We start from the raw sequence: 144,179 nt of genomic DNA on the forward strand, positions 1-144,179 counted from the left end.
CTGTCCATCTAAACCCTGCCTTGAGTAGCCTCCTCTGCCGGTTCATCCCAGTTCTGACCTGTGTCGTTCTAGCCTGTCATTGCGACTTCTGCCAACTGATTCTGCCTGATTCTGTGTTTTGGACTTTGCCTGCTCTTGGACCCAATTTTTGCCTGTGCGCTCTGGATTGTCTGCCCTCTCCTGACTGTCTTTTCTGGTAAGACCTCTGCCTGCCATTTCGGATTCGTGCCTGCCTTCTGTTTTTGAAAGACTGTTGCCTTTGTGCTCCCTAATAAATCCTGGTGAAAAAGTATTCGTTGGTCTGCACTTGAATCCCACCAAAACCCGACAGAACGAACTGGCTAAGATGGACTCAGCGGACCCCAACCAGGTGTGTGAGGCCCTCTCCTGACAGGGCGTGTTGTTAGAGAGAAATGAAACGCAGTTTGCCTCTATCAGCCAGTTGATGGGAGCCTTCTCCACCACTCTGACCAGCATAGCCTCCTAGCTACAGCAGATTCAGCTGGTGCTGAGCTCTAACCCACCTTCTCTTGCTGCGCCATCAGCCCCACAGACTCCAACCCAACCAGCCCGAGAGCCCCGTTTACCTCCACCTGGAATTTACAATGGTGAACCAGACACCTGCAGATCCTTCCTGTCTCAGTGCTCGCTGATTTTTGAGCTGCAGCCCACTACCTTTCCCACTGATCGATCCCGTATTGCTTATGTTATCACGCTGCTGTCAGGAAGAGCAAGAGAGTGGGGTATGGCCGTGTGGGACAGCAGAGCCCCTTTTGCCACACATTTAAGGACTTTTGTGAGGAGAAGACAAGAGTCTTTGACCGTTCCCAGCAGGGGTGAGAGGCAGCAAGGGAGATGTTGCGAGTTCGTCAGGGTAACCGTTCTGTTTCGGGCTACGCCATTCAGTTCTGCACACTAGCCGCCACTACCAACTGGAATTCGGCGGCCCAATCCGACGTGTTCCTCTGTGGGCTTAGCGAAGAGGTTAAGGATGAACTAGCCACCCGCGACCTGCCTGCTGGCTTCCAAGAGCTGGTCGATTTGGCCATTAAGATTGACAGCCGCATAAAACAGCGTCAGCAGGAGCGTGATGTCCGGGGGTCACGAAGAACCACCAGGGGGCATCTGACCTCTTCCCAGCCAGCACCCAGATCTCCTTCCCCGAGTCCTCAGTCACCCCCATCCAGCCCAACGGAGCTCATGCAGATTGATCGTACCCGTCTGTCTCCTTCGGAAGGAAGGAGGAGAGTCAGTACCAACTCCTGTCTGTATTGTGGTCAGGTTGGTCACTATGTATCTACCTGACCCGTAAAAGCAAAAGCTCCCTCGTAAAGAGGGGACTGCAAGCGAGCAGTACTTTCTTCCCCCGGTTCCTCGTCACTCGAACCCTGCTACCTGCTTTTATACTGGCTGAAGGGAGGAGGCACGTCGTTACAGTTTTTATCGACTCTGGGGCTAAGGGAAACTTTATCAGTTTCAGCTTTGCAGCCAATCTCGGGATGTCACATTCCCGTCTGAAACAACCCTTGGAGGCCAGCGGCTTAACCGGAGTGAAACTTGCCATGGTTACCCACTCTACAGCTCCGGTGAGTCTCCTCATTTCTGACAATCGCCAGGAGAGCATTGCTTTCCATGTAACAGATTCCCCCAAAGCTGAAGTTGTGTTAGGCCACCCATGGCTAGCTCAGCACGGTCCACACATTGATTGGTCTAATAACAGAGTGTTAAACTGGCGTCCTTTCTGCCTAAATCATTGTCTGCATGTTGCTCATGCTACTCAAAGTCCGGTTCCTCTGCCTACAGAAGAGTTTCCCGATCTGTCTTCTGTACCCCCTGAGTACCTGGACCTAAAGCTGGTACTCAGCAAGACTCGGGCCACCACCTTACCCCCACATCGCCCTTATGACTGCACTATAGATCTCCTTCCGGGAACCTCGCCACATAGAGGCCGTCTGTATTCCCTGTCTCCACCTGAAAGGGAAGCGATGGACGAGTATATCCAGGAGGCCTTGGCTGCAGGAATTATCCATCCCTCTTCCTCCCCAGCAGGCGCAGGGTTCTTCTTTGTAGCCAAGAAGGACGGGTCCCTGCGTCCTTGCGTGGACTATAGAGGTCTCAATGAGGTCACCATTAGGAACCGCTATCCTCTGCCTCTTATGTCATGTGCATTTGAATTGCTCCAGGGCGATTCTATCTTCTCCAAGCTCGACCTCTGCAACGCTTACCATCTGGTCCGCATAAGAGAGGGGGATGAGTGGAAGACCGCGTTCAATACGCCATCTGGGCACTACGAATATTTGGTAATGCCTTTCGCACTTTCTAATGGTCCTGCTGTGTTCCAGTCCCTGATGAATGACGTCCTCAGAGATACGCTGAATCAATTTGTATTTGTGTACTTAGATGACATTCTGATATTTTCTAGGTCCCTCTCTGAACACTTCCAGCACATCTGCCGGGTGCTCCAACGACTCCTGGAGAATCAGTTACAGTATTTGTGAAAGCGGTAAAGTGTGAATTTCACCGGAGTTCAGCTTCGTTTCTGGGATCGGCACTGGAGGAATCCAGATGGACCCTCAGAAGATCAAGGCGGTAGAGGAGTAGCCACAACCCGACTCTCGACGAGATGTCCAACACTTTCTTGGGTTTGCCAACTTCTATCACCGATTCATTCGGAATTTCAGCATCCTGGCCGCCCCACTGACTGCTCTAACCTCTTCCAAGTCGAAGTTCGCCTGGAATCCAGCGGCTGAGAAAGCCTTTTCTGATCTAAAGACTCGTTTCACCACGGCACCTATCCTCCTTCAGCCCGATCCTACATGGCAGTTTATTGTACAGACTGGCACCTCTGATGTAGGAGTAGGGGCTGTACTGTCACAGCGTTCAGTAGAGGACGACAAGGCAGTTTATTGTAGAGACTGGCGCCTCTGATACAGGAGTAGGGGCTGTACTGTCACAGCGTTCAGCAGAGGACAACAAGCTACACCCGAGCGCCTTTTATTCCCACAAATTTTCTCCCGCAGAACACAACTATGACATCAGCAATCGAGAGTTATTGGCTGTTAAATTTGCTCTTAAGGAATGGCAGCATTGGCTTGAGGGAACGACTACTCCTTTTCTAGTCTGGAGGGATCACAAGAACCTGGAATATATCCATTCAGCCAAACGCCTCAACTCCTGCCAGGCTCGGTGGTCCCTGTTTTTTGCCCGTTTTAGATTCACCCTGGCCTACCGTCCTGGCTCTAACAACGGCAAGCCTGACGCGCTCACCAGGCAGTTTCCAATAACCGACGAGGTGCCCGAGGTTACGACCACTCTCCCCAAACAATGTCTGGTCGCCGCAGCACAGTGGGAGATTGAATCTGTGGTCCAGTCTGCCCAGCAGGGTGAGTCTGTTCCTAGTGCCTGCCCTGCTAATTTATTGTATGTTCCCCAGTCTGTCTGCTCCCAGGTTCTCCAGTGGAGACACACCTCCAGACTGGCATGTCATCCTGGCATCAGACGCACGACGGCTTTCATCAGTGGAAGCTTTTGGTGGCCATCCCTGAGGAAGGATGTTGAGAGCTTCATTTCTGCTTGCCCAGCCTGTGCACAGAACAAGACCTCCAGCCAGCTACCAACTGGTCTCCTGCAACCCCTGCCTGTTCCTAGAAGGCCCTGGCCACACATTGCTCTGGACTTTGTCACCGGCCTCCCTCCGTCCGACGGTAACACTACCGCTCTTACCATAGTGGATCGTTTTTCCAAATCGGTCCACTTAGTTCCCCTTCCCAAGCTGCCCTCTGCCAAGGAGACTGCCAACCTGGCGATTCAGCATCTTTTCCGTATTCACGGTCTCCCCGTTGAAGTGGTATCTGATAGAGGTTCGCAATTTACCTCCCACTTTTGGAGGGCCTTTTGCAAGCTACTCGGGATCAGCGTTAACCTCTCATCTGGGTTTCATCCACAGAGTAATGGCCAGACCAAGTGGGCAAATCAGCAGATGGAAGTGATGCTCCGTTGTGTGACATCTCAGGAATCTTCCTCTTGGAGTCAGCAACTTCCCTGGGTCGAGTACACCATTAATTCTTTGCCATCTGCTTCATCTGCTTCTGTTTATCACCATTCCAGTGCTGTCTCGGCTATCAACCCCCCTTATTTGCGTCTCAGGAGGAGGAAGTGGGCGTTCCCTCAGCCGAAGCATTTGTCCAGTGGTGTTCACGGACCTGGAGACGAGCCCGCAAGGCGCTGCTTCAATCTACAGCCAGAGTGAAGCAGCAAACAGTCACCACAGCGAGGCCCCCTGTTACCGCCAGGGTCAGAAGGTGTGGTTATCTTCGCATGACATCCCCTTGAAGGTGGACTCCAGCAAGCTGGCGCCACGGTACATTGGACCATTCCCCATCACCAAGGTGATCAGCCCTTCGGCGGTACATCTAAGACTACCCCCTACCCTTCACAGAATCCATCCTACATTCCATGTTTCAAGGATTAAGCCCTGTGTCTGCAGCCCCCTCTGTCCCACCCCCAAGCCCCTCCCCCCCCCCGTCTCATCGTCGGCTCAGAGACCTTCACTGTGCGCCGATTACTGGACGTTCGACGCAAAGGTCGTGGACTGCAATACTTTGTTGATTGGGAGGGCTATGGCCCCGAAGAGAGGTGTTGGGTTCCCGTTCGAGATATCCTGGATCCCTCTCTCATTAAGGACTTTCATAGGAGCCATCCCGTACCAGCAAGAAGGACGTCTGGAGACGCCCATTGGGGGGGGGGGGGGGGAGGTACTGTTAAGGATCCGGCCTGAACACTGGGTCGAAAGGCTTCTGCTGGCAGCTCTGGATCATGACAGTCTTTAATTTTTGTTTTCTTTCACCTGGCCATGTGGGTTCGCCCAGCCCCTTTCCTTTTTGGACTTCCTCCAATTACCTGCTTGTCTCCTCATTTGCACCCACCTGCTTCTAATTTTTATTCATTACCCTGTCCATTTAAACCCTGCCTTGAATAGCATTCTCTGCCAGTTTGTCTCAGTTCTGACCTGTGTTGTTCTAGCCTGTCATTGTGACTTCTGCCAACTGATTCTGTGTTTTGGATTTTGCCCGTTCTTGGACCTGATTTTTGCCTGTGTGCTCTGGATTGTCTGCCCTTGCCTGTCTGTCTTTCCTGGTAAGACTTCTGCCTGTCATTTCGGATTTGTGCCTGCCTTCTGTTTTTGAAAGACTGTTGCCTTTGTGCTCCCTAATAAATCCTGGTGAAAAAGTATTCATTGGTCTGCACTTGAGTCCCACTGAAACCTGACAGAATGCTATCATGGTATTTGCCTTCCTCACCACTGACTCAGCTTGCAAGTTAACCTTCAGGGCGCTCTACACAAGGACTCCCAAGTCCCTCTGCATCTCAGGTTCCTGGGTTTTTTTTCCCATTTAGAAAATAGTCCACACATTTATTTCTACTACCAAAGTGCATGACCATGCATTTTCCAACATTGTACTGTATTTAACTTGCCACTTTCTTGCCCATTCTCCTAATCTGTCCAAATCCTGCATCCTCCCTGCTTCCTTAACACTACCTGCCTGTCCACCAATCTTCATATTAGCTGCAAACTTGACAACAAAGCCATCTATTCCATCATCTAAATCATTTATATACAGCATAAAAAGAAGCGATCCCAACACCGATCCCTGTGGAACACTACTAGTCACTGGCAGCCAAACAGAAAATGATCCTTCTATTCCTACTCACTGCCTCAGCCAATGCTCCAACCATGTTAATAACTTTCCTGTAATACCATGAGCTCTTAACTTAAACAGCTTCATGTGTGGCATCTTGTCAAAGGCCTTCTGAAAGTCCAAATATACAACATTCACTGCACCCTCGTTATCTATCCTACTTGTAATCTCCTCGAAGTATTCCAACAGGTTTGTCAGGCAGGATTTTCCCTGAAGGAAACCATGTTGATTTTGTACTATTTTGTCCTGTGTCACCAAGTACTCCATCACCTCATCCTTAACAATTGACTCTAACTTCTTCCTAACCACTGAGGTCAGGCTAACTGGTCTATAATTTACTTTCTGCTGCCTTCCTCCTTTCTTAAAGAGTGGAGTAATATTTGTAATTTTCCAGTCCTCTGGCACCATGCCAGAATCCAGTGATTTTCGAAAGATTATGAGTGAAAACTGGCAGGGAACATAAAAACTGACTGTAAAAGCTTTTATAGATATGTGAAAAGAAAAAGATTGGTTAAGACAAATGTAGGTCCCCTACAGACAGAAACAGGTGAATTGATTATGGGGAGCAAGGACATGGCAGACCAATTGAATAATTACTTTGGTTCTGTCTTCACTAAGGAGGACATAAATAATCTTCTGGAAATAGTAGGGGACAGAGGGTCCAGTGAGATGGAGGAACTGAGGGAAATACATGTTAGTAGGGAAGTGGTGTTAGGTAAATTGAAGGGATTAAAGGCAGATAAATTCCCAGGGCCAGATGGTCTGCATCCCAGAGTGCTTAAGGAAGTAGCCCAAGAAATAGTGGATGCATTAGTGATAATTTTTCAAAACTCTTTAGATTCTGGACTAGTTCCTGAGGATTGGAGGGTGGCTAATGTAACCCCACTTTTTAAAAAAGGAGGGAGAGAGAAATGAGGGAATTATAGACCGGTTAGCCTAACATCAGTGGTGGGGAAACTTCTAGAGTCAGTTATCAAAGATGTGATAACAGCACATTTAGAAAGCGGTGAAATCATCGGACAAAGTCAGCATGGATTTGTGAAAGGAAAATCATGTCTGATGAATCTCATTGAATTTTTTGAGGATGTAACTAGTAGAGTGGATAGGGGAGAACCAGTGGATGTGGTATATTTGGATTTTCAAAAGGCTCTTGACAAGGTCCCACACAGGAGATTAGTGTGCAAACTTAAAGCAACACGGTATTGGGGGTAAGGTATTGATGTGGATAGAGAATTGGTTGGCAGACAGGAAGCAAAGAGTGGGAATAAACAGGACCTTTTCAGAATGGCAGGCAGTGACTAGTGGGGTACCGCAAGGCTCAGTGCTGGGACCCCAGTTGTTTACAATATATATTAATGACTTGGATGAGGGAATTAAATGCAGCATCTCCAAGTTTGCGGATGACACGAAGCTGGGCAGCAGTGTTAGCTGTGAGGAGGATGCTAAGAGGATGCAGGGTGACTTGGATAGGTTAGATGAGTGGGCAAATTCATGGCAGATGCAATTTAACGTGGATAAATGTGAAGTTATCCACTTTGGTGGCAAAAACAGGAAAACAGATTATATCTGAATGGTGGCCGATTAGGAAAAGGGGAGGTGCAACGAGACCTGGGTGTCATTATACACCAGTCATTGAAAGTGGGCATGCAGGTACAGCAGGCGGTGAAAAAGGCGAATGGTATGCTGGCAATTATAGCAAGGGGATTCGAGTACAAGAGCAGGGAGGTACTACTGCAGTTGTACAAGTACTTGGTGAGACCACACATGGAGTATTGTGTGCAGTTTTGGTCCCCTAATCTGAGGAAAGACATCCTTGCCATAGTGGGAGTACAAAGAAGGTTCACCAGATTGATTCCTGGGATGGCAGGACTTTCATATGATGAAAGACTGGATGAACTAGGCTTATACTCGTTGGAATTTAGAAGATTGAGGGGGGATCTGATTGAAATGTATAAAATCCTAAAGGGATTGGACAAGCTAGATGCTTGAAGATTGTTCCCGACGTTGGGGAAGTCCAGAACGAGGGGTCACAGTTTGAGGATAAAGGGGAAGCCTTTTAGGACTGAGATTAGGAAAAACTTCTTCTCACAGAGAGTGGTGAATCTGTAGAATTCTCTGCCACAGGAAACAGTTGAGGCCAGTTCATTGGCTATATTTAAGAGGGAGTTAGATATGGCCCTTGTGGCTAAAGGGATCGGGGGTATGGAGGGAAGGCTGGTACAGGGTTCTGAGTTGGATGATCAGCCATGATCATACTGAATGGTGGTGCAGGCTCGAAGGGCCGAATGGCCTACTCCTGCACCTATTTTCTATGTTTCTATGAAAGATTATTTCTAATGCCACCACAATCTCTAACAGTACCTCTTTCAGAACCCTAGGATGCAGTTTCTCTGGTTTGGGTGACTTATGTATCTTTAGTTCCTTCAGCTTTTTGAGCACCTTCTCTCTTGTAACAGTAACTGCACCCACTTCTCTTCCTTCACGCAGTTCAACACCAGGCATACTGCTCGTGTCTTCCACAGTGAAGACGGACACAAAATACTCATTTAGTTCATCAGCCATCTCCTTCACCCCCATTATTATTTCTCCTGCCTCATTTTCTAGAGGTCCTCTATCCACTCTCATTTCTCTTTTTTTTAACATACTTGAAAAAACTTTTACACTCCACTTTGATATTATTTGCTAGCTTACTTTCATAATTCATCTTTTCCCTTCTGATGGTATTTTTTAGTTGCTCTCTGTAGATTTTTAAAAACTTCCCTATCTTTCCACTAATTTTTGCTTTGTTGTATGCCCTTTCTTTTGCTTTTACAATAGCTTTGACTTCCCTTGTTAGCCACAGTTGTAGTATTTTACCATTTGAATATTTCTTCATTTTTGGAATACACATGTCCCGCACCTTCCTCAGTTTTCCCAGAAGCACACGTCATTGCTGCTCCGCTGACGTCCCTGCCAGCAGCTCCTTCCACTTTACTTTGGCCAACTCCTCTCTCATACACTGTAATTTCCCTTACTCCACTGAAATACTGCTACATCAGACTTTACTTTCTCCCTATCTAATTTCAAGCTGAACACAATCATTTTGTGATCACTGGATCCTATGGTTTCTTTTACCTTAAGCTCCCTAATCGCCTCCAGTTCATTACATTACACCCAATCCAGTGTAGTTGATCCCCTAGTTGGCTCAACAATAAACTGCTCTAAGAAGCTATCTCTTAAGCATTCAACAAATTCACTCTCGAGATCCATTATCAACCTGATTTTCCCAATCGACCTGCATGTTAAAATCTCCCACAACTACCATAACATTGCCCTTTTGACTCGCCTTTTCTATTTCCTGTTGTAACCTGTGGTCTACTTCCCAGCCATTGTTGGGAGGCCTATATGTAATTGCCATCAACGTCCTTTTACCCTTGGAGTTTCTTAATTCAACCCACAAAGATTCAAAATCTTCCGATCATATGTCACACCTTTCTACTGATCTGACGCCATTGTTTACCAGTAGAGCCACACCACCCCCTCTGCCTATCTTCCTATCCCTCCGATAAAACATGTAAGCTTGGACATTCAGTTCCCAACTATAGCCATCCTTCAGCCACGATTTAGTGATGGCCACAACATTATACCTGGCAATCTGTAATATTGCAACAAGATCATCCACCTTATTCCTTATACCGCACATATTTAGATATAACACCTTGAGTACCGTATTTGCTGTCCTTCTGATTCTGCATCCCTAATGATTTGATACTCAGCCATTTGGCTGCAAGTGCCATCACCTGCCTGCCCTTCCTGACAATATGACTGCACGCTATCTTTACTTTTTTACCATCCGTCCTTTCCTGATTTCCTTCACTCCAGTTCCCACCCCCTGCCAAATTAGCTTAAACCCTCGCCAACAGCTCTAACAAACCTGCCCATGAGAATATTGGTCCCCCTCGGGTTCAGGTGCAACCCGTCACTTTTGAACAGGTCATACCTCCCCAAGAAGAGATCTCAATTATCCAAGAACCTGAAGTTCTGCTGTCTGCACCAGCTTCTCAGCCACACATTTATCTGCCAAGTCATCCTGTTTCTACCCTCACTGGTGCATGGCACAGGCAGCAATCCAGAAATTACTACCTAGGAGGTCCTGCTCCTCAGCTTTCTACCTACCTCTCTAAATTCTCTTTTCAGGACCTCATTGCTTTTCTTTCCTATGTCATTGATACCAATATGTACCAAGACATCTGGCTGCTCCCCCTCCCTCTCCAAAATGTTGTGGACACAATCTGAGACATTCCTGACCCTGGCACCTGGGAGGCAACAGATCATCTAGGTGTCCCATTCACGTCCACAAAACCTCCTGTCTGTTCAACTCACTATTGAATCCCCTATCACTACTGTTCCCTTCTTCTCTCTCTTTTCCTTCTGCACAACGGACCCATGCTCGGTGCGTGTCACCCGGATGCCATGGCATTCTCCCGGGTTGTCATCCCCCACAAAGGTATCCAAAGTGGTATACTTGTTTTCGAGGGGAATGGCCACAGGGGTGCTCTGCTCTAACTGCCTATTTCCATTTCTCCTGATGGTTACCCGGCTACTCACCTCCTGCAACTTCAGGGTGACTACTGTACTTCCCTGGAACTTTGATCAATTATATCCTCGATCTCCCATACAAGCTGAAGGTCATCCAGTTGCTGCTCCAGATCCCTAATATAGTCTTCAAGGAGCTGTGCTGGATGCACTTCATGCAGATATAGTCCCCTGGGTGATTCCCAGTTCTCCAACATCCGGCACGAAGAGCACACTGCAGCCATTTAAATGGTACAGTAAGAGAGAATCAGAATCAGGTTTATTATCACTGGCATGTGACGTGAAATTTCTTAACTTAGCAGCAGCAACTCAATGCAATACATAATCTAGCAGAGAGAGAAAAAATAATAATAAAAAAACATAATAAGTAAGTAAATCAATTACATATATTGAATAGATTTAAAAGACAATGTGCAAAAACAGAAATACTGTATATTAAAAAAAGTGAGGTAGTGTCCAAAGCTTCAATGTCCATTTAGGAATTGGATGACAGAGGGGAAGAAGCTGTTCCTGAATCACTGAGTGTGTGCCTTCAGGCTTCTGAATCTCCTACCTGATGGTAACAGTGAGAAAAGGGCATGCCCTGGGTGCTGGAGGTCCTTAATAATGGACGTTACCTTTCAGAGACACCGCTCCTTAAAGATGTCCTGGGTACTTTGTGAGCTAGAGCCCAAGATAGAGCTGACTAGATTTACAACCTTCTGCAGCTTCTTTTGGTCCTGTGCAGTAGCCCCCCCATACCAGACAGTGATGCAGCCGGTCAGAATGCTCTCCATGGTACAACTATAGATGTTTTTGAGTGTATTTGTTGACATGCCAAATCTCTTCAAACTCCTAATAAAGAATAGCTGCTGTCTTGCCTTCTTTATGACTACATCAATATGTTGGGACCAGGTTAAGTCCTCAGAGATCTTGATGCCCAGAAACTTGAAGCTGCTCACTCTCTCCATTTCTGATCATTCTGAGGATTGGTATGTGTTTCTTCGTCTTACTCTTCCTGACCTCCATAGTCAGGAAGGGCCGAAATGGCCTGTTTCCGTGCTGTAATTTTTATATGGTTATATGATCAGTTCTTTCGTCTTACTGATGTTGAGTGCCAGGTTGTTGCTGCTGCACCATTCCAATAGTTGGCATATCTCACTCCTGTACACCCTCTCATCACCACCTGAGATTCTATCAACAATGGTTGCATCGTCAGAAGATTTGTAGATGGTATTTGAGTTATGCCTCGCCACACAGTCATATGTATACAGAGAGTAGAGCAGTGGGCTAAGCACAGAAACCTGAGGTGCGCCGTGTTGATCGTCAGCGAGGAGGAGATGTTATCACCAGTCCGCACAGACTATGGTCTTCCGGTTAGGAAGTCAAGGATCCAATTGCAGAGAGAGGTACAGAGGACAAGGTTCTGCAACTTCTCAATCAGGATTGTGGGAATGATGGTATTAATTGCTGAGCTATAGACGATGAACAGCATCCTGCCGTAGGTGTTTGTGTTGTCTAGATGGTCTAAAGCCGTGTGGAGAGCCATTGAGATTGCATCTGTCATTGACCTATGGTGGCGATTGGCAAAATGCAATGGGTCCAGGTCCCTGTTGAGGCAGGAGTTCAATCTAGTCATGACCAACCTCTCAAAGCATTTCATCACTGTTGATGTGAGTGCTACAGGGCGATAGCCATTAAGGCAGCCCACATTATTCTTCTTTGGCTCGTATAATTGTTGCCTTTTTGAAGCAAGTGGGAACTTCTGCCCGTAGCAGTGAGAGGTTGAAAATGTCCTTGAATGCTCCCACTTGCTGGTTGGCACAGGTTTTCAGAGCCTTACCAGGTACTCCATCGGGGCCTTCTGCCTTACGAGGGTTCACTCTCTTCAAAGACATCCTAACATCAGCCTCTGAGACAAAGATCGCAGGGTCATCAGGTGCAGCAGGGATCTTCACAGCTGTAGTTGCGTTCTCCCTTTCAAAGCGTGCATAGACGGTGTTGAGTTCATCTGGTAGTGAAGCATTGCTGCCATTCATACTATTGGGTTTCACTTTGTAGGAAGTAATATCTTGCAGTCCCTGCCAGAGTTGCTGTGCATCTGATATCGCCTCCAACCTCGTTTGCAATTGTCTCTTTGACCTTGAAATAGCCCTCCACAAATCATACCTGGTTTTCTGGTACAAGCCTGGGTTGTCAGACTGAATGCCACAGATCTAGCCTTCAGCAGACAATGTACCTCCTGGTTCATCCATGGCTTTTGGTTTGAGAATGTACAGTAAGTTTTTGTAGGCACACACTCATCCACACAGGTTTTAATGAAGTCGGTAACAACTGCAGCATACTCATCCAGATTCGAGACGAATCCCTGAATATAGTCCTGTCCACCAATTCAAAGCAGTCCTTTAGGTGCTCCTGTGCTTCCCTTGTCCAAACCTTCTTGGTCCTCACTACTGGTGCTGCAGTCTTCAGTGTCTGCCTATACTCAGGGAGTAGAAGTACAGCTAGATGATCAGACTTCCCAAAGTATGGGCATGGATCAGTACAGTAGGCATTCTTGGTGGTGTAACAATGGTCCAGTGTGTTGCTTCCTCTGGTATTGCAAGTGATCTGTTGATGGTAATTGCTTAGTGATTTTTTTCAGACTGGCCTTGTTAAAATCTCCCAAAATGATGGTGAAGGCACTAGGGTGCACTGTTTCATGCTTGTTGGTCCCATTGCTCAGATCATCTGAGGCCTGCTTGACATTGGCCTGAGGTTTAATGTAAACTGCTACCAGAATGACCCCAGAAGACTCCCATGGTAGGTAAAAAGGACAGCACTTTACTGGTAGATATTCCAGGTCTGGTGAGCAGAACTGGGACAGTACTGATATATTTGTGCACCAAGAAGAGTTGATCATGAGGCATACTCCTCCACCTCTGCTTTTGAGAGACTCTATAGATCTATCCTGACGGTGTATAGTTAACCCGTCGCTCTGAATCGCTGCATCCGGTATGGAAGGGGCTAACCAGGATTCCGTGAAACAAATGACACACACAGTCCTAATGTCCCTCTGATTCAGCACCCTAGCTCTGAGATCATCGATTTTATTCACCAGAGACTGCACATTCGCCAGCAAGATCGTCGGTATAGGGAGTTTAAAACCCCGTTTCCTTAAACGCACTTGTAATCCTGATCTTCGCCCACGCTTCCTCCGAGGTTTTCTCCTTGGGCACTTCTGACCACAGACTGTGTTGTTTCTGTCAGTTTTAAGCAGCAATAGTTTGTTTAAACACATTAAGACATCTTTGTTGACTGTATTGATCTTGGAAGCAGTTGTGCTTTTTAGCTGTAACAATCTGGAACAGGAGTATTTAATCGTATCCATTGAGAGTTCTGCTGCTACTCAAGTCGCCCCTTGGCGCCCCGGAAGTCTGATTCTGATTCTGAGCAAAGGACTGCAAGGGACAACATTGTTCATCTGAAAGGTAAGAATGCATGAAGAGTAGGGAAAGATTTTAAAGCAGCATCAACTTTGTGGACCCTATACAAATTACAGGGGAGGAGATGTTTGCTGTCCTGAAGCAAGTTAGCATGGATAAACCCCCAGAGCCAGGCAAGGTGTTCTCTCGGAGCCTGTGGGAGGCAAGTGCAGAAACTGCTGGAACCCGAGCAGAGATATTTAAATCATTCTTAGTGACAGGCGAGATACCAGAGGTTTGGAGAATAGCCAATGTTGTTCAGCTGTTCAAGAAAGGCTCTAAAAATTATCTGGTAAATTATAGGTTGGTGAGGCTAACTTCAACAGTGGGAAATTTATTGGAAGGTATTCTGGTACCTTATTGGATAATAATTCTTATTGGGTATATCAGTACTTGGATAGACATGGACTGATTAAGGATAGTGAGCATGGCTTAGTGCATAGTAGGTCATGTCTAACCAATCTTATAGAGTTTTTCAAGGAAGTTACCAGGAAAGTGGATGAAGGCAAGGCAGTGGATGTTGTCTACATGGATTTTAGCAAGGCATTTGACAATGTCCTGCATAGGAGGTTGGTCAAGAAAAAACAAAAAGGAAACCTTAACAGATGCTTTACACAGATCCGACGCCTCTTCCGAGCCAAAGCCTGTCACTTCTACTCTCACTACTGGCCTACTCCTGTACAATGGCCACTCCACTTATCCCTTCTGTACTTTTATTTAGTTGGTAGAGCTCTGTCAACGCCATTGATAGGCCACCTACAGTGGCAAATACTCTCAAATCTCCCTTTTTAAATAACTGCCACCAACCTGCAAGAAATCCCTCTTGGTAGAGCTCCGTCAATGCCGTTGATAGGCCACCTACAGTGGACAAATGCTCTCGAAGCTCCCTTTTTAAATAACTGCCACCGACCTGTGAAAAAATCCCTCTTGGTAGAGCTCTGTTGAAGCCGCTGATAGGCCACGCACAATGGTTTAGTGGTTTAAATCAGTGGTTTAACCCAGATAAATGTGAGGTTTTGCATCACAGTAGGGCAAATGAAAGGAGACAGCACACTGTTAAGGACCTTGCCCTTGCTGAGCAGAGAAACTTTGGGATCCAAGTACATAGCTCCTTGAAAATGGCTACACAGGTCGATAAGATGGTTAAAAAGATTATGGAACGCTAGCTTTTATTAGTTGATGCATTGAGTTCAAAAGTCAGGAGATTATATTGCAACTTTATAAAACTCTGATTAGGCCACATCAAGAGTATTGCATACAGTTCTTTTCTCCCCACTATAGGAAGGGTGTTGAGACTTTGGAGAGGATGCTACCTGGTTTGGAGAGTATGTTCTATCATGAGAGGCTGGATAAACTTGGGTTGTTTTCTCTGGAGCATCGGAGGCTGAGGGGAGATCTGATAGAGGTTTACAAGGTTATGAGAAGCATAAATAGAATGGACAGAGTGTCTGTTTCCTAGGGTTGAAATGTCTAATACCAGAGGGCATACATTGAAGGTGAGAGGTGGTAGGTTCAAGGGGGATGTGAGGGTTAAGTTTTGTACTCTGGGAGTTGTGGATGCCTGGAATGTGCTGCCTGGTATGGTGGTAGAGGTATAACACCTCTTGGTATTAGAGGCTTTTAAGAGACATTTGGATAGGCGTATGGATGTAAGGAAGATGGAGGGAGATGAACATGGTGTAGGAGATCGGGTGCTTTTGATTTGCTTTTTAGCTGGTTCAGCACAACTTTATAAAGATATTATCAGACTAAGATGAAAACTAAACTTCTACACGTTCGTCTATGAGGGACATAACCAGGTGGCTTAGAAACAGTCACATCAGCTGTGATCTAATGGAAAGCCCCAAACTTTTTAAACCCTTTACATGTAAAAATATTTCCTGACTTCATCCCTGAAACGTTTGGCTCTAATGTCTAGTTTACATACTGTCATTCTGAACAGTTTCTCCATTGTGGCCCAACGAGTCTGTGGTGGCTAGTGCTGTTGTGTTTGCTGTTGTGTGCTGGGGCAGCAGACTGAGGGTAGCAGACACCAACAGAATCAACAAACTCATTCGTAAGGCCAGTGATGTTGTGGGGATGGAACTGGACTCTCTCATGGTGGTGTCTGAAAAGAGGATGCTGTCTACGTTGTCTCCCATCCACTACATAATGGACTGGTTGGGCACAGGAGTACATTCAGCCAGAGACTCATTCCACCGAGATGCAACACAGAGCGTCATAGGAAATCATTCCTGCCTGTGGCCATCAAACTTTACAACTCCTCCTTGGAGGGTCAGACACCCTGAGCCAATAGGCTGGTCCTGGACTTATTTCATAATTTACATATTACTATTTAAATATTTATGGTTCTATTACTATTTATTATTTATGGTGCAACTGTAACGAAAACCAATTTCCCCCGGGATCAATAAAGTATGACTATGACTAACCATCTTGAAATCTTTCGCTATTAATTTAAATCTAAAGATTTATTATTCTAATTTCAGGGAAATAAAGGGCTGGGGTGGCAACATTGAGAAGGACAGTAAGGTTGTTGAAGGCAAATGCACTACAAGAGCACATAATCAATGGAATTAAGACACTGAGATGGATTTACTGTGACTTGCATTGTCTGTCATAGGCTGATTAAGAGTGGAGTTGGAGGAGCAGATTAATAAACCGTTCGGTGTGACCTGACAGAATAAAAAGTTTTAATGACTTTAACAATCCTAACGACAACTGAAATAATATAAAGATATGTAGCTAAGGTGGGAGTAGATCCAGAGTATCTCCCTAGCCAGAATGCTTTTATATATGGCAAAAGTGTCTGCAGTGATAGGAAATGGGAAATAACTAGCACGGTGCGGTAGGTTCATTGTGAAAATAGTAAACATAGTGGAGTAACAAAAACTGCATAAACATAAACAAAAAATAGGGCTAAAAATAGAGTTTTCCTGCACTACATTGATGACTGCATTGGAGTTGCATCCTGCACCCTTGCAGAGCTTGTCGACTTCATAAACTTCGCCTCCAACTTCCACCCTGACCACAAATTTACCTGGTCCATTTCTGACACCTCCGTTGCCTTTTTCAATCTCTATGTCGCTGTCTCTGGAGACAGGATATCTACTGATGTCTATTATAAACCAAGGACTCTCACAGCTACCTTAAATATGCCACTTCCCACCCTGTTAATTGTAAAAATACCATCTCCTTCTTTCAATTCCTCCATCTCCTCCACATCAGGATGAGGCTTTTCATTCCAGCACATAATTCTCTGGAACTTCTGCCATCTTCAATGGGATCCCACCACCAAGCACATCTTTCCATGCCCCCCACTTTCTGCTTTCTACAGGGATCACTCCCCATGTGATTCCCTTGTCCATTCGTCCCTCCCCACTGATCTCCCTCCTGGTACTTATTCTTGCAAGCGGAGCAATTGCTACACCTGCCCCTACACCTCCTCCCTCACCACCATTCAGGACCCCAAATAGTCCTTCCAGGTGAGGCAACACTTCACCCGTGAGAGTGTTAGGGTCATATACAGTGTCCTGTGCGCCCGGCATAGCCTCCTGTAAATCAGCAAGACCCAACGTAGATCGGGAGACTGCTTCACAGAGCACCTACACTCCATCTCCCAGTGGCCATCCATTTTAATTTCACTTCCCATTCCCATTCTGATATGTCCATCCATGGCCTTCTCTACTGTCGTGATGAGGCCACACTCAGGTTGGAGAAATAGCACGTTGTATTCCGTCTGGGTAGCTTCCAAACTGATGGCATAAACATTGATTTCTCCAACTTCTGGTAATGACCCCCCCCCACCCTTCATATTCTCCATCTCCTCCGCCCCACTTTTCTTTCTTCCATGGCCTTCTGTTCTCTCCTATTATATTCTCCCTTCTCCATCCCTCTATCTCTTTCACCAATCAACTTCTCAGCTCTTTACTTCACCCCTCCCCCTCCCAGTTTCATGTATCACCTTGAGTTTCTCCCTCCCCTCCTTCCACCTTTTAAATCTACTCTTCATCATTTTTTTTATTCCAGTCCTGCTGACAGGTCTCAGCCCAAAATGCCGACTGTACTCTTTTCCATAGATGCTGCCTGGCCTGTCAAGTTCCCCAGCATTTTGTGTGTGTTGCTAGAAATAGAGTTAAAAATTCATAGTACAGAAACAGGCCCTTTGATACAACTCATCCATGCCGATCAAAATGCATATCTATGTTAATTTGATTTGCCTGTGTTTGTACAGTATTTCCTGTCTATCTACCTATCCAAATGCCTTTTAAACATTGTAATTGCACCTGCATCTATCACCTCCTGTCAGTTCGCACCATATACTCACTGTCCTCTGTGTGACTAACTTGTCCCTCAGGTTCAATGTGAGAAGGGAAAAAAACTTAAAAGGGAACTATGTCTTCTAGGTTTATACCCCCCTTATTGGGGAAGAAAACGGTTTATCTATCCTACCTATGCCCCTCATAATTTTAAAAACCTCACTCCAGGAGAAAACAGCCCCAACCTTTCCAACTTCTTTATAACTAAAACCCTCTAGTTTAGGCAACATTTCTGTGAATCTTTTATTTATTGAGATACAGTGCAGAATAGGCCCTTTGAGCCGTGACACCCTACGACCTCCGGTTTAACCCTAACTTAATCACGGGACAATTTACAATGACAAATTCATCTACCAACCAGTACATCTTTGGATTGTGGGAGGAAACCAGAGCACCCGAAGGAAACCCACGTGGTCACGGGGAGAATGTTTAAACTCCTTACAGATAATGGTGGCAATTGAACCTGGCTCTCTAGTATTGTAAAGCATTGCGCTAACTGCTATGCTATTGTGCCGTCCCTGACTAGTTCTCAGCCCTCACTCTAGTTCCTTCCTATAACACGTTGACCAGTATTGCACACAATGTACTTATGATGAATGAAGGAGCTGGGCGACAGTACATAAGACCATGAAACATAGAAGCAGAATTAGGCCATTCAGCCCATTGAGTCTGCTCAGCCATTCCATCACAGCTGATCCTGGATCTCATTCAACCCCATATACCTACCTTCTAGCCATATCCTTTGATGCCATGACTGATCAGGAAACGATCAATTTCCATCTTACATATACTCAGGGACTTGGCCTCCACTGCAGTCTGTGGCAGAGCATTCCAGATTAACCACTCTCTGGCTGAAAAAAAATTCCTTCTTACCTCTTTTATAAAGGATCGCCCCTCAGTTTTGAGGCTGTGTCCTCTAGTTCTGGATACCCCCCACCATAGGAAACATCCTCTCCACATCCACCCTGTCTAGTCCTTTCAACTTTCAGTAGGTTTCCATGAGATCCTCATACATTCTTCTAAATTCCAATGAGTACAAGTGCAAAGCTGCCAAAAGCTCCTCATATGTTAACCCCTTCACTCCTAGAATCATCCTTGTGAACTTTCCCTGGACTTTCTCCAATGACAACACATCCATATGGAGCCCAAAATTGTTGACAATACTCCAGGTGCGACCTGACTAGTCTCTTATAAAGCTCAGCATTATCTCCTTGCTTTTATATTCTATTCCCCATTAAATAAATGCCAATATTAAATTTGCCTTCTTACCACAGACTCAACCTATAAATTAACCTTCTGGGAGTCATGCATGAGGACTCCCAAGTCCCTCTGCACCTCTGATGTTTGAACCTTCTCCCATTTAGATAACAGTCCGCACTATTGTTCCTTTTTCCAAAATATGTTATCATATATTTCTCCACACTGTATTCCATCTGCCACTTTTTTTACACATTCTTCCAATTTCTCAAAGTCCTACTGCAATCACATTGCTTCCTCAGCCCTACCTACCCCTCCACCTATCTTTGCATCATCCACAAACTTTGAATCAAAGCCATCAATTTCATTTATCTAGATCATTGACAATGTAAAAAGCAGCAGTTCCAATTCTGACCCCTGAGGGACACCACTAGTCACCAACAGGCAACCAGGAAAGGCCCCTTTTAGTCGCACCTGCTGCCTCCTGCCTGTCAGCCATTCCACTACCTTTCCTGTAAAGCCATAGGGTTTTTATCTTGTTAAGCAGCCTCATGTGTGGGTACCTTATCAAACAGCTTCTGAAGATCCAAATAAATGACATTCACTGCCTCTCCTTTGTTTATCCTGCTTGTTACTTCCTTGAAGAACTCTAACAGATTTTCAGCCAAGATTTCCCTTCACAGAAACCATGCTGACTTTTGACTTATTTTATCATTAGTCTCCAAGTACCTCAAAAACGCATCCTTAATAGTAGATTCCAATACCTTCCCAATTGCTGAGGTTAGACTAACTGGTCTATAATTTCCTTTCTTTTGCCTTCCTCTCTGCTTAAAGAGTGGAGTGACATTTGCAGTCTTCTGGAACCATGCCAGAATCAGGTGATTCTTATAAGATCATGACCAATGCATGCATTATCACTTCAGCAACTTTTCTCAGGACTCTGGGATGTAGTCAATCTGGTCCTAGTGACTTATCAACTTTAAGACCTTTGAGTTTACCTAGTCTGTCTTCCTTTGTAATAGCAATGGCACTCACTCCTCCTCCCTGAACTCGCGGACCTCTGGCACACTATCAGTGTCTTCCACAGTGAAGACAGATGCAAAGTACCCATTAAGTTCATCTACCATTTCTCTGTCCCCCATTACTAGCTCACCAGCATCATTTTCCAGTGGTCCAATATCAACTCTCACCTCCGTTTTAATCTTTTTATAACTGAAAAAAAAAACTTTTGGTATCCTCCTTTATATTATTGGCTAGTCTGCCTTCATATTTCATCTTTTCCCTTCTTATAACTTTTTAGTAGCCTTTTGTTGGATTTTAAAAGCTTCCCAATCATTCACCTTCCCACTCACTTTTGCCACCTTACATGTCCTTGGCTTTTATGCAAGTCCTTAACTTCATTTGCAGCCATATTTGCCAATCCCATGTAGAACACAGTTATTAAAAGTGCAAGAAGTGTCATTAATATCTTCACCTTAAATACATCTCAAGAAACTATTTCAGAATTACTACCCCGTCTATGCAGAAACATAAATGATAGCCAAATTTGACCAGTAAACCGTTGCATCAACGAATTCAGATTGAATTTGCAACCACACTAATGACGTCCAATGAGAATACACAAATTGTTCATTGAAAGAATTAACAGATTCTTTTCACAAAATTATCAAAGACACCAGTAAATTTGGTCTGAAATTATTAATGTTTACTCCCCTCAAATAATAAATTGCAACAATTAAATCTTAAGAAGTGGAATTCATTTAAAAACCTACATATGGTGAATAAGTCACCTATTTACCTTTTTTAAGTTTCCATTTATTACCAAAGTATAATGGCTGATGCAGGTTAACCTATATTAGGTATGCCAAATATGTCTTGATCATACAAATATTTTGCTAACCCCTGTGCCATACTAGATAGTGATTTATCACTTCACATGCATGGTCTTGTCAAATCAAGCCCATTCCAATGCTGAATTTCTGGCTGAATTTGTTCTCTTGGCATCTTTGAACAATAAAACCTGTCTAGTTAGCATGACACATAGTCATCATCTGTGAGCTGAACAAATGGATGTACTTTAGCAGTAGGTAAAACAGGTTATTAAATTAATGTTTTGTCAACTTTCTTGAAGGTTCTTTTTATCCATTCATTCCAGAATAATTTCAAAGGGAGAGAGAGCAGCCCTCACTATTTCACTGATAGACAATCTTCATTTATCCCTGAAAAGTCTATGGCACATTCAAAATTATGAACATCTCAATCATGCATAATCCACTCACACCTGTATTCCCACATTTTTACTAGTTAATAGAAGTAGCCCAGTTGCACAGATTTAGATCAATTTTCATTTATTGAGAGAAACCAGGAACTTTCTGGTTATGATACATTCTACAATACAATTTCCATTGATACATTCTATTGTATATTTTCCATTGATGGATTGCAAGAATAGATCTTAATTTATTTTATAAGTTCATTTTTCTTAACTTCATATTAATGTAATTTCAGAATAGATGGTTTGTGAATTACAAAAAGACAAAATTACATTTTGTATTTTTAATACTGTAATTTATTTAAATTACATCTAAAGTGTTCAGGAGGTGACACATTGATGTGCATAGCATTTTTTTAAAATATCAAACTGCATTTTATTGCATCCATAAATGTTACATTATCTGCAGATTATGTTTAATTATTTTCCTCATTTAGTGGATTTTGACCTTGTTGAACTAGACAGAATTCTAGTAAACCTAATGGCACTTAGCTGTATGTGTTCAGATATACCATTTTTAAAAGAATCTCCAGATAAAAATCTAATTAAAAGTAAATGAAGGCAATAAAACTAAATAGAGAATGTTAATTGCAGTTCAACAGCTTCCTTTAAACTAGTTATTGAATAGTTTCACTGTTACTAATTCTGCTAGGGGTCATGTATGTTCAATGCAATTTCTCTAAATGAATTTCTCTGAGGTGCATATTGTCTCTTCCTTAGTTAGATGATTTTTTATTGCTCAGCTAGCAGTTCTTTAAACATTTTAACTTTAGTCAGCTAAAATCAATTTTCAAATTGATATTAATGCCAAGACAAATATAAAAAACTGCCACACATTTGCTCTGTTAGCCATAATATATTAGAATATTACATTTTCTATTCTCTGCTGAAATCCTTTGATTTTGTTTGTGATGGGGTAAGTGCCAAGAATTTTCACCTTCCCAGATAGAACTCTTGCTGGGTGTCAGTTATAACAAGTCAGTTTTCATCTTTATTAACAACAGGGATCAATGCATTTTTACTTGTTTTTGTTTTCTGGGTATTATAAAGGTTCGTAAATTAAAATGATAGACACACTGAATAAAAGGCGATTTTACATGGGTGCTCTCATTACCTTGGAGTACTTCACTGTTCAAAAGGACCTCATTGATTTTAGTCAATGGTTTTATGTAGAAGTGAATGAAATCAACTATTCCAATCAATTATCCTTAATTGGAAGCATCTGAAAACCAGATTTTTTTTTTGTATTTAAATTCACACTTATTTCATTTTCTTTTAGATTGTACAAATAATCATCCAGTTGCTGGGTGATTGATGTCTCTACCCAAAAGCCATAAGGTGCTATGTTTGCCTCATTTCAGATGTAGGTTTGTTGGAGTTTGCTTCCATGGTGATTGCTATGCTGCAAGATTTTTGTAGTTTGTTGGCAGAATCATGGGGGATCAATGAAAGAGCTTGCAGCCTGCCTTCAACTTTCTAACAAGAATTTGCAGTCACACATCTGTATGTCAGAGAATGAAGAAAGGTACAAGGACTAATTCTAAAATTAGGCTATCGATAGTACTCCAATTTCATTATTTTTGATGATTGTCACTGCTTCAATTTTTTTCAAATTTTTGAACAACATTCTTAGTGTACACTGTTGTTTTTCCTTAAAAGCTCAACTGAGTTCCAATAAACATTAGGTGACTCTTAGCTTAGATTATACCAGTTATAAAATGCACAAAGCTTCTGTCTGCCATTTTTGGAATTAGTAGGGCAAAGTGTCTACTGTTAGCACAATAGGGAGGGGATTAGGTCCAAATTTCTGCAATCTTCAAATAATATTTAACTAGAAACTCACACACAGTCTACTGGAAGGGCCAATAGCATTCTAGACATTATTTCATCGGAACAGCTGAGTTTTATTCTGTAAGTCAAGATATTAAACTGCTAATTTTCAACACTTGTTTTTTTGCTTTAGTACAAATTAGCCTGATATATATGCTGACTTTCATGAAGAATAGGACAATGTGTTGGTACCTATGGTCTCCAACACATAATTCAATGATAAAAAGGGTAATTATGAAATATTATCCTAGTCACAACATTCAAAAAGATCTAAATTTAATGTTATAGAGGAGTTGATCCATTTATGGAAACTGCCAATAAGTGCAAGTTTGGAACATGGACTGCTAACCTAACCAGTAACACAAATAACTAAAGTGGACAGGATGATCCTAATGAACTTACAAGCAATTCACTATTTGAAGCAATTATTTATAATGGTAGACTGCTGCCAAGGTGGACTTTTCAGTAGTAGGATACAAAAGTACTTGAGTGCCATTACCATCACAAATACCATTACAAATAAATTAGCTAAAAGTTTGCAAAATGCTGAACATCATCTAGTCAGCATCGAAAGCTTTTTAGCTGTGAATAAGAACACTGAAGCCCTAAAGAAAATAGTGATACTTTCCTCTCGGATTATTGGGCTTTACAAAGTTGAAAAGTTATACAGATGCCTACAAAACAAGTAAGGATATTCTAACCCAACTGTGTCAAAAGTACACATTGGTTGTCGTTGTCTTAAGTGTTGAAGAAAAATCTAATTTTTTCAAATGACTAACTTAAAATTCAGTTAGAGAAATAACCAGCCAATAATACTTACCATTCTCAATAAATCATTATGTACTTTAAATGACATACTATCAACAAAGCAAATAAATATAATTGCCTTCACCACCATGAATTTTCCATAATTACAATTTGCTTTATTTAAACACTTATAGGCAATATTGTACTGATTTCTCCTTTCTTGAGGAAAAAGTGCATTGCCCAGTAAAGCTCTAAAGCTTACTGATTTTCTGAAATTGAGCTACAAGACTCAAGACCTGTTCAGATGCTTCAATATGTCTTGTCCTCAAGTACTGGACACTGTTATAATTGGTATCTTCCAGGAAATAACGATAATTAGCCATAATTCCAGAGGATGATGAAATGCCACGAGGGCTTGTGTCAGCCAACCAGTTTAACCGCCACATCACAGCACCATTTTGAAGATGAAAGTTAGCTACTTGATTAAGAGCAGCCCCACGATGTTTTTCTCCATACAAGTACCAGGCACAAAGTCTCATAAGTGGTAGCTCCAGAACTTGAACAAGTTTTTTGGACTTCACCCACTCATTGGTGATAAGCAAACTCTTAAGTTTTTCTAATACAGAGTCTCCAATAATTTCCTGGATTTCTTTACACTCAGCTTGTGTAAGGATTCTGTTTGTAGTTCCTTCCTTCATTTGGTCACTGATGATTGCAACTAACCATTTTGTGAAGCCAGGAACAGGAGACAGACTGGAAAACTGCTTCATGTGAGGAAACTCGTCCTGAAAATTAGATTAAAAAAAATGAATGCCAAAGCCACTACATATTTCAAATATAATCAGTAGTGATATTACTTCAGCCCTGCTACATCAAGCTTTGTCTGCTCCTCTTTCTTATCCCATTGTTCCCTAAAAGTTTAATTTGCATAATATTCAATGTGATAAAACTGCCTGCATTATGAAAGTAGCAATTCCAAATAAAGGTTGCATACTACAATGCACATTGTCCAAAAACCAGATAAAAAGGTGCTGCAGTTAGACTAATTATAAAGAATTGTGCTTTTCAGAACATGACATGAACCATAAGCAAAAATGTAGTTCCTCAAGTCTGCTGCAGCATTCAGTAAGGTCACAGTTAAATCCACTTACAATAGTTTTGTTGCTGCCCAAAACTATATAATCTTCACCTGAATATTTTTACCTATCGAGCAGCTGCAGCTCTGGAGGTTGAGAATTATAAAGATTTATAAATGAGTAAAGGCATTTCTTTTCTATGTCTGAGACAATTTCACCTCGTTCTAGACCCTGTACAAGAAATTGGATTTAACCTATTTTTGCAGTGCTGCATTTTATCCTCACAGCAATTCAACCAAAAAAATTGTGAAATCTGGATAATTTTTCTTTAGAAATCATTATTGTGATTTATTTTTTTTTTAAGTAATAATAAAACTGGCCTGCACAACCAAGGAGGCTCCTGCTAGGTCATTCACATGCTGTTTCATGGTGAACCTCAGACTGGCAAGGGGATTAAAGAAATAAGAATGGGAGTCAGATCTTGGCAAACTCATAGATGACAAACTGATTGTGGAGGTGGGGGTGTGTGTGCAAAAGAAATAACAGTATAACATGTGGAGCGGACGGGTCTGTAGATAGTGGCAGGCTTGTAGATCCACATTTCCTTCGCCAATATAAGGAACCATGAATATCTCTCAGTCATGGTGGAAAGTGGCAACATTGTAGCTACAGATCAAGGCATCACTGAACCAAAGATTCACAAGTGCTTGATCTCATTCAGGTTGCTGACAAAGTTTTAATATATTAGAATGGCAGGGGTCGGGGCCCTACAAAATATATTAAAAATTCCATAGTTTGGATTATATATGATTCTTTACATTCATCAAGAAGTGTGTGTGTATTACATAGAATTAAAAAATGAAGATCTTTTGATCCAAACTCCATTTGTATGTTGTTAATGAGCACTGCATGCATTGACGATGTTATGGTAGGCACAGACTCGATAAATGTCACTGAAGTTGAGTAAATTACAATAAGTCTAATTTACTAAAGAGCATGAGCATAATACTTCAACACATGCAAAACACATTTTTGAATGACTTTCACATAAAGAAGGGTGCAAATGCATTTTTAAAAAATCCAATTATCAAGCAGTACCGGTCTCTCCACAATATACCATGTCAGTCTCTCAGAATCTTGTAAATTTTGATGAGTTCATCTCTTATTTATTTAAACTTCCATGGCTCAGAAATTCAACTGCATACCACTTTCTTCAGGATTAGACATACACACATTTTAGTTTACCTACAGTGACCACAATGATCCTGCGTGTCATTTACTTATTTACTTAGCAATACAGCATGGAGTAGGCCCTTCGAACAGCACGGCCTCGACAATCCTGATTTAACCCTAACCTAATCAAGGGACAATTTACAATGACCAATTAATCTACCCAGTACGTCACTGGACTGTGGGAGGAAACGGCAGAACCCAGGAAAAACCAACATATTCCACAGGGAGGGTATACACACTCCTTACAGAGGAAGCCGGAACTGTACTCTGAACTCTGACACTCCAAGCTGTAATAGCATTGCATTAACTGCTAAACTTCTGCAGCACCTTTCAAACCACTCTGGCTACTTTGTTGGAGTGAATCAAGTTTGCATACCCTAATCAAGCAGAGGGTGACAGTTTTTTGTCCAAAACTTGCATTAGAGAATTGCAAGGGAAATTAGAAAAGCCATTGTCTTCCAAGGTAGGTGAAAACTGGGGAATGTTCCTTGTTCTGTCCAATGTTTTTGATCCAGGTTTTAGTCTATTTGTCATTACTGATGAAATAGACAACATAAGGCTTGTAGTTTCAAAGGATCCTTTCTAGTCCCCTATATTGAGACTTTAAAGGGACCTCAAAGGATAAACAGGTGCTGCAATTTGTGTGACCTATTTCTCATAAAATTTTGACAGACGTGACATGGGGCAGTAGTCAACAGCAAAATAAGTTACTGAGTGATGTTGACTTCAAAATTCTAGTTGCCACCCAAGATAATCAAGTTGAATTGCACATCCATGAAGCTTGTTTGGTAGCTTGGCAATCAAACTGGGGGTAATGCACTGAGTAAGAGAACCACTGCAAAGGCACCCAGGCAGAGCCTGCAAGTTCGCAAAAGCATACCGATCCATGCTTTAGTCTTGTTAGCTCCTTTCACTGATAGTTGTACAATATGAGCTGTTGGTGTCAGGTCACAGGAAATCTTCTCTCCGGAGAAGGCAATGCCAAATGTTTTAGTTGCCAGGCTCTTTACAGGTTGTAATCTGGTTAGACCATAAGACATAGGAGCAGAATTAAGCCATTCAGCCCATCGAGTCTGCTCTGGCATTTCATCACAGCTGATTTGTTTTCCCTCTCAACCCCATTCTCCTGACTTCACCATGTAACCTTCAGTACCTTGATTAATCAAGACCTATCAACCTCCACCTTAATGACTTGGCCTGCATAGGAGTCTGTGGCAATAAATTCCACAGATTCACCACCCTCTGGTGGCGATGAATAAATTTTTCCTCATGTCATTCTAAATGGATGTCTCACTTAGGCTCTGATCTCAGACTCATCCACGTGAAACATTCTCTCCACATCCACTCTATTTAGGCCTTTCAATATTTGATAGGTTTCAATGAGATTCTCCACCACTGCCCCCCCCCCCATTCTTTTACACTCCAGTGAGTACAGGCCCAAAGCCATCAAACCCTCCTTATATGTTATCCCTTTCATTCCTGGGATCATTCTCATAAACCTGCTCTTGACCCTATATAAGCTAGCACATCTTTTCTTACATAAGGGGTGCAAAGCTGTTAACAACACTCCAAATGCTGACCTATGCCTTATAAAGCCCCAGCATTACATACTTGCTTTTGAATTCTAGTCCTCTCAAAATGAATGCTTGCCTTCCTTACCACTGATCCAACCTGCAAGTTAATCTTTAGAGAAACCTGCAGAAGGACACACAAGTTGCTCTCATCTCGAGTTTTGTATTTTCTTCTCATTTAGACAACAGTCCATGCCTTTATTCCTTCTGCCAAAGTGCATGATCATACACTCCTTTACACTATATTCCATCTGCCATTTCTTTGCCCATTTCCCCAATCTAAGCCTTTCTGCAGACACCCTGCTTCCTCTAGGTGCCCTCCAACTATCTTCGTATTGTTCACAAACTTGGCCACAAATCCATCAATTCCTCCATCCAAATCACTGACAGAAAATGAGAAAAGAAATGTTCCCAACACTGACTTCTGTGGCACACCAGCAGCCAATAGAATAGGCCCCCTTTATTCCCAATAAGTTCTAAGAAATACTGCAAGGTCACAACTCTCTCACAAATTACCCTGTTAAATATAATACTACTTTAATGGCATAGTATAATTAGCGTCATCAAATTGGAGAACAAACATCAAGAAATACTACCCCAGTGTAAAGCCCCAGAGCCCTCAGCCAACCTGAAAATGACTGATTTACTTCTCAGCCAAGAAAGGACACTGGTGCAGGTGGTGCCTGATCTACTGATAGCCACATTTTGTTTTATTTCAGATTTGCTGCTCATTCTATTTATTTCTATTCCCTATTTTCTGTCCTTAAACAAAACTAAATTGCAATCCTGTTTTACCAATTATGCTGATCTTTCTTTTTGCAATCTAGCAGTCTTCTATCAAGGGACTGAGCAAATAACTTTCCAGATGGCATCTGCTATTGGCAAACAGATGAACTGCTTGGAATAATTTTTTGCTTTCTTTACAGGGCACTTTTTCCCTCAACTTTCGTGGCTCTCTTCATTTAAAGTAACTGAAATGAGGGTTGTGACTCAATCACTATTTGGTGATGCTTTATCTGTATATTTACTAAAGTGTGATGTATTTTTTTTTATGCTTACTTTTCAGGCCTAACAAAAAGGTAGATTTATAAACTAAGCAAAATAGATTTCACAGTTTTTCAGTTTTTTTTAAATTTGGGGTTTATCATACTTCATGCATACAGTTACAACTGAGTAGAGGTGATACATGTGGTGAATTAAAATAGGGGAGAGAATCTAGCTGCAAGATCAATGTCTGATGTACAGCACAGCCCAAAAAAGTCAGAAACTGCTTATTGAAAGATGGCAAACTAATGGGAGAGGACAGTGGAATCAGCATTTAGATTAATTATATCTTTGCTCACAAATATTCAATGTTGAATTACAAGAAAAAAGCCTATTGGTATGTAGTTTAAACTACATTGTGTAAGTATTAGCAAAGCATACAAAGTTAAGATTTATATAAAGCATGGCCATTTTCATTACTATAGGATAACATATTATAAATAATGTATTATAAAGTTCTAGTTGAATCTATTTTCATTGCATTTAAAATGCAATGACAAAAGATCTCTACGTCATTAATTTAATGGATTAGCCATCAAAAAGATATGTGCATTATATACAGGCAAGAAATACGCTTTATATTGGTACAACTTTACCTACTAAATAATGTATTAATACAATCATTCTGATATAATCTAACAGTGCAAGTGAAATTAATAGCAAACAGTGTCAAAGTCTTTAAAAGTGGAAGATATAGGACTTTAGGTGTTCATTTAAGTAGCACAGAATGGTGTTGAAAAGTAATTCCCAGAATGGGGAGATAGTGAAGGAAAGACAGCTTCCTAAGGTAAAGAAAAATAAGTGGGATTTCAGAACAAGAACAATATATACGTTTGTATGTGGGCTTTGTTGCTACCTTTGGCTATTAACCAACTACAAAGCAGACATTGTAAAAGTACCACACATAAAAGTTGCTGGTGAACGCAGCAGGCCAGGCAGCATCTCTAGGAAGAGGTATAGTCGACGTTTCAGGCTGAGACCCTTCGTCAGGACTACTCCCTTACTCACTCTTCCTTCAGTTAGTCCTGACGAAGGGTCTCGGCCTGAAACATCGACTGTACCTCTTCCTAGAGATGCTGCCTGGCCTGCTGCGTTCACCAGCAACTTTTATGTGTGTTGCTTGAAATTCCAGCATCTGCAGAATTCCTGTTGTATTGTAAAAGTACAGTCATCACTGAATGGAGGTGAGCTTCTACAATTGCTTCTATTCTAAAATGAAAAGAAAACATCGGAATTCAAGCAGAATGTCACTAATGTAGTGCATTGTTGGCATTAGGGGCTTCAGAACAAGATGAATTGAGGCCCAGTCTTCCTTCTTACCTACTACCCATTATGCCATTGATGCTTAGGACACCAATGAAGGTCCTTCATTTGTCTGTATAGAAGGATTCTTCATTGCTGTTTCCGTAACAATTGTTTTTGATCAGTCAGGGTTGTTAGCCCTGAGCTGAACCCCCGAACCTGGAAGACTAATGGACCACTCTTAGTCTGGCCTCTACCCTTTGACTTGTTTGGCATGGGTGATCCTACCAAGAGTCAAAGCACAGGGCCCTGACTCCAAGCAACATACAGTTGCAAGAAAAATTTTGTGAACCCTTTGCAATTACCCGTTTTTCTGCATTAATTACTCATAAAATGTGATCTGATCTTCCTCTAAGTCACAATAATAGACAATAGAAATAATAAGCAATAGTCGCTATGCCCAGTGAATGTTACCAGGCTTTCCGCGTTTTGGATATGGACTTGGACTGCAGACTTTTTTCAGTCTTATAGCTTTTTATATTCTGTGTTTTTCACCCAATTTGTCTTGTTTTTTTTGTGCAGGGAGGGGAGTTTTGGGTGTTGATGATCATGCTGCCTTTCTTTTCTTTCTTGGTGTCATGGCTACCCAGAGAAGAAGAAATTCAGAGTTGTATACTTTGATAATAAATGAACCTTTGAAACACAATATGCCTAAACTAATAACACACAAACAATTGTACTTTTCCTGTCTTCATTGAACACATTGCTTAATCATTCACAGTCCAGGATAGAAGAAGTCTGTGAACCTTTATATTTAATAACTGGTAGGACCTCCTTTAGCAGCAATAACCTCCACCAAACATTTCCTGTAGTTGCTGATCAGACTTGCACAATGACTAGGAGGAATTTTATACCATTCCTCTATACAAAACTGTTTCAGTTCAGCAATATTTCTGGGATACCTTGCATAAACAGACCTCTTCAGGTTATGCCACAGAATCGCAATTGGGTAAAGATCTGGACTCTGACTTGGCCACTCCAAAACACAAATTTTCTTCTTAAACCATTCTGTTGTTGATTTACTCTTGTGTTTCGTATCATTATCTTATTGCATCACCCAACTTCTATTAAGCTTCAGGTGACGGACTGCTACTCTGATATCCTCGTGTAAAATGTCTTGATACAATTTTGAATTCATTGTTCCCTCAACAGTTGCAAGCTGTCCATGCCCTGAGGCAGCAAAGCAGCTCCAAACTATGATGCTCCTTCCACGATGCTTCACAGTTGGGATGAGGTTTTGGTGTTGGTGTGAAGTGCCCTTTTTCCTCCAAACGTAGTGGTGTGCATTTCTGCCAAGAAGTTCAGCTTTTGTCTTATCTGTCCACAGAACATTGTCCCAGAAGCTTTATGGACATCCAGGTGGTCTTCGGCAAACTTGAGATGTGCGGCAATGCTTTTTTTTTGGGGGGGGCGGAAGCAGTGGTTTCCTCATTGGTGTCCTTCCATGAACACTATTTTTTTCAGTGTTTTTCTTATAGTGGACACATGAACAGAAATTTCAGCAAGTTCTAGAGATTTTTGCAGGTCTTTTGCTGTTACCCTTGAGTTATTTTTCACCTCATTCAGCATTGCACGTTGTGCTTTTGGTGTGACCTTTGCAGGCCACTCCTAGGGAGAGTTGCGACAGAACTGAGTTTCCTCCATTTGTAGACAATTTCTCTTACTGTGGACTGATGAACACTCAGGTCTTTCAGAATGCTTTTGTAGCCTTTTCCAGCTTCATGCATCTCTACAATTCTTCTTCTAAGATCCTCTGAAAGTTGTTTTGATCAAGGCACAGTGCATATAAACAGATCTTTCTTGAGAAGAGCAGGCTCTATCAGTAACCTGACTGTGTATCAGTTTTTATAGGACAAGGCACCTCTACGACCCACACCTCCAATCTCATCTCATTGATTGCAACACCTGAATCCAAAGAGCTTTTGTGGAAGGCATTACCCCTGAAGTTCAAATACATTTTTGAATCTAGAGTGTGGTTGGTTAAATGGTGTACTCAGTATTGACGAGAAGTAGTACAATTGTTTGTGTGTTATTAATTTAGGCATATTGTTTGTCTATTATTGTGACTTGGATGACGATCAGACAGCATTTTATGAGTAAATAATGCAGAAAACCAGGTAATTGCAAACTTTTTCTTGCTACGGTTGCTCTCTGGGTCATTGAGACACACAGGCCTCCAAATCTTATTGCAAGGTTGTGTGCTTTTGGAGGAATTTTCCTTTTCAGCTGTATGAAAAGTCAAAAGCATCATTCTAAAAGTACTGGACAGAGGATATCCCATGTGTTGCAGTCAGTACGTGTTGCTCAACCACCATCAAAAGACACCATCCTGTCTGTGGGAATTTGTTGGGGTGAAAATTATCTGCTACACTTACTCTATCACAATATCTACAATTAAAAAATAGCTCAGTAATTGTAAAGATTCAAGAGGTATTGAGTCCATGGAAGGTTTGATATCAATATAAATCCTGCTTCCTTTTATTTTTACTTTGGTTTAGTTTGCAGCAAAGGATTTGTGGGGGACTGATTTCCAGTTTTAGCATTCACCTAATAGACAACAGGCAGACTGATCATGTCCATTGTCTAAAGATTATTTACAGTGGACCTCATATACAATAATGAGGATAAACCTCAGAAAGAAGCTCTCACTCACCACTTTGGTGTGTATTGGTTGCCGACTTCATTGACTTGTATCTAAAGCTAAACATCCTGAAAAGCAAGTCTAGGTTTAACATGCTAAGGCGATAATGTGACAGGATATGAACAATAAAACAGATGATGGAATTGGTACCTGGGCAGACCTGTACTCAGCTTTACTGCTTCTCAATTCTGTCAAAGTTTAAAGTGTTTTTGAGTAAACTATTAAAATCAACTAAACAATTGCACAATTTTATTTAAATCTTCAAAAATAATTAATTAAAAATAAAAGCAATCTGATCTTAGTACTTTTCATTGGAATTAATCGAGTGCATTCAACTGAATGAGTCAGTGGATCCCATGATAAATCTGACACCCTACAGCTTTAGTGGGTGGATTAATTATATAGCCACTGGTGGATTCAGTAAGAACTTGCTTCAGCTCCGAACTCCATACAAAGTTCAGTAGCAAAGTTCAATCAGGACAATGCTGACAAAGATAGGTCAGCATATTTGGGAATACAGTATCCACACGGGTATCCTGAACTTGCTGGCATTTACTATAATAAGTGCCCATAACTTCCCACACAATTTCCTTGCATTTCCCAGCATGGTCTAATATCTGTGAAGTACTACTGAATTAGCTTTAAACAGAAACTAACTGTTATCCAGCATTCACTTTGCTGATGACATATTTATCAGCTTGGTGGTAATTTTTACTAAAAAAAATGCATGCCAAATAGACTTGATTTTCAAATTGCAAAGTAAATTTATTATTAAAGTACATACATGTCACAATATACAACCCTGAGATTCATTTCCTTGTGGACATTCACAATAAATGTAAGAAACACAATTAAATCAAAGGAAGATCACATCCAACAGGAGGGAGAACAACCAGTGTGCAAAAAAAAAACAAATTGTGCAAATACAAAAAGAAATACTAATAATAAATAAGCAATAAATATTGAGAGCATGAGATCAAGAGTCTTTGAAAGTGAGGCCATAGTTGTAGGAACAGTCAGTGATGGGTTGAATGAAGCTGAGTGAAGTTATCCCCTCTGGTTCAAGAGTCTGATGGTTGAGGGGCAATAACCGTTCCTGAACCTTGTGGTGTGGGTCCTGAGGCTCATGTAATTCTTCCTGATGGCAGCAGCAATGAGGGTCTTTGATGATGGATACCGCTCTCTGCGACAAAGCTCCACGTAGATCTGTTCAATGGTGGTGAGGGCTTTACCCGTGATGGACTGGCCCATATCTGCTACTTCTTGTAGGCTTTTCCATACTAGGGCATTGGCGTTTACATACCAGACCGTGATGCAACCAGTTAATATACACTTCACCACACATCAATAGAAGCTTGTCAAAGTTTTAGATTCACCTCTGCAAATTTCTAAGTAGAGGTGCTGCCATATTTTCTTCATAATGGTACTTACGTATTGGATCCAGGGTAGATCCCCCGAAATGATTACAGCTAGGAATTTAAAATTGCTGACTCTTTCCACTCTGATCCCCCAATAAGGACTGGCCCATGAACCTCCAGTTTCCCCCTACAGAAGTCAATATTCATCTCCTTGGTCTTGCTGACAATGAGAAAGAGGTTGTTGTTGTGGCACCAATCAGCCAGATTTTCAAACTCCCTCCTATATGCTGATTCGGCACTACCTTTGATTCAGCCAATGGCAGTGGGAAACAGTATGTGAAAGCAGAAGATGACATTGCAGTTATTGGCTAGACAACACAAGAAACTGAATCAATCCCTCACATATGAATAATTTAACATAATCATTTTCACAATTTTCCATCAAGGCTTCCATCAATGCACTTGGTAACTGTATGAGCAACGTCAACAAAGTTTGAGGTTCAGATAATTGTAGTCAGCAAGTGTGCAGTTTGCACAAAAGTTACTTTCACTCTTGTGGTTGCTTAGAAGTAGATTTTGAAGTTCAAGGTGCTTTACTGTAATAGAAGGAAAATAGGGATCAGGCTAGATAGAGAATGCTAAGGAAAGGCACTAAGTGAATCATTAAAGAAGTGGATATTGACTATCTAAAAAAAATGAGAAATTGTAAGATATGAGAAGCAAATTCCAAAAGGTCAGCTAAAATGACTGACAATGCAGAAAAGGAAAATGCATATTGAAAGGGTAAATTCCAACAATATGTTGAAAAGAACCACAGCAAATAGAATTTAAAAATTGCTGAGAGCTCAGTAAAAAAGTTGATTATAATATATACAAGTGATTTTTAATTAATGTTTTTCCCCTCACACACAGATATAAGTTTATTCATTCATTATATGCCATGTCATAGGATGTGGGTGATCATGGTCTTTCCATGATCATGATTGTTCTTGGCAAATTCTTCTACAGAAGATTCCATTGCCTTCTTCTGGGCAGTGTCTTCACAAGACATGTGATCCCTTATCCCACCCATTATCAATAGTCTTCAGAGATTGCCTGGCGTCAGTGGTCACATAACCAGGACTTGTGATCTACACCAACTGCTCATGCGACCATCGATCACCTGCTCCCATGGCTTCTCGTGACCCCGATCAAGGGAGCTAGGCAGGTGCTACGCCTTGCCCAAGAGTGATCTACTGGCTAGAGGAGGGAAGGAGAGCCCTACATCGCCTTTGATAAGACATAGCTCCACTCTGCCACCCAACAAATACAAGTTAAATCTAGAGGCTACATTAGCAGTGCAGTGATACAAGCTAAACACTTGGTAACGTGAAGATGTCAATCATCCTGTTAACAGGTAGTAGAATAATAATATTGAGACTGCTGGTGAATGCAAGTCAATTGACAACTTGGTTTGAGTATCAAAATTGAAACTCAATGCTGATTACTTTGCAAAGCACATGTACACAAACTGAGCCACTGTACAAACCATCACTTGAATAAACAAGGGCATCGTGCTACTGGGACAGATTATTTTATGTTATCTAAACAGCTTTGGAAAACTATACAAAAATTAATCTCAACATACAGTAGGCTTATTCAGAAATTCAGAAGGCATGGGATCCAGGGATTCAGAATTGGCTTGCCTGCAGAAGGCAGAGGGTCATGGTGGAGGGAGTACATTCAGATTGGAGGATTGTGACTAGTGGTGTCCCACAAGGATCTGTTCTGGGACCTCTACTTTTCGTGATTTTTATTAACGACCTGGATGTGGGGGTAGAAGGGTGGGTTGGCAAGTTTGCAGACGACACAAAGGTTGGTGGTGTTGTAGATAGTGTAGAGGATTGTCAAAGATTTCAGAGAGACATTGATAGGATGCAGAAGTGGGCTGAGAAGTGGCAGATGGAGTTCAACCTGGAGAAGTATGAGGTGGTACACTTTGGAAGGACAAACTCCAAGGCAGATTACAAAGTAAATGGCAGGATACTTGGCAGCGTGGAGGAGCAGAGGGATCTGGGGGTACATGTCCACAGATCCCTGAAAGATGCCTCACAGGTGGATAGGGTAGTTAAGAAAGCTTATGGGGTGTTAGCTTTCATAAGTCGAGGGATAGAGTTTAAGAGTCGCGATGTAATGATGCAGCTCTATAAAACACAGGTTAGGCCACACTTGGAGTACTGTGTCCAGTTCTGGTTGCCTCACTATAGGAAGGATGTGGAAGCATTGGAAAGGGTACAGAGATTTACCAGGATGCTGCCTGGTCTAGAGAGTATGCATTATGATCAGAGATTAAGGGAGCTAGGGTTTTACTCTTTGGAGAGAAGGAGGATGAGAGGAGACATGATAGAGGTGTACAAGATAATAAGAGGAATAGATAGAGTGGATAGCCAGCGCCTCTTCTCCAGGGCACCACTGCTCAAACCAAGAGGACATGGCTTTAAGGTAAGGGGTGGGAAGTTCAAGGGGGATATTAGAGGAAGGTTTTTTACTCAGAGAGTGGTTGGTGCGTGGAATGCACTGCCTGAGTCAGTGGTGGAGGCAGATACACTAGTGAAGTTTAAGAGACTACTGGACAGGTATATGGAGGAATTTAAGGTGGGGGCTTATATGGGAGGCAGGGTTTGAGGGTCGGCACAATTGTGGGCCGAAGGGCCTGTACTGTGCTGTACTATTCTATGAAATATGTATTATATGTTATGTGTACTACTATGTTTTACACTCTGGTTTGAAGATGATTAATATAATCATACACATTATAAGGCTATATACATTATATACATGTATATAGTTAAATGACAATAAACTTGACTATTAAAGATGTATCTAATTTCCTGTATTAATTTATTTTGATCCTTTCATTAAAAGTGAATTTCTAAGTAGATGTCTCCCACCAGAGAGAAGAATTACTGTGTTTCATATGATTGGAAAAACAGCATATGATTGAGCATCAATCCACACGACTGAAGGGGGTCATTAATTTAGTCAGAACTGATAGTCTCAGAGAGCTGAGAGGTGCAGCTGAAGTGAGAAATGGAAACAGCACAGAGGAAAACAAGGTTATTTTCTTCTAAACCTTTGCTCTCCCAGAACTAGCAGTACTGACTGACTGATAAGACTTACAAAAAAAAATTGAAAATAAAATGTTTTTTCAGCACTGACAACTCCAGTCTTGATGCAAACTAAAAGCAGACTACTTCAGTGAAATTAAGTTAGCACAAAACAAAATCAGTTTAGGGAAGAAGCAACGATAAACCAGTGGAAACATGGGACTGAAAGCTATACTGTTTGAGTGAAAATTAATTGAGAAAGATTAATTTATCTTTTACTTTCCATAGTTTAAATTCTGAACTCCATCTATAATCCAATATATTACAAATGATAAACAGATAAATTTTATAACATACTTTTAGGGTAAAATATAAAAGAATGGTCATCAGTGATAGTTAGGAACATCAAAACAATATATAATCTGTCCTGCAGTTATCAGTCATGTTTTGTGGCAAGCTAAGCTCACTTATTGACATTGAACACTAATATCAGTTATTGTTGGACAGTGATCCTTGCAGACTACATACGTACTGTGACTAAGACCTACCTGTAACTCTTTCACTACTCGCTTGATGAGATAATTTCCAAGCTCTACCTCTTGCAGTCCTGGTTGTGTAGAACTGATGGAGTAGAAAATAGCTGTAGAGATCTTGTTAACGTCTTCAGTCATCTCAGGAGCGGGATCCCGTCCAACAATAGCCTACCACAAAACATTAATATACAATTAAAACCCTTATCCTTTTCCACGATCTATTTTCCTTTCAAATATTGGATGCACATTAGATATACAATTGCACAGCTTTTGTATGAAAACACTAACTTTAATCTTCATCTAAACATAAAGTTCCAAAATTATGGCTACAAATATTTTATGACTAGGATTCAATGTTGAAGCTAGGTGATTTTGTTTCCTAAATATGTCAATGTTTCACTATTGATTTCACATTTCCTCCATTTCATTGGCGCTTTCAGTCAGCCTCCAGACCAGACCCAAGACTGACATAAAATAACAAACCTAATCAAACTCCTCCAATTCATGGTGCATTGAACTGGCTTCCCCTTGGTGGTCACTGACTTCGGTTTAACCCTTGGTCCTTAATTCCAGACTTGACCAAGTGCAATGACCCTCACTTCACTTCTGGAGATCAGCTCTTTGTTCCATGTTTGAGCTGAGTGATTCTGATGAAACCTAAACAAGGTATTAATGAGCAGGGTTATTAATGTCCCTTTGACAGCCTAGCCAATGACACTATTCATCACTCTGCTAAGAATTCCAATGCCAATCAATTCATTCTCCTTTATACTCATGTACTGAAGGATGACAATAAACAATCTCGAATCCTGGATGCAAGTTACTTGAAGATACAGATAGCCTGATTCAATTTGATTGAACAGGACATGCCTGGAGAATTCTGCACATTGCCAGATGCCAGTGTTGTAATTGCACTGGAACAGCTTGGCTCAAGGATCAGCCATTTCTGGAGTTCATGTCCTTAGTATTAGCAAGAGGATGTTGTCAGGCCTTATTAACTTTGTTGTATCCAATCTCTCAACAACGGAGTGACTAGAAAAGGTTTGCTATATTTCAAACAAATACAATCCTCCCCAAGTCTGACAGCTTTGGTGGCATCTCATAAATCTCCTCCATATCTGTTATAGATCATTACAACCTTCTGTAACTAGATGGAATTAAGCATTCAAAATACACTCAATTAACATTTTGTTGTTTGGGCGTAACCTCCCTTGTGCTATATTCTATGTTTTGCCTAATAAAAGGAAGTTTCTTAATGACCACTCTGCTACCTTCAGAGACATTTATACATGCACTTGTCATTCCAACATCCAGTGCATTCTTTCTCATGCCTTGTTTGCCCTATGCAAATACATCACCTCACACTTCCCGAATTGAATTCCATTAGCAATTAAGTTCTTCATCCAGACTAATAATACATTTCAACAAATTTCTTTTTAAAACCAACCTTTTATGCCAAGGTAAAATTAATTTTGACCGGATCAGTCATGACACGATGGGCTAATTCTTTACATGACAAGCTAATCAGTAACTACAAATAGAAGCTGCTGTATAGATCTACTGACAAAGGGTCTCGGCCTGAAACGTCGACTGTACCTCTTCCTAGAGATGCTGCCTGGCCTGCTGCGTTCACCAGCAACTTTGATGTGTGTTGGTTGTATAGATCTACTAGTGGCTTCTTTGATTAGATCCAGCTTTGTCCCTTGGCTGCCATTAAATTTATACAGTACTGTGCAAAAGTCTTAGGTACATAATCATATTATATGTAGCTAGGGTATCTAAGACGTTTGCACAGTACTGTTGTAATTTTATGCATTGCACTGTACTGCTGGCACATAAAAAAAATTCATGACACATATGAGTGACGATAAACCTAATTCTGATATGGGCCTCTACTGTGGACTGAGAATGGGGGAGTGGAAAGAGGACAGGGAGAGGGGAGTCATGGTTGGGAAAAGCGGAAAGGAGAGGAGAGGGAGTGGGAAGCACCAGAGGGATATTCTGTAATAATCAATCAACAAATTGCTATGAATCAAATGACCCTGCCTTATGTCTCGTGTGTCTGCACACAAGTCACTGGTACTCTTTCTCTGCCACCTGTCCCACACCCATTGTGGCGCTCCATCCTTGCCATTCCCAACATTCTTTGCTCCCGCCAACTCACTCTCCACACCATATTGACAAATACAGTACTCTACAAAAGTCTTAGACACTCTAGCTATATACGTGTGCCAAAGACTTTTCCACTCTATTGTATCTGCTTTAATCAAGTTTAAATCATTTATTTGTATCACAACATAATCAAAATGAATAGTATAATATAAATTTTGGCTATTCCTCTATTACTTTGTCTTTCAGAGCCCAGTTATCCACCTGAGCCAGATGCGACTAAACCATATGTGTAAATATCGGGCTGTATTATGTTGGATTGAATTAAATACTTACAATTTGGGCTTGTCTTGGGTTGGACCATGCTGTGCCAGCTCAGCACTTTATGCAGAATAACTTCAGGTTCATTTATTTGTTTCTATCTTCAAGCAGGCCAAGAGCATGTTTGAGATTATTATACCTACAAAATTAGTATGGTTGGGAATGGAAAGAAGTGAAAGCACTTGAGCTCCTATTGGGATAGCTTTAGGTCAAGTTTAAATTACTTATTTTTAGTAGCAATCTAGTTAGGATCTATTTCACTTGGACCTGACAATTTATCTGAATTCTTAAATGCCAATGCACATATTTTTCCTCGCTCTCATAGTCCTAGAATTATATGTGTGCCAATAAAATTTCTACTAAAACCAAAGCAATGTATGATTACAAATTTACCAATAATGACTGTGATTTTCTTTCTCAGCCTTTCATATGAATGATACACTATTGCACATATGTCCCAGATACTCGCTGCCAACAATGTACATCTGAACATCTCTTTTGTAAAAAAGGGAACCAATGCTTTCCTGGCATATATGATGAATAAACTCTTCTCGGGTTACCTGTACCTGCTGGTAGCCCGAGAAGAGTTTATTCATCTCTTTTGTATATATTAATAATGTAAGCTGGACTATACAAAGGCATGTGAAGCCATCTTCAACACAGCTTAAGACTACTGCCCCAGTACTGGTAAGCTGACCTTAAAGCATCTAGCAGGTGTTCTCTTTCAGATCTCGTAACCTTGCTAACTACACGTTGATAAAGATCTGGACATACCCTCACCCCCACAGTACCCCCAGAGGCTGACTACAACCACTAAATCTCCCCACAATATTTTGACACTCATGATGCTGATCACAGCAACCATCAATCCATTTTGCCAGACCACTTTTCCTGTATGTCCTAGGCCTGTCCTATTTGAACACAAAACCTTGGGCTTCTGTGTAAGAGCTTTGCAGCAGTGGACTATTAAATATATTCACTGGCCTTTCACACACAGTACTTTGAATATGTACCATTCAGCCACTAATATATTTCTGATGTTAGCAAGTTTTTTAAACCCTCATATCTACTTCATCAGGAGCTCTTCATTTGCAGAATCTCTTATGTTTGCTATTCCAATTAGTAATGAAGTTAGTGAAATCCTTTGCAACTCTTGTAATGTTTTAAGACCTAGCCAGGTTTTCCAAACACGTTTGCTCTTTCTTCTGCTAAATGTATCGGGTACTGGTACAGCAGGGGATGGGGATCACTGGCACAAGACAAGACAGTTATTCTGTTTTCTACTTCAATCCATATAGTTGATCTTTCATTATGTGCCATGTTGTATGACGTGGGCGATCATGGTCTTTCCATGATGCTTGTTCTTAACAAATTTTTCTATGGAAGTGGTCTGCCATTGTCTTCTTCTGGACAGCGTCTTTACAAGATGGGTGACTCCAGCCATTATCAATACTCTTCAGAGATTGTCTGCCTGGCATCAGTGATCGCATAACCAGGACTTGTGATATGCACTGGTTGCTCATATGACCAACTATCAGCTGCTCCCACGGCTTCGGGTGAGAATAATCAGGGGCTAAGCAGGTGCTTCACCTTGCCCAAGGGTGACTTGCAGGCCTTGCACCTCCTTTACAAGAGACATATCTCCACCCCACTCTCTGAAGTTCAATGAAATGAAAAAAAGGGCACAAGAAGCAGTATTTTACTCATCATTACTCAGACCTCCAGTGAATTTTTTGAATATTCTCCTGATGGCTGTATTTTAATAGTTCATTCAATCGATGAGATGTTTAACAACGTAACCCTCCCACCCCTTTAATTTCTTGGGTTTAGATTTTATGCTCGCATCTCTAGTTAACCTACAACCTCATGATTGATTCACTGGTAAAACTGCTACCACTGAGCCATGGCTAATTAATTGAAAGTTAACAATCTTTATGAGTATTTTTGAATATTCCATTGATACATTTTATTTAATTTGTAAATACTGGGTTCTGACTAACAAACACTATAAACTAGTAGTAGTAATAATAAGCTCACCTGTATATTTTTAGATATATCATCTGTTAGTGCTACATGTAGGACTATCAGAGGTTCACCCGGCATAGTACCGTGTGTGAAAACATAGCACCTTCTATAAGGTCCAACTCGGCGTTTAATATCAGTCCAGCTTCTGACTGGATGCACTGCCTCATATCTGAAAGAAATGAATGATACATTCAAGCTGCATTCAAGGTTAAGTGAAAGAATGTTGTCCTGTTACACAAGTTTAGGGAGCAAGTAGCCATTTAAAAGCTGGTCCTCAAAGATTTTCATGTTTAGCTACAATCTGGATTGCTTCTGGTGCCACAAGCTACTGAGTATAAGAATAGATAGATCAAATAAATGCATGGCTGAAGGAAGTTAGTACAGCAGGATAGGCTTTAGGCTCCTGGATCACTGGGAGCATTTCTGGAGAAGCAAGATGTATCACATGTTAACCAGATACGGATCTGCGCTGGGAGCAACAAATCAACTGCTGTAGGAACTCAGCAGGTTCAACAGCATCTCCCCCAGAGGAGGAGGCAAACTGTCAACATTTTGTGTCAAAGCTGAGCAGGCAGACTGAGAATGGAGAGGGAGGATAGCCAGTATAAAGAGAAGACAAGCAATGCAGAATGCAATAAAGCCATGATTGGTGTAGTAAGCAGTTTCAGCTTATTAACAAATATTAAATGGGCTTGCAACACTGAGAAGGGATGAATGCTTCAAGGTGTGCCTTGGAGAGCTTTTTGACACATTAGGTACATAGGTCAACCTGGACCTCATCTTGAAGAATGTAGCTGGTTAGATGGAAAATGAGAAGGGTAACATGTTGGAGATAGTGACAAGAACTCCATACATTTTAAACTGATTGTTGAAAAGATGGACCATTAATAAAGGTCTTAAATTGGGGAAGGAAAATTGGAAGCATCTACTTGCAAGTTAGTCTATCCACAGTCCTTGCAGTGCGTGTGTACAAAGCTAGGCAAGGAGTTAAACGCCTTCACACAAATCACCCAAGCTGGAAGCTTTCTTCAAGGTTTTTAATGAGAGCTAACTTGTGAAACAATATTGCTCTTTTAAGAGCACATAAAGAGTGGACTGAGATGGATGTCTTTCTTCCATGTGCTTCAAGTCAAAATCTAATGAATCCACATAGAAAATGATATAAAAAACAGCTTATGTACAGGAAGTGATGTTCATACAAAGTAAACTGCATACAAAACAGACAGCGCCTCCAGAGGCCAGAACACTCCCCGCCTAGTATCCATAGGATGACTGAAACTAAAAGTCAAATGATCATTTCATTAAGTCTTTGGCAAAAGAAGGAGAGTCTCAGAGAATAATCTTGAAAACAGTCTTACCACAGACTCACTTCTCACTTCAAAAATGTTGGCCTTGATTACCACTTGCTTTTGGTAATTTCTAATGAGCAGAGAGGCTACATAATGCTTACCCAGAATGATATTTGTTACCTCTGAAGTGAGTTGTACCCTCTTAATACTTCCTCCATCTCACAAAGGCCCCTCAGAATCAAGGAAGGGACAGAGTTTACTGAGGTAACTTGAGATCAGGAGAAGTTCCTCTGCAAACACCATTCTTTGAAGAAGAAGGATTCTAACCATTGCCCGATTCAGTTGCTATGTGCTAAGAGGTTGCTTACAAATATGCCAGCTACAATAAAGGTTGCCTTTGGCTACTCCTATAAAGGACTGAGAAATATGTGAGATTGCTCTGGTAAGCAACTTCCAGCTTGAAAAGCACTTCAAGCATGCACTGCCAAGTTGGAGCAGTGATAAATGAATGATGTTAGTTGAGGCTTGAGTACTTATTTCTACATCTACCTCAGGGTTGAAGAAGTCAATAGTCTCCTGCTGACTATGGTCTTCTTGGGGATCTGCTGGAGACACTAACTCAGCATGATTGTTCCTTAAGAGTCTCTCCATGAACTCCACATAATGATCCTTCATTTCTGTTATTCTCCTCAATGTGTGACTGAGGGACACGAGTCGACTAAGGGCCTGCTCTCTGTTGTTTGGTAGAAGTGTGATGGAGAGCAGAAAGGTAGGGGAGCTACCAAACTGCTTGAATTCTCACTTTGTTCATGATTCAAAAGAATATATCTTCAATGGAAAGTGCCAGCTTGTAATCATCTTCCAAGTGACAGGAGATCAGCTTGCCTAAATCTGATTGAGCAGAGGTAAGTATGGTTTGCTTATCTACAATACTCTCTTTCGTACAGATTCTACTCTCAGGGTCTGAAATAGCTTGAAGGCACCCTCTCCAGGGGATTAATTTTAAATGTACTGGCAGTGGACCATCCAGGTAGCCTTCACCCACTATGACCCAACGCAAGTTCAGTCGTTGGGCATAAGGTGCATTGTGCCAACGACCACACTGTTCATGTACCTTATGTGCACAGATGGTGTCTCTGCCTAGCACAGAAGAATCTCAGCAGAAGAGTCAAGTGGGGCAATCTTGTCAGCTATGGCCTTAAGATGTGAATGACCGCAGCTTCAGGAGTTGGTTTTGTCTTTCAGCAACTTCTGATGTTCCAGAACATGTGTTTAGACTGTAGAAGAAAGTAGTTACATCTGATGGATGTTCAGCTGACTTGTGCTGTGCTTTGCGGTGGGTGTGCTGGAACCAGCCCAAGGTACTGGCCTTGCATGAAGTGCTGATATGTGATGTACACTGTTTCACTCAGTGCAGTGTATGATAGCTATAGTAAGATGCACTGGCTGTTATGACGGCAAAGCATGACTGATTCTGGCTATAGACTCACCGCTATTTAGGCCAGATGCTGCTTCATACACCTTTGCCTCTGTTAAGGCAGCCTCAACTCCCCACTCCTCCTTGAGTGCACTCAATCTAGCCCCGATACATGCTCTCTCCATGTCTTTACAAGCTTTCTCCATTTGCCTTTCAACTTCACACTTAGCATTTATGCTGCTCTCATTTTTGTTGCTTCAGCTCTGGCATGGGCCTGTTATGCTTATTGTGGTTTGCTTGAGCATTGGTGAAGATGTGATCAATGTGCCACATTCTAACCTGACTTCTGGGGTACTGCGATCAATGTTGTCTGGGCCAGAAGCTGACATTGTTGCTTATGATGTTCAGACATGTCTCCGGTCCATGTGCAATGCATTTGAAGACAAGTTATTTTTTTCACTCTACTGCCTTTGCAGTGCGTGTGTACAAAGCTAGGCAGGGAGTTAAACACCTTCCCAAAAATTGTCCAAGCCAGAAGCTTTCTTCAGGGTTTTGTAAAAGAGAACTTACTTGTGAAAAGACAATTGCTTTTTCAAGGGCAAATAAGGAGTGGATGGACATGGATGTCTTTCTACTGTGTGCAGGAAGTCAAAACCCCAATTAACCCATGAAGGAAATAATATAAAAGACAGCTTACAGTAAAGTCTAAAACGTTAAGAACAGGAAGTGATATTCATACAAAACGAACTGTGCCTCTAGAGGTCAGAACAATCAACATCTGCAGAGCAAGAAGAACTCAAAGGAGTAAAAGGCAGTTCAAGGCCAATAAGTTCCTATAAGGGTAAAAGCTGGGGTAATAAGTATAAGGAAACCCGGATGTCAAGGGATCTGGAGGGTTAGACAAAGAGAAAATAGGAAACACGTGATAGGTATAGGAAATGAATGATGGAGAAGCATGTTGAGAGTATAATAATTACAAGGAGGTTCTTAAATAACAAATTAGGAAGGCTAAGAGAGATCACAAAAAAAAATCACTAGCAAACAGGATTAAGATTAATTTGAAGGTAGTCTATCAGTATACTAAAGGCAAAAGAATAACCAGGGATAAAGAAGGGTCCATTACGGACAACATGAGCAATCTGTGCGTGGAACGCAAAGATATCGGTGAGGTCCTAAATGAATACTTTTCATCAATATTCACAAAAGAAACAGACTGTGGTTGGAGAATTCAATAGCATGTCTCCATAAATAAAAGTTATCAATGCTTTAGCAGACTTAAAAGATAAATAAATCCTCAGGATCAGATGGGATTTATGCCAGGCTGCTGTGAAATATAACGGAAAATATTGCTGGGGGCTCTGGCTAAGATTTTTAAATCTCCTCTGTACACAACTATGATACTAGATGATTGGGGGACAGCAAATGTGGTTGGAGTTTTCCAAGAAAGCAGGGAAAAACAAAGAACTTAACATCAGTGGGTAGTTGAGAGATTAATGGAAAAAAAACGATGAGGGAGAAAATCTGTTATCACTCAGGAGTATAAGGACTAATCAGAGACAGCCAGCATGGCTGTCTTCAAGAAGGCAGAAAGGCAGAAGAAAGGAATCTATAGAGCAGTTAGTCTGACCTCAGTGAAGATGTTGAGTCCATTATTAAGGATGAGGTGACAGGGTACTTGAAGGGACTTGATAAAATAAGCCATAGTTCTCAAGGGAAAATCTTGCCTGACAAATCTGATAGAATTCATTGAAGAAGTAACAAGTAGGATAGACAAAGAAGAATCAGTTGACATTGTGTAATTGGATTTTCGGAAGGCCTTTGACAAGGTGCCACACATGAGGCTGCTTAACAAGCTATGAGCCTATGGTGTTACAGGAAAGATTCTAGCATGGATAAAGCAGTGGCTGATTGGCAGGAGGCAATAAGTGGGAATAAAAGGAACCTTTTCTGGTTGGCTGCCAGTGGCTAGTGGTATTCCACAGGGATTTGTGTTGGGACCGATTCTTTTTCCATTATACATCAATGATTTGGATGATGGAATTGATGGCTTTGATGCAAAGTTTTCAGATGATATGAAGATAGGTGGAGGGGCAAGTAGTTCTGAGAAAGTAGAGAGGCTACAGAAGGACTTAGACATTAGGAGAATGGGCAAAGAAATGGCAGATGGAATATAGTGTTGGGAAGTATATGGTCATGCACTTCAGTAGAAGAAATGAAAGTGTTGACTACTTTCTAAATGGAGAGAAAACACAAAAAATTGGGGCTCAAAGGAGTATGGGAGTCCTTGTGCAGAATTCCCTACAGGTTAATTTGCAGATTGAGTCTGTGGGGAGGAAAGAAAATGCAATGTTAGAATTCATTTCAGGAGGACTAAACTATAAAAGCAAGGATGTAATGTTGAAACTTTATAAAGCACTGGTGAAACCTCACTTGGAGCACTGTGAGCAATTTTGTGCCCTTTATTTTAGAAAGAATGCGCTGAAACTGTAGAGGGTTCAAAGGAGGTTCATAAAAATTTTTCCAGGATTGAATGGCTTGTCATATGAAGACCGTTTGTTGGCTCTGAGTCTGCATTCACTAGAATTCAGAAGAATAAGGGATGACGCCATTGAAACCTATTGAAAGTGAAAGACCTTGAGAAAGTGAATGTGGAGAGGATGTTTCCTATGGTAGGTTAGTCTAAGTCCAGAGAACACAACCTCAGAAAACAGGGACATCCTTTAAGAATGAAGATGAGGAAGAATTTCTTAAGTCAGAGACTCTGTGAAATCCTTTGCCACAGAGAGCTGCAGGGGCCAAGTCTTCATGTATAATTAAGGCGAGATTGATAGATTCTTGATTGGTCAATACATGAAGGGATACGGGGAAAAGGCACAAGATTGGGGATGAGAGGAAAATTGGATCAGCCATGATGAAATGGTGCAGCAGACTCGATGGGCCAAATAGCCTAATTCTGCTCCTATACCTTATGAACTTACGGCTTTGACAAGGGTGGATCCTGTCTAACCATGAATACAACAGATTCTGCAGATACTGGGAATCTTGTGCAACACACAAAATGCTAGAGGAACTCAGCAAGTCAGGCAGCACCCATGGATTCAGACTGGGACTGGTTGTGTCCTGCCTGACAAATATCATTTCATAGTTTGAGGAGGTAAGAAAGTACATCAATGAGGGCAGGAAAGTAGATAAAATATACTTCAGTAAGCCCTTCAACGTGCTTCCACATAGGAGACTGATTCAAAAGATTATGGCCATCGAATCAGAACAAGTTGGCAAATTGGATTGACAATAGGAGACTGAAGGTGATACTAGATTCTTTTTGTGATTGGAAGCTTGTGAAGAGTGGTGTGCTACAAGGATCAGTACTGGGATCCTTGCTGTTTATAATATGTGAATGATGTGGAATTGGAAAGTATAATCAATAAATATGAAAACTAGCAGTGTCATTGACTGTGTGAAAAATAGTTTTAAGCTGCAGACAGATGTCGATATATTTATGGAATGGGCTTAAACTGGCAGATGGACTTCAATCCTGACAAATGTGAGGTGATGCATTTTGGAAGTACTAATGAGGCCAGGGCACATACCTTGGAAGGAAGAGCCTGAGGGAGTATTGAGGAACAACTGGATATTGGAGTACAGGTGGTAACACAGCTAGATAACATGGTTAGGGATGCACATGGGATATTGGCCTTCATGAGTCAGGTTATCAAACACAGAAGTAGAGAAGTTATGCTCCAACTTTATAAAATCTTTTTTCAGATCTCTGTGCAGATCCGGTCACCATGTTATAGGCAGGATGTGACAGCAGAGATTCACCAGAAATTGCTTGGGATGGAGCGATTCAGTTATGTAGAGAGACCAGTCCCTAGAGTAGAGGAGGTGAAGAGAGGATATGACTGAGGTATATTATAAGGAATATAGATGAAACTGACAGTAGGAAAAGCTTTCCCCACATCAGAGATACATAATCTATAGAACATAGATTTAGGATAAGGAGGAAGAGATTTAGAGGGGACATGCGAGGCACTTTCTTTACCCAGAGAGTGACATCCCTAGAATTCACTGCCTGAGAATGGTAGAAGCAAGCTCACCCACAGTACTTAAGAAGTGTCTCAATAGCAATTGGTATAGCAGGCTAACTAAGTGCTGAGAGATGGGGTTAATGCAGACATCCCACCCTGCAAAAACTCATTTCAGGGAGGTAGCACCATCAATTTGCAGGAGAATCCCGGAACTTCCAGGAGAGGTGGGATGTCTGCAATAGGGTAGCTCCTTAGCAGCTAGCCAGCTAGTTTAAATAACATTAGCTATGCTGATGAACGAATAACATCTGTTAAACTTGCCTCAACATGTCTTTTACAGTATTAACCCACCATGGGCAATAGAAAAGTCACTGTTGCAAACAGTGCAGCGAGCAACACTGTCATTATTTTTGACCCCTATTAGGCAGGGGTACACTTTAGTGTAGTCTGGGGTGACGTACGTTTTATATTTTCTTTTTTTTTTGCAATACTCTGCCATGGCATGCTCCCTCTCTCTCTCTCGCTCGTGCTCTCTCTCTCGCTCACTTTCTCGCTCGCTCTCTTGCTTGCTTTCTCGCTCGCTCTCTTGCTTGCTTTCTGACTCGCGCACTCTCTCACGCTCTCTCTTGCTTTCCCTCGCTCGCTTGCTCTCAAAAAAATTGATTTCCGTGATATTGTATATAATTTGCGGGCATCAGGGAGCCACTATTCATATGCGGGAGACTCCCGGAACTTCCGGGAGAGGTGGGATGTCTGGGTTAATGCAGAAGGATGCCAGCTGGTTGAATGGATGAGTTGGATCAAATGGAATGATTCCATGCTGTATGAGACTATATGATTCAAGGTAAAAGTGGTACCAAAGTCAGCATCATAGAAGATGTTTACAAAACTGAAATGCAACAATTAAATGGTCTCAGACTAAAACTGTGATTATAGATATGGATAATTTATTCAAAGCAAATTAAAAATAATTTCCCCAATCTTACTTTGGGCTGGTGGGCAATAGAGTGACTTCAAATATACTTCCTATAAAAGAAGTCAATTTTAACTCAAGGCTTATTTTCACGCTTTATCATTAACGATCCATCAGGCTTCAAATGCCAGCCAACTTTGAGTGCAAAAAATGATCAATACTAGAATTTGACCTTATTGAAGCACTACTAAATTTTCTTGTAGTTCTGTCGACAAATTAGGGATTGTTTCTACCAGAGTGATTAACAGATACCTACTGACTAATTTTCTGCAGCAGCTCACAAGAGGATTGCCAGGTGACACGTTCTAATTTCAAGAATCCTGTAGAAAACCAATTTGAGAGCAGTGTCTTCAATATCCCATTCATTTCCTGAAACACAAAGTTTGTCAGAAAATATAATCAACTTCTGAGGCCCAGTAGAATACTCTTCTCTGTTCAGATAATTCAATAATACCATGTAGATTGTTTTCAAGGTAGCCCTATCAACTCCATTAGATTTAGAATAAAGAAAATACCAAATTCTGGTAAGTTACTATACAATTTAACTAATGGGCTTCAATCATGTACAATTTAAATGATATCCATCAAATAAAATATACAAAGAACTGCATTTTTAATTTCAGTGAACAGATCAGTACTGTTTCCTTTTAAAACAATCTTTTTGTTATAGTTGGATGGTTGCATTGGATAAAAGCTCATGGGAAACAAAATTTGGATTTAAGACGAATTATAACGCTTGGAGTACACTGTAATAGCCAGTGATTTTGGCCTAAAACATAATCATTGTGGACATTTGGTTTAACAATGGAACATGGAAAAGCTGGACAAGTAAGCTGTAAATACAGTACACATCAACATCACAATGATCACAAAAAACCCTGCTGCAATACTTTCAGCTGGTTTGTTAATGTATATATTTTCGTCATTTGTACATATGTTTACATTTTCAAAGCAAAATTGATATGTCCATGAAAAAATTGCAATTATATATCAGTGGCTCATATAGAAAGGGGCTCATGATTGAAATGCTGAGGCCTTAAACTCACACTGCCTGGTGATGTAAAGTTTCTGGAAAACGAAATTGAAGATCTCAGAGCAAAATTGCAATACCAGAGGGATATCAGGGACTGCTGTGTACTTTGCTTCATAGAAACATGACTAACCCCCACCTGGTAGCCATGTACATTCCACCTCAGGCTGTCAAGCAGGCACTGGAGCTGAGCACCATGATCAGCAGTCATGAAACAGTGCACCCTGATGCCTTCCCTAACGCCAAGCCAGCTTGAAGAAGTATTTCACCATCTACCACCAACATATCGCCTGTGAAACCAGAAGAGCCAGCACACTTGACCACTGCTACACCACTGTCAAGAACTCTTACTGTGCCATCCCACCCCCTCACTTTTGAAAGCCCAATCACCTCACTGTACTTCTATTCCCAGCATACAGGCAGAGACTAAAGACCATAGCACCAGTGGTGAGGACCAAGAAGGTATGGTCAAGGGAGGTGGAAAGGTGCTTATAAGACTGCTTTATGTCAGTGAACTGGACAATATTCAAGGATTCATTTTCAAATCTGAATGAAAACACCACAGTTGTCACAGATTTCATCAAGACCTGTGTAGATAAGTGAGTGCTTTTGAGAACATTCTGGACATACCAAAACCAAAAGCTGTGGGTGAACCAGGAGATTTGTAGTCTACTGAGATCGAGATTGTTGATCCAGAACTATACAAAAAGTCGAGTTACAACCTATGGAAGGCTAGTTTAAGAGCAAAAAAACAATTCCTATTAAGTTAGAGACAGAATTGGATACACTTCAGCTCGGGCAGAATTTGCAGGCCATTACTTCCTACAAAGTGAAACCTAACATTATGAATGGTTGTGATGCTTCATGGTTAGATGAGCTAAACGACTTTTATACACACTTTGACAGAGGGGTAAAACTACTCCTGTGCGAATGAATACCAATGGCATCTGGTGACTTTGTAAACAACAGGAGTTCTGCAGATGCTGGAAATTCAAGCAACACACATCAAAGTTGCTGATGAATGCAGCAGGCCAGGCAGCATCTCTAGGAATGCCATCCCCTTCTCGTAATTCCTCCGTCTTCGCCACATCTGCTCTCAGGATGAGGCTTTTCATTCCAGGACGAGGGAGATGTCTTCCTTTTTTAAAGAAAGGGGCTTCCCATCCTCCACCATCAACTCTGCTCTCAAACGCATCTCCCCCATTTCACGCACATCTGCTCTCACTCCATCTTCCCGCCACCCCACTAGGAATAGGGTTCCCCTGGTCCTCACCTACCACCCCACCAGCCTCCGGGTCCAACATATTATTCTCCGTAACTTCCGCCACCTCCAACGGGATCCCACCACTAAGCACATATTTCATTCCCCCCCTCTCTGCTTTCCGCAGGGATCGCTCCCTACATGACTCCCTTGTCCATTCGTCCCCCCCATCCCTCCCCACTGATCTCCCTCCTGGCACTTATCCTTGTAAGTGGAACAAGTGCTACACATGCCCTTACACTTCCTCCCTTACCACCATTCAGGGCCCCAGACAGTCCTTCCAGGTGAGGCGACACTTCACCTGTGAGTCGGCTGGGGTGATATACTGCGTCCGGTGCTCCCGATGTGGCCTTCTATATGTTGGCGAGACCCAACGCAGACTGGGAGACTGCTTTGCTGAACACCTATGCTCTGTCCGCCAGAGAAAGCAGGATCTCCCAGTGGCCACACATTTTAATTCCACATCCCATTCCCATTCTGACATGTCTATCCACGGGCTCCTCTACTGTAAAGATGAAGCCACACTCAGGTTGGAGGAACAACACCTTATATTCCGTCTGGGTAGCCTCAAACCTGATGGCATGAACATTGACTTCTCTAACTTCCGCTAATGCCCCACCTCCCCCTCATACCCCATCCGTTATTTATTTATATACACACATTCTTTCTCTCTCTCTCTCTCTCTCTCTTTTTTCTCCCTCTGTCCCTCTGACTATACCCCTTGCCCATCCTCTGGGTTCCCCCCTCCCTTGTCTTTCTCCCCGGACCTCCTGTCCCGTGATTCTCTCATATCCCATTTGCCAATCACCTGTCCAGCTCTTGGCTCCATCCCTCCCCCTCCTGTCTTCTCCTATCATTTTGGATCTCCCCCTCCCCCTTTCAAATCTCTTACTAGCTCTTCCTTCAGTTAGTCCTGACGAAGGGTCTCGACCTGAAACGTCGACTGCACCTCTTCCTAGAGATGCTGCCTGGCCTGCTGCGTTCACCAGCAACTTTGATGTGTGTTGTTTGGTGACTTTGTAATCTCTGTCTCAGAGGCCAACACCAGAACACCTTTTATGACGGTGAGCCTTTGCATCTGTGCCAACCAACTGATGGGAGTGTTCAAGGACATCTTCAATCTTTCAATGCTGCAGTCAGGGATTCTAACCTACATCAAAAGGGCAATAATCATACCAGTGCTCAAGAGAGCAGGTCGATATTCCTCAACGACTATTGCCCAGTTGCACTCACATCTACTGTGATGAAGCACTTTGACAGGTTGGTCATGGTCAGAATCAAATCCTACCTAAGCGAGCTGTAATTTGCCTATTGCCACAATAGGTCTACAGCGGATGCAATCTCACTGGTTCTCCACTTGGCCTTGTATCAGCTGGACAATAGCAATACCTAAGTCAGGCTGCTGTTTATTGATTATAGCTCAGCATCTTTGAACCACCCTACCCTCTGTACTAATCATCAAGCTCCGAAATCTGGGCCTCTGTACCTCCTTCTGCAATGGATCCTTGACTCCTTCACCGTGAGACCTCTCCTCCTCACTGACAATCAACAATGGCACACCTCAAGGATGCGTGCTTAGCCCACGGCTCTATTCTCTCTACACCCATGACAGTATGGCTCAAATGCCATCTATAAATTTGCTGATGAAACAACTATTATTAGCAGAATTTCAGAAAGTGATAAGGAGACAGAGGAGTGAGATATATCAGCTGGCTGAGTGCTGTCATGGCAACAACCTTGCACTCAATGTAAGTAAGACCAAGGAATTGACTGTGGACTTCAAGAAGAGGAAGTCGAGGGAACACACACACCAGTCCTCAGCAAAGGATCAACAGCGCAAAGGGTGAGCACTTTCAAGTTCCTGGTTATCAACATCTCTGAAGATCTATCTTGGGCCCAACATATTGATGCAATTACAAAGAAAGCACAACAGCAGCTATATTTCATTAGTAGTTGAGGAGATTTGGAATGTTTGCAAAGACTCTTGCAAATTTCTACAGATGTTCAAAGGACAGCGTTCTAACTGATTGCATCACCATCTGGTATGGAGGGGCCCCTGCACAGAACTGGGAAAAGCTGCAGAAAGTCGTAAACTTAGCCAACTCCATCATGGGCACCAGCCTCCCCAGTATTGAGAACATCTTCAAAAGGCAATGCCTCAAATAGGCAACATCCACCAAAGCTACCGTCACCCAGGACATGCCCTCTTCTCATCACTACCATCAATGAGGTACTACAGAAGCCTGAAGACATATACTCAATGTTTTAGGTACAGCTTCTTTCCCAATACCATCAGATTTCTGAACGGACAATATAACCCATATTCTTTTCCTTTTTGTTCTTTTTGCACTTATTAATTTAATTATAATATATTTCATATTCTAATTTATAGTTTTTAATGATGCATTGCAATGTACTGCTGCTGCAAAACAACATCTTTCATGCCAGTGATATTAAACTTGATTCATTAATAATGAATATTTAAAAGATTATAGGTCTCCTTGAAAATGGAAACTACAGCATATTTTGAATTTTCTATGGTTAATTCTGTGAACATGGTATTAACAATGAACTCTTCCAAGCTATGAATAATCACATAGAGTTCTAATACATCACAAATTCCAACTCCACTTAACAAGTATTCCTAACAAGTTTTAACCAAATATTATGAGTTTCCATAGACTGTCAAGTTATGAATTTCTGCGCATTTTATGAACCCAGTTCAGAAGCCTCTATGGGCCTACAATTCCCTTCATAATGATGCAAAGGATACTCCTGAGCATGCTCTTGATGTAAGTTCTGATATGGATAAGAATTAATAATATAGAATAAAATGCCATGGCGTATTGTGTGCTTTCAAGAGCAGTGTGCAGTCATTAATTACAGAGTGGAAGTGGAAATAAGGCAGTCTTCTTATCACTCTGCTGAGCTTTTATCATTTCTGATACTTTTACTGAAGTGAACGAGAGGACAGGCCTAACATTAGAGATACTGAAGATGAAGCTCCTTCCTTCAACTACCCAATACTGTTTTCAGACAACTAAGATCCACAACTTCACCCTGGAAAACGTAAAGAGCCATCTCTCAGTGAAGGCAAATGCTGATGATGAAACATACTCGCACCTCTGGTATACCAGAGGCACAGCCTCTACCAACAGAGGAGAAGAGGTTGGAGTCTATGACCTTCAGGTTGGTTCTGAACTCATGTCTGCAGGGATTCCCACCAATGTATGCTGCGTGCATGAAGCCCACCTGCAGTAACACCTCAAAACACTAATTCCACACAACTGTTGCCCTCATAAAATCCTCCAAATCCAATGACAGAACAGGCAAACATCAACAACTTCTTGCAACATTCCCCAACGTGAGGGCTATGTCAACATTAAACTACATTATCCACATACAAGAGAAAATCTGCTGATGCTGGAAACCAAAGTAATATACACAAAATGCTGGAGGAACTCAGCATGCCAGGCAGCATCTTTGGAAAAAGAAAACAGTCGACGTTTCAGGCCGAAACCCTTTATCAGGACTGGCTGATTATTCACATTACATTATTCACATGCCTGACATCAGATTTCTGAACAAAATGCACTTTAATCCAAGCATCTGTATAGTAAGAGATTTCTAGATGGACATAGAAAAGTGTTAAAGGCATTTTTAAAATCTCCTCGGAAAAAAAAACAGTATTTTCACTGACCCATGGGAATCCCCGGCCTATGACTACTCAAAATGGAGAAGCATCACAGAAAGCAATGAGCATCCTGTGTCTCTGCAACTCAAAATCCATGAGTAATGAGGGGAATGAGGAAACACCATGCTAAACAGCACACCCACCAACTCTGTCAAGCTTCACTTCCTCTAGTCAGCAGATCCCACATAGGACATTAGCTATCTCACAGCCAGAATGAAAGTAAGCCATCCTCAATCCTGAGGCATTGCCTAATAGGAGTCATTGAAACCAAGCTGTACAATTCCGGTGTAGATTTTGAAAACGCTATCAATCCTATGGGAACTCAAAACTTCATGTGGAGCACTTTTATGGTAAAATTCCTGCCTTGCTCATAACATACAACACTCTTCTTAAAAGAAATATCTTAATTTCAAGCTCCTGCATATGGCTTTCCAGTGATTCATGGAGTATGAATTATTTAGGATCACAGTTAAGAACACTTTGATGATTCACACTGTTAATATTAATACTATTGCTTGGTGCCTAGGAGATTGGACTCAATCTACAGCAAAACAAGCTTCTGTTAAGCATTCATCCTAGTTGGCAAAAATACTCTTGACTCTAACTTCTGTAAAACTGCAGTCACAATAAGAGTTTGCCTTAAAGGAATTGCTAACATGCTGTATCATCAGCAGCTCAATTTTTTCTTTGATACTTCGAACACAGACTAATGGAATAATAAATCAGTTTGGAAAAAAGTACAGAAAAATGACCATTAAAATAGATTAGCCAATTTTCTTTAAGTGTAGCAAATAACATTTTAACAATTTATATTTACACCAACTTGTAGCCATAAAGGTTTAAAATAAATCAAGATTAAAATACTTCTCTCTACAAACTTTATGTTTAGAAACAGAGGCCTTTCAAATGTGTGCTATTCATACAGTCTGTTGTTTGTCTGCATTGGGGTGGGAACTATGCTAAAGAAGTGCTGGCATATCTATATTTTTAAATCTATTAGTCTCATCAAAATGAAAAATCTAAACAATGTTCTTAAAAGCCCCAATAAGTCTGTAATGTTTTCATAACATACTTCACTGAATCATGCATCCATCATTTAACTTTGAAAGGAGCACAAAAATAAAGACCATTTCTTCTAACATTTTTAAACTAATGTTTCTTCCTCATTTTGCAGTGATTCCATTGGGACAGTCATCATTGTATGACTGCTGACCAAATTCAATTTCTGTCATTTGTAAGGGGTAAACACCAGAGACTGTAAAATCATACCATTCTACAAAAAATATCGATGTTAGTAAAGAACATCACCATGGAATTGCAAAACTTAAAAGGAGAAAAAAATACATATTTTTGAATGACTATAGCTGGCTATGGCAAAGCGTGATTGTGGTCATTCACATATTTTCATTTAGAAACTGAGAGAAAACTATTTAAAGAAAATATTTAATAGCTTTATAGTATCAAGAAGATTCTGCAGCAATCTACAGATGTATTAACAGTTTTTTTTTGGTTTCTTTGACTCATAAGTAAAGTCATATTGGGAGAGAATCTAAGACTCAGTTTGTGTGCCCCCACATCACTAACAGTGCCAAACAATGAAAATTGTAAAGAAGTAGAACACATAGAACATGGAACAGTACAGGCCCTTCAAACCATGATGTTGTGCCAACCTTTTAACTTCTCTAAGGCATGTTACAGCTGTGAGAGAACTTTAGAAGTTTACACCAAAACACCACAGCTTTCTCCACATATCGATCACACAAATCTCAGAAAATAACTTCCATAAATTCCAAAGTTAGGGTGAAAGTTAGTGTATAAGAGATTCCTTATGCCTAGTCATTCATAAATCATTGAAATCCACCAGAGGGCAACTTCAGCTGAAGCCACATGCCATTTTCACCTGGCCTCAGCATAATGTGTGCCAATGGCAACTTTCAAATCTACTCAGAAAACCTTTCCACAGGCTTACAGAACATCAACCATCCTTGAAAACTACAAACGTTAAGAATTCAAATTATATAAACAATTTTAGAAGTATACGGTTATATGAAACCAACATTGTAAAATGATTTTGTATTCAATACTGTTGAATAACACTGTGTCTTATTGAAAGTTACATTCTGTGTGGCAGCTGACTATAGGGCATATTGAAGGCTGAACACAAAGCCATTAAAACCATTATTTCAAACTGGATGACACATTGATTGAGGATGCAGATTATTTGGGCAATGTAGCATTCCACACCTCAACATCTGCAGCAACAGCAGTGTTTGAACAAATTTATCAAAATGCCAAAAAAAATTTGAATTCTTCAACATAAAAAGCATGACACAAAAATACACAAAGGTTCATGATGTAAAATTAGATGATGATAAATTATATCAGTAGTAGAATACATTTATCTCAGTAGGGTAAAAAGCATCATGGCAATAACTACATATAATGCAGTGAAACTGATGAGAAAAAATCCATCAAATTTTCAGGGTATCTAAATTAAAACCAGAAATATTTCCAAATCACCTTGGATATCCTGCTTATGAAGCAGATGTCATTCTAAATTTTCTTCATTGACAAGATACAACAATGAATTATTTAAGGTGCATTCTGGATCAAGTGCCTTAGGAAAATCCATAATATCAGATAAATAGGGAATAACAAGAATACAAAAGTTCAAAGAAAACTGTCAGCTAGCACAATCAGGTACTGGCAACTTTCAGTATTCCAGACTGAATGCAAAATAAAGCACTGCACATAAAGCTGGGGTAATTCAAAATTTAGATGGATAGATTTAATGAAAAAGATGTTGAATCAATAAGAGATTTTGTTTTTTTAAAAACATCACTTACTCATTAGCAAAATTCAAGGATAAATCTCTACAGCCTTGGAGCAAGAGAGTGAATAATTAAAAGGTAGTAACTTCAAATTAATTTTGGAGAATCCAAATAGAGATTTCCACTTGAAATTTGTACAAACAGCAAGCAGCCAGCTCAATTATCAACACAAGAAATTCTGCAGATACTGGAAATCCAAAGTAACACACACAAAATGCTTAAGGAACTCAGCAGAACAGGCAGCACCTATGAAAATGAATAAACAATCGATGTTTTGGGCTGAGGCCCTTCTTCAGGACTGCCTAGAAGGGGGAAAAAGACAGAATAAAAGGCGGGGTTGTAATTTGAACAAAGTCACTGGAGAAAGACTGAAGCTAGTGGATACAGAAGAGTCCTGTTCAACCCAATATTACATGACAGTTTATATGCTAAAGATCAAAGGACAATTCTATATTTACAATGTATCTACAATGTTTGCTTTGAATTACAGATATCGTTCACACCTTCTTCGCATCCACACCCGAGACACCCAAAATGAAATGTTAATCAGCATTATCTGGTTTTCCAATTAACTGTTCACAGTTTTAGGAACCTATTGCCCAGGGCTGCATTTTAAATTTAATCTACAATCCATGTTCAGGTCCAAAGATTAAGCCAAGCGGATAGGAAAGGTAAAGGGCTGTATTATACTTCTCCAAACCCATTTTAACAGATCTAAATTTCAATTTTACAGGAAATAAGTTAATTGATTTAACTATATAAGGTTACCCTATAGTAAGACATCTTCCTACATGCTTCAAATGCTTAGAGTTAGTTCAATCTTCAAGAAAATGATCCAGGATATAAAACAATAAAATAAATCTGAAACCTTTGCATTAAGTTTGGCACATGGTATTTGGACTATCAAGAATTTTTCTTTCAAAGAATTACCACTAGGATTTAGATACTAGACAGTAGTGCAAATTTTGAGCTCTGAAACTATTACTAGTCACAGCATGTGTCAAGTCAAGTGAAGTTTATTGTCATTTAACTACATATAATATATAAAATATATATACAGAAACGAGACATTTCTTCAAACCAGGGTGTAAAGCACATAACACATGGTAACTTATGAAGGCATGGATAAAATCTACAGATTAATCATACATAAATAACAAACTGAAGTGCATTAATATTACATACTGTAAGGTATGAAACAGATTAACCAGTGACACGTTGAATACGATGCGAGCGGCAGTTCAGAAGCCAAAAGGCCTGGGGGAAGAAACTGTTTCTTATCCTAACCATTCTTGTTTTTTTCACATCATGGTCTCTTGCCTAATGGTAGAAAGTCAAAGATGATACTAGATGGATGGATGGGATCCTTAATAATACCAAGGCCCCTGCATATGTAGTGCTCCTGATACATGTCCCTAATGGATGGTAGACCCCTATGATCCTCTCAGTTCTTATAGCCCTTTGTAGGGACTTCAGGTCCAATACTCGACTGCTCCCATACCAGATCAGATGCAAATTGTGAGGATGCTTTCAATGGTGCTCCTGTAAAACACAGTTAAGATGGGGATGGGGGGGGCGGTCTTGCTTGCCTCAATCTTCTTAGGAAATGGAGGCACTACTGTGCCTTCTTGTTCAGGGGGGTGATATTAAGGGACCATGTGGGACCATTATTTGTAATGTGAACTCCTCGGAACTTAGCACACTTAACTCTATCTACAGAGGAGCCATATATTCACTGAGGGGGATGATTTGTCTGCACCTTCCTGAAATCCAATGATTTCCTTTGTCTTTTCCACGTTCAGGCTTAGGTCATTCTTCTTATACCAATCCACCAGCCGCTCCACTTCTCAATACTCCATCTCATTATCGTTCTTGATAAGGCCCACTGCTTTTGTATCATCCGCAAGCTTGATGACACAGTTTGAGCTGAATCCTGCAACACAGTAACACGTCAGCAGTGTGAACAGCAGCAGGCTGAACACACAGCCTTGGGGAATGCCAATGCTCAGTATAATGGTATGAGAGATGTTGCTGCCCACAAGGACTGACTGTGGCCTTACTGTTAAGAAGTCCAGTATCCAATTGCAGAGGGAGGTGTTGAGACCCAGGGAGGACAGTTTCTGGGGTATGATGGTGTAAGTGGCATTCTGGCACATGGGACCTCATTTTCCAGGTGGGACGGGGGGGAGTGGAGGACACATCATCAGTGGATCACTAAAACAATATTCAGTGACAAACATATTTAGAAATCCCAATTATTGTTCCATACCATAATGATAGTTGGTATTCCAAAAACTCAATATTAATCACTCAAGATATCAATAAGATCATCAGACTGCTCTGAAACTTGGTGAAAGATTAATATCAAGGGCCTTGTGTGATTACTGAAGAAAATACTGCCTCTACAATAAAAATACAAGTATAAACTGCAATGTCACAGATGGACTCCAACTGATTAGCTAGCCAGTAATGGAACATGTAAGTCTTCTCATTTATAGTTTGTAGATTTCACTGGAAATGTAGCCTTTACTGGCCACTCTAATTATAATTTTCTACAGTCCTGGTGGTGTTCCAGGAAAAAAAAACTGGAAAATGAAGGCTGTCCATCTCACCAGCACATTTCAATTTCATCTCAAAAACCAGTGACCTTCAACCTATCTAATATTATGCCTTGCCTGAGAAAACTTACTTTACAATTTAGCCTTCATCATAGCAACACTTCAGGAGATCAAGTCTGGGTTTGTCTAAGAACTGAAAAGTAGTTCCATTCATGAACTGGAAAACTACTACATCTATATGGAAGTAAAATTCTGCAAAAATATTGTACTATATTTTTTGAAAGTCACATCTCAAAGTTTCTGGCCCTTATCCCCTTCTGACAAAGAATGTACTTTAAAATTATAGACCCTGAATTTTTCAATTTTATATTGTGGAATGAAGTTACTTTATATCACCAGCAGTGCAGAGAGTCATTCATCCATACTATTCAGGATTTAATAAATTTAAATCCAATGTTAACTTTGGATACTGGAACAAAGAAAAATCCCCTAATTTGCAATTTTACCACATTCTAAAATTATTTCTATTAAAGGCACAGGATGTGATCATCGAAAAATAGTATCTTAAAAACTCAAAATGCCAGGAAGTGGGAGCCTGACGGAAATAAAAAGAGAAGGGGAGGAGAGCAAGAGAGTGACAGAAAGAAAAAGAACCTTATATAGATTCTAATTCAGAATCAATTCTCAGGGTAATTAGCTGCTGAAACTATCCAGTGATTTACAGCGATGTCCCAACTTATAACATATTGCAATTAGCTTCACATATAACAAATTTCACGTGTCTTTCATTCCACTTATTCAGTCTGCTTACATGTCTTTGTCTACATTTACAATGATCTAATTAAAAAACAGTACTTATGCAAAATAATTTCTTCTTTGCTTTAACAGCCAACCATGGATTTTCAGAGGTCACCATGTAACTCCAGCTTCATGATAGGGCAATTTTTTTGTAAAGGAAAAGATTAGGTCCCAATGTATTGTGCCATTGGGACAACCTATTCTCAACATCAAAATGCTAATTTATTAGTCTGGCAATAATAGGCAATAGAATCTGATGATCCACATTCCAGAGTTTTGAAAGACACTACTGAGATAGCAGATCTCTAGTTATCTTCTTCCAAAATTCCATAGATTCTGCAATAGTTCCTATAGATTAGTGGGTAACAAATGTAGCTATTATTTAACAAGGAAAGCATGCGGGGAAACAGGCAAGTAACAGTTAGCTTAATGTTATAGTCAGGAAAATACTAGAAATTCTAATAAATAATGTGATCCAAAGAGACAGAAAAGAATTACATCATTAAGTAACTAACCATAATAAGGAATTATGAAACAGAAATCATGTTCAACTGATCCATCAGAGTTCTTAGAGGAAGCAGCTAGCAGACAGAGAAGTACAAACAAAAGGCTAAGATGAACAGAGGATTCTAGTTAATTGGGGCACATCAGGACTAGTACATTTTGGATTAATTGAACAGCAGTCCCAATTTACCAAAGTTTCATGGAAACTGTTAAAATGTATTTAAAAAAACATTTAACTGAGTAACAATTTATGTATTTAAATAAAACATTAGAACACTGCCAAAAGCTCTACAGTACAATAAAACTATGTATTAGTTCTTATTAGTTATTGATGGAGGAATTCATCTATTTTTTTTTGATTGACTGTAAACAAACAAAATCAGCACAGGCACCTAGTGGAAATAATGGACTGCCTTCGTACAATGCTTTAGATGACTGCATCCTCCAAACCTTCAATTTCATTGTACCTTTCAAGATGATTGTCAATACCTTTGTAGTACCTAACTTGAAGTATTGATATCATTTGATTTTCACTCCCGTTTCTAGCATCTCCAGGCCTGAATGCTTGAAACCACAGTCAGCAAAACAGTTCCAAGTTGTTTTACTGCTTATTTCGCATCAACTCTCACTAACAAAATAACTATTTAAAAACTGACCACTCTAGGCAAGTTATAGTGTCCAATGGCCAAGCAAATGCATGTGACCAACACCAGTCAGAAATTGTTTGGCAAGTCTCCTGCTCCAATTAAGTGGCATATTATCCCAAATAAACAAAGGGATTGTTGGCTATTTTTTCGACTTAATGTTTGTTCTTCAAGAGTTGTCATAAATAAACAACTGCTCTGATTAATCGGAATCCATTGTATTTGGATTTTCACAAGGGCTTCTCGCACACAAGACCATAAGACCATCATCTATAGGAGCAGAACTAGGCTATTCGGCCCATCGAGTCTGCTCCACCATTCAATCATGAGCTGATCCAGTTCTTCCAGTCATCACCACTCTCTTGCCTTCTCCCCATACCTTTTGATGCCCTGGCTAATCAAGAACCTATCTATCTCTGCCTTAACTGCACCCAATGACTTGGCCTCCACTGCTGCTCGTGACAACGGATTTCAGATTCACCACCCTCTGACTAAAGTGATTTCTCCGCATCTCAGTTTTAAATGGACATCCCTCAATCCTGAAGTCATGCCCTTTTGTCCTAGAATCCCCTACCATGGGAAATAACTTTGCCATATCTAATCCGTCCAGATCTTTTAACATTCGGAATGTTTCGATGAGATCCCCCCTCATTCTCCCGAACTCCAGGGAAAATAGCCCAAGAGCTGCCAGACACCCTTCATACAGTAACCCTTTCATTCCTGGAATCATTCTTGTGAATCTTCTCTGAATACTCTCCAATGTTAGTTCATCCTTTCTAAAATAAGGAGCCCCAAACTGCACACAATACTCCAAATGTGGCCTCACAAGTGCATTATAGAGCCTCAACAACACATTCCTGCTCTTAGATTCTACACCTCTAGAAATGAATGACAAGTTTGCATTCGACTTCTGCACCATTGACTCAACCTGAAGGTTAACCTTTAGGGTATCCTGCACAAGGACTCCCAAGTCCCTTTGTATCTCTGCATTTTGAATTGTCTCCACATCTCAATAATAGTCTGCCCATTTATTTCTTCCACCAAAGTGCATGACCATGCACTTTCCAACATTGTATTTCATTTGCCACTTCATTGCCCATTCCCCCAAACTATCTAATCTCTCTGCAGGCTCTCTGTTTCCTCAACATTACTCGCTCCTCCACCTATCCTGGTATCATTGGCAAAATTAGCCACAAATCCATTAATCTCATAGTCCAAATCATTGACATACATCATAAAAAGCAGCGGTCCCAACACTGACCCCTGTAGAACTCCACTGGTAACCAGCAGCCAGTCAGAATAGGATCTCTTTATTCCCACTCTCTGTTTCCTGCCGATCAGCCAATGGTCCACCCATGCTAGTAACTTCCCTGTAATTCCATGGGCTCTTATCTTGATAAGCAGCTTCATGTGTGGCACTTTGTCAAAGGCCTTCTGAAAATCAGGTACACCACATCTACTGCTTGTAATTTCCTCAAAAAATTGCAGTAGGTTCATCAGGCAGGATTTTCCTTTCAGGAAACCATGCTGGCTTACCTACAGGTACTGAGGCTACGTCCACACTAGACCATATAATTTTGAAAACGCCGGTTTCGCAAAAAAATGGTAAGTGTCCACACCAGGCATTTTTGAAAATACTTCCATCCACATTAAAATGGGTATTTGGGCGAATCTCCTCCTACTGGGCATGCACAGGACACATCTACAGAAAACAAGCGAAGAGAAAATGGTATACTTGGTTCGCGTTTGTCCAGTTACAGACTAGAAAAACTTAAAAGGAAATTGCCAAACGACGGACAGCTGTTGGCTCTCGCGCAGGAGGACTTAAAACTGGAAAAACAAATACTGGAGCGTAGGGAGGCAACCGACAGGGAGTTCACGGACAGTATGACCCGGCTGACGACAAACATTGAAAAACTGACTAACTCTGTTGCAGAGGGATTTGCACTGATGAGGAATATGATGGCTTCCCCCCCCCCCCAGTACTTTTCACTGCCACAATACCACCCTCACAGCTACTACAATAGCTACACATACGGACACACAGACCCCCGGGTGGCCCCACCAACATCTTCCCCACTCCCACAAAGGGGTCACCCTGGAAACATTTTCTACAGCCATAGTCTCTTCACCGATGAAAGTGACGACAGCTACAACTAACTGCAATAAGGCTTGTTACTGAGCAAAAGTAAAACTTGCTGTTACCTCATTTATTTGCCTTTACTTTTGCCATGTCTTTCTGTATTATTTTGCTATACTTAACATGCGCAATAAAACGAGTTACTGGGCAAAAGTGATTTTATTTTTACCTGAATAAAAGTGAAACTTACAATTCTCCTTTTTTGGCCTTAACATTTTCATGTCTATGCCAAACATAAGCTACTACTTAAAAATGACATTTTGAAAGTAGTGACGATTGCATCTATTGAATGTTTGCACAAGCAATACATTAATAAAGCACCTTGTTAAATGTATAAAACATGTCTGCATCAGTGTTACCTTGTATTTCCATACAATGTTACATTAGGCTGTTACACATCTATTGTCAGATATTGTTGTTGTGGTGTTGGAGGTTGCGTTCAAGAAAACAATGAGATGCCGTGCTGCCGTCAATATCTGTTCCGGCACATCATGACAGCATTTTTAAAGAGCTCCAGTTACCCCGTACACACTACACCACCCAAATGGCGTTTTCAAGTTTAAACACTCTGGACAATTTACCAGAGGGCATTGTTCGTTGATTAACAGAAAACAAAGTAATGAGTAGAAATAAATAAGTGCTTCTTAGGCTGAAAGGAATGATTAGGGAGTGTTGAGATTTGAGGCTGAGGCTACGTCCACACTATGCCGGATGATTTTGAAAACGAAGCTTTTTCTCTTTGTTCTGACCCTCCATCCACATTGAAACGGCATTTTCATCCCCCAAAGACTCGGAGCTTTTCTAAAACACTCTCCAGAGTGTGTAAATTTGAAAACAATTGTTGCACATTGTAGTGTAGATGGGATAAACGGAGATATTTAAAAACGCTGTCATGACAACACCACAACAACAATGCTTTTTCTGCTTCTGCTTGGTACTGCGCAAGCACTGCCGGACGGCTGTTATAACGCGCAGTCGGTGTGAACGGCGTGAGAGTTAAATTGTAAAGTGAGCTTTTTTGACTAGTTAAAAATGCTGTCATGATGTGCCGGAACAGATAGCAGCAGCGTGGCATTTCATTGTCTTCTTGAACACAACCCCCACACAGCCTAACAATTTCAGAACAGACAGCAGAACAGACTGAAGCCAGAAGAATTAGAAATGTACTCACCAAATACTTTGCCCTGTTTTCTGTCCTTGCTTGCATGAAGGTGGTTTACCTATTTATGCAAGTACTCTCTGACAATAGATGTGTAACAGCCTAATGTAATGTTGTATGGAAATACAAGATAACACTGATGCAGACATGTTTTATACATTTAACAAGGTGCTTTATTAATGCAACAGTTAGTTTTGTGGTGCCAAGTGTGTGTTGGATCCCATGCGTCCTTACTTTCTCAATAAGCCTTGCATGGGATATCTTGTCAAATGCCTTGCTGAAATCTATATATACATCTACTGCTCTATCTTCATCAATGTGTTTAGTCACATGCTCAAAAAACTCAATTAGGCTCGTAAGGCACGACCTGCCTTTCATAAAGCCATGCTGACTATTCCTAATCATATTATGTCTCTCCAAATGTTCATAAATCCTGCCTCTCAGGATCTTGTCCATCAACTTACCAACCACTGATGTAAGACTCACTGGTCTATAATTTCCTGCACAATCTCTACTCCCTTTCTTGAATAAGGGAACAAAATCCGCAACGCTCCAATCCTCCAGGACCTCTCCCGCCCCCATTGATGATGCAAAGATCATCGCCAGAGACTCAGCGATCTCCTCCCTCACTTCCCACAGTAGCCTGAGGTACATCTCGTCTGGTCCCAGTGACTTATCCAGCTTGATGCTTTCCAAAAGCTCAGCACATCCTATTTCTTAATATCTGCAAGCTTAAGCTTTTCAGTCCACTGTAAGTCATCCCTACAATTGCCAAGATCCTTTTCCGTAGTGAATACTGGAGCAAAGTATTCATTAAGTACCTCTGCTATCTCTTACTGTTCCGTACACACTTTTCCACTGTCACACTTGATTGGTCCTATTCTCTCACGTCTTATCCTCTTGCGCTTCACATACTTGTAGAATGCCTTGGGGTTTTCCTTTATCCCGTCTGCCAAGGCCTTCTCATGGCCCCGCCTGGCTCTCCTAACTTCATTCTTAAGCTCCTTCCTGCTAGCCTTATAATCTCTATCATTACCTTATTTTTTGAACCTTATGTAAGCTTTCCTTTTCTTCTTGACTAGATTTACAACAGCCTTTGTACACCACGCTTCCTGCACCCTACCATCCTTTCCGTCTCATTCGAACGTACCCATGCAGAACTCCACGCAAATATCCCCTAAACATTTGTCACATTTCTTCCGTACATTTCCTATAGAACATCTGTTCTCAATTTATGCTTCCAAGTTCCTGCTTGATAGCCTCATATATCCCCTTACTTCAATTAAATGCTTTCCTAACTTGTCAGTTTCTGTTCCTGTCCAATGCTATGGTAAAGGCGATAGAATTGTGATCACTATCTCCAAAATGCTCTCCCACTCAGGGATCTGACACCTGACCAGGTTCATTTCCCAATACTAGATCAAGTACAGCCTCTCCTCTTGTAGGCTTATCTACGTATTGTGTCAAGAAACCTTCCTGAACACTCCTAACAATCTCCACCCCATCTAAACCCCTCGCTCTAGGGAGATGCCAATCGATATTTAGGAAATTAAAACCTCCCACCACGACAACCCTGTTATTATTACACCTTTCCAGAATAGATGTTGCCTGGCCTGCCGAGTTCATCCAGCATTTTGTGTGCATTGTTTGTATTTCCAGCATCTGCAGATTTTCTCTTGGTTGTAGGTGTTATGCTTTTAACTCCAAAACATAAAGCAAATGAAAACAAAAACAAGGGAGCCCAAGAGATGTGTGTAAACTTTGTTCTTTTAGTGAGGCACGCCCATCTAACATGTTGTGCAATGACATATGACATTCACCTATCTTTACATATAACCTGTCTTGAATTATTTAAACAAGAATGCTTAATCAAACAATTTACAGTATTACTGAAATATTAAATATATAACACTCTTCCCTGCTCAGCTATAAACTCCAACTTAACGTAAGATTCATTTCAACTATATACATAGTATATGATATAAAACAACTATAACATAGATATCCACAGCATAGTAAATTTACATTGCCCCATTCCGGTCCCAAGATTTAATCACTGTGGAGGATTTCTTACTTGTGGGATAACATCTTTGCTGACCAGGGAGGTCACTCGGCTTGGCTTGAAACAATCTCAGGTTCAGAGGCCTCCTCCGGGTTGTTACAGGAATTGACTCTGGAACTGCAGGAAGTGATTCTGACAGCTCTGGATACTTTTCTTCTGCAGGTGTTGGCATCCTGAATAGTGCGTAGTAAACTGCTCCATCTGCTTAACTATCCCAGCCCACCTGACAAAGCTTTGAGCCAATGCATTCATTTTGACCACACTAAGATGACCAGCATGTAGCTCCTCCAACACATTAGCTCTCAGCTTGGATTGTACATCAACTTACAATCCCCACATAAGGCAACCTCCTACAAGGGTAAGTTCATTATAGCCCTGGTCAAAATGGGGTAACTGGGATTTCAGCTGTACATTCCCGCCATTTCGGGGGGCATGTAGGCCTGAGAGAGTGTGGCATCTTCTCTGGTTTCCCTTTGGATTATCTCTAGCATAATCGGAAGACTTTCAACTTGCATTAGCGAGAATATGTCAAGAGAAGTGTCCTCTTGTAAATTTTTCAGGGGTTTCCTTTTTCGAGGATAATCCATCAGCATTTCTATGATTAGTACAAGAATTCAGTCTTGTAATTGTGTCCTAGAAGAAACAGAGCCCATCTCTGCATTCACGCTGCTGGAATACCCTTCTGTAGAATGAAAAAGGACACTAGTGGTCGATGATCAGTAATGAGGGTCAACCCTCTCCCATACAAGTACTGGTTGAAACACTTTACACACCAAACCAGACGCAAGGCCTCTCTGCCAATTTGTGCATAATTTTGCTCTGTAGCAATAAGGGAGAGTGATGCAAAGGCTATGGGGCGTTCACTGCCGTCACTCATAACATCTAACATGACTGCACCTATACCAAAAGGCGAGGTGTCACAGGCAAGCTTTACTGGACGATGTGGATCATAATGTGCAAGTACAGTGTCTGATGTCACTGTTTCCTTTACCCTTTTGAAAGCTACCATACACTGCTTTGTCCATTGCCACTTCTTCCCAATCTGTAGTAATGAGTTCAAGGGGTGTAACACAGTAGGTAGGTTTGGCAGCAACCTGTCATAGTAATTGACAAATCCTAAAAAGGACTGCAACTGTGACATTATCTTTGGCCTTAGGGCATCCTACACTGCTTGAATTTTCTCAACACACTTGTTTACCACTTGTGCAAAAAATGGTGTAACCACAGTAATTGGTGCTTGGTTTAAAGAAGTCACACTAGTTGCATCATGCTCTGAGCCCCTAATCTTCTAATATAACCATATCACCATATAACAATTACAGCATGGAAACAGGTCATCTCGGCCCTTCTAGTCCGTGCCGAACTCTTACTCTCACCTAGTCCCACCGACCTGCACTCAGCCCATAACCCTCCATTCCTTTCCTGTCCATATGGTTGTCCAATTTAACTTTAAACGACAACATCAAACCTGCCTCAACCACTCCTGCTGGAAGTTCGTTCCAGACAGCTACCACTCTCTGAGTAAAGAAGTTCCCCCTCATGTTACCCCTAAACTTTTGCCCTTTAACTCTCAACTCATGTCCTCTTATTTGAATCTCCTCCACTCTCAATGGAAAAAGCCTATCCACGTCAACTCTATCTATCCCCCTCATAATTTTAAATACCTCTATCAAGTCCCTCCTCAACCTTATACGTTCCAAATAAAGACCCAACTTGTTCAACCTTTCTCTGTAACTCAGGTGATGAAACCCAGGTAACATTCTAGTAAATCTTCTCTGTACTCTATTTTGTTGACATCTTTCCTATAATTCGGTGACCAAAACTGTACATGATACTCCAAATTTGGCCTCACTAATGCCTTGTACAATTTCAACATTACACCCCAACTCCTATACTCAATGCTCTGATTTATAAAGGCCAGCATACCAAAAGCTTTCTTCACCACCCTATCCACATGAGATTCCACCTTCAGGGAACTATGCACCAATACTCCTAGGTTCCTCTGCTCTACTGCATTTTTCAATGCCCTACCATTTACCATGTATGTCCTATTTTGATTAGTCCTACCAAAATGTAACACCTCACATTTATCAGCATTAAACTCTATCTGCCATCTTTCAGCCCACTCTTCTAACCGGCCTAATTCTCTCTGCAAGTATTAATCTTTTTAATAATGTCTTGAGATTTTGGAAACATTCCTTGTCATTTTTACCAGTAAAAAAGTACATTATCCAGTTAACACTGAATGTCTGGACAGCCTTGCAGCACCTGCTCCATCGCTTTCTGCCAGTGTAGGCACAGATGCGATTCCAAAAATAAGCCTATTAGTGATAAAGCCCTTTGTGAGTGTTTACGGTGCCTCGCTGTCCACTTTGCTGAAGTGTTTTCCTCCAGTAAAGTTTGCAAAGATATCCTCATACAAATGTCATTTCCACGGGAGATATCTTTTCTCCAGTACAAGTTCTTAGGTGGATATCTGCAGGCTTCAGTTCAGTATCTTTGAAATGCTGTTTAATTTCAATTTGTGGAATGAATGACTGAAACAGCCCAGCCAGTGCCCAATTACATTTTAATTAATTTGCTGTTCACTTCTAGTACAAGTCATATTGCTTATCTATTGATATTTTCACATTATAAATTCCAAGCTATCCAGTTCTGTGTCACTCTCATCAGACTTTTCATCAACAACTTGCAGATTACTGCTCTTTATGAAACTGCAACTTCCATCTTTTTCACCTCCCTGTAGTCTTTTTACTTTTGTCTGCCCAGCATGCTCTTTGTATGTAGCATTAGTGGCTGACCAATCAATTCACAGGGGGAGGGGGGGAGAGATGGGGGGGGGGGGGAGAGAATTTTAAAAAGGAGTGCTTCCTGGGGCTCGGTGCATTAGCTGCGGACCAATCGATTTGCGATTCATTTGCAGGAGCAAATAAAAGTAAAGCAAGGCCAAAGCAGAGCAGCCATTGTGTGAGTGGACAAGTGTAGAAGTGAGAACATGAGGCTTTGGCAAGGAGGCACAGGTAAGGCTTTTGTAGTGGTTGAATAAAAAGTCACTAAATTACAGCTAATTAAATAAAGGGATAATGCAGGATCAGGTGATATGCTGTAGCTGCATGACACGGGAGCTGGTGGACCCCACTGTGGTTCCTGGTGACTGCATCTGCAGCAAGTATTGGCTGCTTGAAGAACTCAGGCTCAAAGTTGATGACCTGGAATATGAGCTTCAAACACTGCAGAACATCAAGGAGGGGGAAAGTTACCTGGATTCTCTGTTTCAGGGGGAAGTCACACCCATTAGATTAGCTGCCTCAAATTTAGTTTGTGGTCAGGGGAAAGAGGGTCTGCACGCAAGTGAGGCGGGTAGTGGGATCCAACAGACAGTGCTGGACGAGCCTCAGCCCTTGAGCTTGACCAACAGGTCTGAGATTCTTGCTCCGTCTGAATGAGAATGGGGATTGTCGGAAGGATTAGTAAGCCTAACTGGCACCATCAGGGAGTCATTTAAGAGGGGGGAGAGAAGAGAAATGTAATGGTAATTGGGGATAGTAGAGTCAGGGGAATAGACAAAAGTTCTCTGTCGCAAGGATAGAGCGTCCCGAAGGCTGTCTTGCCTGCCTGGTGCCTGGGTTCGAGGCATCTTATCTGGCCTGCGGCACTTGCAGTAGGAGGGGAAAAATCCAGTTGTTGAGGTCCATGTGGGTAACAATGACATAGGTGGAGCGAGGAGAGAGGTTCTGCTAAGGGAATTTGAGCAGCTAGGGACTAAATTAAAAAGCAGAACCAAAAAGCTGGTAATCTCTAGGTTACTACCTGAACCACTTGCAAATTGACATAGGGTCAAGATTAGAATTAAATGCACGGTTCAAGGATTGGTGTGGGAGAAGTGGGCTTGAATCAATGGGAAACTGGCACCAGTATTCGGGAAGAAGGGAGCTGTACCAATGGGACGGGCTCCACCAGGGCCGTGATGGGACCAGGATCCTAGAGAATCGCATAACTAGGACTGTGGATAGAGCTTGAAACGAAATAGTGGGGAGGGGGGGTGTTGGTTCAACAGACTGGAGAAATAAAGTAAAACAAAAGTGTCAATACAGATTTAAAAAAAAGTAAAAGATAAAAAAAAAGTAAGAGTGGAGTGAAGTCAAGTGCGAAAGAGTAAAAGATTACAAGATTTTAAAAGCACAATGAGTGTAAGGGAACTTTATTTGAAAGCCTGCTGTATTCGAAACAAGGTCAGTGAACTTGTGGCACAAATCAGTAAGTACAATGAGGTATGATTTAGCAGCCATTACAGAGATGTGGTTGCAGGGTGGACAGGATTGGGAATTAAATATCCAAGGATATCAAGAAATACAGAAGGATAGGCAGGAAGGTAAGGGAGGTGGGGTAGCGCTCTTAATTGAAGTTGAGATTAGGACAATAGTGAGAGATGATACAAGATCTAAGGAGCAGAATGTTGAATCCATCTGGGTAGAGATTAGGAATAGAAAAGGGGAAAAAAAAATCACTGGTGAGAGTTAGTCAATCGGCCATCGAATAATAACACTAGTGGCACAGGCAATAAACCGAGAAATATCTGAGGAATGGAACAGTAATTATCATGGGGGACTGTAATTTGCACATAGATTGGGTGAATAATGCTGATCGAGGCAGTCTTGAGGAGGACTTCATAGAATACGTTCACGATGCTTTCTTGAACAGCATGTTACCGAACCTACAAGGGAACATGCTATCTCAGATCTAGTCCTATGCAATGAGACAGATAAAATTAATGATCTAGTAGTTACGGAATCTCTTGGAAAGAGTGATCACGGTATGATTGAGTTTCTCATACAAATGGAGGGTGCAATAGTTCAATCTAAAACCAGCGTATTATGCCTAAACAATGAAGACTGCACTGGGATGAGGAAGGATTTGGCTAGTGTAGACTGGGAACACAGGCTATATGGTGGGACAGTTGGGGAACAGTGGAAGACTTTCAAAGAGGTTTTTTCATGGCGCTCAACAAAAGTATATTCCAGTTTAAAGCAAGAACAGCAAGGGTGGGGAGAGCCAGCCTTGGATAACTAAGGAAATAAAAGAAGGCATCAATCTAAAAGCTTGTTCATACAAAGTCGTCAAGAGTAGCTGGAAACAGGAAGATTGGAGAAACTTTAAAAAGCAACAAAGAACCACTAAGCCAGCAATAAAGAAAGAGATGCTAGATTATGAAAATGAGCAGCACAAAATATAAAAAACGAATAGTAGAAGTTTTTATAATTATATAAAACGGAAAAGCGTGGCTAACGTGTTCCCTTGGGGAACAAGGAGGGGGAATTGATATTGAGTAATAAGGAAATGGCAGAGGCTTTGAATGACTATTTTGTGTCGGTCTTCACGGTGGAGGACACATCTAACATGCCAAAGAGAGATGCTATGGATGCAATGGGAGGTGAGGACCTCGATACTACAGCTATCACTAAAGAGATAGTGCTGAGCAAACTTGTGGGCCTGAAGATGGATAAGTCCCCTGGTCCTGATGGAATGCATCCTAAGGTCCTGAAAGAAATGGCAGAAGTTATAGTACAGGCTTTGCTGATAATTTACCACAATTTTCTGGACTTTGGGCAGGTCCCAGCAGATTGAAAGATGGTGAACGTCAAGCCACTGTTCAAAAAAGGATGTAAGCAAAAGGCAGGTAACTATAGGCCAGTTGGTTTAACACCTAGTTGGTAAAATTCTTGAAGCTATCACTAAAGAAGAAATAGTGAAGCATCTGGAAAGAAATGGATCCATCAGGCAGACACAGCATGGATTTAGCAAAAGCAAGTACAGTTTGACAAACTTACTGGAGTTTTTGAGGATATAACAAACACAGTGGATAAAGGGGAGCATATGGACGTTATTTACTTGGATTTCCAGAAGACGTTCAATATGGTGCCGCATTAAAGACTTGTGCATAAGATAAGAATGCATAGAGTTGAGAGTGATGTATTAGCATGGACAGAGGATTGGTTAACTAATAGACAGCAGAAAGTTGGGATACATGGATGTTACTCTGGTTGGCAATCAGTGGTGAGCAACGTACTTCAGGAGTCGGTGCTGGGCCCCTAACTGTTTACAATATACATTAATCATCTGGAAGAGGGGACTGACTGTAGTTTATCTATGTTAGCTGATGATACTAAATTAAGTGGAAAAGCAAATTGTGCACAAGATATGGAGAGTCTGCAGAGAGATATAGATAGGTTAAGTGAGTGGTCAAGAGTCTGGCAGATGGAGTATAATGTTGGTAAATGTGAGGTCATCCACTTTGTAGAGAAAAATGAAAGAGCAGATCATTATTTAAATGGTAAAAATATTGCAGCATGCTGCTGTGCAGAGGGTCTTGGAAGTGCTTGTGCATGAATCACAAAAGGTTGGTTTGCAGGTGCAGCAGGCTATCAAGAAGGCAAATGGAATGTTGGCCTTCACTGCTGGAGGGATTGAATTTAAGAGCAGGGAGGTTACACTGCAACTGTACAGGGTACTTGTGAGGCTGCCCCTTGGGTACTGCGTTCTGTTCTGGTTTCCCTACTTGAGGAAGGATACACTGACTTTGGAAGTGGTGTAAGGGGAGTTCACCAGGTTGATTCCAGAGATGAGGAGCTTAGACTATGAGGAGAGATTGAGTCGCCAGGGACTGTACTCGCTGGAATTCTGAAGGATGAGAGAAGATCTTATAGAAAAATATAAAATTATGAAAGGGATAGAGGCAGGAAAGTTGTTTCCACTGGTAGGTGGGACGAGAACTAGGAGACATCGCCTCAAGATTCAGCAGAGTAGACTTAGGATGAAGATGAGGAGGAATTACTTTTCCCAGAGTGGTGAATTTATGGAATTCTCTGCCCAATGAAGCAGTGGAGGCTACCTCAGTAAACATATATTTATAACAAGGTTGGGTAGATTTTTGCCTGGTAGGGGAATTAGAGGTTATGGTGAAAAGGCAGGTAGGTGGAGATAATTTCATGGCCAGATCCCCCATTAACTTATTGAGTGGCAGAGCAGGCTGAAAGGGTCAGATGGCCTACTCCTGCTCCTATTCCCTATTTATTTCTTATGTATGTGTCCTTCATTGGTGTATTTTCTGCAAGTTTCATCTTTAAACCTGCATTGGTCTGATGTACACGATCGGCAAAACTGGCAGTTGCTTTTCATTGGCTAATTCATTTGCTTCAAAATACTGCTCACTTGCTTCATACATATTCTAGATATCTCTTGCGCAATCTAACGCACTATCTTTCCCATGTAGTCAGCCACTTCTGCTTTGTTTTAAAAATTTATGATTGTTATCACGTGATATTCACTGTTTATGAACCCATTAATTTGTCCGTTTTCTGCCTTTTTTTTATTTAAACGTCTCTTCCCTTCCAAAGAACACATGACGTGATTTTTTTTTAACTCTAATGACTCACTACACTTTTTTTTAAACTGGAACAGCTCGCTGCGCTTCAACAGGCAAGTTGTCATCTCGGATATATTTAAAACTTACTTGTCGCCACCGTTATGTTTTGTAACCTCAAAATATAAAATTAAAAAGAAAAGCAATGGAGCACGAGAGATGCATGTAAATTTGGTTCTTTACTATGAGTGAGATGCACATGTATGCCATTGACATAATTTTACATTATCCAAACAACAAAAATTCTTAATCTTAAATATATTTGCAATGTTACTAAAATATTCTGTACACAACAGTAGGAATAAGGGTGTTGGTTGGGGTGGATGAATACTGAGTGTTGTGGAAGAACGCAGTCCCGAGGTGTAGAGGCTAGTTGCGTCCCCACCTACCCCTACTCTCACCTTGATATGCGGACTGTCGGCAGGCCTCATTTTCAGGTACCGCAGGACGTCAGCCCGTAGGTCGACAATGAACTTCACTCCGTCCTCCAGGCGACCGATGCGGCTGATGAGGACGCTGTAGCGGGGTGTCAGTGCGTTCCGCAGCCGCTCCTCTGCCTGCAGCAGGGCGCCCAGGTCCCGGCACTGGGCCTCGGCCAGCCGGCCGCACAGTTCGCCCACCCTGCCGTGCTGCACGCCGTACTCGGCTGTCAGCTTGGCCAGAAAGTCCGGCCTCTGCTCTGCGCTTAGGCCGCGATAAAAGCGCACAAACTCTCGCGTCTGCTCCTCGAACAGAGCCGCCGGCGCCGTCTTCTCCCGGGGCTGGGGCTCGCAGGCCGCGACCGTCCGCCGGAGCACCTCGTCCATCTCGGGGCCTCGGGCTGCGCTGCAGAAGCGCGGCCCTCCCGGGTAACACAGCAAAGTGGCCGCCTGCCGCCCGGACGCCCACAACAGCGGCCAACGCATTCTGCCTTGGTTCAAATCGGCCTGCGCTGCGCCCGTTCTGAGCAGTCACCCTGGCAACTGCACCGGCACTTCCCACCCGGGCCCGGAACTTGACATTTCTAGATAGCACTTGCAGAAATACGGTTCTGTCTGTATCTTGTTTTACGGCGGTTGGCATCCAGTTTAACGGTGCATTACCGCCACCCTCTGCTCCAGAATGTGCACTAGACATACATTCTAAATCCCTTCACTCAATCAATCAATCAATCTCTCTCACTCACTCACACTCACACACACACACCTACCTACACTTCACCATCCTAGTATCCTATTCCTGTTTATTCGTCATATTCTATAAAAAAAAACCCTGTACCCCTTAAAAATGCTAAAAATACCTGGACTTCTGCTCTTTCACCCATGCCCAGCAACCCTTTTAATGTGAATTCCTGCATCCCCAACTCCTTTAATTTATTTCTCATCATCTCTCTCTGTATCCCATACTTCCTGCAACTCAGAACTACATGTTCTACTAACTCCTCTTCCTGACATTCCTCACACAATCCTGTCTGGTGTTTCCCTATCATTTTCAATGTTTTGTTTAGTGCACAATGCCCCAGCCTTAACCTAGTCCACACAATTTCCTCTCTTCTGTTTCCATTACCTACCCTAGTAACTGCAACACTCTTTTGTATTTAATATAAATGCCTCCCTTTCCCCTCCCTGTCCCATCTTTCTTGCCACATTCGGTTGACTTTTTCCCAGATTACACACTTAACCTCTGCTTTACTGATACTAATGTGCATCTCCACATTTTCTTTCTTTAACGCCCTCTTTGCCAACTCATCCACCCTCTCATTCCCCTTCACCCCTACATGTGCTGGAACCCATAGAAATTTTACCTGACCTCCCTGATTTGCAATCCTTGTAACTAACTGAAGGACTTCATAAAGTACATCTTGCCGACTGTTTGTGTGAAAAGACCGTAAACTTGCTAGAACGGAGGATGAATCTGAACATATCAATGCTTTGACTTGTCTGGCTTTCTGCACCCATTGCAACGCAACCAACACCGCCAGCATCTCCACTGTAAACACTCCTAACTTATTAGATGTTCTTCTGCTGATTCCAATTTCTTTTGCTGGTATGACCACCCCAAACCCTGTCACTCCTGTTGCAGGTTCCTTCGCACCATCTGTATAAATGTGAGTATAATCACTATACTTTTCCATCACATGACAGTTAAATGCATTTACCAAATCTGTTTTATGTCTTTCTTTCCTTTTTGCCTCTAACAAATGCCAGTCTATGTCAGGCCATACAAGCTTCCATGGAGCTACAACCGGATAAACTACTGAAGGACTTATCCTCAGATCAAATACTCCACATTCTTTCGCGATATCATTCCCTACCCGACTAAAGGTATCCCTCTGAAACCTCCCATTTTCCCAGCACTCCTGCAACACTCCTTTAGTAGGGTGAGAATCATTGTGCCCCTGCAAGTTAGCCCAGTAGTTTGCCATCAGTTGCATCCTTCTTAGTTCCAAAGGCATTATTCCCATTTCTACCTGTAGGGCTGACACTGGTGACGTTTTAAAAGCCCCACTGCACACTCTCAAGGCCTGAGCCTGAATCACATCCAGTTTCCTTATAAGAGACCTAGCTGCTGATCCATATACTATATTTCCATAATCCAATACAGATCTTACTAAAGCCACATACATTGTCTTCAAAGCTGAACAACTTGCTCCCCATTCCCTACCAGTCAAACATCTCATCACATTTATTACTTTTTTACATTTCTCCTCAACTTTCCTGATATGGTCTGCCCATGTTAATTGTGAATCAAATATAACTCCCAGAAATTTAAATGATGCAACCCTTTCTAATTCAACCCCATACATCCTTAACTTCTTCCCTACCTCAACCCTTTTCCTGGTAAAAAATACAGATTGAGTTTTGTCTACTGAAAATCTACATCCCCAATCATAACCCCACTCCACCACTTCATCAATTGCTTCTTGTAGTTTCCTGATTATATGGTCCATGTTCCTGCCTCTTTTCCACAAGGCCCCATCATCCACAAACAGTGACCTACCTATATCCACTGGTACCTTTGTGAAGACATCATTGATCATAGTCATGAAAAGTAATGGGCTAATCACACTACCTTGAGGTGTGCCATTTTCCACTATGTACTGCTTTGATAATTCTGATCCAATCCGAACTTGAATTTTTCTACCAAACAAAAAATCTTTAATCCAATTAAAAACTCTCCCACCAACCCCCATCTTGTGCAGTTTAATTAATAATCCTTCCTTCCACATCATATCATAGGCTTTTTCAATGTCAAAGAACACTGCCACTACTGACTCTCTATTTGCCTGGGCCTTCTTTATTTCAGTCTCTAACATAATCACTGAGTCCATGGAATTCCTTCCCTTTCTAAAACCACTCTGATAACTTGCCAGCATTCCCCTTTTCTCAAGCTCATATGATAACCTTTCTGTTATCATCCTTTCCATTATCTTACATATACTTGATGTTAATGCAATTGGTCTGTAGCTAGTGGGTTTTGACAGATCCTTGCCAGGCTTCCTTATTGGAATTACTACTGCTTCTTTCCATGCACTTGGTAATCTTCCCTCCTCCCACACTCTGTTATAAAAATGCAGCAACTTCAAGAGCGCTCCTTCTCCTAGATTTTTTAGCATCACAGAGCATATCAGATCTTTCCCTGGGGAGGTTGGTCTCGATCTCTTTATTGCTCTCACCATTTCTGCTAAATGTAAATGGATCATCAATTATATCATCTGTTCCTTCCCTCCTGCTTAACACACCTGGGTGTTGGCTCATTATTCTTTCCCTTCTTCTTCTCCCTTCTTCAGACAAATTTTCTGAACTGTGTATCAGTACAAATGACTTGGCCATGACCTCAGCCTTATCCCTACTGGAGACTGCAGTTTCCTCCTCAGATATCATTACTGGATATTCCCATTCCCTTCTATCTCCTCCCATCCTCTTAATCATTCCTCATATCTCTCCCACAGGTGTTGTTCTTCCTATCTTGTCGCAAAAACTCCTCCAACTTGCCCTTTTAGCTTGACGTATAGTTCTCCTCACCACTGCCTGTGCTTTCTTATATTGAACCAAATGCTGCATATTATGGGTTCTTTTAACTAGCCTGAATGCTCTATTTCTGTTTTTTTACAGCCTGACAACATTCCTCTGTCCACCATGGTACCAGTTTTCTATTCATCCTATTTTTACTCCTAGGTATAGATCCTTCTGCTGCCATGATAATTGCTGAAGTCACCTGACTGTTTAATTCATCTACATTTCCAGAAATATCAATCTTTGTCAACCCTTCTTCACTCAACTTCTGGAACTTACCCCAATCAGCTTTTTCAAACACCCACTTTGGGGTTCCGCCACCTGGTCTTACTTCAACTCTTTCACCCACTGAACACAAAACTGGGTAGTGATCACTGCCTACTGTTGAAGCAGTCCAAACTCCCCAGTTACTAATGCCAGCCAAAGTATTAGACACTAACGTAATATCTAACACTGACTCAGTTCCTGTTGTTATACCTATCCTTGTGCCGCTACCATCATTCATACACACCAAATCCCTTTCTTCCACCAAATCTTCAATTACCTTTCCATTTGGATCTGTAATCTGATCCCCCCCATATTGTGCTATGAGCATTGAAATCTGCACACCACACTACTTTATGTCTGTTTTGTCCTTGTATCTTTAATAGGCTGTCCAAATCCAACCTTTTACATGGATTGTAGTAGTTAATTATAACCACTCCCTCCCCTCTCTCCCACACTTCCACCACTATGTATTCCTGATCATCTCCTTTTTCCAGTACCCTATATGGTATACCTTGCTTGATTAACATAGCACAACCCCCTCCTCCCCCTAGATTTCTATCTTTCCTTATCATTGTATACCCATATACCACAAAGTCTAAAGTTGGTTTCAACCAAGTTTCCTGAATACACACTACATCCGGTTTTACAACCATTTCTTTAATAAAGTGCTTGAATTCCTGGCTATTGGCCAGTAAGCTCCTTGCATTCCATTGTAAAAGAATCACCATAATTAGTATTAACCAACACATGACACTTCCTGGCTTGACTGATTACTGAGGTTCTCCCTCACTTCCTCCCATGTCAGTCCTACTAACCCTAAATGGTTTACTGCTGCTTTTACCACCAGCTGAATTTTGTCACTTTTTGACTTTACCTCAGCAGTACTATTAATCATTCCTGCCATGAATGTTACTAGAGCCTTTTTGTCTACATAAATCCTGTCATTTGTTCTTTGTTGCATCTCTCGTATCCCTATTGCTCCCTGTTCATTAGGAACATTATTCTGTTCTCTTGACATTCTTACAGCTTCTGCATAAGTGATCTTTCTTTTCACTCTTATTTCTTGAATTTTAGTCTCCCGTCTCACAACCTCACACCCACTATATGCAACATTATGAGCTCCTCCACAATTGCAGCATTTTGGTTGAACTCCTGTTCTGCACTTTCCATATTCATGATCACCCCCACATCTAGCACATCTCCTCTGCCTTTTACAATTTTTAGCCACGTGTCCAAACCTTTGACAATTATAGCACCTCAGTGGCTTTGGCACATACACCCTTACTGGGTAACTCATGAAACCCAGGAACAACTTCCTTGGCACTCTTTCTTCTTCAAATTCAATCAATACTGATTCACTTTCCTTTTTCACTCCCTCCTTTGTTGTTTTCAGTCTTTGAACATTCATTACTTTCCCTCCTTTGATATTTCTCTTTATCTCCTCCATATTTATACTCATTGGTATCCCCATGATCACTCCTTTACAACCACTGTTTTGTGCTCCCACCCTCCCAGTGTATTCCACCTTGCATTTTCCTATCTCTTTTAACTTGAGTGCTTTCTCAAGTTGTTCCTCATTCACACATCTTACCAATAAATTGCCATCATTAAGGACTTTTGCAAATACTATTTCCCCTACCTTATTTGTCAGAGTTGTTGTTAGCACAAACGGGTTAATTTTCTTCATATGTCCCTGAGCCTTCTCATTAAACCTAATTATGACAACACCTCCTCTCTGAGCTTGTTCATCTTCCTCACTTTCAGAGCTTTCTCCACTATCATTTCTTATTCTTTTATTCCCTTTGTCTTGGTTTTTATTCATCCGACCCCTCACTACCTCCTCATTCCCTTTATTTCTCCCTTCACAATAATCCACCTCTCCCCAGCTGCCTACCTCTGGTCCCAAGTCTCTATCCCTCTCCTTCTCCACTTTCTTTCCCTCAACCCCGCCTCTTATCTTGTCCACCATTACCGGACCCACACGACCCCCTCCCAGCAATTTCTGTTCCTTCCTCACTCTCTTTCCCTCAACAGGTTCCAAAACACACTCACGCATCAAGCAAAACACAGCCAGCTTCCAGGCCAACCACTCCTAGCCAACTGAGCTTCACCAGCCGAGCCGCCCTGGCCCAGAAATATGGTTAATGCACCTAGTCTTTTTTTATCTGGGAAAGGGAGGGACCAAACAAAACTAGCGGTCATAGGTTTAAGGTAATTTAAAACGGACCTGTGTGGCAACTTAATACAGAGAGCGGTATGTTGAACGAGCTGCTAGTGATGGGTGCAAAACCACTTATTTGGATGAGTACATAGATAGGGCAGAGGTTCCCAACCTGGGGTCCATAGATACTCGGTTAATGATAGGGGTCCATGGCATAAAATAGTTTGGGAACCCCTGGTGAGGAGGGATATGGGCCAAATGCGGGCAAATGGGACGAGCTTAGGCGGTCAGCATGGACCAGTTGGTTTGAAGGACTGCTGCATACATATGATTCTCTTTAGCATAGGCTTCAGCTTGCTGGCTGAACATTGCAAAACAATAGTTTAATTCACCTACCTACGCATACTCTGACCTTATTTGCTACAGATTCTAACACCTGCACTCTCTTACACCTTTCAGGAGACCCAACTTGAAGAATAGCACCTCATCCTCTGCCTGAGATATGGTAGCCTTCCTGACTCAGGTGTGGGTCTCTTGAAGATTACTAAGAAAGATAAGTTCTGATGGGATCTATCCCTTACATCAGTAGGAGTGAGATTACTGGAGAAGAAAAGGGCCAGTATCTTTTCAATTCTTTATTATTATTATCATCCAAAATTTATAAGAGTACATCGAAGTAAACAGCAATGTCTCAAGAAAAAAAAACATTATTATAAAAATTGAAAAAAATTTTGGTGATGAAAAAAAGGAGAAAAAAAACCTACTGAGCAAGAAAAAGTGAGAAAAAAAAAATAGGCGTTCAACCCCGGAGCCATGCGTCATACAAAAGCTTCTAAAGGTAAACATCAAACTGCCGGCAAAAAAAAGAAATGTACCAAAAATTTACAATTAGATCATGGAGGAAATCTATCAATTAACTCAAATGATGATAACAAACAAATGAACCCCATCTTTTCTCAAAATCAACCTAGGTTCAAAGGTTCGACTTTTAATTTTCTCCAAACTAAGACATAGCATCACTTGAGAGAACTATTGTGACAAAGTGGGAGCCGATGTATCCTTCCACTTCAACAAAATGGCCCCCCAAAAGGGGCAGTATCTACTCATATCTTAAAAAACAGAGACTTTATTAGGGATAGTCAGTGTGGCTATCTGCAGAGGAGGTCATGCTAATAAATGTTAAGTTTTTTGAGGTCATAGAGATGATTCGTGAGGGTAGGGTAGTGAATGTTGCTTACACAGACTTCAGTTAAGCTTTCAACGAGGCCCCTCATATCCACAAGATTAAGCCACGTGGGTACCTTGGAACTCAGTAGATTAGATTCAAAATTGGAAGGCAAAGAGGAGTGAAGGAGCAGTGTTATTCTGATTGGAGGTCTATAACCAATACATCAGGGTTAGGACCTCTTTTGTTTGTGATAATGTAAATGATTTGAACAAAAGTGTAAGTGGACTTATGAGTGAATTTGCAGATGGCAGTAAAATCCGCAAAGTTGTGAATAGTGAGGAACATTGTCAAAAGAAACAACTGTATATATACCAGTTGGAAATATGGCAGAAAAATGACAGATGGAGCTTATTCTAGATAACATCGGCAAACCCCTTAGGACAATTACTTACAGAAGGAGCTTGGGCTGCAAGTTCAAGGAGATGATTGTGGACTTCAGGAAGAGTAAGACGAAGAAACATGAACCAATCCTCTTAGAGGGATCAGAAGTGGAGAGTGTGAGCAATTTCAAGTTCCTGGGTGTCAAGATCTCTGAAGACCTAACCTGGTCCCAATATATCAATGCAGCTATAAAGAAAGCAAGACTGGCAATATTTCATGAGGAGGAGATTTGGTTTATCAACCGAAAACACTGAAAAATTTCTAGACATAGACAGTAGAGAGCATTCTAACAGGCTGCATCACTGTCTGGTATGGAGGGGGGCACAGGATCGAAAGAAGCTACAGTAAATTGTAAAATTAGTTCCATCTTGGGTATTATTCTCCATAGTATTCAAGATATCTTCAAGGAGCAGTGCCTCAGAAAAGCAGCGTCCATTATTAAGGACCCACATCACCCAGGATATGTCCTCTTCTCATTGTTACCATTTGGAAAGAGGTACAGAAGCTTGAACGTACACACTCAGCAATTCAAGAACACCTTCCCCTCTGCCATCTGATTCCTAAATGGACATTGAATCTATGAATACTACCTCACATTTTTTTTTTGTTTTTATATGTCTGTTTTTGCACTATTTTAATTTAACCATTTAATATACATATATACTTACTGTAATTGATTTACTTTTCTTCTCTATATTATCATGTAGTCCTTGTACTGCTGCTGCTAAGTTAACAAACTGGCCGACATATGCAAGTGATATTTAAGCTGATTCTGATTCTGATTCTATTGGATCTCAGAAAATGGCACACAAATATTAAAGTTGTAAAGAAGGCAAATGGCATACTTGCCTTCATCAGTCAGGGCACTGAATGTAAAAATTAGGAAGTCATTTTGCAGTTGTATGAAACTTGGTTAGACTACATTTGAAGTATTGTATATAGTTCTGGTTGCTACATTACAGAAAGGTTGTCGAGTTTGTGATGGATAGAGCTAGATGATGTTTAAGCTTTTTGCCAAGCTCAGCTTTCTAACATAGCAGCTGACCCTCCTAGAGATCAAAGAGTCAGAGTCTCCTCGTGGCAGCTCGTGGAATAAGACATTTTTGTCGTAGCTCCATCTTTCACAACTTACTTTCCACTGTTAGATTTGTTTAAAGTTTGAAGATTTGTTCTTCTTGCTGAAGGATCTACGATTTAATTACGATGGCTGATTCTCAATCCGGAATCAAATTCAGAGGTGGCAAAGCTTTTCCTGAAGTTGAACAAACAAAGAAATCAGAGGAAGTCTCTACTTCAGAAAGAATGCTGTCTTTAATAGAAGCTATTAATGCGAAGATCGGTACAGTGGACACCAAGGTCGATAAACTGATGAACGCTCATGAAAAGCTGGGAAAAAAACATTTTTGCTGTTCAGGAATCTTTGAAGAATCTGGAAGTTTAATATCAGACACTTAAACAGAACACTCACAGAATTGAAAGAGAACAGGAGTTAATGAGTCAAACTATTAAAGAACAAGAATTGAAGATGTCTTTTATGGAAAAGAAAATTAATGAAGTTGCTTCGGAGTTATCAAGAATTAAGAAGAAGTTGATCGATCTGGAAAGCAGAAGTCGCAGGATGAATTTATGCATACTGGGTTTGCCTGAAAATATGGAAACCGGTGAGCCATTGAAGTTTTTTTCGAACATGTTATATTCACTTTTTAGTGACATTCTCAAGGACTGTTCGATTCTGGACAGAGCCCACCGAATTCGATGTCCTAAGCCTTCAGCCGAAATGAAACCACGTCCTGTGATTCTGTGATTGCATTATTTTACAACCAAAGAAGCTATTCTTTGGGATACAAGGAAAAGGGATAAGCTAATTTATAATGAGGTAAAGATCCGTACAGTTGAAGATTTTACCCCAGAGATATATGCTGAAAGAATTAAATATCGGGAAGTTATGGCTGAATTTTATAAGATTAACTGTCGTCCTGCTTTGCATTACGTAGCTCATCTGATAATTACTCCACCTAATACTCGTCCATAATGCATTGACTCCCCAGAAGATGGTTGGAAATCTATAAAGGAGTTTAAGTCCACCTTGCAAGCAATTTGAAAAGCTAATCCTTTGCTGGGAGCTGTTTGTTACGGTTTCGATGGAAGTCCCCTCCACATTTTATGAGTCCCCAAGCATGGATTTGGTTGACTTACTTAGATCTATCTGTTGCTGTTTGCTTTAATAGTTAATATAGTTTTGGATATATATATACACATATTTTTTCTTTGATTTGTGAGTCTTTAACAGTTGTAGTATATTAGTTGGTTGGATTTATCTTTTTTTGAATACATGGTTAAATGGATTTAAGATGCCCGTCGTTAGTTCGGTGTTAACTATTGTTAGACATAATATGAAAATATTTGGAATCTGTTTATTTCTTTATGTACTCTTTGTTATGTCTTTTTGGTGGTGGTAACATATTACTTTGTAAGCAGGGGCTGCTATCTGGAGACAGGGGTCAAGGGTCATTAGAGTAGCATGCTGTCCACCTATTGGACAGTTTCCGGGTTTTCGGAGGAGGGTGAGTCTATTAGATTAGTTTTTTTTCGACTGGGCAGTCCTGAGAGGTTTTTTTTTGTCAATTATCTTGCTTTTCTTTCTGATCGAATCATGCTTTGTCCTTTCTTCAGATTTAGTTTGCGCCTGCACATTAGCTTACCTTATAAAATTTTTAAATTAAACTTTAAATATGGATCTTAATAAAATTAATATAATATCTTAGAATTTGAATGGTATGAACCAACCTATTAAGCGCAGAAAGATTTTTAAGAAATTAAAAACACTTCATGCAGATATTGTTTTTGCGCAGGAGACTCATATCCATAGGCAGGATGAAAATTATTTTTTTTAATTTTGGAAGGGACCCTTATTTCATTCTTTATCAGTAAATAAAATAAGAGGGGTATCTATTTTTATTAATTCTAAAATCCCTTTTGTTCATTTTAATACTGTTACTGATTTAATTGGAAGATATTTAATTGTTACTGGTCTGTTATGTGGTCAAAAGGTGGCTTTGGTGTGTGTCTATGCACCTAATATAGATAGTACTGAATTTTTTAAGAAGCTATTTTCTGTGCTGATGAATTTAAATGAATATAAGTTGATTATGGGCAGTGACTTTAACTGCTGTCTCTATCCGTCGATGACAGATTGTCCACCAATCCGTCGCTTCCTAATAAAGCTGTGACTTGTATTAATTCTTTTTAATTAGAATACGGTTTGATGGATATTTGAAGATTTAGACATCCTAAAGAAAAATATTCTTCTTTTTTTTCACATGTATACCATAAATATTCAAGAATTGATAATTTTTTGCTGGACACGCGATTGGTGCCCTCTGTTGCTGATTGTGCATATGATGTGATTGCGTTGTCAGATCATGCACCTATGAAACTAACTTTGAAGTTTTCTGATAATATTCTGAAGTTACCTCAGTGGAGACTTAATGTTTTATTGCTACAAGATTCAACCTTTGTATATTTTATTAAAGAGCGAATTTCTCTATTTTTTGAATTAAATACAACTGAGGGAATGTCAAATTTAGTTATTTGGGATACGATGAAATCTTTTCTTAGGGTATGGGTAATTTCATACTCAGTAGGTTTAAGAAGGAAAACCAAGGCAAAACTTTTAGTGATTACTAATAGGATTAAAGAAATAGATAAAGTTTATTCAGTAATGCCTAGCGAAGATCTCTTTAAGGAAAGGGTGGAACTCCAAACACAGCATGATTTGCTTTTGACTTTTCCCATTGAGCAACAACTTCTTAAATCTAAAGGTCAATTTTATATACATGGAGACAGGTCAGACAAGTTATTGGCTGGTCAATTAAAAGCAAATATGGCTAGAAGACAGATCCTGAAAATACGAAGACCTGATAGAACTGAAACGGTATATCCTTATGAAATTAATAAGGTATTTATGGATTTCTACTCTAATCTTTATAAATCTAAATTTTCAGACAATATTACTTTTATGAATAGATTTTTGCAAAAATTGAATATACCTAAAATTTCTATTCAAGATATGAATACATTAGATGCACCTATTAAACAAGAGGAAATAGCAAGGGCTATATCCTCTTCCCAAGCAGGTAAGGCCCCGGGACTGGATGGATATACAGTGGAATTTTATAAGACTTTCACTGAAATACTCACACCTCATTTATGTCACATTTTCACTGACTCTATATCCTCTGGGATTCTCCCGAAAACTTTTTATGAAGTATCAATCTCATTAATTCCTAAAAAAGAAAAAGATTTATCTGAATGTGCTTCCTATAGGCCAATCTCGCTACTGAATGTGTATTTTAAAATTCTTTCTAAGATCTTGGCTAATAGATTTGAGAGTATTTTACCTAGTGTTATTTCCAATGATCAAACTGGGTTTATTAAAAATAGATATTCACATTTTAACATTTGAAGATTATTAAACATTATTCACTCTTCTCCATCTAAAGAATCTGAATATGTTGTTTCTCCTGATGCAGAGAAAACCTTTGATAGGGTGAAGTGGTCTTTCTTATTTGAGGTTTTGGAAAGATTTAATTTTGTCTCGGGATTTATTTCCTGGATCAAATTGATCTATCATGCCCCTATGGCTGCGGTTATAACTAATAATCAAAAATCTCCTTACTTTAGATTATACAGGGGTACTAGGCAGGGATGTGCTGTTAGCCCTTTATTATTTAACTTGGCTTTAGAACCCCTTGCTATTGCTCTTAGAGGTTCTAATACTGTTCAGGGTACTAAGAGAGGGGACAAAGTATACAAGGTTTCGTTGTATGCAGATGGCCTGTTAGTTTATATTTCAGATCCTAGGAAATCTATTCCTTCTATGTTATCTATACTTTCTGAATTCAGTAGTTTTACTGGATAGAAATTAAAATAAGTGAGTTATTTCCCATTAATAATTACTCAGATGAAAATCATCAAGTACCTTTTAGTATTGCTAAAAATTACTTATCTTGGTATTAAAATTACTAAAAATTTTAAGGACCTCTATAAATATAATTTTCTCCCATTAATTGATTACACCCAACAAATGCTTTCTATATGGTCACCTATGACATTGTCATTAATTGGTCGAATTAATGCTATTAAAATGATAGTTCTACCAAAATTCTTATATATATTTCAGGCAGTTTCTTCCTTTGTTCCTAAAATGTTTTTTGACAGAATAGACTCTATAATCTTATCTTATATTTAGAATAATAAAAATCATAGATTGAGTAAACTCTTACTGCAGAAATTAAAAAAGGATGGTGGTATGGCTTTGCCAAATTTTAGAATGCATTATTGGGCAATTAATATTCGATACATTACTTTTTGGATTCATTATTCGGATGATACGTGAATGTCCTTCATGGTTGGAATTGGAGGAAGATTTGGTGAAGGGGTTCTCTTTGGCCTCTTTACTGGGAGCTCCTCTTCCCTTTTTGTTTTCTAAGATTAGTAGACAAGATTTTAATCCCATTATTAAACGTACTTTTAAGAATTTGGTTTCAGTTTTGTAAATTTTTTAAGTTAAACAATTTTGTTCTTTCTAGTAATATGTCATGTGACCGACAACAATGAATATAGAAATGAGTCAGGTTTTATAAACAAATAAACATTTATTAAACTCTGCTCAAAATTAGTAAAAATAAACAAACGAAAAATCTCAACTGGAAGTAAACATCTATGCGGCCATTTAACAAACCTTCACTCAGTACTAGTTCTTAAAGCGGTAAATGCGAACAGTCTTAAAGTGGTAAATTAGAACACAGTTCTTAGAATGGTAAATTTGAAAGACCAAGTGATTTATACAGTCAATTAGGAGAGATTTTCCTGAAGTAAAGAATTTCTCGAAGACTCGACGTTACTGCCGATCCCAACCGGAACCTGCCTTGTCCACAGGACTCACAACGATGGAAATAAAATGGTTTAAAAGCACTAACCTTTTTCCTCCGTAGACTAGATACTGCACAACCTTTTCTGCTGCTTTTAGCAGAAGTTATCTCATGCAGATCACTCTTACTTGAAGGAATTCAATAATTGTCGATCCTCTCCAAAACCGCCGAACGACTCCTTCAGGTTCCCATCTTCACTCTCCAATACAACTGAAAAAGTGCATCAACAGACCTGACAGTGATTGGTGAAACTACCACCCCAACACTTCTGTACCTTACAATAGAAAGTAAAACTCAGTTTTAAAACGAAACTGCATCATAAAAAAAATACACAGCAATATGGAGTAACTGACGAACTAAACTTAAAACTCAACTGGAAAAAACTAACTGCATCACCAGGGGTCTACCCTTTTATATATCTGTTGAGAACAGGTCATCAGGTGACTTCACATCGGCGGGAAAATTTACATCATGTGACCTCTGCAAGACCATTACATTATCCTCATAATACAGTCACAAGATATCCATGAGGTATGTAACATATCCATCTCAATTATTTTTTTAAACCATCAATTTTGGATAAGGCCTTTTAAATTTGGAAACCAAGGGAATAACAACTTTTTCAGATTTGTTTTCAGGGGATTATTTAATATCTTTTTCTCAGTTAGTGGATAAATATGATTTATCTAATGTACACTTTTTTAGATATTTACAAATTAGGAATTTCTTACGTGGTTTGCTGCCAAATTACCCTTCTGCTCATCCGCCTGATATGACAGATGCTCTTTTTCAGTTTAAACCACTTCAAAAAGGGTTGATCGCTATAATTTATAAACGATTATTGAATTTACGAATGATATCTAATGATAAAATTACAGGTGCTTGGGAATTGGAATTTCAAGAGTCATTTTCAGATAATCAATGAAGTAAAATTTTTCATTTGGTTAATACCTCATCTATTTGTGCCTGTCATTCCTTGATACAGTTCAAGGTAGTGCACCGGGCCCATATGTCAAAGGATAACCTAGCACGTATTTTGTCCAACAATAATCCTATTTGTGACAGATGTAATATTGAGGTGGCCACTTTAACTCATATGTTTTGGTCTTGTATAAAGCTAGATAATTTTTGGAGAGATGTTTTTAAACGCTATCAAAAGTCTTGGATCTGGACCTGCAACTAAGCAGGAAATATTCCTGTTTCCACTCAATGTATGATAGCCTTTTCAACTTTATTGACTAGGAGAGCCATTTTATTGAAGTGGAAGGATTCTAATGCACCTACTGTCTTTTTTTGGCTTTCCTCCATTATGTCTTGTTTAAGTTTAGAGAAAATAAGAAGTCGGACATATGATACATCCTTTAAATTTGAGCAAATCTGGTGACCTTTTATTCAACATTTTCATTTGATTTGATTTATTACTCTTCCAATTATTTCTTTTCGAAGTTTTAGGTTTGATCAGAAAGCCATATCCTCACAATGGACTGCCCAGTCCCGTTTTTTCCCCTTTTTTTTCTTGTAGTGTTTATTTTTTTTTCTCATTTTAAAATTTTAAAGTTTTTTTCCTCTTTCTGCGAATTGATAAGAGGAGAATTAGTTGTGTTTTTATTATATATTACATTTAATTAATACTATGTATGATTTTGATAATATCTTTATTTCACTGTCTGTATTGTTACTGATATTTATATTTGAGATAATTTTCCTCTGTTTTGTATATATGTTCTTCTTAAATCAATAAAAAGATTAATAAAGAAAAGAAAGAAAGAGTTGTCTTTGAATAACAACCAACATATTTGGAGGAGAAGACGGCGGCGCGATGGCAGCGCACGCGACCACTTCGGTGGTGATGTCTGTTACCTGTCAAGTAGAGGACCATGAATAATTCTGACTTGATGGAGAAGGACGTAAGAATAAGGAGGAACATCTGGAAAATTTTTGAAATGCCCGCTTCACTGCCGCTGCTACTGTATGGTAACGGAATCTCTGGAGCAGAAGGCCCCGAAATCCTCGGCTTTACTTGTTTCAGCGGCCGGGGCGAGGTTGAAGGCGCTCGGCAGTGGATGGCCCTCGGGAGGCTGTATCGGAGAGGCTGGTCGGAAGATCGAAGTTTTCAGACGGATGGACTCAGTGTCGGCTGTGGTCAGCTGCTTCCAAAGCATCGGCAAGTTGGTGGTGCCTGGAGGTTTGTGGCAGGGAGTTTCTCCCTTTTGCTGCCTGCTATTGGGGACTCGAGAGTCGATCGATTCGGGGACTTTTGAGACTTTATTTACCGTACCCATGGTTTGTTCTTCATCAAATTATGGTATTACGGGCAGACTATTTAAATAGGGAAAGAATTCAAAGTTCTGAGATGCAACGGGACTTGGGAGTCCTCGTACAGGATTCCCTTAAAGTTAACCTCCAGGTTGAGTCGGTAGTGAAGAAGGCGAATGCAATGTTGGCATTCATTTTTAGAGGAATAGAGTATAGGAGCAGGGATGTGATGTTGAGGCTCTATAAGGCACTGGTGAGACCTCACTTGGAGTACTGTGGGCAGTTTTGGTCTCCTTATTTAAGAAAGGATGTGCTGACGTTGGAGAGGGTATAGAGAAGATTCACTAGAATGATTCTGGGAATGAGAGGGTTAACATATGAGGAACGTTTGTCCGCTCTTGGACTGTATTCCTTGGAGTTTAGAAGAATGAGGGGAGACCTCATAGAAACATTTCGAATGTTAAAAGGCATGGACAGATTGGATGTGGCAAAGTTGTTTCCCATGATGGGAGAGTCTAGTACGAGAGGGCATGACTTCAGGATTGAAGGGCGCCCTTTCAGAACAGAAATGCGAAAAAATTTTTTTAGTCAGAGGGTGGTGAATCTATGGAATTTGTTGCCACGGGCAGCAGTGGAGGCCAAGTCATTGGGTGTATTTAAGGCAGAGATTGATAGGTATCTGAGTAGCCAGGGCATCAAAGGTTATGGTGAGAAGGCAGGGTAGTGGGACTAAATAGGATAAAATGGATCAGCTCATGATAAAATGGCGGAGCAGACTCGATGGGCCGAATGGCCTACTTCTGCTCCTTTGTCTTATGGTCTTATGGTCTTTGCACTGCTGTAACTATATGTTATAATTATGTGGTTCTGTCAGTGTTAGTCTTTGGTTTGTCCTGTTTTCTGTGATATCAATCCAGAGAAACATTGTATCATTTCTTAATGAATGTATGCATTTCTAAATGACAGTAGAAGAGGACTGAGTGTTCTCATAATCTAATATTTTGTTCAGCTTCTTGCCATAAACAAGAGTCAGTCTTCAGTTCTTAATGTAAATGGCAACCAAAAATCAGTCTGAAGTTAAAAGGGCAGATACGCAAACAAACAGTACCATTGGAAATTACTTGGAAAATATGTAGGTCAGGACATTGGTTGGGTTGATTTGTTCTCCAGTCTTGGCAATCCATTTGCAAACACTTTGTCACCATACAAGGAGACGGCATCAGTGCATTGTTCATTTGTGGTGTGCCCTTCGAATGCTTGGCTTTTATATACTTATCAATTGATTGATCGGTTGCATTATGGAAACTCAATTATGACAAAGGGAGGGGGTCTTGTCGCTAATTGGTTGCATGGTAAACTTTGTAAGTTGTCTGGAATTTTGTCCACATTGGCTTATAAATACGATCAAGGTCTATGTCTACAGAATCGTTTGCTTCTTGGAATTCTCTTGCATGCCGCGTATTTGCTTTTATCATGACTTTCACTGATGCCCAGTTGAAATTGTGCCCCTCTCGATCTTCATGAGCAAAGACTAGCGACAATTGATTATACCACTTAACAGACAGTTGAAGATCGTGGATCGTTGTAGATAGTTTTCTATCCACTCAACAACTCAACCCAAACAGTACTGTCTATAAAGCACAGGCCGCTGGCCCACAGCACGGGCTGGTTGCTTGAAATATGTAGTGTAAGACAATAGGGTTGGTTTAATTGGCCTGTATCAAACTAGACAACACTGGCTAAGTTATCTAGTTCAAGGAAGTTTGCAGACCAGACTGGTACTGTCACTTACCACATCAAGTATCTGATCTATCAATAGTTGTAAGGATTGTAAACCTAGCTTCCCAGTACAGTATTAATTGTAGGTGTTTGGGAACTCTGTCTCCAGAGGTTCTTTAGACCATATGTGTGAAAAGGCATCTTAAAGAAAGAATATGTGTCTGAAGTCACTGAAGTGGCAAAACAAGTATAAATGTAATAAAAGAGTCAGGCTTGATAAGAATGGTCAAAGAACATCAAGAAGAATGCTCTATAGAAAGTGCTGTTTGTTTGCAAAGTGGTCCTGTGAGCCATTCCTCTGCCTCCAATTTCTGTGAGGAATGACTTATTCTGCTGCGACTCATTGGTATGTCTTTAGCTTATAGGGATTGGACCTGTGTTTTGGAAATCCTTTATGTTTTAGAAATTGTTTAGAATTTGGAATTCTTTTATGAGGTACAAATCTTCTGTTTTTAAACAAGCAACACACGCAAAATGCTGGAGAGGCTCAGCGGACCAGGCTGTTTTTAAACGTATTTTAAGAACTTTATCTAAATTTAAATGTATATCACTAAAATTAAATGAGCTGTGTTGAAACTACTTTGTTAGCTGGAAGCATCTCTTGGTAAGGAGGTGAGACGGGTATCAATAAATGAACTGTGTTTAAACTCTTGTTGGCTGTAAGTATCTCTTTGGTAAGGAGGGGGACTCGACTCACTGCTCAAATCGTGAGTATTGTCAGCTAAACTCACTGTGGAGGATAAGCGGGAGTGACCTCGTCTTTGAAGAGAAGGTGGCTACAGAATAACCTCCCTTTAGTGAGTTACTCAATGCTAATGGGCTTAAGATCTTTCTTTGAGTTTATAGCTTCATGGTCAGCAAATGCAATACATCAACAAGCTTTGGGGAGGATGCAGAAGAGGTTCACCAGGATTCTCCCTGGATTAGAGAGTATTTGCTATAAAGAGAGGTTAAACAGGGCAAGAATAGGTTGACAATACAGACACAGGAAACTGGGTGACACTCAGGGAGGGGAGAGGGTCTAAACAGACAGTATAGCCTACCCTTGTGGCCAACCCCCACAACAACAGGTATACCAGTTTGGATACTGTTGGAAGGGATGACCCAGCAGAGGTCTTTGGCACTGCGTTTGACTCTGTGACTCAGAAGTCGGGGGGGGGGGGCGAGGGAGAAGAGGTGAGCTGTGGTAATAAGAGGACTCGTTAGTTAGGGGAACAGAAAGGAAGCTCTGTGGACAAGAATGAGATTCCCGGATGGTGGGGTCTGGGACATCTCAGATCGAGTCCTCAGCATTCTTAAATGGGAGGGTGAACAGTTTAAGGTCGTGGTCCATGTAGGTAACAATGACATAGTTAGGAAGATTGATGAGGTTTTGCAAAGGAAGTTCAGGGAGTTAGGTGCTAAGTTAAAGGGCAGGACCTCCAGGGTTGTGATGTCAGGATTGCTACCCATGCCACTGAGGCCAGGAGGAGGAAAGTTAAACAGTTTAACACATGGCTAAGGAGTTGGTGTAGGAGGGAGGACATCAGATATTTGGATCATTGGGCTTTCTTCCAGGGAAGGTGGGACCTACACAGAAGAAAAGGTTTGCACCTGAATTGGACGGTGACTAATAATCTAGCAGGAAGGTTTGCTTGTCCTGCACAGGAGGGTGTTAAACTAGAGTTGTAGGGGAATGCGAACCAGAGTGCCAGAACAGAGAGGTTGTGGAGATGTTGTTAAGATGTCAGTCAGGAATTATAATGTTGACCATGGTGTGACTAGTGTCCTGAGCTGTATATATTTCAATGCAAGAAATCAACACCTGGAATTAGCCATTAGTGAGACTTGGTTGCAGGAGGAGAAGGACTGGCAGCTCAATATTCTGGGGTTCCGTTGTTTTAGATGTGACAGAGCAGGAGTGATTAAAGTAGGAGGGGTGGTGTTACTAGTCAGGGGAAATGTTATGGCAGTGCGCTGCTAGGACGGGTTGGAGAACTTGTCTAGTGAGGCATTTTGGTTGGAATTGAGTAATAAGAAAGATTAATGGGGCTGTATTACAGACTACCCAACAGTCCGAGGGATTTAGAGGAACAAATTTGTAGGGAGATCACAGACTGTTTCAAGAAATGTCAGGTTGTAAAAGGACTAGATGGGATAGAAAATGTCACATGTGTTCAGGAAATCTTCCTTAATCAGTAGGTAGAAGTCCCAATGAGAGGGTGTGATACTGTATCTGCTATTAGGGAATGAGACAGGGTAAGTGACAGAGGTTTGTGCAGGAGAACGCTTTGCATCTAGTAAGCACAATGTCATTAGTTTCAAAGTCAATACTGTATGCAAAAAAAATAGGTCTGGTCCATGGATTGATATTCTAAATTGAAGAAAGGCCAATTTTCGTCGTATCAGAGAGGTCCTGGCAAGTGTGGATTGGGACAGTCTATTTTCTAGCAAAGTTGTACTTGGTAAGTGGGAGGCCTTCAAAAGTGAAATTTTGAGAGTACAAATCTTGTATGTTCCTGTCGGAATAAAATATAAATATAAGACGTGTAGGGAACTTTGGTTTTCAAGAAATATTGAGGCCCTGGTTAATGATTAAAGGAGGTGCATAGCAGATATAGGCAAGTAGGAACAAATGAGTCACTTATGGAGTGTAAGAAATGCAGGAAAACACTAAAGAAATCAGGATGGCGAAAAGAAGTCATGAGGTTGTCCTTTCACACAAATTGAAGGTGAATCCCAAGGGATTCTACAGGTATGTTAAGAGCAAAAGAGTTGCAAGGGACAAAATTAGTCCTCCGGAAGGTCAGAATTTTAATCCATGTGTGGAGCCAAAAGAGGCGGGGGAGATCTTAAATAAGAGAAAATCTGCAGATGCTGGAAATCCAAACAACATACACAAAATACTGGCGGAACTCAGTAGGCCAGGCAACATCCACGGAAAAGAGTGTGGTCAAGGCTTCGGGCTGAGACCTCTCAACAGGACTGGAGAAAAAAAGAATCTATTTACTCCTCATCTTTTTTTCTCCACTCCTGCTGAGGGGTCTTGGTTTGAAGCATTGGATATACTCATTTCCATGGATGCTTCCTGGCCTGCTGAGTTCCTCCACTATTTTGTGTGTGTTGCATTGAGATTTTAAATAATTTTTTTGCATCTATATTTACACAGGAGGTAGACACAGAGTTTATAGATGTGAGACAAAGTGGCATCAACTTCATGGACCATGTACAGATTAGAGGAGGAGGTGTTGGGCAGTCTTGAAGCAAATTAGGGTGGATAAATCCTCAGAGCCTGATAAGGTGTTCCCTCAGACAATGCAGGAAGCAGGTGTAGATATTGCAGGGGCCCTAGCAGAGATGTTTAAATCATCCATAGTGACAGGAGACGTATCAGAGGATTGGAGACGGCCAATGTTGTTCTGCTGTTTAAGGAAGCTCTAAAAATTAACTAGGAAATTATAGGCCAGTGAGCCAGGCAACAGTAGTAGGAAAGTGACTGTAAGGTGTTCTTAAGGACTGAATATATGAGTACTTGGATAGACATGGACTCATTAGGGATAGTCAGCAAGGCTTCGTGTATGGTAGGTCATGTCTAACCAATATTGAGGAAGTTACCAAGCAAGTTGATATAGGCAAGACCGTGGATGTTGTCTACATGGACTTTAGCAAGACATTTGATAAGGTCCCACATGGGAACTTGGTCAAGGTTCAGTCTCCGTGCATTCAAGATGAGGTAGTAACACTCACAAAATGCTTGAGAAACTCAGCAGGCCAGGCAGGGCAGCATCTCCAGAAAAGAGTAAACAATTGATATTTCAGGCCAAGGTCCTCCATCAGAACTGGAGAACATGGGGTGAGAAGAGGAAGAAATACAGGTAGTAGGTGAAAAGTGAAATGTGGGGGGTGGGGGGAGGATTGTGAACTAAAGAGCTGGGAGGTTGATTGATGAAAGGGACTGGAGAAGGGGGAAACTGATCTGATAAGAGAGGACAGAAGACCTTGTAAGAAAGGGAAAGTGGAGGAGCAGCAGAGGGAGGTGTTGGGTAGGAAAAGAGATAAGGTGAGAGAGAAAATAGGAATGGGAAGTGGGATTAAGATGAGTGGTCACTGGGAGATCCCACTTTTTCTGGTGGATGGAGCTCAGTGAAGCAGTCTCCCAATCTACATTGCGTCTTGCTGGTATAGAAGAGGCCACACCGTGAGCACCGGATATAGTAGATGACCCCAACAGACTCACAGGTGATGTGTTGCCTCATCTGGAAGGAATATTTGGAGCCTTGAACGGTAGTGAAGGAGAAAGTGCAGGGGCAGATGTAGCACTTGTCCCGCTTGCAAGTTTAAGTGCCAAGAGGGAGATCAATGGGGAGAGATAAATGGACAATAGGGTCACATAGGGAGTGATCCCTGCTGAAAGCTGAAGGTGAGGGGGGTGGGGTGGAAAGAAGTGCTTGGTAGTGGGATCCTGTTGGAGGTGGCGGAAGTTATGGAGAATTATGTGCTGGATGTGGAGGCTGATGGGGTGGTAGGTGAGGACAAGATGAACCCTATCCCTGGTGGTGTGTCCTTCACCATTCCCATTCCCATTTTGCTCTCACCTTATCTTCTTACTTGTCCATCATCTCCCTCTGGTGCTCCTCCCCCTTCCCTTTCTTCTGTCCTCTCCTATCAGATTCCCCCCTTCTCCAGCCCCTTATCTCCTTGATCAATTGAATTCTCAGCTCTTTACTTCACCGCCCTCCCTCCCGGTTTCACCTATTGCCTACTACCTTGTATTTCCTCTTCCCTTCCTCCCATCTTCTTACTCTGACTTCTCATCTTTTTTCTCCAGTTCTGATGAGGGGTCTTGGCCTGAAGCATCGACTCTTTCTTCTTTTCCATAGATACTGCCTGGCCTGCTGAGTTCCTGCAGCAAATAGTGTATACTGCTTGGATTTTGTTGAAGTTGTATAATAGTGTGGAATGAACTGCCAGCAGAAGTGGTACATTTGCGCTTGATTTCAATTTGAAGGTAAGTTTGGATAGGTACATGGATGGTAGGTGCATGGAGGACTATGGTCTAGGTGCAGATCGATGGGAGTAAGCAGTTTAAATGGTTTGCCATGGACTGGATGGGCCAAAAGGCCTGTTTCTGTGCTTTATTTTTCTGTGACTTTACAAGTGAATGAGTGGCCAAGGAAATTATGCAGGAGACAGGGTTTCATATTTCTGGATCATTGGTATCTCTTCTGGGGAAGGTATGACCTGTACAAAAAGGGTTGGTTACACCTGAACCCGAGGGGGACCATTATCTTTGCGTGCAGATTTGCTAAAGACTTTAGGAGGGTTTAAACTAAGTTGGCAGGGGGATAGGAACTGGAGTGATAGGGCTGAGGATGGAGCAGTTGGTATGCAAGTTGCTGTAGTGTGTAGTGAGACTGTGAGGAAGGACAGGCAGATGATAGGGCAAAATTGCAGTCAGTGTAACATGGGGGCAAAATAGAAGAGAGTGAATATAAGATCAAAGGTGATTATATTTGAATGCCACAGTATGCAAAATAAGGTAGGTGACCTTGTAGCACTGTTTAGAGATTGGCAGGCATGACATTGTGGGCATCACTGAGACAAGCAACGTTCCCACTAATTTTGTTTTACAACTGCAGGGACCATCCATTACTCTGAGCAGGAAAATTTTGCATGACCTGAAAATTCTGCAGCACCTTACAGTGCCTTGAGAAAGTATTCAGCCCCCACCATTACTTTCACATTTTACTGTCTCCTTTTCTAAACGTAAAATATATTGGAGTAGGATTTTAAGCTAATCTACAAAATGTTGTGCATCTTGTCAAATCAAAAGAACATTTACAAAACCTGTCAGCAACTTACCAAAAATTAAAAACCAAAACTGTGAGACTTCTGAAAAAGTATTCATCCCTTTCGTAGTTACTGCATTAACTTTCCTCAGGCACAATACTGTATATTACCTTATTGACAACCCAACTTGTTGATGTAGAAATTTGGAGGATCAGCTGCTTTCAATGAATTCATAAGAATAAATACCCCCTCCCTCTGTAAAGTCCAACATCATGATAGATTTTCAACAGATCAAAACAAAATGAAGAAAAAAGAGCATTCAAAACATCAGGGAAATGATAATAGAGAAGCACAAATAGGGGAAGAGTACAAGATCATCTCAAAGGCACTGAACACATCTCAGAGCTCAGTGTAGTCCATCGTGAAAAGGTGGAAAAAATATGAAGCTACAGCCACTCTGCCTTGGTCAAGCTGGCTCTCTAAACCTGGTCACTGGGGAACAATGGCTCGCACTTGTAAGAGAAGCAACTGTGATGGCAACAGTCACTCTGAGTGCACAGAAAATTTAGTCAAGATTGATGGGAAGATGAATGCTTCTAAATATAGAGAGATTCTGGATAAAAATGAGCTGGATAATGACCCAAAGCACACTGCCAGAGCAAACATGGAGTGGCTTCGAATGAAGAAAATTTATGTCCTTGAATGACCCAGTCAGAGTCCTGACTTTAATTTGATCAAACATCTATTGCATGACCTGAACAAACTCCTCAACTAACCTGGCACAGCTTCAGCTATTTTGCAAAGAGGAATGGGCAACTCTTGCTCCAACACATTGTGCAAAGCTAATAGAGACTTATCCAAAAAGATTACTGGCTGTAATAGATGTGAGAGATAGTTCAACTAAGGACAGAGTAAAGGGGCATTAATGCTTTTGAAGTTCTGTCATTTCAGCTTTTGAATTACTAGTTTTTAATACTTTACAATTTTCCTTTTTTGGCCCTACTGTGCAAAAAGGAGCAGGTGATTCATAAATAAAAATTCTAAGTTAAATTCCTGGTTGCAATACTCATTTGTGTGAACAAAGGGATTTGGACTGAATACTTTTACAAGGCATTCTATATTAACATTATATAAGAGATAATGCCAGCCGAGTGGCAATAAATGCTGTGTGTGTGGGAGCATTTCAGTTACTGTGTGGTGGCATACCTGTGCACTGTAGAGGGAACAGTAAAGACATGGCTGAAAGAAGATCATAGTTGCGAGCTTTACATCCAACGATACATCTTGTATCAAAAGGACACACAGGTAGGGAGACAGGTGGTAGGTAAGCAGGGTGGCTCTGTTGGTAAAAAAAAATAAAATCAAGTCCTTAGAAAGGGGTAGCATAGGATCAGAAGATGTTTAATCCTTGTGAGTAGAGTTAAGGAACTACAAGACTAAAAATCCCCAAAAAGTAGCCAGGATGTGGGATATAAATTTCAATGGGAAGTTGAAAAACTATGTAGTAAAGGAATGTTACAATAGTCAAGCATTTCAATATGCAGGTAGATTGGGAAAATCAGGTTTGTGTTAGATCCCGAGAGAGGGAGTTTGTAGAATGCCTCCAAGAAGGCTTTTTGGAGCAGCTTGTGGTCAAACCCAATAGGGGAAAGGCAATTCTGGATTGGCTGTTGTGTAATAAATCAGATTTGATTAGGAAACTTAAGATAAAGAAACCTTTGAGAAGCAATGATCATAATATAATAGAATTTACTTTGCAGTTTGAGAGGGAGAAGATAAAGTCAGATGTATCAATATTACAGTGGAGTAAAGGGAATTAAAGAAGCATGAGAGAGGAGCTGGCTAATGTTGTGGATGGGAGCACTAGCAGGGATGATGGCAGAAAAGCAATGGCTAGAGTTTTTGGGGGAAATTTAGAAGATGCAAGATAGATGCTTTGCAAAGATGTAAGGGAGGATGAGACAACCATGGCTGACAAGGGAAGTCAAAGACAACATATTATATTGCAAAAGTAGTGGGAAGGTAGAAGATTGGGAAGCTATTAAAAACCAACAAAAAACAACAAAAAAAACAGGAGAAAAAATGAAATATGAAGGTACATAAGTTAGCCAATGGTATCAAAGAGAGACCAAACTTGTTTTTTTTTCAGATATACACAAGGAGTAGAAGAGAGGCAAGAATGGATAATTGAACCACTGGAAAATGACACTGGAGAGGCAGCAATAGGGGCAAAGAATTGGCAGACAAATTTAAGTAAATATTTTCTGGTAGAAGACACTAGCAGTTTGGTTGGAATTTGAGTGTCAGGGAGCAGAAGTGAGTGTTGTTGCCATTACTAAGGAGAACGTGCTGGAGAAGCTGAAAGGTATAAAGGCAGATGAGTCACTTGAACCAGATGGACTACACTCCAGAGTTCTGAAGGAAGTAGCAAAGAGATTGTGGAGCATTAGTACTGATCTTTCAAGAATCATTAGATTCTGAAATGGTTCCAGAGAACTGGAAATTTGTAAACGTCACTCCACTCTTTAAGACAGGAGGAGGCAGAAAAAATGAAATTATAGGCAGGTTAGCTTGATCAGTGGTTCGGAAGATGTTGGAATCCAATATTAAGGATGAGGTTTCAGGGTACTTAGAGGCGCATGATAAAGCAGACCAAAGTCAGCATGGTTTCCTTAAGGAAAACTCTTGCCTGGAATTCTGTTGGAACTCTTTGAGGAACTAACGGACAGGATAGACGAAGGAGACTCAGTGGATTTTGCTTACACAGATTTTCAGAAAGCCTTTGACAAGGGGCTGCACACAAGGCTGCTTTACAAGAAAAGAGCCCATGGAATTTCAAGAAAGATACTTACTTTTATAGAAGATTGGCTGATAAGCAGGAGGTAGAGTCAGAATAAAGGGGGCCTATTCCTGTTGGTTGGCAGGGGCAAGTAGTATGCCTCAGGGGTCAGTATTGGGACTGATTATTTCCAGGTTATATGTCAATGATTTAGATGACAGAATTGATAGCTTTGTGGCCAGGTTTGTAGGCAATACAAAGAGAAGAGGGGCAGGCAGTGTTGAGGAAGCAGAGATGTGCACAGATTGGGAAAAAGGGCAGAGGACCGGCAGATGGAATATAGTATAAGGAATTGTATGGTCATGCACTTTGGTAGAAGGAATAAAGGCATAGACTATTTTCTAACTGGGGAGAAAATTCAGAAATCAGAGCTGAAAAGGGATTTCAGCAGTCTTGTGCAGGATTCCCTAAAGGTTTTACTTGCAGATTGAATCGGTGGTAAGGAAGGCAAATGCAATGTTAGCATTCATTTTAAGTGACTAGAGTATAAGAGCAAGGATGTGATGCTGACGCTTTATAAGGCATTGGTAAGGATTCGCTCGGCGTATCTGAGTAGTTTTGGGCCCCTTATCTAAGAAAAGATGTGTTGGCATTGGAGGCGGTCCAGAGGAGGTTCACAAGAATGTTTCCATGAATGAAAGGGTTAATGTATGAGGAGTATTTGATGGCTCTGGGTCTGTACTCACTAGAGTTTAGAAAAATGAAGTGGAATCCCATGAGACCTATTGAATATTGAAAGGCCTAGACAGTGTTGATGTGGAGAGGATGTTTCCTATAGTGGGTGAGTCTAGGACCAGAGGGCAAAACCTCAATAGAGGGACGTCGATTTGGAACAATAAGGAGAAGAAATTTCTTCAGCCAGAGGGTGGTAAAGCTGTAGAATTTGTTGCCACAGACAGCTGTGGAAGCCAAGTCACTGAGTATATTTAAAGCAGAAGTTGATAGGTTCTTAGTTAGTCATACTGTGGAAGTTTACAGGGAAAAGGCAGGAGAATGGGGTGAGAAGGATAATAAATCTTTGTCTCAGGGTGCAACTGTCATATCATAGAGTGAAGGGGGAAGGAGATCTGTGAGGCAAATGATTTTTACATGGTAAAAAGTAAGAGCAGATACAATAGTTAAGTGTTCAGACAGAAAGACTGCTTCCAGGCTGGAAACAGTGGATATGGATGTTCTGCTGGTTGCTGAGACTTATTTTATGTCCTGGAATGCACTGTCAGAGGAATTGTTGGAAGCAGATGTGACAGCCATGTTTAAAAGGCATTTAGATTGGCACATGAACAAGCAGGTAATAGAGCAATGCAGAGCACGTGCTGTCAGTTGAAATTAATTTCAAGTGGCATCATGGTTACACTACATTGGTAGAAGGTCCTGTTCTTGTGCCAGTCTGTCATGTTCTACTATCAAATTCTCCATCTTTAAGTATCCATAAGCACGCAAGATATAGGAGCAGAATTGGGATATTTAGCCCATTGAGTCCACTCTGCTATTTCATCATGGCTGATCCCCGATCCCATTCGACCTCGTACACCTGCCCTCTCACCATATATCTTGATGCCCCGACCAATCAGGAATCTATCAACCACTTTGAATATACCCACGGACATGGCAGAACATTCCACAGATTCAGCACTCTTCAGCTGAAAAAAATTCTTCCTTACTTCTGTTCTAAAAGATCGCCCCTCAATTTTGAGGCTGTGCCCTCTAGTTCTGGAAACCCTCACCAGAAGGAACACCCTCTCCACATTCACCTTATCTAGTCCTTTAAACATCTGGTAGATTTCAATGAGATCCCCACACATTCTACTAAGTTCCAATGAGTACAGGCCCAAAGATGCCAAACGCTCCTCATCATTCTCATGAACCTCTTCTGGATTCTCTCCAATGACAATATATTATTTCTGAGATACAGGGCCCAAAACTGTTGACAATACTTTAAGTGCGGTTTGTCTAGTATCTTATAAGCTTCAGCATTATCTCCTTTGAATTAAAGGCCAATATTGCATTTGCCTTCTTTACCACAGACTTAATCTGTGAATTAGCTCTCTGGGAGTCTTGCAGGATGACTCCTAACTCCCTTTGCACCTCTGATGTTTGAATTTTCTCCCCATTTAGTGAATAGTCTGAACTATTGTTCGTTTTTACCAAAAATGCATTATCATTTCTCAGCACTGTATTCTATCTGCCACTTTTTTGCCCATTCTTACAATTTGTTTAAGTCCTGCTGCAATTGCATTGCTTCCTCAGTACTACCTAACCCTCCACCTATCTTCATATCATCCAAAAACTAAATCCACTATCTAAATCATTGACAAACAATGTCAAAAGTAGCGGTCCCTATACCGACCCCTGAGGAACACCACTAGTCACTGGCAGCCAACCAGTAATTCCCACTCGATGCCTCCTGTCTGTCAGCCATTCACCTATCGATGCTAGTATATTTCCTGTAACATCAGAGGACTTTATTTTGTTAAGCAGCCTCATGTGAGGCACCTTATCAAATGCCTTCCGAAGATCCAAGCAAATAACACTGACTGCCTCTCCTTTGTCCAGTCTGCTTGTTACTTCCTTGAAGAATTTTAACAGATTTGGCAGGCAAGATTTCCCTTCATGGAAACCATACTGACTTTGACTTATTTTATCATTAGTCTCCAAGAACCCGAAACCCCATCCTTAAAAATGGAATCCAACACTTTCCAAGTCACTGAGGTTGGGCTAACTGACCAATAATTGTCTCTTTTGTCTTCCTCCCTTCTTAAAGAGCGGCATGACATTTGCAATTTTCCAGTCGTCTGGGACCATGCCGGAATCAAGTGATTCTTGAAAGATCATGACCAATGCCCCACTATCTCTTCAGCATCCTCCTTCAGAACTCCGAGTTGTAGTCCATTTAGTCCAGGTGACTTATCTACCTCAAGACCTTTCAGTTTGCCTAGCAGTATTTCCTTTGTAATAGCAATGGCACTCACTCCCACTCCCTGACACTCACAGACTTATACCATACAGCTAGTGTCATCCGTAGTAAAGACTGAAGGAATGTACTTATTAAGTTCATCTGCCATTTCTTTCCCCCATTATTACCTCACCAGCATCATTTTCCAGTGATCTAATATGAACTCTCACCTCCCTCTTATTCTTCATATAACTGAAAAAAACTTTTAGTATCCTGCTTAATATTATCAGTTAATTTGCCTTCATATTTCATCCTTTCCCTTCTTATAGCTTTTTTAGTTGCCTTCTATTGGATCTTAAAAGCTTCCCAATTATCCAACTTCCAACTCACTTTTGCCACCTTATATGGTGTTTCCTTGGCTTTTATTCAGTCTTCAACTTACCTTGTCAGCCACAGTTGCTTAGACCTGCCATCTGAGAACTTCTTCTGTGGACATATCTATCCTGCACCTTGTGAACTTTTCCGAGAAGGTTCAGCCACCTCTGTTCTGCTGTCATCCCCTCCAGTATCCCTTTCCAATCCAGCTGGGCAAGCTCCTCTCTCTCATGCCTCTGTAATTCCCTTTATTCCATTGCGATACTGATACATCTGACTTATGCTTCTCCCTCTCAAACTGCAGTATGAATTCAATCCTGTTATGATCATTGCCTCCTAAGGGTTCCTTTACGCGCTAAGCTGACAAATAAAATCTGGGTAATTACACAACACCCAATCTAAGATGGCCTTTCTGTTAGTAGGTCTCAACACAAGCTGCTCTAAAAAGTCATCTTGTAGGCATTCAACAAATTCCCCCTCTTGCAATCTGACACCAACCTGATTTCCCAATCCCTGTGTATATTGAAGTACCCCATAACAATTGTGATGTTACCGTTATTACATGCACTTTCCAGCCTCCTTTGCAATCTCAACCCCACATCCTGGCTACTGTTTAGAGGCCTATATATGATTCCCATAATTTTTTTTTTTACCCTTGCAGTTTTTTCGCTCTACCCACAAAGATTCGACATTCTCCAACCCCATGTCATAATTCCACCTCTTACCAATAGAGTCACACCACTGCCTATGCCTTCCTGCCTGTCCTTTTGATACAAAGTACTGTATATCCCTTGATGTTAAACTCCCAACTATGACCTTCATTCAGCCATGAATCAGTGATGCCCACAATGTCATACCGACCAACCTCTAATTGCGCCATTAGTTCATCCACCTTCTTCTGAAAGCTACATGCATTTAAAGTCAGTACCTTCAATACTGCTGAAGTTACCTTCAGTAAATTGCTCTTTCTTACTGTATCAGAACTGGCCATTTATCCAGTTATCCATAAGTGATTTTGAGTCTCTATCGCTATCCCTTATATATACTATATTGTGGACATATCCCACAACCCTGCTATAGACTAGACATGACAGACAATCTATTACATTTAGTCAATTTACAAACGTTTCACCCCATCAGAGATGCTCTGCCCCCACACCCACTTGTTTCTCCTATCACCCCCACCCCACCTTCTTGACAATGTAAAACTAACCTCCTTTCTCTCTTTTGTCATTCTTAAGGAAGGTTTTTGGTCTGATATATTAACTTCATTTCACAGATACTGCCTGACCTACAGAATGGTTCTGACGTTTTTGCTATTTCAGATTTCTAGTATCTGCACTTTTGGATTCTGTTTTTAACAATCAAGTTTCCTATCCAACCTCAGATTATTGTGATGGCAAGAGGAATAATTTATCTTTGTTTTATATTTAATAATTATTAATTGTGTCCACTCTTATTTGAGAGCCTGGATGGTCCAGCAATCCCTGTGATTGGTCCTAAATACATGCATAAACTAATTTACTGTTCAGAAAAAAAACTTAGAAATGTAACAGGATAGGAAGAGGACTACATGGTTTCTGTAAAGTAAACAGTAAAATAAACTAAATTCTGGCTGGTGGCCCAAGAAAATATATAGTTTGACAAAGAAGATAAATGGGATCAAGGATTTTATTAGAAGTTATTTCTACCAATGAAGGGATTTATCAGTGCTCTTAGAGGACGAACTTGGAGTACTAGTTTTATTTCAAGGCTGAAGGAGCAGAGATGAGCATGAACCTGGATTAGGTGGACTAGTAGATGAAAGATAATCATTATGATTATACAGTGATTCCAGAACAGTTGTGCTTATGCAATAGTTGGGCAATTGGGAGAGTAAACTGCAACATGAGGCCTTTGATGCTTATGTGAAGCAGTTAAGGATTTCTTTGCTGCTGTATGCCAATGATTCTGGCCAAACCCTAACATTGTTCTAGAAAAGGTCAATATTTTTGACTGAAATAGGCCTAAAAGAAGCAGACCCTTAAAACCTTTCTTTCCCATTTTGGAGATTTCCAAGGGAAAGCACTGTCCTTTTTTCTGAGAGCAGGAAAATTAATGTGTTTGCTGAAATTATTGACAGCTCTAAATCTGATATTTGATTTTGTTTCAAGGAGGTTTATAAGCAAATGTATCTTTTTTTACACACGGAGGATGGTAGGTGCCGGGAAGTGCTGCCATGGGAGGTGGTGAAAGTAGATGTGATAGATTAGATTAGATTATGAGGACACACAGTCCTCTTTTATTGTCATTTAGTAATGCATGCATTAAGAAATGGTACAATGTTCCTCCAGAATAATATCACAGAAACACAAGACAAACCAGGACTAAAAAACTGACAAAAACCACATAATTATAACATATAGTTACAACAGTGCAAAGCAATACTGTAATTTGATGAAGAACAGACCATGGACACAGTAAAAAAAAGTCTCAAAGTCTCTCGAAAGTCCCATCATTTCACGCAGATGGTAGAAGGAAGAAAAACTCTCTCCCTGCCATGAGCTTCCAGCACCGCAAACTTGTCGATGCAGCACCCTGGAAGCACCCAACCACAGCCGACTCTTGAGTCCGTCCGAAAACTTCGAGCCTCCGACCAGCCCTCTGACACCGAGCAGCGAGAACCATCGCTGCTGAGTGCTTCGGCCACAGCCCCGGCAACAGGCAGTAGGCAAAGCCGAGGATTTGGGGCCTTCCCTTCCGGAGATTCTCGATTGGACAGTCGCAGTGGCAGTGAGGCAGGCATTTCAGAAGTTTCTCCAGATGTTCCTCCACGCTTCTCGATGTTTAAGAAGCATTTAGACAGGCACGTGAACAGGCGGGGGATGAGGTGATATGGAACGAAATAAACAAGCTGCCCTGCAAAAAAACATCTACTCAGTAAGGCTGCTTTTAGCCTCAGTGAAATAAAGGTGGCCATGAAGGATAAAGTGGTAGCATTGGCAGTAGTGGAGGCAACTCCATTTTCTACACTGTTGCCATGATGCTCCATGTAAGCCTAGGATTTAACTCTTGTTTCAGCAGCGTTACAGCCTTACTGTCCGAATATCAAAATCTTTAACTTTAAACAGACTGGGTTATACTCTGTAGTTTGAGAAGAATGGAAGCTTATCTCATTGAAGCATATCAAATTCCTACAGGGCTTGATGCAGGTGCCCTTCTTAGGATGTCTAGTCCCCAATTAACAGGTTAACTGTTCAGTATGGAACTGAGAGAAATGCCTTCACCCTGAGACTAGCAGATATTTGACATTTTCGACCCAAGAGTGTGTAGGAGGGACAGAAACTGAGTTTATTCAATACAGAAATAAATTGAATTTTGAATATTGATGGAATCGAGGGATGTGAAGTTAGCACTGGAAAGTGGAAATAAGATGGCAGATCAAGCACATATTTCAATGGTGAAGCAGTCAGACGGTGCCAAGAATTCTTATGGGTATGTTACTTTTCTCATTGTCACATTCATTAAAAATAGTGAATCTACTGAGGTAGCCTTGCTGACTGCTTGCTCAGAGGCCGAAGTGTAAACTATCATTGAAAGTTCAACTCAGTGTTCCCATAATAAAGACTCTCTGCCAATCTGCCTTTGCTGAACCATGCTGCCCTCCAGCGACAGATGGAGACCCTAGAAAAAAATGGACCACTTCCAATATCAAGGGAGCCTACATCTCATCAATAAGAAATTCAGCACTGTCTTCAATGCATTAGCACAGCTTACGGGGAATTGAAGAAAAGGATACTTGAAGAGCAGGACCTCAGACCCAGCACAAAGCTCATGGTGTACTGGACAATAGTGATCTCTGCCCTTTAAAATGCATCTGATCCTGGACTGACAACAGCAGCCTCTCAAGGCACTGGAAAATATGTTGTCACTGCAAAATGCTTCAAATTCACTGAAATTACATGCAATCTATTGTGTACTTAATATTTCAGTAATATTTGAGTAATGTAAAAATATTGTTTGATTAATCTATTGTCATTTAACTATTTATGTATATAACATGTATAACCATATAATTTATATAGAAGTGAGACAGCATTTCTCTGAACCAGGGTGTAAACCACAGTAGTACACACATAACACACAACAACTTAGGAAGGTAAGGATACAATCTACAGATGAATCACACATAAATAACAAACAAACATGCACTAAAATTAAATATTGTACTGGAACAGATTAACCAATGACACTTCAATTACGATGTGGCCAAGAGTTCAGAGGCCTAATAGCCTGCGAGACGAAACTGCTTCTTATCCTGACCATTCTTGTTTTTATGCGTCGTTGTCTCCTGCCTGATGGTAGAAAGATTCCTGGGTGGATGGGTGTGATCCTTAATAATACTTAGGGCCCTGCACATGCAGCGCTCCTGATAAATATCCCCAGTAGATGGTAGGGAGCTCCCAGCTGTTCTCAGAGTCCTGTACAGGGACTTCCAGTCTGATGTCTGACTACTCCGAGATAGCGAGGCAACTCATCAGGACCTTCTCAGTGGTGCTCCATTGAGCATGTGAGCATACTTTGTTTAAATAATTAACTACGGGTTTTATGTAAGAGTACATTGAATGCATACATCATCACTGCACCACATCATACATATGTGCCTTGCTTAAAATCAAAACCAGACATCACACCAATGGTCACACCAATGATGCACAAGCATTACGCAAGTGTGCTGAGAAAATTCAAGCAGTGGTGGATTCTCCACAGCCAAAGGATACGTCACAGGTGCAATCCTTTTTAGGATTTTTCAATTACAATAATAAGTTCCGACTAAAGCTAGCTACTGTGCTCCACCCCTTGAACTCATTACTACACATCAGAAAGAAATAGCAATGCAAACCAGCGTGAGGTGGCTTTCCAAAAGCTAAAGGAAATGGTGTTGTCAGACATCATGATCCACATTGTCCAATGAAGCCTGCCATGCATTGATTGGGATGCCAACACATGCAGAAGAAAGGTGTCCAGAACTGTCAGAACCACTTCCTGCAGCCCCACAGCCAACTCCTACGACCACCATGGAGGAGGACCCAAAACCTGAGATCACTTCACAGACACGTCTCTCCTGCCAAGCAGAGTGACACCTCCCCCCCGCCCACCGCCCTGCCCTCCGGTCTGGAAAGATGTTGTCCCACAAGAGTAAGGAATCCTTCACAGCGACTAAATCTTTTGATCTGAATGGAATGGAACAATTAAAATTTTACTATACTGTGGATGTTCAGAGGTTCACTTATTATCAAACTACAGTGCCTATAAAAAGTATCACCCCCCCCCCCAGAAGTTTTCATGTTTCATTGTTATACAACATTGAATCACTGTGGTTTTAATTTGGCTTTTTTGACACAGATCAATAGAAAAAGACTCTTTCATGTCAAAGTGAAAACAGATCTCTACAAAGTGATCTAAATTAATTACAAATATACTTTAAAACACAAAATATTTGATTACATAAGTATTCACCCTCCTTTACTATTACATACCAAATCATCACTGGTGCAGCTAATTGGTTATAGAAGTCACATAATTAGGTAAATTGAGATTTGTTTTTGGAGACCTGTGTGCAGTCAAGGTGCTTCAATTGATTGTATTAAAAATACACCTGTATCTGGAAGGTCCAACTGCTGTTGAGTCAGTATCATGGCAAAAACTACACCATGAAGACAAAAGAACACTCCGACTCTGTGAAAAAGTTATAAAAAGCACAAATCAGGATGGATACAAGAAAATTTCCAAGTTACTGAATACCCCTTGCAGTACAGTTAAGTCAATCATCAAGAAATGGAAAGAATATGAGTCAGCTGTAAATCAGCTGTCCTCGAAAACTGAATTACTATATAAGAAGGGGACTAGTGAGGGAGAGCACCAAGAGACCTGTGACAACTCTAGATGTGTTATAAGCTTCAGTGGCTGAGATGGGAGAGACTGTGCATGCAACAACAATTGCCTGGGTGCTTCACCAGTTGCAGCTTTATAGGAGAGCAGCAAAGACAAAGCCACTGTTTAAAAAAAAGCTCACATGAAATCTCAGCTAGAGTTTGCCGGAAAGCATGTCAGAGACTCTGAAGTCAGCTGGAACTAAGTTCTATGGTCTGATAACACCAAAATTGAGCTTTTTGACTATCAGATTAAACACTATGTTTGGCATAAGCCTAACACTGCACCTCATTAAAAACACACCAGCCCTACTGCGCAGCACGGTGGTGGCTGCATCATGCTGTGGGGATGCTTCACTGCAGCAGGCTCTGGAGGACTTGTGAATGTAGAGGGTAAAATTAATGCAGTAAAATACGGGGAAATCTTGGAGGAAAATCTGATGCAGTCTGCAAGAGAACTATGAATTTAGAGAAGATTTGTTTTCCAGCAAGACAATCATCCCAAGTTAAAAGCCAAAGCTAAAGAGGAATGGCTTAAAAACCAATAAAGTTAATAGAACATGGAACATAGAACATAGAACATAGAATAGTACAGCACATTACAGGCCCTTCAGCCCACAATGTTGTGCCGACCCTCAAACCATATAACCCCCCACCTTAAATTCCTCCATATACCTGTCTAGTGGTCTCTTAAACTTCACAAGTGTATCTGCCTCCACCACTGACTCAGGCAGTGCATTCCACGCACCAACCACTCTCTGAGTAAAAATCCTTCCTCTAATATCCCCCTTGAACTTCCCACCCCTTAAATTAAAGCCATGTCCTCTTGTGACCTGGGGAAGAGGCGCTGGCTATCCACTCTATCTATTCCTCTTATTATCTTGTACATCTCTATCATGTCTCCTCTCATCCTCCTTCTCTCCAAAGAGTAAAGCCCTAGCTCCCTTAATCTCTGATCCTTTAATATCCGGGAGTGGCCAAGTTAGAGTCCGGACCTCAATCCAATTGAGAATTTGTGGCGACACTTGAAAAGAACTGTTCACTCATGATTCCCATATAATCTGCCAGAGCTTGAGCAGTTTTTTAAAGAACAGGGAAATTTGCAGTGTCCAGATGTGCAAAGCTGATAGAGACTTATTTACACAGCCTTGAGTCTGTAATTGCTGCCAAAGGTACATCTACTTGAAGGGGGTTAATACTTATATAATCAATTATTTTGTGTTTTATATTTGTAATTAATTTAGATCACTTTGTAGAGATCTGTTTTGACCTTGACACTTGAGAATCCTTTTCTGTTGATCAGTGTCAAAAAAGCCAAATTAAATCCACTGATTCAATGTTGTAAAACAATAAAACATGAAAACTTCTGGGGAAGGGGTGAATACTTTTTTATAGGCACTGTATATCACTCTGAGATTCTTCTTCTCCAGATAACCACAAAACCAAGAAAGAAAAGGATGGCAGAACAATCATCAACTGCAAAATTCCCCTTCCCTGCCCAAAAATTAAACAAAAATATAACAGGCAAATCGACGCCCAAATCCCCCTTCCCCGCACATAAAACACGAAAAAGGTCGGGTGAAAAACAGAATATTAAAACTATAAAACATAGAAAACTTGCTTAACATTCTCCAGGCACAGCAGCAGCTTCCCTCCTCGGCAGAACGATCCCACCAGTGATCAAACGGCACGCTCCCCTATGCAGCAGAAGAACAATCCCACTAGCGATCAAAAGGCAATTTTCCATCTCCAGCAGCAGGCCGATCCCACCAGTTGTCTAAAGGCTGGCAGCTAGTGTTCACCTTCTGCATTCGTCTCAGTTTCAATCTCCCTCTTTGCTTTAATCGGGGAAACGTAGTTGAACATCAACTCGTGCCCTGTCCTGCAGCCTTCTCACCGTGAGGTTCCCCAGAATCCTCTCGGAGACTGCAGAGCACTGAAACACTCAGACAATCACCAAACTGCAACTCATAGGCTCCAATAGTTCCAGGATCACATTCAAGATGAAAAGCAAATGTCAAAGACATAAAAGAAGTGAAATATACAGTTTCATAGTCTATCCAGAAGATGTTGACCGTGGGAGTATTGTACACAGTTGCCTTCTTGACTGGGAGGATGTCTATATAGTAGTTGTATTGTACAGTATGCTGTGTATTACAAACTATCCAGTACATTGTAGAAGGTGCAAGATGCAGGCATGGGCAGCATACACTGAAAGGCACAACCAAGTTCCAGGAATTGTGTAGAGTATCAGCTGTGGTGAGTATGGATTGGACACTCCCAAGTCCAAATGGGAAACTCCCGAGAAGGTAGTGGAGAATGACAGAGCTAAGATCCTGTGGGACTTCCAAATACTGACTGATTAGCAGGTACTGGCCAACCAACCAGACATAGTAATACTGCACAAGGAACAGAAGAAAGCAATAGTAATAGATGTGGCAATCCTTAACGACAGGAACATCAGGAAGAAAGAATATGAGAAGCTGGAGAAATACCAGGGCTTGAAAGAGCAGGTAGAATGGATGTGGAAGGTTAAAGCCAGAGTAATCCCAGTGGTGATAGGAACACTTGGAGCTGCGACACCTGGACTGAATGAGTGGCTCCAACAAGTCCCGGGAAAAACATCTGAGATTTCAGACCAGAAGAGTGCACGACTAGGAACAACAAGGATACAGTGCCAAACCCTCAAGCTTCCATGCCTCTGGTGGTTGCATTCTATATTGAGTTGATATATAAATATACTGTTTGATTAAACATACTTCATTTAAATAATAATGGGTTATACTATATGTACAGTAAAAGTATGTGAATGGCATATGTCATTACGCCACCACATCATACATATGCTTAAAGTAAAAATGGAACTAAGACATACATTTCCAGCTCCGTGTTTCCTTTCAATTACTTTTTATATTTTGGAGTTATAAAACATAACACAAACCAATATAAATATTCTCATGCTAAGCCAACATCCCTGGCATTGAAGCCAATTTATACTCATACCACTAGGCAGACCATTTTGTTCATATGGCTAAAATTAGTTTCGTACTGGATCTTGGAGGATTGCCTAGAAGTTTGTCGGAGTTGCTTACAGGCTTATTATTATTTTTTCTTTGTGTAAGAGAGTACAAAATGCAAGGAGAAGCATTAAATCTGCAGGTAAACCTTGACATCAGTTCTGTTCACAGAAGTAGAGGGTTAATAGCTTGGAATGAGACAATATTTATTACCCTTTAGGCTGGAGAGAAAAACCTTGCAGAAAACTTCTGGCAGAATGACAAGTACCTTGACTCGGGTATGCTACTTTCACTTGATCCGTGATGTAATGATTTGAAAATCAAATTTAGGAGTTGAGTTTAGTGTTTGAGTAACATTGTGATGAGTACCCTAAAACCTGCTGTATAAGGCACTTCTATTTTGTAGTCTTTAGTTTTTGGATAGACCTTTCAAATTAAAATAATCTTCCACATTTCTCCTTTAAGCTTTATAGCAATATGAATAAAGTTCTAACTTTGAAATTCAGTTTAATTCTTTAATCTTGTACTGTGTCATGTTTTACATTTTAATTGTTTCATTTAATAAAACATGAGCAAACATGAAAGTAGTTTTCTGAAAAACAAAATTCAACAGCTACAAAGATCAATTTTATTAGACAAACATATAATTTCTAAGACACACCCACCCAACTCCCACTTATTGGCACCTAGAACTCGAGTTTATGGACGAACTTCTGTCGTAATTAATTACCTTAATTTTGTTTCTTTGGTCTTTATGCATAGCAAGCTTCACAGGACAGCCATCAGGACAGTTTGCCAGTGACTTCATTTTTTCCATCACAGAGCTTAGAGCCTTGAGGTGCAACAGTCAGATGCCATGGGGTCTAGTTAGACAATTAGTTAAGTTCTCACTTGGTAATTCATGAGTCAAAATAAATAAGAACAGATACTCACACCTGAGAAAATACTTAGCTAGTCACCAAACTTGAACCATGGAGGCTTTTGTTGACAATATTAGAGCAATATTATAAACTTAGGTATTGACCATTGTGCCACAACATGTTCCATGATAGCAAGCTATAGAAACAGATTTAGAACATTTAGTTCCTTAAGCATGATTAACTTTACAGGGAAATCATAGTTGGTCTGTAACCTAACCCAGACATTGTTTCAAGAGAGGGAGGATAGGAAAAGTTATGTTTGGGAGAATATTAATTCATTTGGCTGTGTATATGTACAGTCAGATGACAATAAACTTAATCTAGAGAAAATGCCACTCAGTTTTCTTGCTTCTCACCTGCTTAGATCTAAACCAATACTGAAAACATGACCTTGTATTCCATTATCAATTCTGCTTTTGCATACTGCTGCACTTCACAAGTTGGGCAAGGTCTTGAAAAGGCAGGAAGTTGAGTCAGAGGCATTTCTGTAGCCAGTACAATGATCCCAGAGAGAGCATCTGTCCCTTTCCAAATGACACAAGATGAGTCACATGGCAAAAAAGGTGAGAGAAATGAAGGTTTAATCAAAAATGCAAAATTGAAATAAAAGGAAGAGGAAATACTAATTCTGCCATAGGTGGTCCCAAGCCAGGCTGAGAAAGGAGGTGGGATGGGCATGGGGCTAGCAAATCCATCCCATATAACCCCAGACCACATCCCTGAGAGAGAAGGATCTTTGCTTAGATGTATGAAGTCATGTGGTGAAAATGGAATCCACAGGGCCAATCAACCTTCGACCCAGAACAGAGGACTGTGGCGAGCTGCTGTCGGCAGCCTATGCCCCAGTAGGGCTGATGGGCTTAAGAAGAAGGGGAAATGCTCCATAGATCAGGCAGCAGCAATAAAGAAGAGAGTAGAGAAAATGTTTCGGACTGATGGCCGAGTTCTAATGCAAAGGCATCTGTCTAAAGCACTCTCTTTTCTCTCTCTATGGAAGCTGTCTGATATTTTGAAGTACTTTTATTGTCATTTAGTAATGCATGCTTTAAGAAATGATTCAATTTGTTCCTCCAGAATGATATCACAGAAACACAAGATAAACCAAGGCTAAAGAAACGACAAAAGTCACATAATTGTAACATATAGTTACAACAGTGCAAGCAATACCGTAATTTGATAGAAGAACAGACCATGGGCACGGTAAAGAAAGTCTCAAAGTCTCTCAAAAGTCCCATCATCTCACGCAGATGGTTGAAGGAAGAAAACTCTTCCTGCCATGAGCTTCCGGCGCCGCAAACTTGCCAATGCAGCATCCTGGAAGCACCCGACCACAGTCCGACTCCGAGTCCGTCCAAAAACTTTGAGTCTGCGACCAGCTCTCCGACACCAGGCACCGAGCACCATCTCTGCCGAGCGCTTCGACCCCGGCCCCGACAACAGGCAGTAGGCAAAGCCAAGGATTTGGGGTCTTCCCCTCTGGAGATTCTTGATCGCACAGTAGCAGCAGGCATTTCAGAAGTTTCTCCAGATGTTCCTCTGTACTTCCCACGGCTGTCTCCATCAAATCAGGATTGTGCATGGCATCCTACTTCACAAATACGATATCAATTTGGAGTGGCCGCACGCACTGCATCGCGCCGCCATTTTCTCCTCCCCTCCCATTGGCATTTTTTTCCAGTTTTACTTAGAATTTCCAACATCTGCAGTTTTCTTTTTGTTTTTATGCACTGACAAAAAGCTATGTTGTTTGAATTATGATTAGATAATACAGTAATGCTGAAATGGACTATGTTTTAGTATCACCCTCATATCTTGCCCATTATTCTTTCTGAGTGCCAATTCAATATCAACCTCTCTTGCATTGTGTCTTGCCTGTGCATAGGTCACCACACAAGTTGTTGGTGCTAGAGATGCTGAGTGCCTTCCTCATACGTAATGCCAAGTAGTCTTTCATCTGAATCTTGTCAGCTCAGAATCCTCAGAGGCTGAACAAAGCTCCATCTTCAAAAGCACTCACTTTCAATTGTTTGCTAGAGGGCATTGAGACACCAGGTGCAATCAAGTTTTTAGTCAGGTGGGACTATAATAATTTGTAAAACCCACTAGAAATGATATTTCACCATTTCCCTGGTCAGTTTCCCAGGAACTCAAGTTAAATTTAAACTCATTAAAAAACAATTTTAAAAGCTGTTTTAAAAATGCTCATTAATAAGCTTCAGTCATGACATTAACCAACAAAGTACCTACTTGCATCCATTTATTATGTCCTGCAGAAAAATTAAGTTGCAGTAGAAGTTGAAAACATGAAATTAAAATTAAAATGCTGGGAATCCTCAAGAGTTTAATCTGCATTTGTAGAGAAAGAAACAGCTAACGTTTCAGGTTAATTACTCAAAATCTTTATCCGATGAAACAAGTTCTGTCAAAGAACCATCAACCTGAAATGTTAACTCTGTTTTTCTGTCACGAGACACCCTGCTCTGCTGGCTATTTCTGTAGTGTCTAATTTTATTGTAAATCCAGGACTCTGGTTCTAAACACATCGATGTTCAATTCAGGTGTTGGTGCATTGGAGTTATGATGCACCATAATAAGGCAGTGTATCATAATTAGTTGTTATATCTTCAAATAAATTAGTATATTGGTGGCATTTTGGATCTCAATGGTCTTTGGAAACATAAACTCCAGGCTTCCTGTAAATTATAACTGATCTTTTAAACAGCAATGCTGTTAAATGAGACAAAAATACATGACATTGTATTATATAAGGATATTTTAACACAACATAGGGTGAGACATTAATTGTACAGATTTCTTAATGTTATCTTTCATTGGTAGCTATGTGGGATAATCACTGCCTGGGGAATGGGTACAATCACTGTTCCTCACAACCTAACCAAGACATCTTTTACATCAGAGAATAAAGTGTCTTGGTTTTAATTCTCATCTGAATGATCCTCTGACAATGCATAGATTGTCGTTTGTAAAATAAGTGCTGGTTAGATGTTGTTCACTTGAGTAAAGAAAAGTGTACAGATGAAAAAACATTTCTGGAATGAACAGCATTAAACATCTGAGACCATACAATTGCCTGGTATAGCAAAGGAAGTATCGGTGTAGCAAATATGTCAGTTTATTTGCTATTCAATCTTAATTCAAAAATGATTACACCTGAAACATATGAAGAACTAAATATAATCTTTCCCTGACCTACTATAGTTTATTGTCCCCAAAATGTCTTTAATGTGGTGATTAGTATTAAAAATTGAAGTATTAAAAATCTGTACTTTTCTAACATTTAGCTTATAATTTAACTGTCTCCATGTATTTTAGGAATATATGTAGCTAGAACAGATGTCCATCTTTCCGTTGTGTTTGTGTAGTATTTACATATGTTCCTGCACCAATAAATATTGCTTCCTTTCTAATATATTTTTTTTTCAATCACCACAATAAAAATTCAGCAGAAATGATTATTTTATTATATTGTTTATTCTATTTACTTGGAAAGTCATCCCATTTTATATGAATTATTTTTCATACATTAACTTAAAAACCCTATTAATATTACATTATAAAGTAATTTTATTACCTGGCATACTGGAAAATATGCCCTAACCAACCAAGAATATGTCATGAATAATGTTTATCCTGTGAGAAAAGACTGACCAGTTCAATAGACCAATGCAATAGTTCTCAGCAATTTTTTTTACAAAGCCCAATTTCTTAACACTAATAACCTATACCAATGCGGAAAACAAATAGGATCAGTCTACCTCAAAATTGGTAAACAGCTCAACAAGGCAACAATAAGTAACAAAAATAAAAGACTACCAGCAATAGAAACATCCATTAGCCCTAAGCAACATTTATCATTGTGCAGTTTGAAAAGAACACCAGAAACACAACACTAAAAGATTAAATGCTGCTAAAAAATATAAACTATATATTCATATCTGGTACAAATTCTGTTGTATAATAAATTTGATATTACATATTATGAGATACCTCATCTTGAATTTCTTTGACTCGTTTCTTGTAGCTTGGTTTGTCATCAACATAAACTGAAGGTCACACGCATTCAGTTTGCCCTGATTTTATTTTTTATTTGAGTCAAGGTAGTGAATCCTATTTTCAACAAGAATGTTGCATTGAAAAATAACGTGATTATTATGAAATGAGAAACAGAAGTAGTATATTCTCCAGAGGAAAGGCAAAAGTAGGATATCAGAAGGATATCAGAAGCAGCTCCATGCCAAAGGCTGAAAGGACCATCTTAGAATGTTTCTTCAGTAAGTCAGAAATACAAGATAAAATGGTCAGTTGAAACTCTTTCCACCTCATGCGTTCATAATTTCCAGTGCAGCTTCAAGAGAATGCCATAATCCATTCTTTCCCATTGAGTTTTCTATCTTTGAAGTAATCACAGAATCTTGTGTCTGATTTTGTCAATTACTGGTATATTTTGCACTGCTTTTCAGCAGACAGAATCCATTATGAAACATGACTATTTCAAACATGTTTGATCCACAGAGAAAATTGTTTTATTTTAATGCAGCAATTTTGCAGTTGCTGAAAGCAATTATGCCTTCTGCTCTGTAAAGGTGGATTCAAATCTGATCAAATATATCTGCCATATATGCAACATGAGCAGCCATGTATCATTATTTTTTCCAAGAGAAGATGCCAAATCATTTTAATATTTACATAAATGAGACAGCCTTTGATCCTCACAATGGTATAAAGCAAATTGCATGCAGGAGCTAGAGTACAATTTGTCAGAGTTGTGAGGATTCCAGGAGACTGAGAAATACTCATTGTAGGAAAGCAAAACCTTCAGAAGATTCTATAAGTCTTATATTTTTCATACTTACATTAGAAATGCACACACACACACACACACACACACACACAGTTGTGACTTCTGCCTCTCGCCTTCATTCCAGTTAGCACCACCTCACTGTGCAGGGGCAGGGGTTTTATCTGCCAGTATTATACCTCTGCATACAAACGAAGGGTATTTACAAACACTCTGAATAAATGCAAACACTTAAATTAAAATTGCTTAATAATCTGGTGCAAATAATTGCCTGAGGGAAATGTATCATTGAGTTGCACTTTCCCAAGCAAACATCCTAAAATAATTACAGGTTTGTGTATTACAGCACTGTGGTAATTCCACATATCAGCTTTTCATACGCAATCCAGCATTTAGCAAACAGTTAAATCTCCATTCCAATGTATTACATTAATATATATTTCTACAAATATATTAATATGTGAAGATATATATTAATGTAATACATAAAGGTACCTTGTGCTGAAATCCGACTGCACATATACTCATGGCATTCTCCCATTCTCATGGGATATGAAAGATACTGGAGACACACCATATAGGACATAGGTCGTGTACAGCTTTTGCATTGTGAGAATTCTTACTATGGCCGCTTTGTCACGACCTGCTCAAATTGGATACATACCTGTTAACTTCGATAATCACAGATGATAGTAATCTGCATTGAAAAAACTTGTTTCCTGTAAATAAGTCCCTTACTGACAGCCAACAGTGCCACTTCTTTCAGCATAATGAATGGTCCTTTCCGATATATCCAGAAGTCTACACTTCCAGAAAGCTGCAGGCTGTAGTACACTACAAGCAATCTCACTGTCAACAGGGACATGCTTGAGGCTGAAGTTTAATATTTGCGGGTGAACTTTTCTAAAGGACAACCAAACATGTATTGCTTTGCACTTAAGCTTTCCAAAGTCAATATGGACATCTGAAAAGGAAATTGTGTCTGTGCACAACTAGATATTAATTAAGTAAAAGCACGCACGTGAAAGCTGGCTTTAACTGGTGTATTCACATTGCAGTGAGAGAGAGGGAGATAACTCCACATGCATAGACAACAGATCAATACATAGTGATAAGGGGCGGGTCATTGATCTAAAGGAAATAGATTCATACATTGCATTTCCCCTTGGATTAATGCAACATAAAACTGAATATGTACACAACATTCATAAACCCATATTCCAAATAAACATGATTTCACAATAATGGTCCGAAGCTAACTTCACGGTTCTAAAGATTCAGTCTTTTGGGTGGCGCTCTTTTTTATTTCAGGATAGTCCCTCCGGACCTGTGGAGTGTGATTGGGTTTGGTAGGTGTCCTGTCTAAGACAACATTCTCAGTTTCCCATGTCATGTTGCTGTCAATGGCATGATCATCACTGAGAGGCAAGTCTTGTGATTGTAATGTGTCCATCTTGTTGCATGTAATCGACTCAGCTCTGTTCTTCGGTTGAGCATCGAGTATCTGGTCTACATGACGTGTCTATGTTTGATCTCCAACATCCATTGTGTACATCAGTGGTTCAGTTCTTGTAGCTATCCTACCGGGTGCCCTCTTGTCTTCACAGTAATCACACACTAGGACCTCCTGTCCAATTTTATTGTTCCTGCTGCCTTACTTGTCTATTGGCTGAACTGTTTATTCTGTATTACCCTTCAGAGACCTGGTTTCAGGAGGTCTATGCAAGATCTCAGATTCCTGTTCATGAACAGCGTTGCAAGTTTTTGGTCTGTCGTCACATAAACAGAGTTCCGATACACATAAAAGGAAGTCATCAACGTTGTGCTGTACAGAAATATCCTCCTTGTCCATCTCTTTAATGGACTTCTTGAAGGTTTGGATAAACATTTTATCTAATACGTTTGTTACTGGCTGATGAGCTGACTTGAAATGTTGATGGCAATTTTCTTCATGAACAGTCAGAATTCTTCTGATGTATATTGTGGTCCGTTGTCACTCACAAGTTGTTCTGGTAAGCCATTTCTGGTGACGGTGGAGACATTCTTATTGAGGTGGTTGACTTCATTGGTATAACCACTGGCCACTTCAAATGAGCATCCATTAGCAACTAGGAACATGGAGTCCATGAATGGCCCAGCAAAGTCAATATGTTCTCTTTACCATGGTGAAGACAGCCACTCCGATGGGTGTAATGGATGCCCATGGGGATGCATTTTGAACTTTTTGGCATCCCGAACACCTTTTGGCGAAGTTTTCAATCTGTTTATCTATTCTCTTCTCAAACACCTTGTCAGCATTAAGCAGGTGTGACAGTCTCCGGTTAGTGCTACCATTTGCCTATTGATGCCACATTGAGATCATCGATGACTGGCAGTCTAGTTGGACTTTTCTCAACCATACACATCTGAAATGTAGTGGCCCTCCACTTTTCAATATGTAAAGCTTTAACTACTGTATTTAGCCTTCATACATCACATACAGCTTCAGTTTGTTATTGAGAAACACTTTTTTGCCTGTGTAAGTCTTTACCATCACTGAGTTCTTCTCTAATAGTATCTTAGGAAACAGTCTTTTGTAGTCAGCCTCTGGCATTATAGACAAAGCTGGCCCTGTATTCAGGTTCATTTACATTTTTGCACCAGACACATCTGTTGTGATCCATATTATATAGTGATCTGCTTCAGTAATACATACTATGAAGTTTTAGACATGACAGTTCACCTTTGTCAGACTTTATGTTGTCTGATTCAATTTTACATTTGGTTATTTTATGCATTTGCTTCGTTTTGTGTTTGAGACTTTTCACTAGGTTATGCTTTTAGTCTGCTTTGCACATTCTCTCGATGTGAACTTGTCAGTGACACTTTCTGCAGACTTTTTCTTTGAACCAACAGTCATTTGCATCATAAACAAGAGATGCTGGAAACTCAAGCAACACACACACACAATGCTGGAGGATCACAGCAGGCTAGGCTGCATCTATGGACAAAAGTACAGTTGATGTTTCGGGCCAAGACCCTTCGACAGGACTGGAGGAAAAAACACTGCTGTCAACCACATCTCTTCCATTTCATGCATGTCTGCTCTTATCCCATCCTTCTGCCACCCTAACAGGGATAGGATTCTACTTGCCCCACCTATCACCCCACCAGCCTCTGCTTCCAGCACGTAATTCTCTGGAACCTCCGGATTTTCAAAGGGACCCCACCACCAAGCACATCTATCCCTCCCTCCACCCCCCCCCAACAACTTCCTGCTTTCTGCAGGGATCACTCCCTACGTGACTCTCTTGCCCATTCATCCCCTCCTGGCACTTACCCTTACAAGGGGAACAAGTGCTACACCTTTCCCTACACCTCCTCCCTTAATACCATTCAAGGCCCCAAACAGTCCTTCCAGGTGAGGTGACACTTCACCTGTGAGTCTTTTGAGGTCATATACTGGATCTGGTGCTGCTAGTGTGACCTCCTGTACATTGGCGAGTCCTGACATAGATTGGGAGACCACGTCGCTGAGCACCTGTGCTCTGTCCACCAGAAAAAGTGGGATCTCCCAGTGGCCACCCATTTTAATTCCATTTCCCATGCCCATTCCAATATGTCAATCCATGGCCTCTTCTACTGTCATGATAATGCCATATGAGGTTGGAGGAAAAACACCCTATATTCCCTCTGGGTAGCCTCCAACCTGATGGCGTGAATATCGATTTCTCAAACTTCTGGTATTGCCGCCCCTCCCCCTTCACTATTACCCATTCACTTTACCTTCTCTCACTTTATCCCCTTGCCTGCCCATTGCCTCCCTCTGGTGTTCCTCCTCGCTTTTCTTTCTTCCATGGCCTATGGTCTCCTATTAGATTCCCCTTTCTCCAGCCCTGTATATCTTTCAACAACCTACTTCCCAGCTCTTTACTTCGTCCCTCCCTCTCCCATTTCCACCTATCACCTTGTATTTCTTTCTACCCTACTCCACCTTTTAAATCTACTCCTCATCTTTTTTTCTTAGTCCTGCTGAAGGGTCTCGCCCCGAAATGATGACTGTATTTTTTCCATAGATGCTGCCTGGCCTCCTGAGTTCCTCCAGCATTTTGTGTGTGTCATTTGCATCATGGGAGGATTTGCCAGATCAATAACATTTTTGGCTTGTTTGCTCAATTCAGGGTCATTTTGTGCATTTCACACTCTAATCTCCTGTTCTGCTGCATCCTTCGCTGCAGCTTCTAAATATATTGCAATAGTCAATACCTTTTCTAAGGTTAGGTCTCTTTCGGACGGTAGCCTCATTTGAGCGCGTTGACTGTGCATGCCATATATAAGCCTGTCCCTTAATGCATCAGAAAGTCCATCTCCAACGTCACAGTACTGAGAAAGTTTTTGGCTTTCTACGATGTATTCAGAAAGGCTTTCATCTTCTGATTGGTTCATTTTGTGAAATCTAAATCTCTCAGCTAATGTCAACGGTTTAGCGCTCAAATGATTTTCTAAAATCGTACCAATTTTGTCGAGCATTTTGCTTCCTGGCTTTGCAGGGGTTACTAAGTTGCATAGGACTGTATGTTCTTGGGCCTATTAAGCTAAGAACTGTAGGGGCTTTCTTTTGCTCCTCCACATTGTTCACATTACAATACAGTTCAATCTTCTCAATATACATCTCCAAGCCTTCATTAGTGGCTATCGAGTTCATCAACTTTCCCAACTGAAGCCATCGGCATGTTATTTTCACTTTAAATTCAGCACGTCTTTCACATGGTTTTCTCGTGCTGTTTAACTACCGCTCTTTCGTCCCATAACTGTTGGTGCAGTTCATGAGATATTCTGACATTCAGGTTTGTGTTCCTCCTCCATTTGTTGTGTCTGTGCGCGTAACTACTTACATTTAAATAAAAGCACGCACGATGCAAAAGTTGGCTTTAAATGATGCATTCATGTTGACAGCAGTGCATACACAGAAAACAGATTAATCTGTGGTGGGGGGGCAGGGGTCATTGCTCTAAAAGAAGTAGATCCATATATTACAAAAATTATGTTTAACAAGCAACTGGAATTTTTTTTCTTGTAAAATAACTGATAGAATAAATAAAAGAGAACCAGCAGCTTGAGTGTACTTGCATTTTTTTTTAAAGTTGCACATGGAAGTTTACCGTGCAAATTTAAAGTGGATGGTATTATGAGTTATGCATTTCCATAAATTGAAAATTGTTTGGTAGACACAAAACAGGAAACAGGAATAAATGTGTTTTTTTCAGGATAAGTAATGAAGTATCACAGGAATTATTGCTTGGACTTGATCTATTCATAATACTATCAATCATTTGGAGGAATGCAAAATGTAATTTTTTAAAGTTTGTTGATGGCATTGGAATATGAATCGTGATGACTTAAACAAATGGAGGGAGTAGGCAAAACTTGACACTTGAAGTCTATTAGGTTTGAATTAAGTCTGTTAAGAATTCATAGATGTGGGAGAGAATATAACTGAGCATATAGCACAATGACACAGCCCATCAGCAACCTGGAATCAATTCTGACCTCAGTGCTAAGAGGCATTCAGACAGACACATGAATAGACAAGAAATGGAAGGATGTAGACCACTTGAGGGCAAATAGTTTGTACAGACATTGTGAGCCAAGGGACCTGTTCTTCTGCTGTACTGTTCTATTGTCTATCTGTGCAGAGTTCTCTATGTGATCTCACGGGTTTCCTTTGGGAACTTAGATTTCCTCATACATTGTAAAGACGTGCTGGTGTTATAATTGGCTACACTAACTTACACTTTCATGTAGTTTCGAGGCAAAAAGAATCAAAGCGGAATGATGGGTATTGATCTGTTGTCTAAGCATGCACATTGTTCCTCTGTCGTTGCAATGTGAATACACCAGTTAAAGCCATCTCCCACATGTGTGCATTTATTGATATGTAGTTGTGCACAGACACAACAAATTGGTGATGACTACGACTGTGAATGTCAGAAAATATCATAAACTGCAACAGCAGTTACAGTGAGAGTTAAACAGTAGGAGAAAGCTGAAAGTCCCGTGAGTAATAATGAAAGTTGCATTGAATTTAAAGTGAAAATAACGTGGCAATGGCTTCAGTCGAGAAAGTTGACAAATTCAATAGCACTAATAAAGACTGGGAGTCATACATCAAGAAGCTTGAACAGTATTGTAATGTGAACAACGTGGAGGAGCAAAAGAAAGCCCCTGCGCTTTTTAGCTTAATGGGTCCAAGAACATGCACATATAGTCTCTCATGCAATTTAGTAACCCTTGCAAAGTCAGCTAGAAAGACATTTGATGAAATTGTTACAATTTTACAAATTCACTTGAGCCCTAAACTGCTGGCAATAGCTGAGAGATTTTAATTTTACAAAAGGAACCAGTCAAAAGATGAAAGCATTTCTCAATACATTGTGGAACTGAGCAAATTTTCCCAGTACATTGACTTTAGAGATGGACTTTAGGGCATGGCCTCAACAAAGTCTATCTCTGCTCCGAGAACAATCTTCGCCAGAAACAGCTTACCAGAGCAAATTGTGCGTGACACCAGATCACAATACACGTAAAAAGTATTTTGAATGTTCATGAAGAAAATTGGTATCAGACATTTCAAGTCAACTCTTCATCACCCAGCAACAAATGGGTTAGCTGAAAAGTTTATCCAAACCTTCAAGCAGTCCACTAAAGTGATGGACAAGGAGGACATTTCTCTACAGCACAAGGTGGACAGCTTCCTTTTTGTGTATCGGAACTCTGTTCATGTGAAGACAAATCAAACACCTGTAATGCTGCTCATGAACAGGAATCTGAGATCTCGCATAGACCTCCTGAAACCAGATCTATGGAGGGAAGTGCAGAATAAACAACTCAGCCAGTTGCCAAGTAAAGCAGCAAGGAGCTTTGAGATTGGACAGGAAGTCCTAGTGTGTGATTACTGAGCAGACAAGTGGACACCTGGTAGGATAGCTAGGACAACTGGACCATTGGTGTACACAGTGGATGTTAGAGATCAGACATGGAGATGTCATGTGGACCAGATACTGGATGCTCAACCAAAGAACACACCTGAGTTGATGGCATCCAACAAGACAGACAAATTACAATCACCAGACTTACCACTCAGTGAGAAGGCGGGGGAGTGGGACTAAATGGGAGAATGGATCAGCTCATGATAAAATGGCGGAGCAGACTCAATGGGCCGAATGGCCGACTTCTGCTCCTTTGTCTTATGGTCTTACAGTCTTATGATGTCACTGACAGCAAAGTGACATGGGAAACTGAAAATATTGTCTTAGAAAAGACACCTACCAAACCTGATACCTCTCCATAGGTCCAGAGGCGCAACAAGAGCATTATCATTGACAAGACACTTGCCAAACCTATTGCCACTCCTCGGGTCCAGAGGTGCTATCCTGAAAGAATCAGAGTGCCACCCAAAAGACTGAATCTTTAGAACAGTGAAGTTAGTTGTGGACTGTTATTGTGAAAGGATATTTATTTGAATATGGGTTTATGTAAGGGAAATTGAATGTTCTGAACATATAAGGTTTTATGTCGTACTAATCAAAAGAGGAAGGAAGTGTAATGTATGGATCTATTTCTTTTAGAGCAATGATCACCCCTCCCCTTAGCACTACGTATTGCTCTGTTGTCTACACATACGTATTGTTCTCTCTGTCAGTGCAATGTACTGTAAATGAACCAGATAAAGCCATCTCCCACGTGCGTGCTTTTATTTAATTGATATGTAGTTGTGCACAGACACAACAATGGGCATGTGTGAGGAAAAGTGAATTACAAGGGTGCAGGGAAATGGGATGGGAGGAGCATGGCGAATATGATGCTCACCAGAGAACTGATAGATCAGGTAACTTCCTCCTGTGTCATTATCAGAAGCTCACAAAATTTTGACCAGGTTAAAAAGATTTGATCTGGGGAGCAGACTATACCAGAAAGATAGATGCAGCCTGTAGCTCAAGAAATTACTGGTTCATGTATACTGAGCTAATTGAGCAGTATTTTAAAGTAAATAGAATTTTGCTCCATGTATTGGATTTAAAAGCATATAATGTGCTTAGAAGTTTAACTGCTCCAACCAAACCAGTCAAAATTAACTTTGCAGATGTTATGAAAGTAATGCAGGAACATTTAGAACTGAAACTACTGTTGATTGCAGAATGCTTTAGGTTTCATAAACAGAGTCAAGAGGAAAATCAGTCCATTTCAACTTATGTAACTGAATTGAAGAGATTGTCTGAGCATTGTCAGTTCCGTAATTGGCTTAGTCGTACACTCAAGGATCATTTAGTTTGTGAAATCTTACAAGAAAGCATTCAAAAATGGCTCCTAACTGAAGCACAAGTTATATTTAAAAGAGCAGTTGAAATAGCTGTATCAATGTAAACAGCAGACTGACACAATTGGGTTACAGTCAGGAATGAAAGTGAGCATGAACAAAATTGCAATGTCTAAACAGAAACCAGCCTGGCTGAACAAATCATGTTACCATTGTGGCAGGGCTGATGTACATCAGAGCAATGCAGCAAAGTAGAACACATACAAAGAGCATGTCAAGCAGACAAAAATCAATGGACTGCACAGAGAAGAGAAAAAGTTAAACAGTCAAGTTGCAGTTTCAAAACGAGCACTAATCTGATATGCTGTTAATGAAAAATCTGAAAATGGTAAGTCTGATATGGACTTGAGATTTACAATGTGAAAGCTAACAAGAGACAAGCAATTTGGCTTACACCAAAGTAAATGGCAAGTAAATAGAAGTAAAATAAATTGGGCACTGGCTCAACTGTTTCAGTCATTTCACAAAATGAGTTTGAGTGGCATTATAAACATATTGAACTGAAGCCTGCAGATATCTAAATAAAAACTTATACAGGAGAAAAGATAACTCCAGTGGAAATGACATTCATAAGGCTGTCCGTGCACTGTGTTTCCTGAATGACATCATTCCTACCAGTAAGGATGACAAGGAACATCTCCAAAATCTCAGGACAGTGTTAAAAAAAGGTTAGAAGATTATGGGCTCAGAGCACAACATAAGTCTGAAATATTTAAACCAAGCATCATTTTCTGTGTGCATACCATCAACATACAAGGATTACATAAATGTGCTGAGAAAATTCAAGCAGTGGTGGATGCCCCAAGGCCGAAGGGCATGTCACAGTTGCAGTCCATTTTAGAATTTGTCAATTACTATAACAGATTCCTGCCAAACCTGGCTACTGTGCTCCACCCCTTGAAATCATTACTTCACATAGGGAAGAAACGGCAATGGACAAACAGTGTGAGGTGGCTTTCCCAAAGATAAAGGAAATGCTGACATCACATACCATACTCACACATTGTGACCCACATCGTCCAGTGAAGCTGGCCATGTACTGTTCGGGATGCCAACACGTCCAGGAGAAAGCTGTCCAGAGCTGTCAGAACCTACAACCATCATGGAGGAGGTCCCAGAACCTGACATTGTTTCACAGCCATCCCCCCACCCCCCAATCCCCACCCTGCCAGTCAGGAAAGATGTTATCCCACAAGAGTAAGAAATCCTGCACAGCGATTAAATCTTTAGGCCTAAATGAGACAATTTATTATTTACCATGATGTGGATGTCTGTATATAGTAGTTGTATTATATAGTATACTGTGTATATAGTTGAGATGCACTCTCTATTGAGTTGAAGTTTATGGCTAAGCAGAGAGTAGTGTTGTGTATTTAATATTTCAGTAATATTTGAGTAATATTGTAAATATGTTGTTAATTAAACTTCCTTTATTTCTTTAAATAATTTATAATGGGTTATACATAAAAATACATGAATTGCATATGACATGACGCTACCACCTGAAGCGTATGTGCCTTGCTTAACATGAAAACAAAACTAAGACATTATTCCTGACTCTGTTTTTCCTTTCATTTATTTTTTATGGTTTGGAGTTATAAAACATAACACTGGGAACTTATCTATTCCAATGTTTTTCAAAAGTTCCAGCACATCGTCTTCCTTACCCATGACATAATCCAGCATATTAGCCTGTTCTATGCTGACCTCACCTTCATCAAGGTCCCTCTCGTTGGTTGATACCCAGCAAAGTATTAATTAAGGACTTCCTCGAACACCTCCAGGCACAATCTCTCTTTTATCTCTGATCAATCCTATCCTCACTCTCATCATCCTCCTGTTCTTCACATACATGTAAAAGGTCTTGGGAGTTTTCCTTTATCCTACTCACCAAAGCCTTCTCCTGTCCCCTTCTAGCTCTCCTAAGATCCTTCTTAAGCTCCTTCCTGGCTCCCTTATAATTCTCAAGAGCCCTGTCTGATCTTAGCTTCCTAAACCTTGAATATGCTCTCTTCTTCCTTTTGACTATATGTTCCACCTCTCCTGTCAACCATGATTCCTGCACCCTGCCATCCTTTCCCTACCTCAATGGGACAAACATTTTCAGAAGTCTACACAAGTGTTCCCTACACAACCTTAACATTTCCATTGGACGTTTCTCTAAAAGCATCTGTTTCCAATTTACAATTCCAAGTCCTTCCCTCAATTAAATGCTTTCCCATACTGTCTGCCCCTATCCCTGTCCTAGGCTATGGTAAAGGTCAGGGAGATGTGGTCACTGTCTCCAAAATACTAACCCACTAAGAGATAGGTTCATTGCTTGGTACTTGATCCAGTATGGCCTCTCCTCTTCCTGGACCCACCTAACAAATTCTGCCCCACTGTTTGCACAAATCAATATTAGATAAGTTCTCTTGTTTTTCTTGGGTATTGGATGATAGTGATCTTCTTAAAGCAGGAGGGGACCACAGTCTGAAGCAGGGAGAGGTTAAAAATGTTTGCAAATGCCCCTGCCAGATGAGCTGCATGGGATCTACTAAACAGCAAAGAAAACCATCCTAACCTGATCTTTTCCACAGGTTCGTCCTCCAGAAGAATGATCTTAAATTTGTGATGATGACTGCTACACTGGTGACTGTCAAAGAGGGTGGTGATATACTACACCTCTTCCCTTCTGTTCAAAACATACATAGGATGCATTAAGCTCATTTTGAAGGCATGCGCTGCTGTCATCAACAATGCCTGACTTCATTTTGTAATGCATTATAGTCTGTAAGTCCTGCCATGGCTGACAGCTGGACTAGGACTCAATTTTGGACTGGTACTGTCTCTTAGCAATCTCTGATAGATTTACAGAGGTCAAATTTTGATACCTTGTATAGATAGGTGTCAATTTATTTAAATGTTGCAGACCTAGACTTCAGAAGAGACTGGATTCATGGTTACTGCTTTGGAAACACTCGGATTATCCTCTTTGGTGCACAGCCCTCAACACAGTTGAAGAGGTATGTGATCATAGTGACATGCTCGCCAAGGCTGGCAGCTGAATCTTTGAACATAGACCAACCTAGTGACTCAAAGCAGTTGTGCAGAAGTTTTTGTTTCCTGAGACCAGCACTGTATGACTTTCTGTACTTGATTCTCCCATTTTAATTTCTGTTTGTGTGCAGGGAGTAGGTGCCATGATGGAATGGCAGAGCTGCCTTGGTGAGTCAAATGACCTAATTCGACTCCTATGTCTTATGGTCTTATGAAAATGTACTATATATTAAAAAAAGAGAAAATCTGCAGATGCTGAAATCCAAACAACATGCAAAATGCTGGAGGAACTCAGCAGGCCAGGCAGCATCTATGGAAAAAAGTTTTCTGCCTGAAACGTCAACTGTACTGTTTTCCATAGACGCTGCCTGGCCTGCTGAACTTCCCCAGCATTTTGTGTGCATTGCTAAATATTGAAAAGCTCGGATAGAGTGTACATGGAGAGGACATTTCCATTAATGGAAGATTCTAGAACCAGGGGTCACAGCCTCAGACTGGGACGGCCCTTTAGAATAGAGATGAGGACGACTTTCTTTTGGCAGAGGATGGTGAGCCTATGGAATTCATTGCCACAGATGGCTGTGTAGTTCAAGTTGTTGGGTACACTTGAAGTGGAGTTTGATAGATTCTTGTTTTATTTATTTATTTAGATATACAGAGGCCATTCTGCCCCAAAAAGCCTCACTGCTCAGCAACCTACCTATTTAACCCTGGCTTCATCATAGAACAATTTACAGTGACCAATTAACCATCTAACTAGTATGACTTCGGACTGTGGGAGGAAACCAAAGCACCCAGATGAAATTCATGTGAGCATGGCATGAATGTACAAACTTGCTTACAGAGGCACTGGAATTGAACTCCAAACTCTGACACCTCCGAATTGTAATGGTGTACTATTAACTGCTCATAATCCATCAAAAACTGCTCCTCATCTCTACTCTCAATCCATCTTAATCCTTTGTCATCAGCAAATATAAGAGTATGCAAACATTTATTGTGCATTGTTGCCCGTTACTCAGATAGCCTCTCCATTATTCTAAGAGAGCAATATTGAACTCAGCTGCATTCGAAGACTCAAGGCTGCTCTGTGGAATCTGGTACCACAGATCAATGAACGCTGTCAAACTCCCTTACAGTATAACAATTTAATTTTAATAATGGCTGTGCACTCAAACATTTATAAAGAGTGAATTACAATTGAAGCAATATTCCCCCCTGAAATCCTGCAGTTCATCAGAGTAATATCGTAAGTGTGCTCCCACAGTAAAAGTCAGTATTGACTGATATACTACACTAGTGGAAATGTGAGGATCATCACACTGTGATGACACTGCAAGTTGCCAAGCATTAGTAGGGCAGTTCATGCTTCATTCCTTGCTGTTTAAGAAATGTCAGGCATACTTATTGTTTGAAGAACTGGAGAAAGATAGAGTTAGAAGTTCATTGTTGCACAACTCCTGTTCTTTCACAGAGACCTCACACGGTCCTGGAGACATGAACATTGCTGTTGAAGTATTATAATGCTGCATGTCTGCAATTGCACACATCTAAACGTCAAATAGGCTGCAGAGTTAGAGGTGTCAATGCAGTTTCAAATTATATCAACAAGGTATGAATGTGCTTCTTGATCAACAGAAACAATAACCAGTTTCAGGTGCGGGGTAAAAATTTAATTGGATTAAGATATTATTAAATAAAAATAGAAAATGCTCAGCCTGTCAGGCAGAAAATGTAGAGAGTAAAATTGAGTTATGTTAAAGGTTAATGATCATTCATCAGCTTTGATAACAGTTGACTGTTCTGCAGCATTTCTTCTGCTTCTTGCTCCATAAATGTTGCCTGCTGTGTGAGTGTTTCCAGAGTCCCTCTTCTTATTTCTGATTTCCAGCATTTGCAGTAATTAGCTGTAACTAAGTGACCTTCTGATTTCACTGAATATCACTGCTATTTTGAATATTCAAATCTGTAATTCCCCTCAGACTATTTAATGGCACTTTTCTCTTGGTGAGTTCATTTGATGAAGATCTGTAAACTTGAAAATGGCTGCCCACCATGTAGGTCTTCAGATTAATTCAGGATGCAATTCAGGTGTTAGGAAAAGTTCAAAGTTTAAAGTAAATCTATTATCAAAGTACATATATGTCACCACGTATTGCACTGAAATTCATTTTCTTCTGTGCATTCACAGTAAGTACAAAGAAACACGATAGAATCAATGAAAAACTGCACACAACAAAGATGGATGAACAACCACAAGACAATAAGATATAGGAACAGAATTAGGCCAGTTAGCCCATCAATTCTACTCCACCACTTCATCCTGGCTGATCCAGTATCTCTCTCAGCCCCAATCTCCTGCCTTCTGCCTGTAACCTTTCATAACCTGACAAATCAAGAATCTATCAACCTCAGCCTTAAGTATACCCAATGATTTGGCCTCCACTGGCTAAAGAAATTCCTCCTCAGCTCCATTCTAAACAGATGCCCCTCTATTCTGAAGCTACATCCCCTGGTCTTAGGCTTTCCCACCATAGGAAATATCCTTTCCAAATCTACTCTATCAAGGTTTTTCAATATGCTTCAATGAGGCCACTCTTCATTCATCAGAATTCCAATGAGTGGAGGCCCAGAGCCATCAACCACTCCTCATACATTAAGCCTTTCAATCCTGGAATCATTTTTGTGAACTTCCTTTGAAGACTCTTCAATGTCAGCACATCCTTTCTTAAATAAGGAAACCCAGACTGCTCATAATACTCCAAGTGAGGCTCACTAGTGCTTTTTAAAGTCTCAACATTACATCCTTGCTTTTATATTCTGGTCCTCTTGAAATGAATGTTAACATTGCATTTCACTTCCTTACTACTAACTTAATCTGCAATTTAAATTTTAGGGAATCCTGCACGAGCACTCCCAAGTCCCGTTGCACCTCAGGTTTTTGAATTTTATGTACATTTAGAAAATCATCTACCCTTTTATTTCTTCTACCAAAGTTCATGACTATGAACTTCCTGACACTGTATTCTATCTGCCATTTCTTTGATCATTCTCCTAATCAGTCTAAGTTCTTCTGTAGGCTCTCTACTTCAACAAAATTATCTGCCCCTCCATCTATCTTTGTATCATCCAAAATTTTGGCCATAAGTCCATCAATTCTTCATCCGAGCCATTGAAGTAACATAAAAATAAGCAGTCCCAATACAGACCACAGTGGAATACCATTAGTTACTGGCAGCTAACCAGAAAAGACTCCATTTATTCCCACTCATTTCCCCTTGCCGATCAGCCAATGCTCTACCCATGCAAGTATCTTTCCTGCAATAATATGGGCTCTTAACTTGTTAAGCAGCCTCATGTGTGGCAGATTGTCAAAGGTCTTCTGAAAGTCCAAGTACACAGCATCCACTAATTCTATTTTGTCGTTATTTCTTCAAATAATTCCAACAGATTTATCAGGCAAGATTTTCCCTTGAGGAAATGATGCCGACTATGGCCGATTTTATCATGTGTCTCCAAGTACCCCAAAACCACATCCTTAACAATCAACTCCGACTTTTTCCCAACCACTGTGGTCAGACTATCTAGCTTATAGTTTCCTTTCTTCAGCTTCTCTCCCTTCTTGAAGAGTGGAATGATATTTGCAATTTTCCAGTTTTCTAGAACCATGCCAGAGTCAATTAATTCTTGAAAGACCACTAATAATGCCTTCACAATCTCTTCAGCCAGTTGTCTCAGAACTCTAGGGTGTATACTATCTGACATATGACATATCTATTTTCAGTTTTCCAAGAGCCTTCTCCCTCATAATAGCAACTTCACACACTTCCTTCCCCCGACAAACTAGAATATCTGGCATACTGCACGTGTCTTCCACAGTGAAGACAGATGCAAAACACTTTTTCAGTTCATCCAACATTTACATGTCCCTCATTAATCCTCTCCATTATTTTCCAGCAGTCCCATATCTGCTCTCACCTCTCATTTACACTTTATACTGCATATCTGAAAAAACTTTTGGTATCCTCTTTAATATTATTAGCTGGTTTACCTTCATATTCCAGCTTTTCCTTCCTTATGACCTTTTTAGTTGCCTTCTGTTGGTTTTTAAAAGCTTCTCAATCCCCTAACTTCCCACTAAATTTTGCTCTATTATATGTCCTCTCTTTGGCTTTTACGCTGGTTTTGACTTCTCTTGTCAGCCACAATTGTGTCACCCTGCCTTTAGAAGACTTTTTCCTCTTTGGAGTGTATATATCCTGTGCCTTCCGAATTGCTCCTGGAAATTTCGGCCATTGATGCTTTGCTGTCATCCCTACCAGTGCACTTTTCCAATCAATTTTGTCCATCTCCTCTCTCATGCCTCTTTAATTCCCTTTACACACTGTAATAATGATACATATGAATTTAGCTTCTCCTTCTCAAATTGCAGGGCAAAGTCTATCATATTATGATCACTTTCCCCTAAGGTTCCTTTACCTTAACTTCTCTAATCAATTCTGGTTTATTACACAACACCCAGTCTGAAATAGCTGATCCTCTTAGTGTGCTCAGCACAAGCTACTCTAAAAGCCATCTCATAGGCATTCTAGAAATTCCCCCTCCTGGGATCCAGCACCAACTTGATTTTCCCAATCTACCTGCATATTGAAATCCCCCATGACGATCATAACATTGCACATTTGACATGCATTTTCTATCTCCCTTTGTATTTTGTAGCCACATCTTTAGTAGTGTTTGGAGATCTGTATATAACTCCCTTCAGGATCTTTTTACTCTTGCATTTCTTTAGTTTTACCCACATTTATTCAACACCTTCCTATCTTATGTCATCTCTTTTTAATGACTTGATTTCACTTTTCACCAACAGAGCCACACCAACACCTCTGCCTACCTGCATGTTCTTTTGATGCAATGTGTATCCTTGGACACGTGTCTTCGATACAATCTGTATCCTCAACCGATGTGCAAAAAACACAACAAACTGCAAATGCAAAAAGAAAAAAAAACAAAATAATAATACGTAAAAACACAATAAATTTCAAGAACATGAGTTGTAGAGTTATTGAAAGTGAGTCCATAGGTTGTGGAATCAGTTCAGTGTTGGGTAAGTGAAGTTTAGTGAAGTCATCCCTTCTCATTCAAGAGGAATAGCATTTATATTTTCCACGAGCTAAGCAGACATTCAATGAGATCGGTACTTTTCAGTAAGTTAGGCATTGAGTGGTAATTCCCTCATGTGTCAAATCAAACAAAAAATTCCAAAACCTGTCAAAAAAATTTTGAGGCTAAACAAGTATTCATCCCTTTTCTACTGTAATTACAATGCTAACTTTCCTCAGGTGTAATACTATATACAGTGCTGCTAGAAACTTTGTGAACCCTGTAGAATTTTCTCTATTTCTGCATCAATATGACCTAAAATGTGATCAGATCTTCATGTAAGACCTAAAACTATGGAGGCATTAGCGCTTCCGAATTTTAGGTTCTACTATTGGCCAATTAACATTCAATACTTAAAATTTTGGTTACGGGACTTGGATGTAATTTCAAGTCCACATTGGGTAAATCTTGAATGTAATTCTTTACAAGGGTTTTCATTGGGTTCTGTTTTAGGGACTTCGCTTCCTTTTATTCTTTCTAAATTGTATAAACAAATGAATAACCCAATAGTTAAACATACTTTATGTATATGGTTTCAATTTTGAAAATTTTTTGGGTTGAACCAATTTATTTTAGCAAGTCCTACTATATCTAATTTCTTTTTTCAACCCTCCACTATGGATCAAGCTTATTAAGATTGGAAAATCAAAGGTATAGTATGATTTCATGATTTATTTTTGGATAATTGTTTTATGTCCTTTGAACAGCTATCTAATAAATATAATTTATCTAGATCTCACTTTTTTAGATATTTACAGGTTAGAAACTTTTTAATTCCTGTTTCTCCTAATTTTCCACATTTATATCCAATGGATATTTTGGAAAAAATTTTAGATTTAAATCTTCTTCAGGAAGGTGTTGTAGCAATTATTTATAATATAATTATGAATTTATGTCCTGATGTATCTAATAAAATTAAAACTGATTGGGAAAGAGAACTCAAGATTACTGTACTGATTGAAAAATGGGAAAAAATTCTTCATTTAGTTAACTCATCCTCTGTATGTGCTAAACATGCATTGATACAGTTTAAAGTAGTGCACAGGGCTCATATGTCCAAAGATAAATTATTTTGTTATTACTCTTATATAAATCCTATATGTGATAGATGTCACTCTGAAATAGCTTTTTTAACTCACATGTTTTGGTCATGTCCTTTGTTGAAAAAATTTTGGAAAGATATTTTTGATATTATTTCAATAGTTTTGAATATAGACTTACAACCTCACCCAATTACTGCTATTTTTGGGTTACCAATGATAGAATCAAATCACTTAACCTCTTCAGCTCATTGGATGATTGCACTTCTTACTTTAATGGCTAGAAGATCCATTTTGCTGAATTGGAAAGAGATTAATCCTCCTACCACATTTCATTGGCTTTCTCAAACTATGCTGTGTTTAAATTTGGAAAAAATTAGAAGTGCTATTTATGACCCCTCTATCAAATTTGAAAAGACTTGGAGGCCACTTATTCAACATTTTCATATGATGTAATTTGACCATTTCCAAACTTATTTTACTTCTTTGTAATGTTGGTTGAGAGGAATGGAGTTGTCGACACTAAGGTTTTCTTTTTTCTCTCTTTTTTAACGATGTTACAAAACAGCCCATGTCTTTTTTTTTTAGTTTAGTTGTTTAATTCTGTTTAGATTAGTTTTTTTTTGGGGGGGGGTATTTTTTTTCCTTTTTCATGATTTTTTTTAAGTTATATTTCTTTGTTTTATATTATTCATTTGTATCCTATATGATTGGGAGTTTTGTCATTTAAATGTTATCTGGCTTTATAATCACTTATGTTAATTATGACAATGTATTCCCAATAACTTTGTACTACTACCATGTTATGTTTGTTTTTATGAAATTAATAAAAAGATTGAAAAAAAAGTAAGTCCTAAAACTAGATAAAGAAACCCACTTAGAAACATAGAAACATAGAAAACCTACAGCATAATACAGGCCCCTTGGCTCACAATGCTGTGCCGAACATGTCCTTACCTTAGAACTACCTAGGCTTACCCATAGCCCTCTATTTTTCTAAGCTCCATGTACCTATCCAGGAGTCTCTTAAAAGACCCTATCGTATCCACCTCCACCACCGCCACCGGCAGCCCATTCCAAGCACTCACCACTTCCTGTGTAAAAAACCTACCCCTGATATCTCCACTGTACCTGCTTCCAAGCAGCTTAAAACTATGCCCTCCCATGCTAGCTATTTCAGCCCTGTGAGAAAGCCTCTGACTATCCACACGATCAATGCCTCTCAGGTCCAGCTCTATCAGGTCACCTTTCATCCTCCATCTCTCCAAGGAGAAAAGGCTGAGTTCACTCAACCTATTCTCATAAGGCACACTCCCCAATCCAGGCAACATCCTTGTAAATCTCCTCTGCATCCTTTCTATGGTTTCCATGTCCTTCCTATAGTGAGGTGACAAGAATTGAGCACAGTACTCCAAGTGGGCTCTTACCAGGGACCTATATTGCTGCAACATTACCTCTCGGCTCTTAAACTCAGTCCCATGGTGGATGAAGGCCAATGCACCGTATGCCTTCTTAACCACAGAGTCAACCTCCGTAGCAGGTTTGAGTGTCCTATGGACTCGGACCCCAAGATCCCTCTGATCCTCCACACTGCCAAGAGTCTTACCATTAATACTATATTCTGCCATCATATTTGACCTATCAAAATGAACCACCCTCACACTTATCTGTGTTGAACTCCATCTGCCACTTCTCAGCCCAGTATTGCATCCTATTAATGTCCCGCTGTAATCTCTGACAGCCCTTCACACTATCCACAACACCCCCAACCTTTGTGTCATCAGCAAATTTACTAACCCATCCCTCCACTTCCTCATCCAGGTAGTTTATAAAAATCACGAAGAGTAGGGGTCGCAGAACAGATCCCTGAGGCACACCACTGGTGACCGACCTCCATACAGAATATGACCCATCCACAACCACTCTTTGCCTTTTGTGGGCAAGCCAATTCCAGATCCACAAAGCAATGTCCCCTTGGATCCCATCCTTCCTTACTTTCTCAATAAGCCTTGCATGGGGTACCTTATCAAATGCCTCACTTAAGAAAATAACAAAAAAAATTATACTTGTTCATTTATTTATGAAGAAAAATGATCCAATATTACATGTATTTGTTGGAAAAGGTATGTGAACCTTTGCTTTCAGTAACCATTGTGTCCCCCTTGTACAACAATAACTTCAATCAAACATTGCAGATAATTATTGATCAGTTCTGCACATTGGCTTGGAGGAATTTTCGGCCCTTGCTCCTTACAAAACTGCTTCAATTCTGGGATGTTGGTGGGCTTCCTTGCATGAACTGCTTGCTTCAGGTCCTTCCACAACATCTCTATAGGATTAAAGTCAGGATTTTGACGCAGCCATACCAAAATACAAGTTTTCTTCTTTTTAAATCATTCTGTTGCTAATTTACTCTTCTCTTTCAGATCAGTGTCTTGTTGCATTATTCAACTTCTATTAAGCTTCAGATGACGGACAGCTACCCTGACCTTCTCCTGTAAAGTGTCTTGATACAATTTTGAATTCATTGTTCTCTCGACAATTGCAAGCTGTCCAGGCCCTGTGGCAGCAAAGCAGCCCCAAACCATGATGCTCCTTCCACCGTACTTCACAGTTGGGATGAGGTTTTGATGTTGGTGTGCAGTGTCCTTTTCCCTCCAAACATAGCAATGTGCATTTCTGCCAAATATTCAACTTTCGTCTCATCTATCCACAGAACATTGTCCCAAAAGTGTTATAGAACATTCAGGTGGTCTTTTGCAAACTTAAGATGTGCAGCAATGTTTTTTTGGAGAGCAGTGGTTTCCTCCATGGTGTCCTTCCATGAACACCATTCTTGTTCAGTTTTTCTTATAGTGGACACATAAACAGAGACTTTAGCAAGTTCTAGAGATTTCTGCAGGTCCTTTGCTGTTACCCTTGCTTTCCTTTTCACCTCATTCAGCATAGCACATTGTGATCCTGGTGTGATCTTTGCAGGATGCCCACTCCTAGGGAGAGTAGCAACCTACTGAGTTTCCCCATTGGTAGACAATTTCTCTTACTGTGGACTGATGAACACTCAGGTCTTTAGAAATGCTTTTGTAGCCTTTTCCAGCTTCATATATCTCTACAATTCTTCTTGTTTTGATCGAAGTATGGTGCCCTTTCTTGAGAAGAACAGGCTCTGTCAGTAACCTGACTCTGTGTGTGTGTGTGTGTGTGTGTGTGTGTGTGTGTGTGTGTGTGTTTATAGGGCAGGGCACCTCTGCAACTCACGCCTCCAATCTCACCTCATTGGTTGGAACACCTGAATCCAAATCGCTTCTGTAGAAGGCATTACCCCAAAGGTACACATACTTTTTCCAACAAATACATGTAATATTGGATTATTTTTCTCAATAAACAAATGAACAAGTATGATGTTTTTTGTGTTATTTATTTAACTATGTGCTCTTTATCTAGTTTTAGGACTTACTTAGAGATCTGATCACATTTTAGGTCATAGTTATGCAGAAGTAGAGAAAATTCTGCAGATTTTCTACAGAATTCACAAACTTTCGCACCCTTGTATTACCTTACCAACTCACCAATTTTTGGAGGATGTAGAAAATTGAAGGGTCACCTGTTTTCAATAAATTCATAAAAAATAAATATATCCTCTCTTTTTAAGGTATGGTAGATTTTCAACAGACCAAACCAAAATGAAGACAAAGGGGCATTCAAGACAAGCCAGGGAAATGAATACAGAGAAACACAAACCTGGGGAAGGGTACAAGACCATCTCAAAGACATTGACCATACCTCAAAGCTCACTGTAGTCCATCATGAATAAGTGGAAAAATATGAAACCACAGCACACTGCTTAGGTCAGGTGTCCTGTAAACGTTACCACCCAATTAAACATCTCCGGCAAGACCTCAAGATTGCTGTCCACTGTCACTTCCTAACCAACCTGGCAAAGATTGAGCAAATTTGTTGTGAAGAATTGGCAAATCTTGCTCTGTCACATTGTGCAAAACTGGTAGAGACTTGTCCAAAAAGGTCTGTAATAGATGTAAGAGGTGGTTCAACTATGTACTGAGCAAAGGGAGATGAATACTTTCGATTAAGTGAGGTTTCAGTTTTTGTATTTTATTAGTTTTTCAGATTTACACTTTTTCGTGTTTTGGGGACCTGTGAAAAAAAAAGGATTATGTGATTCTCAAATAAAAATTCTCAGTTAAATTGATCAAAATCCCTGGTTGTTATATTCATGGATGTGAATATAGGGATGTGGGGTGAATACATTTACAAAGCACTGTATACGTACTTGATAATAAATTTACTTCGATATTTGACTTGAGCCTAGTAGAAGGTGCAAAGAACCGTAGAAACTAGAACCATAGAAAGTACAGCACAGAAACAGGCCTTTTGGCCCTTCTTGGCTGTGCCGAACCATTTTCTGCCTAGTCCCACCGACCTGCACACGGACCATATCCCTCCATACACTTCCCATCCATGTATCTGACCAATTTATTCTTAAATGTTAAAAAAGAATCCGCATTTACCACCTCGTCTGGCAGCTCATTCCATACTCCCACCACTCTCTGTGTGAAGAAGCCCCCCCTAATGTTCCCTTTAAACTTTTCCCCCCTCACCTTTAACCCATGTCCTCTGGTTTTTTTCTCCCCTTGCCTCAGTGGAAAAAGCCTGCTTGCATTCACTCTATCTATACCCATTATAATTTTATATACCTCTATCAAATCTCCCCTCATTCTTCTACGCTCCAGGGAATAAAGTCCTAACCTATTCAACCTTTCTCTGTAACTGAGTTTCTCAAGTCCCGGCAACATCCTTGTAAACCTTCTCTGCACTCTTTCAACCTTATTTATATCCTTCCTGTAATTTGGTGACCAAAACTGAACACAATACTCCAGATTCGGCCTCACCAATGCCTTATACAACCTCATCATAACATTCCAGCTCTTATACTCAATACTTCGATTAATAAAGTCCAATGTACCAAAAGCTCTCTTTACGACCCTATCTACCTGTGATGCCACTTTTAGGGAATTTTTGTATCTGTATTCCCAGATCCCTCTGTTCCACTGCACTCCTCAGTGCCTTACCATTAACCCTATATGTTCTACTTTGGTTTGTCCTTCCAACGTGCAATACCTCACACTTGTCTGCATTAAACTCCATCTGCCATTTTTCAGCCCATTTTTCCAGCTGGTCCAAGTCCCTCTGCAGGCTCTGAAAACCTTTCTCGCTGTCTACTACACCTCCAATCTTTGTATCATCAGCAAATTTGATAATATTCAGCTCTGATAAAGAAATATTTGCACCAAGTAATTGTCAGGAAGTTTTCAACAAAATAAAGTGCAGGCACTATTCTGGCATTCAATGGTTTTACTGTCACTGAGTCTGCACCGACATCAACTTTTTTGTGATCAAAAGCAACAGGGCTTACAAAAATAAGATATTGTGTCTGCCTGATCACGGCAGATGCTAAGGATCTTTCAGCAGGTGACTTATGATTTTAGCTCCAAAGTTGAAAGAAACAGTGCAATGCATCATTTGTGTGAAATCAAGTCAGCAGGGATTGTGCTGGACAGCCCGCAAGTGTCGCCATGTTCTGGTGACAAACATAGCATGCCCACAACCCACTAAGCCTAACCAGAACGTCTTTGGAATGCGGGAAGTATCCAGAGCATCCAGAGGAAACCCAAGCAGCCATGGGGAGAACGTACAAACACCTTAAAGGTAGCATTAGGAATTGAGCCCTGATCAGTGAAAGCATGAAGCACCAAGCTCAAGGACAGTTGCAGTCTCACTGTTATCAGATTCTTTAATGGACCTGTTGGACAAGAAGATAGATTCTTGA

At 40.6% G+C, this 144,179-nt stretch overlaps 1 protein-coding gene across 1 annotated transcript; it reads right to left on the minus strand.

Moving 5' to 3' along the window:
• Nucleotides 1-21,640: 21,640 nt before the first annotated feature.
• Nucleotides 21,641-77,228, minus strand: mlycd (malonyl-CoA decarboxylase). The gene is made up of 5 exons (XM_072279868.1): nt 76,591-77,228; nt 50,345-50,457; nt 42,394-42,550; nt 37,942-38,094; nt 21,641-24,867 (listed from the first exon to the last, which is right to left on the minus strand). The coding sequence occupies exons 1-5, from the start codon at nt 77,092-77,094 to the stop codon at nt 24,334-24,336; spliced, it is 1,461 nt and encodes a 486-aa protein (XP_072135969.1). The 5' UTR covers nt 77,095-77,228; the 3' UTR covers nt 21,641-24,333.
• Between the last annotated feature and the right edge of the window lie 66,951 nt (nt 77,229-144,179).

Source organism: Mobula birostris, chromosome 15 (genome assembly GCF_030028105.1).
Source record: "Mobula birostris isolate sMobBir1 chromosome 15, sMobBir1.hap1, whole genome shotgun sequence".
In the NCBI taxonomy this organism is placed as follows: Eukaryota; Metazoa; Chordata; class Chondrichthyes; order Myliobatiformes; family Myliobatidae; genus Mobula; species Mobula birostris.

What these genes read in the sequence shown, in the direction of transcription:
- mlycd (XM_072279868.1), bottom strand. Translation starts at nt 77,094, where the DNA reads ATGCGTTGGCCGCTGTTGTGGGCGTCCGGGCGGCAGGCGGCCACTTTG. An exon ending in CCGACAGTCCGCATATCAAG is followed by an intron (nt 50,458 to 76,590) that starts GTGAGAGTAGGG and finishes TTTGTGTTTCAG; the next exon opens with GAAATGAATGGGATATTGAA. An exon ending in CTGCTGCAGAAAATTAGTCA is followed by an intron (nt 42,551 to 50,344) that starts GTAGGTATCTGT and finishes CATTTCTTTCAG; the next exon opens with ATATGAGGCAGTGCATCCAG.